General features: G+C 49.5%; 1 protein-coding gene across 1 annotated transcript; it reads left to right on the top strand.

Annotated features, from left to right (window-relative positions):
- Positions 1–65,758: 65,758 nt before the first annotated feature.
- gli1 (GLI family zinc finger 1) lies at positions 65,759–110,661 on the top strand. The gene is made up of 13 exons (XM_068024807.1): positions 65,759–65,836; positions 69,280–69,361; positions 71,745–71,850; positions 74,049–74,248; positions 77,101–77,308; positions 80,335–80,539; positions 82,510–82,617; positions 86,116–86,256; positions 94,874–95,023; positions 95,133–95,297; positions 103,184–103,456; positions 106,948–107,257; positions 107,966–110,661. Exons 1-13 carry the CDS (start codon positions 65,759–65,761, stop codon positions 110,518–110,520), a joined length of 4,581 nt encoding a protein of 1,526 aa, XP_067880908.1. The 3' UTR covers positions 110,521–110,661.
- The last annotated feature ends 33,518 nt before the right edge of the window (positions 110,662–144,179 follow it).

Raw genomic sequence — 144,179 nt, 5'->3', positions numbered from 1 at the left:
TTACTGTCTCCTTTAACACACTGACCCCTCGAGTTACTGTCTCATTTAACACACTGACCCGTGGATTTACTGACTCCTTTAACACACTGACCCCCGAGAGTTACTGTCTCCTTGATCACACTGACCCCTCGAGTTACTGTGTCTTTGATCACACTGACCCGCAGAGTTACAGTCTCCTTTCACACACTGACCCCCGAGAGTTACTGTCTCCTTTAACACACTGACCCCCAGAGATACTGTCTCCTTAATCACACTGACCCGCAGAGATACTGTCTCCTTAATCACACCGACCCGCAGAGGTACTGTCTCCTTTAACACACTGACCCCCGAGAGTTACTGTCTCCTTGATCACACTGACCCGCAGAGTTACTGTCTCCTTTAACACACTGACCCCAAGAGATACTGTCTCCTTAATCACACTGACCCGCAGAGTTACTGTCTCCTTTAACACACTGACCCCCGAGAGTTACTGTCTCCTTAATCACACAGACCCGCAGAAAGACTGTCTCCTTAATCACACTGACCCACAGAGTTTCTGTCTCCTTTAACACACTGACCCCCAGAGTAACTGTCTCCTTTATCGCACTGAACCCCAGAGTTACTGTCTCCTTTAACACACTGACCCCCAGAGTTACTGTCTCCTTTATCGCACTGAACCGTGGAGTTACTGTCTCCTTTATCACACTGACTCCCAGAGTTACTGTCTCCTTTATCGCACTGACCCCCAGAGATACTGTCTCCTTTATAACACTGACCCCTAGAGTTACTGTCTCATTTAACACACTGACCCCCGGCGTTCATGTCTCCTTTAACACACTGACCCACGGAGTGAATGTCTCCTTTATCACACTGCACCCAAGAGTTACTGTCTCCTTTAACACACTGACCCCTAGCGTTACTGTCTCATTTAACACACTGACCCGTGGATTTACTGTCTCCTTTAACACACTGACCCCCGAGAGTTACTGTCTCCTTGATCACACTGACCCCTCGAGTTACTGTCTCCTTTAACACACTGACCCCCAGAGATACTGTCTCCTTAATCACACTGACCCCCAGAGTTACTGTCTCCTTTAACACACTGATCCCCAGAGTTACTGTCTCCTTGATCACACTGACCCGCAGAGTTACTGTCTCCTTTAACACACTGACCCCCAGAGTTACTGTCTCCTTTAACACACTGACCCCAAGGGGTACTGTCTCCTTAATCACACTGACCCGCAGAGATACTGTCTCCTTTAACACACTGACCCCCGAGAGTTACTGTCTCCTTTAACACACTGACCCCAAGAGGCACTGTCTCCTTAATCACACTGACCCGCAGAGGTACTGTCTCCTTTAACACACTGACCCCCGAGAGTTACTGTCTCCTTGATCACACTGACCCGCAGAGTTACTGTCTCCTTTAACACACTGACCCCAAGAGGTACTGTCTCCTTAATCACACAGACCCGCAGAGATACTGTCTCCTTTAACACACTGACCCCCAGAGTAACTGTCTCCTTTATCGCACTGAACCCCAGAGTTACTGTCTCCTTTAACACACTGACCCCCAGAGTTACTGTCTCCTTTATCGCACTGAACCGTGGAGTTACTGTCTCCTTTATCACACTGACTCCCAGAGTTACTGTCTCCTTTATCGCACTGACCCCCAGAGATACTGTCTCCTTTAACACACTGACCCCCAGAGATACTGTCTCCTTTCACACTGACCCACAGAGTTACTGTCTCCTTTATCACACTGATCCCCAGAGATACTGTCTCCTTTATCACTCTGACCCGCAGAGTTGCTGTCTCCTTTAACACACTGACCCCCAGAGATACTGTCTCCTTAATCACACCGACCCGCAGAGTTACTGTCTCCTTTAACACACTGACCCCCGAGAGTTACTGTCTCCTTGATCACACTGACCCGCAGAGTTACTGTCTCCTTTAACACACTGACCCCAAGAGATACTGTCTCCTTAATCACACTGACCCGCAGAGATACTGTCTCCTTAATCACACCGACCCGCAGAGTTACTGTCTCCTTTAACACACTGACCCCCGAGAGTTACTGTCTCCTTGATCACACTGACCCGCAGAGTTACTGTCTCCTTTAACACACTGACCCCAAGAGATACTGTCTCCTTAATCACACTGACCCGCAGAGTTACTGTCTCCTTTCACACACTGACCCCCAGAGATACTGTCTCCTTCATCACACTGACCAGCAGAGTTACTGTCTCCTTAATCACACTGACCCCCAGAGATACAGTCTCCTTTATCACTCTGACTCGCAGAGTTACTGTCTCCTTTAACACACTGACCCCCAGAGATACTGTCTCCTTTATCACTCTGACTCGCAGAGTTACTGTCTCCTTAATCACACTGACCCCCAGAGTTACTGTCTCCTATAACACACTGACCCTGAGAGATACTGTCTCCTTAATCACACTGACCCACAGAGTTACTGTCTCCTTTAACACACTGACCCCCAGAGATACTGTCTCCTTTAACACATTGACCCCCAGAGTTACTGTCTCCTTAATCACACTGACCCGCAGAGATACTGTCTCCTTAATCACACAGACCCGCAGAGTTACTGTCTCCTTTAACACACTGACCCCCAGAGATACTGTCTCCTTTAACACACTGACCCCCAGAGTTACTGTCTCCTTTAACACACTGACCCCCAGAGTTACTGTCTCCTTTATCACTCTGACCCACAGATTTACTGTCTCCTGAATCACACTGACCCCCAGAGTTACTGTCTCCTTAATCACACAGACCCGCAGAGTTACTGTCTCCTTTAACACACTGACCCCCAGAGATACTGTCTCCTTTAACACACTGACCCCCAGAGTTGCTGTCTCCTTTAACACACTGACCCCCAGAGTTACTGTCTCCTTTATCACTCTGACCCGCAGATTTACTGTCTCCTTTAACACACTGACCCCCATAGATACTGTCTCCTTAATCACACTGACCCCCAGAGTTACTGTCTCCTTTAACACACTGACCCCCCAGAGTAACTGTCTCCTTTATCGCACTGACCCCTAGAGTTACTGTCTCCTTTAACACACTGACCCCCAGAGTTACTGTCTCCTTTAACACACTGACCCCCAGAGTAACTGTCTCCTTTCACACACTGACCCCCAGAGATACTGTCTCCTTCATCACACTGAACAGCAGAGTTACTGTCTCCTTTATCACACTGACCCCCAGAGATACAGTCTCCTTTATCACTCTGACTCGCAGAGTTACTGTCTCCTTTAACACACTGACCCCCAGAGATACTGTCTCCTTAATCACACTGACCCACAGAGTTACTGTCTCCTTTAACACACTGACCCCCAGAGATACTGTCTCCTTTAACACATTGACCCCCAGAGTTACTGTCTCCTTAATCACACTGACCCGCAGAGATACTGTCTCCTTAATCACACAGACCCGCAGAGTTACTGTCTCCTTTAACACACTGACCCCCAGAGATACTGTCTCCTTTAACACACTGACCCCCAGAGTTACTGTCTCCTTTAACACACTGACCCCCAGAGATACTGTCACCTTTATCACTCTGACCGCAGATTTACTGTCTCCTTTAACACACTGACCCCCAGAGATACTGTCTCCTTCATCACACTGACCCCCAGAGTTACTGTCTCCTTTAACACACTGACCCCCAGAGTAACTGTCTCCTTTATCACACTGACTCCCAGAGTTACTGTCTCCTTTAACACACTGACCCCCAGAGTAACGGTCTCCTTTATCGCACTGAACCCTGGAGTTACTGTCTCCTTTATCGCACTGACCCCCAGAGATACTGTCTCCTTTATAACACTGACCCCTTGAGTTACTGTCTCATTTAACACACTGTCCCCCGGCGTTAATGTCTCCTTTATCACACTGCACCCAAGAGTTACTGTCTCCTTTCACACACTGCCCCCCAGAGTTACTGTCTCCTTTAACACACTGACCCACGGAGTTAATGTCTCCTTTAACACACTGCACCCAAGAGTTACTGTCTCCTTTAACACACTGACCCCTAGAGTTACTGTCTCATTTAACACACTGACCCGTGGATTTACTGACTCCTTTAACACACTGACCCCCGAGAGTTACTGTCTCCTTGATCACACTGACCCCTCGAGTTACTGTCTCTTTGATCACACTGACCCGCAGAGTTACAGTCTCCTTTCACACACTGACCCCCGAGAGTTACTGTCTCCTTTAACACACTGACCCCCAGAGATACTGTCTCCTTAATCACACTGACCCGCAGAGATACTGTCTCCTTAATCACACCGACCCGCAGAGGTACTGTCTCCTTTAACACACTGACCCCCGAGAGTTACTGTCTCCTTGATCACACTGACCCGCAGAGTTACTGTCTCCTTTAACATACTGACCCCAAGAGATACTGTCTCCTTAATCACACTGACCCGCAGAGTTACTGTCTCCTTTAACACACTGACCCCCGAGAGTTACTGTCTCCTTAATCACACAGACCCGCAGAAAGACTGTCTCCTTAATCACACTGACCCACAGAGTTACTGTCTCCTTTAACACACTGACCCCCAGAGATACTGTCTCCTTAATCACACTGACCCACAGAGTTACTGTCTCCTTCATCACACAGACCCGCAGAGATACTGTCTCCTTAATCACACAGACCCGCAGAGATACTGTCTCCTTAATCACTCTGACCCGCAGAGTTACTGTCTCCTTTAACAAACTGACCCCCAGAGACACAGTCTCCTTTATCACTCTGACCCGCAGAGTTACTGTCTCCTTTCACACACTGACCCCCAGAGATACTGTCTCCTTCATCACAATGACCCACAGAGTTACTGTCTCCTTTAACACACTGACCCACAGAGTTACTGTCTCCTTTAACACACTGATCCCCAGAGTTACTGTCTCCTTAATCACACTGACCCGCAGAGAGTCTGTCTCCTTAATCACACAGACCCGCAGAGTTACTGTCTCCCTTAACAAACTGACCCCCAGAGATACAGTCTCCTTTATCACTCTGACCCGCAGAGTTACTGTCTCCTTTAACACTCTGACCCCCAGAGTTACTGTCTCCTTTCACACACTGACCCCCAGAGTTACTGTCTCCTTTGTCACACTGACCCGCAGAGATACTGTCTCCTTTAACACACTGACCCCCAGAGATACTGTCTCCTTTATCACACTGACCCTCAGAGTTACTGTCTCCTTTATCACACTGACCCCCAGAGTAACTGTCTCCTTCATCACACTTACTCCCAGCGTTACTGTCTCCTTTATCGCACTGACCCCCAGAGATACTGTCTCCTTTAACACACTGACCCCTAGAGTTACTGTCTCCTTGAACACACTGACCCCCAGAGTTACTGTCTCCTTTAAAAGACTGACACCCAGAGTTACTGTCTCCTTTAACACACTGAACCCAGGGTTACTGTCTCCTTTATCACACTGACCTTCACAGTTACTGTCTCCTTTAACACACTGACCCCCAGAGTTACTGTCTCCTTTATAACACTGACCCCGAGAGTTACTGTCTCCTTTAACACACTGCACCCAGGGTTACTGTCTCCTTTATCACACTGACCCCCACAGTTACTGTCTCCTTTAACACACTGACCCCCAGAGATACTGCCTCCTTTAACACACTGACCCCCAGAGTTACTGTCTCCTTTAAAACACTGACCCCCAGCGTAACTGTCTCCTTTAACACACTGACCCCTCGAGTTACGGTCTCCTTTAACACACTGACCCACAGAGTTACTGTCTCCTTTAAAACACTGACCCCCAGCGTAACTGTCTCCTTTAACACACTGACCCCTAGAGTTACGGTCTCCTTTAACACACTGACCCCTAGAGTTACGGTCTCCTTTAACACACTGACCCCCAGAGTTACTGTCTCCTTTGACACACTGCCCCCTTCGAGATACTGTCGCCTTTAACACACTGACCCCAAGCGTTACTGTCGCCTTTAACACACTGACCCGCAGAGTTACTGTCTCCTTCATCACACTGACCCCCAGAGTTACTGTCACCTTTCTCACACTGACCTCTAGAGTTACTGTCTCCTTTGTCACACTGACCCGCAGAGTTACTGTCTCCTTTATCGCACTGACCCCGAGAGATACTGTCTCCTTTATCACACTGACCCCCAGAGTTACTGTCTCGTTTATCACAGTGACCCGCAGAGTTAGTGTCTCCTTTAACACACTGACCCCTCGAGTTACTCTCTCCTTTAAGACACTGACACCCAGAGTTACTGTCTCCCTTAACACACTGACGTCACGAGTTCGTGTCTCCTTTAACACACTGACCCCCAGATTTACTGTCTCCTTTAACACACTGACCCCTCGAGTTACAGTCTCCTTTAACACACTGACCCCTCGAGTTACTGTCTCCATAATCACACTGACCCCCAGAATTACTGTCTCCTTTAACACACTGACCCCCAGAGATACTGTCTCCTTTATCACACTGACCCCCAGAGTTACTGTCTCCTTTATCACACTGACCCCCAGAGTTACTGTCTCCTTTAACACACTGACCCCCAGAGTTAATGTCTCCTTTATCACACTGACCCCCAGCGTAACTGTCTCCTTTAACACACTGACCCCCAGAGTTACTGTCTCCTTTAACACACTGACCCCCAGAGTTACTGTCTCCTTTAAAACACTGACCACCAGCGTAAGTGTCTCCTTTAACACACTGACCCCTCGTGTTACTGTCTCCTTTAACACACTGACCCCCAGAGTTACTGTCTCCTTTAAAACACTGACCCCCAGCGTAACTGTCTCCTTTAACACACTGACCCCTAGAGTTACTGTCTCCTTTCACACACTGACCCCCAGAGTTATTGTCTCCTTGATCACACTGAACCCCAGAGTTACTGTCTCCTTTAACACACTGCCCCCAAGAGATACTGTCTTCTTTAATCCACTGCCCCCCAGATTTTCTGTCTCCTTTAACACACTGCCCCCTAGATTTACTGTCTCCTTTAACACACTGGCCCCAGAGTTACTCTCTCCTTTAATACACTGAGCCCTACAGTTACTGTTTCCTTTTACACACTGACCCCCAGAGTTACTGTCTCCTTTAACACACTGACCCCGAGAGTTACTGTCTCCTTTGTCACACTGCCACATTGAGTAACTGTCTCCTTTATCACACTGACCCCTCGAGTGACTGTCTCCTTTATCAAACTGACGCCCAGAGTGACTGTCTCCTTTATCACACAGACCCCTTCAGTTACTGTCTCCTTTAACACAGTGACCCCCAGAGTTACTGTCTCCTTTATCACGCTGCCCCCTGATTTACTGTCTCCTTTAATACACTGAACACCAGAGTTACTGTCATCTTTAACACACTGACCCCCTGATTTACTGTCTCCTTTAATACACTGAACACCAGAGTAACTGTCTCCTTTAACACAGTGACCGCGAGAGTTACCACCTCCTTTATCACACTGACCCCCAGAGTTAGTCTCCTTTAACACACTGCCCCCCAAATTTACTGTTTCCTTCTCCCACTGACTCACAGAGTTACTGTCTCCTTTATCCCAATGCCACCAGAGTTACTTTCTCCTTTAATGCACTGACCCCCAGAGTTACTGTCTCCTTTATCACACTGACCCCTGAGTTACTGTCTCCTTTATCACACTCACCCCCAGAGTTACTGTCTCCTTTTTCACACTGACCCCTGAGTTGCTGTCTACTTTATCACACTGACCCCCAGAGTTACTGTCTCCTTTATCACACTGACCCCGAGAGTTACTGTCTCCTTTATCACACTGAACCCCAGAGTTACTGTCTCCTTTATCACACTGACCCCGAGAGTTACTGTCTCCTTTTTCACACTGACCCCTGAATTACTGTCTCCTTTATCACACTGAACCCCAGAGTTACTGTCTCCTTTATCACACTGACCCCGAGAGTTACTGTCTCCTTTTTCACACTGACCCCTGAATTACTGTCTCCTTTATCACACTGACCCCCAGAGTTACTGTCTCCTTTGTCACACTGACCCCAGAGTTACTGTCTCCTTTGTCACACTGACCTGCAGAGTTACTGTCTCCTTTATCGCACTGACCCCGAGAGATACTGTCTCGTTTCTCACACTGACCCGCAGAGTTACTGTCTCCTTTAACACACTGACCCCTCGAGTTACTCTCTCCTTGAACACACTGACCCCCCTGAGTTACTGTCTCCTTTCTCACACTGACCCGCAGAGTTACTGTCTCCTTTAACACACTGACCTCACGAGTTACTGTCTCCTTGAACACACTGACCCCTCGAGTTACTGTCTCCTTTAGCACACTGACCCCCAGAGTTACTGTCTCCTTTAAAACACTGACCCCCAGCGTAACTGTCTCCTTTAACACACTGACCCCTAGAGTTACTGTCTCCTTTAACACACTGACCCCCAGAGTTACTGTCTCCTTTAAAACACTGACCCCCAGCGTAACTGTCTCCTTTAACACACTGACCCCCAGAGTTACTGTCTCCTTTAAAACACTGACCCCCAGCGTAACTGTCTCCTTTAACACACTGACCCCTCGAGTTACGGTCTCCTTTAACACACTGACCCCCAGAGTTACTGTCTCCTTTAAAACACTGACCCCCAGCGTAACTGTCTCCTTTAACACACTAACCCCCAGAGTACCGGCTCCTTTCACACACTGACCCCCAGAGTTACTAACTCCTTTAAAACACTTACCCCCAGCGTAACTGTCTCCTTTAACACACTGACCCCTAGAGTAACGGTCTCCTTTAACACACTGACCACCAGAGTTACTGTCTCCTTTGACACACTGCCCCCTTCGAGATACTGTCTTCTTTAATCCACTGCCCCCTCGATTTTCTGTCACCTTTAACACACTGCCCCCTAGAGTTACTGTCGCCTTTAACACACTGACCCCAAGAGTTTCTGTCTCCTTCATCACACTGACCCCAAGAGTTTCTGTCTCCTTTCGCACACAGACCCGTGGATTTACTGTCTCCTTTGTCACACTGACCCGCAGAGTTACTGTCTCCTTCATCACACTGACCCCCAGAGTTACTGTTTCCTTTAACACACTGACCCCCAGAGTTACTGTCTCCTTTGACACACTGCCCCCGAGAGATACTGTCTTCTTGAATCCACTGCCCCCTAGATTTTCTGTCTCCTTTAACACACTGCCCCCTAGAGTTACTGTCGCCTTTAACACACTGACACCAAGAGTTACTGTCTCCTTTCGCACACAGACCCGTGGATTTACTATCTCCTTTATCACACTGACCTCGAGAGTTACTGTCTCCTTTGTCACACTGACCTGCAGAGTTACTGTCTCCTTCAACACACTGACGCCTAGAGTTACTGTCTCCTTTCTCACACGGACCTCTGGAGTTACTGTCTCCTTTGTCACACTGACCCCGAGAGATACTGTCTCGTTTATCACACTGACCCGCAGAGTTACTGTTTCCTTTCTCACACGGACCCTCAGAGTTACTGTCCCCTTTAACACACTGACCCCTCGAGTTACTCTCTCCTTTAAAACGCTGACACCCAGAGTTACTGTCTCCTTTAACGCACTGACCTCACGTGTTACTGTCTCCTTTAACACGCTGACCCCTCGAGTTACTGTCTCCTTTAGCACACTGACCCCCAGAGTTACTGTCTCCTTTAACACACTGACCCCCAGCGTAACTGTCTCCTTTAACACACTGACCCCGAGAGTTACTGTCTCCTTTAACACACTGACACCCAGAGTTACTGTCTCCTTTAACACACTGACCCCCAGAGTTACTGTCTCCTTTAACACACTGACCCGTCGAGTTACTGTCTCCTTTAACACACTGACCCCTTGAGTTACTGTCTCCTTCAACACACTGACGCCTAGAGTTACTGTCTCCTTTCTCACACGGACCTCTGGAGTTACTGTCTCCTTTGTCACACTGACCCCGAGAGATACTGTCTCGTTTATCACACTGACCCGCAGAGTTACTGTTTCCTTTCTCACACGGACCCTCAGAGTTACTGTCCCCTTTAACACACTGACCCCTCGAGTTACTCTCTCCTTTAAAACGCTGACACCCAGAGTTACTGTCTCCTTTAACGCACTGACCTCACGTGTTACTGTCTCCTTTAACACGCTGACCCCTCGAGTTACTGTCTCCTTTAGCACACTGACCCCCAGAGTTACTGTCTCCTTTAACACACTGACCCCCAGCGTAACTGTCTCCTTTAACACACTGACCCCGAGAGTTACTGTCTCCTTTAACACACTGACACCCAGAGTTACTGTCTCCTTTAACACACTGACCCCCAGAGTTACTGTCTCCTTTAACACACTGACCCGTCGAGTTACTGTCTCCTTTAACACACTGACCCCTTGAGTTACTGTCTCCTTTAACACAGTGACCCCCAGAGTTACTGTCTCCTTTATCACACTGACCCCTTGAGTTACTGTCTCCTTTAACACAGTGACCCCGAGAGTTACTATCTCCTTTATCACACTGCCCCCTGATTTACTGTCTCCTTTAATACACTGACCCCCAGAGTTACTGTCACCTTGAATACACTGACCCCTCGAGTTACTGTCTCCTTGGACACACTGACCCCGAGAGTTACTGTCTCCTTTAACACACTGACCCCCAGAGTTACTGTCTCCTTTAACACACTGACCCCTCGAGTTACTGTCTCCTTTGACACACTGCCCCCTAGAGATACTGTCTTCTTTAATCCACTGCCCCCTAGATTTTCTGTCTCCTTTCACACACTGCCCCCTAGAATTACTGTCGCCTTTAACACACTGACACCAAGAGTTACAGTCTGCTTTGTCACACTGACCCGCAGAGTTACTGTCTCCTTCATCACACTGACCCCGAGAGATACTGTCTCCTTCAACACACTGACGCCTAGACTTACTGTCTCCTTTCTCACACTGACATCCAGAGTTACTGTCTCCTTTGTCACACTGACCTGCAGAGTTACTGTCTCCTTTATCGCACTGACCCCGAGAGATACTGTCTCGTTTCTCACACTGACCCGCAGAGTTACTGTCTCCTTTAACACACTGACCCCTCGAGTTACTCTCTCCTTGAACACACTGACCCCCCTGAGTTACTGTCTCCTTTCTCACACTGACACGCAGAGTTACTGTCTCCTTTAATACACTGACCCCTCGAGTTACTCTCTCCTTTAAGACACTGACACCCAGAGTTACTGTCTCCCTTAACGCACTGACCTCACGAGTTACTGTCTCCTTGAACACACTGACCCCTCGAGTTACTGTCTCCTTTAACACACTGACCCCCAGAGTTACTGTCTCCTTTAAAACACTGACCCCCAGCGTAACTGTCTCCTTTAACACACTGACCCCTAGAGCTGCGGTCTCCTTTAACACACTGACCCCCAGAGTTAGTGTCTCCTTTAAAACACTGACCCCCAGCGTAACTGTCTCCTTTAACACACTGACCCCGAGAGTTACGGTCTCCTTTAACACACTGACCCCCAGAGTTACTGTCTCCTTTAAAACACTGACCCCCAGCGTAACTGTCTCCTTTAACACACTAACCCCCAGAGTACCGGCTCCTTTAACACACTGACCCCCAGAGTTACTAACTCCTTTAAAACACTTACCCCCAGCGTAACTGTCTCCTTTGACACACTGACCCCCAGAGTTACTGTCTCCTTTGACACACTGACCCCCAGAGTTACTGTCTCCTTTGACACACTGCCCCCTTCGAGATACTGTCTTCTTTAATCCACTGCCCCCTCGATTTTCTGTCGCCTTTAACACACTGCCCCCTAGAGTTACTGTCGCCTTTAACACACTGACACCAAGAGTTACTGTCTCCTTGAGCACACAGACCCGTGGATTTACTGTCTCCTTTGTCACACTGACCCGCAGAGTTACTGTCTCCTTCATCACACTGACCTGTAGAGTTACTGTCTCCTTTGTCACACTGTCCCGCAGAGTTACTGTTTCCTTTATCGCACTGACCCCGAGAGATACTGTCTCCTTCATCGCACTGACCCCCAGAGTTACTGTCTCGTTTATCACACTGACCCGCAGAGTTACTGTCTCATTTCTCACACTGACCCGCAGAGTTAGTGTCTCCTTTAACACACTGACCCCTCGAGATACTCTCTCCTTTAAGACACTGACACCCAGAGTTACTGTCTCCTTTAACACACTGACCTCACGAGTTACTGTCTCCTTTAACACACTGACCCCCAGATTTACTGTCTCCTTTAACACACTGACCCCTCGAGTTACTCTCTCCTTTAACACACTGACCCCTCGAGTTACTGTCTCCTTAATCACACTGACCCCCAGAGTTACGGTCTCCTTTAACACACTGACCCCCAGAGTTACTGTCTCCTTTGACACACTGCCCCCTCGAGATACTGTCTTCTTTAATCCACTGCCCCCTAGATTTTCTGTCTCCTTTAACACACTGACACCAAGAGTTACTGTCGCCTTTAGCACACAGACCCGTGGATTTACTATCTCCTTTGTCACACTGACCCCCAGAGTTACTGTCTCCTTTAACACACTGACCCCTCGAGTTACTGTCTCCTTTAACACACTGACCCCGAGAGTTACTGTCTCCTTTAACACACTGACCCCCAGAGTTACTGTCTCCTTTAACACACTGACCCCCAGAGTTACTGTCTCCTTTAAAACACTGACCCCCAGCGTAACTGTCTCCTTTAACACACTGACCCCTAGAGTTACTGTCTCCTTTCACACATTGACCCCCAGAGTTACTGTCTCTTTTAAAACACTGACCCCCATCGTAACTGTCTCCTTTAACACACTGACCCCGAGAGTTACTGTCTCCTTTAACACACTGACCCCCAGAGTTACTGTCTCCTTTAAAACACTGACCCCCAGCGTAACTGTCTCCTTGAACACACTGACCCCTAGAGTTACGGTCTCCTTTAACACACTGACCCCCAGAGTTACTGTCTCCTTTAAAACACTGACCCCCAGCGTAACTGTCTCCTTCAACACACCGACCCCGAGAGTTACGGTCTCCTTTAACACACTGACCCCCAGAGTTACTAACTCCTTTTAAACACTGACCCCCAGCGTAACTGTCTCCTTTAACACACTGACCCCGAGAGTTACGGTCTCCTTTAACACACTTACCACCAGTGTTACTGTCTCCTTTGACACACTGCCCCCTAGAGATACTGTCTTCTTTCATCCACTGCCCCCTCGATTTTCTGTCGCCTTTAACACACTGCCCCCTAGAGTGACTGTCTCCTTTCGCACACAGACCCGTGGATTTACTGTCTCCTTTGTCACACTGACCCGCAGAGTTACTGTCTCCTTTATCGCACTGACCCCGAGAGATACTGTCTCCTTTATCCCACTGACCCCGAGAGATACTGTCTCCTTTATCCCACTGACCCCAGAGTTACTGTCTCGTTTATCACACTGACCCCCAGCGTTACTGTCTCCTTTAACACACTGACCCCCAGAGTTACTGTCTCCTTTAACACTCTGACCCCCAGAGTTACTGTCTCATTTATCACACTGACCCCCAGAGTTACTGTCCACTTTAACACACTGACCCCCAGAGTTACTGTCTCATTTATCACACTGACCCCCAGAGTTACTGTCTCCTTTAACACTCTGACCCCCAGAGTTACTGTCTCATTTATCACACGGACACCCAGCGTTACTGTCTCCTTTAACACACTGACCCCCAGAGTTACTGTCTCCTTTAACACTCTGACCCCCAGAGTTACTGTCTCATTTATCACACGGACACCCAGAGTTACTGTCTCCTTTATCACACTGACCCTCAGAGTTAGTGTCTCCTTTATCACACTGACCCACAGAGTTACTGTCTCCTTTATCACACTGACCCATTGAGTTACTGTCTCCTTTATCACACTGACCCCGAGAGTTACTGTCTCCTTTTTCACACTGACCCCTGAATTACTGTCTCCTTTATCACACTGACCCCCAGAGTTACTGTCTCCTTTGTCACACTGACCCCAGAGTTACTGTCTCCTTTGTCACACTGACCTGCAGAGTTACTGTCTCCTTTATCGCACTGACCCCGAGAGATACTGTCTCGTTTCTCACACTGACCCGCAGAGTTACTGTCTCCTTTAACACACTGACCCCTCGAGTTACTCTCTCCTTGAACACACTGACCCCCCTGAGTTACTGTCTCCTTCATCACACTGACCCCGAGAGATACTGTCTCCTTTAACACACTGACCTCACGAGTTACTGTCTCCTTGAACACACTGACCCCTCGAGTTACTGTCTCCTTTAGCACACTGACCCCCAGAGTTACTGTCTCCTTTAAAACACTGACCCCCAGCGTAACTGTCTCCTTTAACACACTGACCCCTAGAGTTACTGTCTCCTTTAAAACACTGACCTCCAGAGTTACTGTCTCCTTTAAAACACTGACCCCCAGCGTAACTGTCTCCTTTAACACACTGACCCCCAGAGTTACTGTCTCCTTTAAAACACTGACCCCCAGCGTAACTGTCTCCTTTAACACACTGACCCCTCGAGTTTCGGTCTCCTTTAACACACTGACCCCCAGAGTTACTGTCTCCTTTAAAACACTGACCCCCAGCGTAACTGTCTCCTTTAACACACTAACCCCCAGAGTACCGGCTCCTTTGACACACTGACCCCCAGAGTTACTAACTCCTTTAAAACACTTACCCCCAGCGTAACTGTCTCCTTTAACACACTGACCCCTAGAGTTACGGTCTCCTTTAACACACTGACCACCAGAGTTACTGTCTCCTTTGACACACTGCCCCCTTCGAGATACTGTCTTCTTTAATCCACTGCCCCCTCGATTTTCTGTCGCCTTTAACACACTGCCCCCGAGAGTTACTGTCGCCTTTAACACACTGACCCCAAGAGTTTCTGTCTCCTTTCGCACACAGACCCGTGGATTTACTGTCTCCTTTGTCACACTGACCCGCAGAGTTACTGTCTCCTTCATCACACTGACCCCCAGAGTTACTGTTTCCTTTAACACACTGACCCCCAGAGTTACTGTCTCCTTTGACACACTGCCCCCGAGAGATACTGTCTTCTTGAATCCACTGCCCCCTAGATTTTCTGTCTCCTTTAACACACTGCCCCCTAGAGTTACTGTCGCCTTTAACACACTGACACCAAGAGTTACTGTCTCCTTTCGCACACAGACCCGTGGATTTACTATCTCCTTTATCACACTGACCTCGAGAGTTACTGTCTCCTTTGTCACACTGACCTGCAGAGTTACTGTCTCCTTCATCACACTGACCCCGAGAGATACTGTCTCCTTCAACACACTGACGCCCAGAGTTACTGTCTCCTTTCTCACACTGACCTCTGGAGTTACTGTCTCCTTTGTCACACTGACCCCGAGAGATACTGTCTCGTTTATCACACTGACCCGCAGAGTTACTGTTTCCTTTCTCACACGGACCCGCAGAGTTACTGTCCCCTTTAACACACTGACCCCTCGAGTTACTCTCTCCTTTAACACGCTGACACCCAGAGTTACTGTCTCCTTTAACGCACTGACCTCACGTGTTACTGTCTCCTTTAACACGCTGACCCCTCGAGTTACTGTCTCCTTTAGCACACTGACCCCCAGAGTTACTGTCTCCTTTAACACACTGACCCCCAGCGTAACTGTCTCCTTTAACACACTGACCCCGAGAGTTACTGTCTCCTTTAACACACTGACACCCAGAGTTACTGTCTCCTTTAACACACTGACCCCCAGAGTTACTGTCTCCTTTAACACACTGACCCCTCGAGTTACTGTCTCCTTTAACACACTGACCCCTTGAGTTACTGTCTCCTTTAACACAGTGACCCCCAGAGTTACTGTCTCCTTTATCACACTGACCCCTTGAGTTACTGTCTCCTTTAACACAGTGACCCCGAGAGTTACTATCTCCTTTATCACACTGCCCCCTGATTTACTGTCTCCTTTAATACACTGACCCCCAGAGTTACTGTCACCTTGAATGCACTGACCCCTCGAGTTACTGTCTCCTTGAACACACTGACCCCGAGAGTTACTGTCTCCTTTAACACACTGACCCCCAGAGTTACTGTCTCCTTTAACACACTGACCCCTCGAGTTACTGTCTCCTTTAACACACTGACCCCTCGAGTTACTGTCTCCTTTGACACACTGCCCCCTAGAGATACTGTCTTCTTTAATCCACTGCCCCCTAGATTTTCTGTCTCCTTTCACACACTGCCCCCTAGAATTACTGTCGCCTTTAACACACTGACACCAAGAGTTACAGTCTCCTTTAGCACACAGACCCGTGGATTTACTATCTCCTTTATCACACTGACCTCGAGAGTTACTGTCTGCTTTGTCACACTGACCCGCAGAGTTACTGTCTCCTTCATCACACTGACCCCGAGAGATACTGTCTCCTTCAACACACTGACGCCTAGACTTACTGTCTCCTTTCTCACACTGACATCCAGAGTTACTGTCTCCTTTATCACACTGACCTGCAGAGTTACTGTCTCCTTTATCGCACTGACCCCGAGAGATACTGTCTCGTTTCTCACACTGACCCGCAGAGTTACTCTCTCCTTGAACACACTGACCCCCCTGAGTTACTGTCTCCTTTCTCACACTGACTCACAGAGTTACTGTCTCCTTTAATACACTGACCCCTCGAGTTACTCTCTCCTTTAAGACACTGACACCCAGAGTTACTGTCTCCCTTAACGCACTGACCTCACGAGTTACTGTCTCCTTGAACACACTGACCCCTCGAGTTACTGTCTCCTTCAACACACTGACCCCTAGAGTAACTGTCTCCTTTAACACACTGACCCCCAGAGTTACTGTCTCCTTTAAAACACTGACCCCCAGCGTAACTGTCTCCTTTAACACACTGACCCCTAGAGCTGCGGTCTCCTTTAACACACTGACCCCCAGAGTTAGTGTCTCCTTTAAAACACTGACCCCCAGCGTAACTGTCTCCTTTAACACACTGACCCCGAGAGTTACGGTCTCCTTTAACACACTGACCCCCAGAGTTAGTGTCTCCTTTAAAACACTGACCCCCAGCGTAACTGTCTCCTTTAACACACTAACCCCCAGAGTACCGGCTCCTTTAACACACTGACCCCCAGAGTTACTAACTCCTTTAAAACACTTACCCCCAGCGTAACTGTCTCCTTTGACACACTGACCCCCAGAGTTACTGTCTCCTTTGACACACTGACCCCCAGAGTTACTGTCTCCTTTGACACACTGCCCCCTTCGAGATACTGTCTTCTTTAATCCACTGCCCCCTCGATTTTCTGTCGCCTTTAACACACTGCCCCCTAGAGTTACTGTCGCCTTTAACACACTGACACCAAGAGTTACTGTCTCCTTTAGCACACAGACCCGTGGATTTACTGTCTCCTTTGTCACACTGACCCGCAGAGTTACTGTCTCCTTCATCACACTGACCCAAAGAGTTACTGTCTCCTTTCTCACACTGACCTGTAGAGTTACTGTCTCCTTTGTCACACTGTCCCGCAGAGTTACTGTCTCCTTTATCGCACTGACCCCAAGAGATACTGTCTCCTTTATCGCACTGACCCCCAGAGTTACTGTCTCGTTTATCACACTGACCCGCAGAGTTACTGTCTCATTTCTCACACTAACCCGCAGAGTTAGTGTCTCCTTTAACACACTGACCCCTCGAGATACTGTCTCCTTTAACACACTGACCTCACGAGTTACTGTCTCCTTTAACACACTGAACCCCAGATTTACTGTCTCCTTTAACACACTGACCCCTCGAGTTACTCTCTCCTTTAACACACTGACCCCTCGAGTTACTGTCTCCTTAATCACACTGACCCCCAGAGTTACGGTCTCCTTTAACACACTGACCCCCAGAGTTACTGTCTCCTTTGACACACTGCCCCCTAGAGATACTGTCTTCTTTAATCCACTGCCCCCTAGATTTTCTGTCTCCTTTAACACACTGACACCAAGAGTTACTGTCGCCTTTAGCACACAGACCCGTGGATTTACTATCTCCTTTGTCACACTGACCCCCAGAGTTACTGTCTCCTTTAACACACTGACCCCTCGAGTTACTGTCTCCTTGAACACACTGACCCCTCGAGTTACTGTCTCCTTTAACACACTGACCCCCAGAGTTACTGTCTCCTTTAAAACACTGACCCCCAGCGTAACTGTCTCCTTTAACACACTGACCCCTAGAGTTACTGTCTCCTTTCACACATTGACCCCCAGAGTTACTGTCTCTTTTAAAACACTGACCCCCATCGTAACTGTCTCCTTTAACACACTGACCCCGAGAGTTACTGTCTCCTTTAACACACTGACCCCCAGAGTTACTGTCTCCTTTAAAACACTGACCCCCAGCGTAACTGTCTCCTTGAACACACTGACCCCTAGAGTTACGGTCTCCTTTAACACACTGACCCCCAGAGTTACTGTCTCCTTTAAAACACTGACCCCCAGCGTAACTGTCTCCTTCAACACACCGACCCCGAGAGTTACGGTCTCCTTTAACACACTGACCCCCAGAGTTACTAACTCCTTTTAAACACTGACCCCCAGCGTAACTGTCTCCTTTAACACACTGACCCCGAGAGTTACGGTCTCCTTTAACACACTTACCACCAGAGTTACTGTCTCCTTTGACACACTGCCGCCTAGAGATACTGTCTTCTTTAATCCACTGCCCCCTCGATTTTCTGTCGCCTTTAACACACTGCCCCCTAGAGTTACTGTCGTCTTTAATACACTGACCCCAAGATTGACTGTCTCCTTTCGCACACAGACCCGTGGATTTACTGTCTCCTTTGTCACACTGACCCGCAGAGTTACTGTCTCCTTTCTCACACTGACCTCTCGAGTTACTGTCTCCTTTGTCACACTGACCCGCAGAGTTACTGTCTCCTTTATCGCACTGACCCCGAGAGATACTGTCTCCTTTCTCACACTGACCTCTCGAGTTACTGTCTCCTTTGTCACACTGACCCGCAGAGTTACTGTCTCCTTTATCGCACTGACCCCCAGAGTTACTGTCTCCTTTCTCACACTGACCTCTCGAGTTACTGTCTCCTTTGTCACACTGACCCGCAGAGTTACTGTCTCCTTTATCGCACTGACCCCGAGAGATACTGTCTCCTTTATCCCACTGACCCCGAGAGATACTGTCTCCTTTATCCCACTGACCCCCAGAGTTACTGTCTCGTTTATCACACTAACCCCCAGCGTTACTGTCTCCTTTAACACACTGACCCCCAGAGTTACTGTCTCCTTTAACACTCTGACCCCTAGAGTTACTGTCTCATTTATCACACTGACCCCCAGAGTTACTGTCCACTTTAACACACTGACCCCCAGAGTTACTGTCTCATTTATCACACGGACACCCAGAGTTACTGTCTCCTTTATCACACTGACCCCTTGAGTTAATGTCTCATTTATCACACTGACCCTCAGAGTTAGTGTCTCCTTTATCACACTGACCCACAGAGTTACTGTCTCCTTTATCACACTGACCCCTTGAGTTAATGTCTCCTTTATCACACTGACCCACAGAGTTACTGTCTCCTTTATCACACTGACCCCTAGAGTTACTGTCTCATTTATCACACTGACCCCCAGAGTTACTGTCCACTTTAACACACTGACCCCCAGAGTTACTGTCTCATTTATCACACGGACACCCAGAGTTACTGTCTCCTTTATCACACTGACCCCTTGAGTTAATGTCTCATTTATCACACTGACCCTCAGAGTTAGTGTCTCCTTTCACACACTGACCCTCAGAGTTAGTGTCTCCTTTATCACACTGACCCACAGAGTTACTGTCTCCTTTATCACACTGACTCCCAGAGTTACTGTCTCCTTTATCACACTGACTCCCAGAGTTACTGTCTCCTTTACCACACTGACTCCCAGAGTTACTGTCTGCTTTATCACACTGACTCCCAGATTTACTGTCTCCTTTTTCACACTGACCTCAAGAGTTACTATCTCCTTTATCACACTGACTCCTAGAGTTACTATCTCCTTTATCACACTCAACCTCAGAGTTACTGACTCCTTTGTCACACTGACTCCCAGAGTTACTGTCTCCTTTTTCACACTGACCTCCAGATTTACTGTCTCCTTTATCACACTGACCCCCAGAGTTACTGTCTCCTTTATCACACTGACCCCCAGAGTTACTGTCTCCTTTAACACTCTGACCCCTCGAGTTACTGTCTCCTTGATCACACTGACCCCCAGCGTTACTGTCTCCTTTATCACACTGACCCCCAGAGTTACTGTCTCCTTTAACTCACTGACGCCTCGATTTACTGTCTCCTTTATCACACTCACCCCCAGAGCTACTGTCGCCTTTCTCACACTAACCCACAGAGTTACTGACCCTGTTAACACACTGACTCCCAGCGTAACTGTCTCCTTTAACACACTGAATCCGAGAGTTACTGTCTCCTTTAACACACTGACCCCCAGAGTTACTGTCTCCTTTATCACACTGACCCCCAGAGTTACTGTCTCCTTTAACACACTGACCCCCAGAGTTACTGTCTCCTTTAACTCACTGACCCCCCGAATTACTGTCTCCTTTCACACACTGACCCACAGAGTTACTGTCTCCTTTATCACACTGACCCCCTGAGTTACTGTCTCCTTTAACACACTGACCCCAAGAGTTACTGTCTCCTTTAACACACTGACCCCAAGAGTTACTGTCTCCTTTAACTCACTGACCCCCGGAATTACTGTCTCCTTTAACACACTGACCCCCTGAATTACTGTCTCCTTTCACACACTGACCCACAGAGTTACTGTCTCCTTTATCACACTGACCCCCTGAGTTACTGTCTCCTTTAGCACACTGACCCCTCGAGTTACTGTCTCCTTTAACTGACTGACCCCTGGAGTTACTGTCACCTTTATCACACTGACACCCAAAAGTTACGGTCTCCTTTATCACCCTGACCCCTGGAGTTACTGTCTCCTTTAATACACTGACCCACAGAGTTACTTTCTCCTTTAACACACTCACAACTATAGTTACTGTCTCCTTTATCACCCTGACGCCTGGAGTTACTGTCTCCTTTAAAACACTGACTCCCAGATTTACTGTCTCCTTTTTCACACTGACCTCCAGAGTTAGTGTCTCCTTTATCACACTCACCCTCAGAGTTACTGACTCCTTTATCACACTGACTCACAGAGTTACTGTCTCCTTTCACACACTGACCCACAGAGTTAGTGTCTCCTTCATCACACTGACCCACAGAGTTACTGTCTCCTTTCTCACACTGACTCCCAGAGTTACTGTCTCCTTTATCACACTGACTCCCAGAGTTACTCTCTCCTTTACCACACTGACTCCCAGAGTTACTGTCTGCTTTATCACACTGACTCCCAGATTTACTGTCTCCTTTTTCACACTGACCTCCAGAGTTACTATCTCCTTTATCACACTGACTCCTGGAGTTACTATCTCCTTTATCACACTCACCCTCAGAGTTACTGACTCCTTTGTCACACTGACTCCCAGAGTTACTGTCTCCTTTTTCACACTGACCTCCAGATTTACTGTCTCCTTTATCACACTGACCCCCAGAGTTACTGTCTCCTTTATCACACTGACCCCCAGAGTTACTGTCTCCTTTCACACTCTGACCCCTCGAGTTACTGTCTCCTTTATCACACTGACCCCCAGCATTACTGTCTCCTTTATCACACTGACCCCCAGAGTTACTGTCTCCTTCAACTCACTGACGCCTCGATTTACTGTCTCCTTTATCACACTCACCCCCAGAGCTACTGTCGCCTTTCTCACACTAACCCACAGAGTTACTGGCCCTTTTAACACACTGACTCCCAGCGTAACTGTCTCCTTTAACACACTGAATCGTAGAGTTACTGTCTCCTTTAACTCACTGACCCCCAGAGTTACTGTCTCCTTTAACTCACTGACCCCCGGAATTACTGTCTCCTTTCACACAATGACCCCCAGAGTTACTGTCTCCTTTAACACACTGACCCCCAGAGTTACTGTCTCCTTTAACACTCTGACCCCTCGAGTTACTGTCTCCTTTATCACACTGACCCCCAGAGTTACTGTCTCCTTTATCACACTGACCCCTTGAGTTAATGTCTCATTTATCACACTGACCCCTGAGTTACTGTCTCCTTTCACACACTGACCCTCAGAGTTAGTGTCTCCTTTATCACACTGACCCACAGAGTTACTGTCTGCTTTATCACACTGACTCCCAGAGTTACTGTCTCCTTTATCACACTGACTCCCAGAGTTACTGTCTTCTTTACCACACTGACTCCCATAGTTACTGTCTGCTTTATCACACTGACTCCCAGATTTACTGTCTCCTTTTTCACACTGACCTCCAGAGTTACTATCTCCTTTATCACACTGACTCCTGGAGTTACTATCTCCTTTATCACACTCACCCTCAGAGTTACTGACTCCTTTGTCACACTGACTCCCAGAGTTACTGTCTCCTTTTTCACACTGACCTCCAGATTTACTGTCTCCTTTATCACACTGACCCCCAGAGTTACTGTCTCCTTTATCACACTGACCCCCAGAGTTACTGTCTCCTTTCACACTCTGACCCCTCGAGTTACTGTCTCCTTTATCACACTGACCCCCAGCATTACTGTCTCCTTTATCACACTGACCCCCAGAGTTACTGTCTCCTTCAACTCACTGACGCCTCGATTTACTGTCTCCTTTATCACACTCACCCCCAGAGCTACTGTCGCCTTTCTCACACTAACCCACAGAGTTACTGGCCCTTTTAACACACTGACTCCCAGCGTAACTGTCTCCTTTAACACACTGAATCGTAGAGTTACTGTCTCCTTTAACTCACTGACCCCCAGAGTTACTGTCTCCTTTAACTCACTGACCCCCGGAATTACTGTCTCCTTTCACACAATGACCCCCAGAGTTACTGTCTCCTTTAACACACTGACCCCCAGAGTTACTGTCTCCTTTCACACACTGACCCCCGGAATTACTGTCTCCTTTCACACACTGACCCACAGAGTTACTGTCTCCTTTATCACACTGACCCCCTGAGTTACTGTCTCCTTTAGCACACTGACCCCTCGAGTTACGGTCTCCTTTATCACCCTGACCCCTGGAGTTACTGTCTCCTTTAATACACTGACCCACAGAGTTACTTTCTCCTTTAACACACTCACAACTATAGTTACTGTCTCCTTTATCACCCTGACGCCTGGAGTTACTGTCTCCTTTAAAACACTGACTCCCAGATTTACTGTCTCCTTTTTCACACTGACCTCCAGAGTTAGTGTCTCCTTTATCACACTGACTCCTAGAGTTACTATCTCCTTTATCACACTCACCCTCAGAGTTACTGACTCCTTTATCACACTGACTCCCAGAGTTACTGTCTCCTTTATCACACTGACTCCCAGTTACTGTCTGCTTTATCACACTGACTCCCAGATTTACTGTCTCCTTTTTCTCACTGGCCCCAGAGTTACTGTCTCCTTTATCAGACTGACTCCAAGAGTTACTGTCTCCTTTTTCACACTGACCTCCAGAGTTACTGTCTTCTTTATCACACTGACCCCCAGAGTTACTGTCTCCTTTATCACACTGACCCCCAGAGTTACTGTCTCCTTTAACACTCTGACCCCTCGAGTTACTGTCTCCTTTATCACACTGACCCCCAGCGTTACTGTCTCCTTTAACACACTGACCCCCAGAGTTACTGTCTCCTTTAACCCTCTGACCCCCAGAGTTACTGTCTCCTTTAACACACAGACCCCCAGAGTTACTGTCTCATTTATCACACGGACACCCAGAGTTACTGTCTCCTTTATCACACTGACCCCTAGAGTTAATGTCTCATTTATCACACTGACCCCTGAGTTACTGTCTCCTTTCACACACTGACCCTCAGAGTTAGTGTCTCCTTTATCACACTGACCCACAGAGTTACTGTCTCCTTTATCACACTGACCCCTCAGTTACTGTCTCCTTTCACACACTGACCCTCAGAGTTACTGTCTCCTTTATCACACTGACCCCAAGAGTTACTGTCTCCTTTATCACACTGACCCCCGGAGTTACTGTCTCCTTTATCACACTGACCCCAAGAGGTAATGTCTCCTTTATCACACTGACCCCTGAGTTACTTGCTCCTTTATCACACTGATCCACAGGGTTACTGTCTCCTTTAACACACTGACCCCCAGTGTTCCTGTCTCCTTTGTCACACTTAACCACAGAGTTACTGTCTCATTTATCACACTGACCCCTGAGTTACTGTCTCATTGATCACACTGAGCCCTGAGTTACTGTCTCATTTATCACACTGACCCACAGAGTCACTGTCTCCTTCAACACACTGACCCACAGAGTTACTGTCTCATTGATCACACTGACCCCTGAGTTACTGTCTGCTTTAACACACTGATCCCAAGAGTTACTGTCTCCTTTATCACACTGACCCCCGGAGTTACTGTCTCCTTTATCACACTGACCCCTGAGTTACTGTCTCATTGATCACTCTGACCCCTGAGTTACTGTCTCCTTTATCACACTGACCCACAGAGTTACTGTCTCCTTTAACACAATGATCCACAGAGTTACTGTCTCCTTTATCACACTGACCCACAGAGTTACTGTCTCCTTTAACACAATGATCCACAGAGTTACTGTCTCCTTTATCACACTGACCCCCAGAGTAACTGTCTCCTTTTTCACACTGACCCACAGAGTTAATGTCTCCTTGAACACACTGACCCACAGAGTTACTGTCTCCTTTATCACACTGACCCCCAGAGTTCCTGTCTCATTTATCACACTGACCCCTCGAGTTACTGTCTCCTTGATCACACTGACCCCCAGCGTTACTGTCTCCTTTATCACACTGACCCCCAGAGTTACTGTCTCCTTCAACTCACTGACGCCTCGATTTACTGTCTCCTTTATCACACTCATCCCCCAGAGCTACTGTCGCCTTTCTCACACTAACCCACAGAGTTACTGACCCTTTTAACACACTGACTCCCAGCGTAACTGTCTCCTTTAACACACTGAATCCTCGAGTTACTGTCTCCTTTAACACACTGACCCCAGAGTTACTGTCTCCTTTATCACACTGACCCCCAGAGTTACTGTCTCCTTTAACACACTGACCCCCAGAGTTACTGTCTCCTTTAACTCACTGACCCCCCGAATTACTGTCTCCTTTCACACACTGACCCACAGAGTTACTGTCTCCTTTATCACACTGACCCCCTGAGTTACTGTCTCCTTTAACACACTGACCCCCAGAGTTACTGTCTCCTTTAACTCACTGACCCCCGGAATTACTGTCTCCTTTCACACAATGATCCCCAGAGTTACTGTCTCCTTTAACACACTGACCCCCAGAGTTACTGTCTCCTTTCACACACTGACCCCCGGAATTACTGTCTCCTTTCACACACTGACCCACAGAGTTACTGTCTCCTTTATCACACTGACCCCCTGAGTTACTGTCTCCTTTAGCACACTGACCCCTCGAGTTACGGTCTCCTTTATCACCCTGACCCCTGGAGTTACTGTCTCCTTTAATACACTGACCCACAGAGTTACTTTCTCCTTTAACACACTCACAACTATAGTTACTGTCTCCTTTATCACCCTGACGCCTGGAGTTACTGTCTCCTTTAAAACACTGACTCCCAGATTTACTGTCTCCTTTTTCACACTGACCTCCAGAGTTAGTGTCTCCTTTATCACACTGACTCCTAGAGTTACTATCTCCTTTCACACACTGACCCTCAGAGTTAGTGTCTCCTTTATCACACTGACCCACAGAGTTACTGTCTCCTTTATCACACTGACTCCCAGAGTTACTGTCTCCTTTATCACACTGACTCCCAGAGTTACTGTCTCCTTTACCACACTGACTCCCAGAGTTACTGTCTGCTTTATCACACTGACTCCCAGATTTACTGTCTCCTTTTTCACACTGACCTCCAGAGTTACTATCTCCTTTATCACACTGACCCCTGGAGTTACTATCTCCTTTATCACACTCACCCTCAGAGTTACTGACTCCTTTGTCACACTGACTCCCAGAGTTACTGTCTCCTTTTTCACACTGACCTCCAGATTTACTGTCTCCTTTATCACACTGACCCCCAGAGTTACTGTCTCCTTGATCACACTGACCCCCAGAGTTACTGTCTCCTTTCACACTCTGACCCCTCGAGTTACTGTCTCCTTTATCACACTGACCCCCAGCGTTACTGTCTCCTTTATCACACTGACCCCCAGAGTTACTGTCTCCTTCAACTCACTGACGCCTCGATTTACTGTCTCCTTTATCACACTCACCCCCAGAGCTACTGTCGCCTTTCTCACACTAACCCACAGAGTTGCTGACCCTTTTAACACACTGACTCCCAGCGTAACTGTCTCCTTTAACACACTGAATCGTAGAGTTACTGTCTCCTTTAACTCACTGACCCCCAGAGTTACTGTCTCCTTTAACTCACTGACCCCCGGAATTACTGTCTCCTTTCACACAATGACCCCCAGAGTTACTGTCTCCTTTAACACACTGACCCCCAGAGTTACTGTCTCCTTTCACACACTGACCCCCGGAATTACTGTCTCCTTTCACACACTGACCCACAGAGTTACTGTCTCCTTTATCACACTGACCCCCTGAGTTACTGTCTCCTTTAGCACACTGACCCCTCGAGTTATGGTCTCCTTTATCACCCTGACCCCTGGAGTTACTGTCTCCTTTAATACACTGACCCACAGAGTTACTTTCTCCTTTAACACACTCACAACTATAGTTACTGTCTCCTTTATCACCCTGACGCCTGGAGTTACTGTCTCCTTTAAAACACTGACTCCCAGATTTACTGTCTCCTTTTTCACACTGACCTCCAGAGTTAGTGTCTCCTTTATCACACTGACTCCTAGAGTTACTATCTCCTTTATCACACTCACCCTCAGAGTTACTGACTCCTTTATCACACTGACTCCCAGAGTTACTGTCTCCTTTATCACACTGACTCCCAGAGTTACTGTCTGCTTTATCACACTGACTCCCAGATTTACTGTCTCCTTTTTCTCACTGGCCCCAGAGTTACTGTCTCCTTTATCAGACTGACTCCAAGAGTTACTGTCTCCTTTTTCACACTGACCTCCAGAGTTACTGTCTTCTTTATCACACTGACCCCCAGAGTTACTGTCTCCTTTATCACACTGACCCCCAGAGTTACTGTCTCCTTTAACACTCTGACCCCTCGAGTTACTGTCTCCTTTATCACACTGACCCCCAGCGTTACTGTCTCCTTTAACACACTGACCCCCAGAGTTACTGTCTCCTTTAACCCTCTGACCCCCAGAGTTACTGTCTCCTTTAACACACAGACCCCCAGAGTTACTGTCTCATTTATCACACGGACACCCAGAGTTACTGTCTCCTTTATCACACTGACCCCTAGAGTTAATGTCTCATTTATCACACTGACCCCTGAGTTACTGTCTCCTTTCACACACTGACCCTCAGAGTTAGTGTCTCCTTTATCACACTGACCCACAGAGTTACTGTCTCCTTTATCACACTGACCCCTCAGTTACTGTCTCCTTTCACACACTGACCCTCAGAGTTACTGTCTCCTTTATCACACTGACCCCAAGAGTTACTGTCTCCTTTATCACACTGACCCCCGGAGTTACTGTCTCCTTTATCACACTGACCCCAAGAGGTAATGTCTCCTTTATCACACTGACCCCTGAGTTACTTGCTCCTTTATCACACTGATCCACAGAGTTACTGTCTCCTTTAACACACTGACCCCCAGTGTTCCTGTCTCCTTTGTCACACTTAACCACAGAGTTACTGTCTCATTTATCACACTGAGCCCTGAGTTACTGTCTCCTTTGTCACACTTAACCACAGAGTTACTGTCTCATTTATCACACTGACCCACAGAGTTACTGTCTCATTGATCACACTGACCCCTGAGTTACTGTCTGCTTTAACACACTGATCCCAAGAGTTACTGTCTCCTTTATCACACTGACCCCCGGAGTTACTGTCTCCTTTATCACACTGACCCCTGAGTTACTGTCTCATTGATCACTCTGACCCCTGAGTTACTGTCTCCTTTATCACACTGACCCACAGAGTTACTGTCTCCTTTAACACAATGATCCACAGAGTTACTGTCTCCTTTATCACACTGACCCACAGAGTTACTGTCTCCTTTAACACAATGATCCACAGAGTTACTGTCTCCTTTATCACACTGACCCCCAGAGTAACTGTCTCCTTTTTCACACTGACCCACAGAGTTAATGTCTCCTTGAACACACTGACCCACAGAGTTACTGTCTCCTTTATCACACTGACCCCCAGAGTTCCTGTCTCATTTCCTTGACAACTGAGTGGCTTGCTCAGCCATTTCGGAGGACAGTTAAGAGTCAACCACGTTGTTTCCTATGATAGCCCTGTGGAATTTCAGGGTTGGCCAGTGGGCCAAATATGGTCCCTGACAATCCATCCTATAAAGTGCTTCTCATTCACTGCTTCGTACTGTTGGAGTTTCTTTGGCCCAGAAGTTTGGAAATGGCTGCTCCTAACACTGTTGTCTCATTGATGTATAAATTGGAACACAGATTTGTCAGTTATCAGAAACGTGTGATACATGCAAATGAAAGATAAGAATATCTATTTCTATAGCTTCAGTGGCGCAGTGGTTAGCACCGCAGCCTCACAGCTCCAGCGACCCGGGTTCCATTCTGGGTACTGCCTGTGTGGAGTTTGCAAGTTCTCCCTGTGTCTGCGTGGGTTTTCTCCGGGTGCTCCGGTTTCCTCCCACAAGCATAAGACTTGCAGGTTGATAGGTAAATTGGCCATTATAAATTGCCCCTAGTATAGGTAGGTGGTAGGGAAATATAGGGACAGGTGGGAATGTGGTAGGAATATGGGATTAATGTAGGATTAGTATAAATGGGTGGTTGATGGTCGGCACAGACTCGGTGGGCCGAAGGGCCTGTTTCAGTGCTGTATTTCTAAACTAAACTAAACTAAACTGACCCCTCGAGTTACTGTCTCCTTGATCAAACTGACCCCCAGCGTTACTGTCTCCTTTATCACACTGACCCCCAGAGTTACTGTCTCCTTCAACTCACTGACGCCTCGATTTACTGTCTCCTTTATCACACTCACCCCCAGAGCTACTGTCGCCTTTCTCACACTAACCCACAGAGTTACTGACCCTTTTAACACACTGACTCCCAGCGTAACTGTCTCCTTTAACACACTGAATCCTAGAGTTACTGTCTCCTTTAACACACTGACCCCCAGAGTTACTGTCTCCTTTATCACACTGACCCCCAGAGTTACTGTCTCCTTTAACACACTGACCCCCAGAGTTACTGTCTCCTTTAACTCACTGACCCCCCGAATTTCTGTCTTCTTTCACACACTGACCCACAGAGTTACTGTCTCCTTTATCACACTGACCCCCTGAGTTACTGTCTCCTTTAACACACTGACCCCCCGAGTTACTGTCTCCTTTAACTCACTGACCCCCGGAATTACTGTCTCCTTTCACACAATGATCCCCAGAGTTACTGTCTCCTTTAACACACTGACCCCCGGAATTACTGTCTCCTTTCACACACTGACCCACAGAGTTACTGTCTCCTTTATCACACTGACCCCCTGAGTTACTGTCTCCTTTAGCACACTGACCCCTCGAGTTACGGTCTCCTTTATCACCCTGACCCCTGGAGTTACTGTCTCCTTTAATACACTGACCCACAGAGTTACTTTCTCCTTTAACACACTCACAACTATAGTTACTGTCTCCTTTATCACCCTGACGCCTGGAGTTACTGTCTCCTTTAAAACACTGACTCCCAGATTTACTGTCTCCTTTTTCACACTGACCTCCAGAGTTAGTGTCTCCTTTATCACACTGACTCCTAGAGTTACTATCTCCTTTATCACACTCACCCTCAGAGTTACTGACTCCTTTATCACACTGACTCCCAGAGTTACTGTCTCCTTTATCACACTGACTCCCAGAGTTACTGTCTGCTTTATCACACTGACTCCCAGATTTACTGTCTCCTTTTTCTCACTGGCCCCAGAGTTACTGTCTCCTTTATCAGACTGACTCCAAGAGTTACTGTCTCCTTTTTCACACTGACCTCCAGAGTTACTGTCTTCTTTACCACACTGACCCCCAGAGTTACTGTCTCCTTTATCACACTGACCCCCAGAGTTACTGTCTCCTTTAACACTCTGACCCCTCGAGTTACTGTCTCCTTTATCACACTGACCCCCAGCGTTACTGTCTCCTTTAACACACTGACCCCCAGAGTTACTGTCTCCTTTAACCCTCTGACCCCCAGAGTTACTGTCTCCTTTAACACACAGACCCCCAGAGTTACTGTCTCATTTATCACACGGACACCCAGAGTTACTGTCTCCTTTATCACACTGACCCCTAGAGTTAATGTCTCATTTATCACACTGACCCCTGAGTTACTGTCTCCTTTCACACACTGACCCTCAGAGTTAGTGTCTCCTTTATCACACTGACCCACAGAGTTACTGTCTCCTTTATCACACTGACCCCTCAGTTACTGTCTCCTTTCACACACTGACCCTCAGAGTTACTGTCTCCTTTATCACACTGACCCCAAGAGTTACTGTCTCCTTTATCACACTGACCCCCGGAGTTACTGTCTCCTTTATCACACTGACCCCAAGAGGTAATGTCTCCTTTATCACACTGACCCCTGAGTTACTTGCTCCTTTATCACACTGATCCACAGAGTTACTGTCTCCTTTAACACACTGACCCCCAGTGTTCCTGTCTCCTTTGTCACACTTAACCACAGAGTTACTGTCTCATTTATCACACTGACCCCTGAGTTACTGTCTCATTGATCACACTGAGCCCTGAGTTACTGTCTCATTTATCACACTGACCCACAGAGTCACTGTCTCCTTCAACACACTGACCCACAGAGTTACTGTCTCATTGATCACACTGACCCCTGAGTTACTGTCTGCTTTAACACACTGATCCCAAGAGTTACTGTCTCCTTTATCACACTGACCCCCGGAGTTACTGTCTCCTTTATCACACTGACCCCTGAGTTACTGTCTCATTGATCACTCTGACCCCTGAGTTACTGTCTCCTTTATCACACTGACCCACAGAGTTACTGTCTCCTTTAACACAATGATCCACAGAGTTACTGTCTCCTTTATCACACTGACCCACAGAGTTACTGTCTCCTTTAACACAATGATCCACAGAGTTACTGTCTCCTTTATCACACTGACCCCCAGAGTAACTGTCTCCTTTTTCACACTGACCCACAGAGTTAATGTCTCCTTGAACACACTGACCCACAGAGTTACTGTCTCCTTTATCACACTGACCCCCAGAGTTCCTGTCTCATTTCCTTGACAACTGAGTGGCTTGCTCAGCCATTTCGGAGGACAGTTAAGAGTCAACCACGTTGTTTCCTATGATAGCCCTGTGGAATTTCAGGGTTGGCCAGTGGGCCAAATATGGTCCCTGACAATCCATCCTATAAAGTGCTTCTCATTCACTGCTTCGTACTGTTGGAGTTTCTTTGGCCCAGAAGTTTGGAAATGGCTGCTCCTAACACTGTTGTCTCATTGATGTATAAATTGGAACACAGATTTGTCAGTTATCAGAAACGTGTGATACATGCAAATGAAAGATAAGAATATCTATTTCTATAGCTTCAGTGGCGCAGTGGTTAGCACCGCAGCCTCACAGCTCCAGCGACCCGGGTTCCATTCTGGGTACTGCCTGTGTGGAGTTTGCAAGTTCTCCCTGTGTCTGCGTGGGTTTTCTCCGGGTGCTCCGGTTTCCTCCCACAAGCATAAGACTTGCAGGTTGATAGGTAAATTGGCCATTATAAATTGCCCCTAGTATAGGTAGGTGGTAGGGAAATATAGGGACAGGTGGGAATGTGGTAGGAATATGGGATTAATGTAGGATTAGTATAAATGGGTGGTTGATGGTCGGCACAGACTCGGTGGGCCGAAGGGCCTGTTTCAGTGCTGTATTTCTAAACTAAACTAAACTAAACTGACCCCTCGAGTTACTGTCTCCTTGATCAAACTGACCCCAGCGTTACTGTCTCCTTTATCACACTGACCCCCAGAGTTACTGTCTCCTTCAACTCACTGACGCCTCGATTTACTGTCTCCTTTATCACACTCACCCCCAGAGCTACTGTCGCCTTTCTCACACTAACCCACAGAGTTACTGACCCTTTTAACACACTGACTCCCAGCGTAACTGTCTCCTTTAACACACTGAATCCTAGAGTTACTGTCTCCTTTAACACACTGACCCCCAGAGTTACTGTCTCCTTTATCACACTGACCCCCAGAGTTACTGTCTCCTTTAACACACTGACCCCCAGAGTTACTGTCTCCTTTAACTCACTGACCCCCCGAATTACTGTCTTCTTTCACACACTGACCCACAGAGTTACTGTCTCCTTTATCACACTGACCCCCTGAGTTACTGTCTCCTTTAACACACTGACCCCCAGAGTTACTGTCTCCTTTAACTCACTGACCCCCGGAATTACTGTCTCCTTTCACACAATGATCCCCAGAGTTACTGTCTCCTTTAACACACTGACCCCCAGAGTTACTGTCTCCTTTCACACACTGACCCCCGGAATTACTGTCTCCTTTCACACACTGACCCACAGAGTTACTGTCTCCTTTATCACACTGACCCCCTGAGTTACTGTCTCCTTTAGCACACTGACCCCTCGAGTTACGGTCTCCTTTATCACCCTGACCCCTGGAGTTACTGTCTCCTTTAATACACTGACCCACAGAGTTACTTTCTCCTTTAACACACTCACAACTATAGTTACTGTCTCCTTTATCACCCTGACGCCTGGAGTTACTGTCTCCTTTAAAACACTGACTCCCAGATTTACTGTCTCCTTTTTCACACTGACCTCCAGAGTTAGTGTCTCCTTTATCACACTGACTCCTAGAGTTACTATCTCCTTTATCACACTCACCCTCAGAGTTACTGACTCCTTTATCACACTGACTCCCAGAGTTACTGTCTCCTTTATCACACTGACTCCCAGAGTTACTGTCTGCTTTATCACACTGACTCCCAGATTTACTGTCTCCTTTTTCTCACTGGCCCCAGAGTTACTGTCTCCTTTATCAGACTGACTCCAAGAGTTACTGTCTCCTTTTTCACACTGACCTCCAGAGTTACTGTCTTCTTTATCACACTGACCCCCAGAGTTACTGTCTCCTTTATCACACTGACCCCCAGAGTTACTGTCTCCTTTAACACTCTGACCCCTCGAGTTACTGTCTCCTTTATCACACTGACCCCCAGCATTACTGTCTCCTTTAACACACTGACCCCCAGAGTTACTGTCTCCTTTAACCCTCTGACCCCCAGAGTTACTGTCTCATTTATCACACTGACCCCCAGAGTTACTGTCTCCTTTAACACACTGACCCCCAGAGTTACTGTCTCATTTATCACACGGACACCCAGAGTTACTGTCTCATTTATCACACTGACCCCCAGAGTTACTGTCTCCTTTAACACACTGACCCCCAGAGTTACTGTCTCATTTATCACACGGACACCCAGAGTTACTGTCTCCTTTATCACACTGACCCCTAGAGTTAATGTCTCATTTATCACACTGACCCCTGAGTTACTGTCTCATTTCACCCACTGACCCTCAGAGTTAGTGTCTCCTTTATCACACTGACCCACAGAGTTACTGTCTCCTTTATCACACTGACCCCTCAGTTACTGTCTCCTTTCACACACTGACCCTCAGAGTTACTGTCTCCTTTATCACACTGACCCGAAGAGGTACTGTCTCCTTTATCACACTGACCCCTGAGTTACTTGCTCCTTTATCACACTGATCCACAGAGTTACTGTCTCCTTTAACACACTGACCCCCAGAGTTCCTGTCTCCTTTGTCACACTGACCCACAGAGATACTGTCTCATTTATCACACTGACCCCTGAGTTACTGTCTCATTGATCACACTGAGCCCTGAGTTACTGTCTCATTTATCACACTGACCCACAGAGTCACTGTCTCCTTTAACACACTGACCCACAGAGTTACTGTCTCATTGATCACACTGACCCCTGAGTTACTGTCTGCTTTAACACACTGACCCCAAGAGTTACTGTCTCCTTTATCACACTGACCCCCGGAGTTACTGTCTCCTTTATCACACTGACCCCTGAGTTACTGTCTCATTGATCACTCTGACCCCTGAGTTACTGTCTCCTTTATCACACTGACCCACAGAGTCACTGTCTCCTTTAACACACTGACCCACAGAGTTACTGTCTCATTGATCACACTGACCCCTGAGTTACTGTCTGCTTTAACACACTGACCCCAAGAGTTACTGTCTCCTTTAACACAATGATCCACAGAGTTACTGTCTCCTTTATCACACTGACCCACAGAGTTACTGTCTCCTTTAACACAATGATCCACAGAGTTACTGTCTCCTTTATCACACTGACCCCCAGAGTTCCTGTCTCATTTATCACACTGACCCCCAGAGTTACTGTCTCCGTTATCACTCTGACCCACAGAGTTACTGTCTCCTTTAACACACTGACCCACAGAGTTACTATCTCATTGATCACTCTGACCACTGAGTTACTGTCTCCTTTAACACACTGACCCACAGAGTTACTGTCTCCTTTAACACACTGACCCACAGAGTTACTGTCGCATTGATCACTCTGACCCCTGAGTAACTGTCTCCTTTTTCACACTGACCCACAGAGTTAATGTCTCCTTGAACACACTGACCCACAGAGTTACTGTCTCCTTTATCACACTGACCCCCAGAGTTCCTGTCTCATTTATCACACTGACCCCCAGAGTTACTGTCTCCGTTATCACACTGACCCACAGAGTTACTGTCTCCTTTATCACACTGACCCCCAGAGTTCCTGTCTCATTTATCACACTGACCCCCAGAGTTACTGTCTCCTTTATCACTCTGACCCACAAAGTTACTGTCTCCTTTAACACACTGACCCACAGAGTTACTATCTCATTGATCACTCTGACCACTGAGTTACTGTCTCCTTTAACACACTGACCCACAGAGTTACTGTCTCCTTTAACACACTGACCCACAGAGTTACTGTCGCCTTGAACACACTGACCCACAGAGTTACTGTCTCATTGATCACTCTGACCACTGAGTTACTGTCTCCTTTATCACACTGACCCCCAGAGTTACTGTCTCCTTTCGCACACTGACCCGTGGATTTACTGTCTCCATTATCACACTGACCCCCAGAGTTACTGTCTCCTTTCGCACACTGACCCGTGGATTTACTGTCTCCTTTCTCACACTGAACCCCAGAGTTACTGTCTCCTTTATCACAGTGCCCCAAGAGTTACTTTCCGTTTTGTCACACTGATCCCCAGAGTTACTGTCTCCTTTATCACGCTGACCCCCAGAGTTACTGTCTCCTTTATCACAGTGCCCCAAGAGTTACTTTCTGCTTTATCACACTGACCCCCAGAGTTACTGTCTCCTTTATCACACTGACCCCCAGAGTTACTGTCTGCTTTAACACACTGACTCACAGAGTGACTGTCTCCTTTATCACACTGACCCCTATGTTACTGTCTCATTTATCACACTGACCCCTAGAGTTACTGTCTCCTTTATCACACTGACCCCCAGAGTTACTGTCTCCTTTAACACACTGACTCACAGAGTGACTGTCTCCTTTATCACACTGACCCCTATGTTACTGTCTCATTTATCACACTGACCCCTAGAGTTACTGTCTCCTTTATCACACTGACCCCCAGAGTTACGGTCTCCTTGAACACACTGACCCACAGAGTTACTGTCTCATTGATCACTCTGACCCCAGAGTTACTGTCTCCTTTATCACACTGACCCCTGGATTTACTGTCTCCTTTATCACACTGACCCCCAGAGTTACTGTCTCCTTTATCACAGTGCCCCAAGATTTACTTTCCGCTTTATCACACTGACCCCGAGAGTTACCTATTCCTTTAACACACGACCCCCGGAATTACTGTCTCCTTTCACACACTGACCCACAGAGTTACTGTCTCCTTTATCACACTGACCCCCTGAGTTACTGTCTCCTTTCGTACACTGACTCCTCGAGTTACTGTCTCCTTTAACTGACTGACCCCTGGAGTTACTGTCACCTTTATCACACTGACACCCAAAAGTTACTGTCTCCTTTATCACCCTGACCCCTGGAGTTACTGTCTCCTTTAATACACTGACCCACAGAGTTATTTTCTCCTTCAACACACTCACAGCTATAGTTACTGTCTCCTTTATCACCCTGACCCCTGGAGATACTTTCTCCTTTAATACACTGACCCACAGAGATACTTTCTCCTTTAACACACTCACAACGATAGTTACTGTCTACTTTATCGCATTGACTCCCAGAGTTACTGTCTCCTTTATCACACTGTCTCCCAGAGTTACTGTCTCCTTTACCACACTGACTCCCAGAGTTACTGTCTGCTTTATCACACTGACTCCCAGACTTACTGTCTCCTTTTTCACACTGACCTCCAGAGTTACTATCTCCTTCATCACACTCACCCTCAGAGTTACTGACTCCTTTATCACACTGACTCCCAGAGTTACTGTCTCCTTTTTCACACTGACCTCCAGATTTACTGTCTCCTTTATCACTCTGACCCCCAGAGTTACTGTCTCCTTTATCACATTGACCCCCAGAGTTACTGTCTCCTTTAACACTCTGACGCCTCGATTTACTGTCTCCTTTATCACACTGACCCCCAGAGTTACTGTCTCCTTTAACACACTGACCCCCAGAGTTACTGACTCTTTTAACACACTGACTCCCAGCGTAACTGTCTCCTTTAACACACTGAATCCTAGAGTTACTGTCTCCTTTATCACACTGACCCACAGAGTTACTGTCTCCTTGAACACACTGACCCACAGAGTTACTGTCTCATTGATCACTCTGACCCCTGAGTTACTGTCTCCTTTATCACACTGACCCCCAGAGTTACTGTCTCCTTTCACACACTGACCCGTGGATTTCCTGTCTCCTTTATCACAGTGCCCCAAGAGTTACTTTCCGTTTTGTCACACTGATCCCCAGAGTTACTGTCTCCTTTAACACGCTGACCCCCAGAGTTACTGTCTCCTTTATCACACTGACCCCAGAGTTACTTTCCGCTTTATCACACTGACCCACAGAGTTACTGTCTCCTTTATCACACTGACCCCCAGAGTTCCTGTCTCATTTATCACACTGACCCCCAGAGTTACTGTCTCCATTATCACTCTGACCCACAGAGTTACTGTCTCCTTTAACACACTGACCCACAGAGTTACTGTCTCATTGATCATTCTGACCCCTGAGTTACTGTCTCCTTTATCACACTGACCCCCAGAGTTACTGTCTCCTTTCGCACACTGACCCGTGGATTTACTGTCTCCTTTCTCACACTGAACCCCAGAGTTACTGTCTCCTTTATCACACTGACCCACAGAGTTACTGTCTCCTTTAACACACGACCCCCGGAGTTACTGTCTCCGTTATCACACTGACCCACAGAGTTACTGTCTCCTTTAACACAATGATCCACAGAGTTACTGTCTCCTTTATCACACTGACCCCCAGAGTAACTGTCTCCTTTTTCACACTGACCCACAGAGTTAATGTCTCCTTGAACACACTGACCCACAGAGTTACTGTCTCCTTTATCACACTGACCCCCAGAGTTCCTGTCTCATTTATCACACTGACCCCCAGAGTTACTGTCTCCGTTATCACTCTGACTCACAGAGTTACTGTCTCCTTTAACACACTGACCCACAGAGTTACTGTTTCATTGATCACTCTGACCCCTGAGTTACTGTCTCCTTTATCACACTGACCCGTGGATTTACTGTCTCCTTTCTCACACTGACCCCCAGAGTTACTGTCTCCTTTATCACAGTGCCCCAAGAGTTACTTTCCGTTTTGTCACACTGACCCCCAGAGTTACTGTCTCCTTGAACACGCTGACCCCTGAGTTACTTTTCGCTTTATCACACTGACCCCCAGAGTTACTGTCCCCTTTAACACACGACCCCCGGAGTTACACTCTCCTTTATCACACTGACCCCCAGAGTTACTGTCTCCTTTATCACACTGACCCCTGAGTTACTTTCCGCTTTATCACACTGACCCCCAGAGTTACTGTCTCCTTTAACTCACTGACCCCCAGAGTTACTGTCTCCTTTAACACGCTGACCCCCAGAGTTACTGTCTCCTTTATCACACTGACCCCCAGAGTTACTGTCTCCTTTAACACGCTGACCCCCAGAGTTACTGTCTCCTTTATCACACTGACCCCTGAGTTACTTTCCGCTTTATCACACTGACCCCCAGAGTTACTGTCTCCTTTAACACACTGACCCCCAGAGTTACTGTCTCCTTTAACACGCTGACCCCCAGAGTTACTGTCTCCTTTATCACACTGACCCCCAGAGTTACTGTCTCCTTTAACACGCTGACCCCCAGAGTTACTGTCTCCTTTATCACACTGACCCCTGAGTTACTTTCCGCTTTATCACACTGACCCCCAGAGTTACTGTCTCCTTTAACACACGACCCCCGGAGTTACTGTCTCCGTTATCACACTTCCCCAAGAGTTACTGTCTCCTTTATCACACTGACCCACAGAGTTACTGTCTCCTTTATCACACTGACCCCCATAGTTACTGACTCCTTTAACACACTGACCCCCAGATTTACGGTCTCCTTTAACACACTGACCCCTCGAGATACAGTCTCCTTTATCACACTGACCCCCAGAGTTACGGTCTCGTTTATCACACTGACTCACAGAGTTACTGTCTCCTTTATCACACTGACTCCTCGATTTACTCTCTCCATTATCACACTGACTCCCAGAGTTACTGTCTCCTTTAACACACTGACCCACAGAGTTAATGTCTCCTTTCACACACTGACGCACACAGTTACTGTCTCCTTTATCACACTGACCCCCAGAGTTACTGTCTCCTTTATCACAGTGCCCCAAGAGTTACTTTCTGCTTTATCACACTGACCCCCAGAGTTACTGTCTCCTTTATCACACTGACCCCCAGAGTTACTGTCTCCTTTAACACACTGACCCCCAGAGTTACTGTCTCCTTTATCACACTGACCCCTGTGTTACTGTCTCATTTATCACACTGACCCCCAGAGTTACTGTCTCCTTTAACACGCTGACCCCCAGAGTTACTGTCTCCTTTATCACACTGACCCCGGAGTTACTTTCCGCTTTATCACACTGACCCCCAGAGTTACTGTCTCCTTTAACACACGACCCCCGGAGTTACTGTCTCCTTTATCACACTGACCCCCAGAGTTACTGTCTCCTTTAACACGCTGACCCCCAGAGTTACTGTCTCCTTTATCACACTGACCCCCAGAGTTACTGTCTCCTTTATCACACTGACCCCCAGAGTTACTGTCTCCTTTATCACACTGACCCCCAGAGTTACTGTCTCCTTTAACACGCTGACCCCCTGAGTTACTGTCTCCTTTATCACACTGACCCCCAGAGTTACTGTCTCCTTTATCACACTGACCCCCAGAGTTACGGTCTCCTTTATCACACTGACCCCCAGAGTTACTGTCTCCTTTATCACACTGACCCCCAGAGTTACTGTCTCCTTTAACACGCTGACCCCCTGAGTTACTGTCTCCTTTATCACACTGACCCCCAGAGTTACTGTCTCCTTTATCACACTGAACCCCAGAGTTACTGTCTCCTTTATCACACTGACCCCCAGAGTTACGGTCTCCTTTAACACACTGACGCACACAGTTACTGTCTCCTTTATCACACTGACCCTTGAGTTCCTGTCTCATTTTTCACACTGAACCCTGAGTTACTGTCTCCTTTATCACACTGACCCCTGGAGTTACTGTCTCCTTTATCACACTGACCCCCAGAGTTACTGTCTTCTTTATCACACTGACCCCTGGAGTTACTGTCTCCTTTATCACACTGACCCTTGAGTTCCTGTCTCATTTTTCACACTGAACCCTGAGTTACTGTCTCCTTTATCACACTGACCCCTGGAGTTACTGTCTCCTTTATCACACTGACCCCCAGAGTTACTGTCTCCTTTATCACAGTGCCCCAAGAGTTACTTTCCGCTTTATCACACTGACCCCGAGAGTTACCTATTCCTTTAACACACGACCCCCGGAATTACTGTCTCCTTTCACACACTGACCCACAGAGTTACTGTCTCCTTTATCACACTGACCCCCTGAGTTACTGTCTCCTTTCGCACACTGACTCCTCGAGTTACTGTCTCCTTTAACTGACTGACCCCTGGAGTTACTGTCACCTTTATCACACTGACACCCAAAAGTTACTGTCTCCTTTGTCACCCTGACCCCTGGAGTTACTGTCTCCTTTAATACACTGACCCACAGAGTTACTTTCTCCTTTAACACACTCACAGCTATAGTTACTGTCTCCTTTATCACCCTGACCCCTGGAGTTACTTTCTCCTTTAATACACTGACCCACAGAGTTACTTTCTCCTTTAACACACTCACAACTATAGTTACTGTCTACTTTATCGCATTGACTCCCAGAGTTACTGTCTCCTTTATCACACTGACTCCCAGAGTTACTGTCTCCTTTACCACACTGACTCCCAGAGTTACTGTCTGCTTTATCACACTGACTCCCAGATTTACTGTCTCCTTTTTCACACTGACCTCCAGAGTTACTATCTCCTTTATCACACTCACCCTCAGTGTTACTGACTCCTTTATCACACTGACTCCCAGAGTTACTGTCTCCTTTTTCACACTGACCTCCAGATTTACTGTCTCCTTTATCACTCTGACCCCCAGAGTTACTGTCTCCTTTATCACATTGACCCCCAGAGTTACTGTCTCCTTTAACACTCTGACGCCTCGATTTACTGTCTCCTTTATCACACTGACCCCCAGAGTTACTGTCTCCTTTAACACACTGACCCCCAGAGTTACTGTCTACTTTATCACACTGACCCCCAGAGTTACTGTCTCCTTTAACACACTGACCCCCAGAGTTACTGTCTCCTTTATCACACTGACCCCCAGAGTTACTGTCTCCTTTAACACACTGACCCCCAGAGTTACTGTCTCCTTTAACTCACTGACGCCTCGATTTACTGTCTCCTTTCTCACACTAACCCACCGAGTTACTGACTCTTTTAACACACTGACTCCCAGCGTAACTGTCTCCTTTAACACACTGAATCCTAGAGTTACTGTCTCCTTTCGCACTCTGACCCCCAGAGTTACTGTCTCCTTTAACACACTGACCCCAAGAGTTACTGTCTCCTTTATCACACTGACCCCTGAGTTACTTGCTCCTTTATCACACTGATCCACAGAGTTACTGTCTCCTTTAACACACTGACCCCCAGAGTTCCTGTCTCCTTTGTCACACTGACCCACAGAGTTACTGTCTCATTGATCACACTGACCCCTGAGTTACTGTCTGCTTTAACACACTGACCCCAAGAGTTACTGTCTCCTTTACCACACTGACCCCCGGAGTTACTGTCTCCTTTATCACACTGACCCCTGAGTTACTTGCTCCTTTATCACACTGACCCACAGAGTTACTGTCTCCTTTAACACACTGACCCACAGAGTTACTGTCTCATTGATCACTCTGACCCCTGAGTTACTGTCTCCTTTATCACACTGACCCACAGAGTTACTGTCTCCTTTATCACACTCACCCTCAGAGTTACTGACTCCTTTATCACACTGACTCCCAGAGTTACTGTCTCCTTTTTCACACTGACCTCCAGATTTACTGTCTCCTTTATCACACTGACCCCCAGAGTTACTGTCTCCTTTATCACATTGACCCCCAGAGTTACTGTCTCCTTTAACACTCTGACGCCTCGATTTACTGTCTCCTTTATCACACTGACCCCCAGAGTTACTGTCTCCTTTAACACACTGACCCCCAGAGTTACTGTCTCCTTTATCACACTGACCCCCAGAGTTACTGTCTCCTTTAACACACTGACCCCCAGAGTTACTGTCTCCTTTATCACACTGACCCCCAGAGTTACTGTCTCCTTTATCACACTGACCCCCAGAGTTACTGTCTCCTTTAACTCACTGACGCTTCGATTTACTGTCTCCTTTCTCACACTAACCCACAGAGTTACTGACTCTTTTAACACACTGACTCCCAGCGTAACTGTCTCCTTTAACACACTGAATCCTAGAGTTACTGTTTCCTTTCGCACTCTGACCCCCAGAGTTACTGTCTCCTTTAACACACTGACCCCAAGAGTTACTGTCTCCTTTATCACACTGACCCCAAGAGGTACTGTCTCCTTTATCACACTGATCCACAGAGTTACTGTCTCCTTTAACACACTGACCCCTGAGTTACTGTCTCATTGATCACACTGACCCCGAGAGGTACTGTCTCCTTTATCACACTGATCCACAGAGTTACTGTCTCCTTTATCACACTGATCCACAGAGTTACTGTCTCCTTTAACACACTGACCCCTGAGTTACTGTCTCATTTATCACACTGACCCACAGAGTCACTGTCTCCTTTAACACACTGACCCACAGAGTTACTGTCTCATTGATCACACTGACCCCTGAGTTGCTGTCTGCTTTAACACACTGACCCCAAGAGTTACTGTCTCCTTTATCACACTGACCCCCGGAGTTACTGTCTCCTTTATCACACTGACCCCTGAGTTACTTGCTCCTTTATCACACTGACCCACAGAGTTACTGTCTCCTTTAACACACTGACCCACAGAGTTACTGTCTCATTGATCACTCTGACCCCTGAGTTACTGTCTCCTTTATCACACTGACCCACAGAGTTACTGTCTCCTTTAACACAATGATCCACAGAGTTACTGTCTCCTTTATCACACTGACCCACAGAGTTACTGTCTCCTTTAACACAATGATCCACAGAGTTACTGTCTCCTTCATCACACTGACCCCCAGAGTAACTGTCTCCTTTAACACACTGACCCACAGAGTTACTGTCTCCTTTATCACACTGACCCCCAGAGTTCCTGTCTCATTTATCACACTGACCCCCAGAGTTACTGTCTCCGTTATCACTCTGACCCACAGAGTTACTGTCTCCTTTAACACACTGACCCACAGAGTTACTGTCTCATTGATCACTCTGACCCCTGAGTTACTGTCTCCTTTAACACACTGACCCACAGAGTTACTGTCTCCTTTATCACACTGACCCCCAGAGTTACTGTCTCCTTTATCACACTGACCCCCAGAGTTCCTGTCTCATTTATCACACTGACCCCCAGAGTTACTGTCTCCGTTATCACTCTGACCCACAGAGTTACTGTCTCCTTTAACACACTGACCCACAGAGTTACTGTCTCATTGATCACTCTGACCCCTGAGTTACTGTCTCCTTTAACACACTGACCCACAGAGTTACTGTCTCATTGATCACTCTGACCCCTGAGTTACTGTCTCCTTTATCACACTGACCCACAGAGTTACTGTCTCCTTGAACACACTGACCCACAGAGTTACTGTCTCATTGATCACTCTGACCCCTGAGTTACTGTCTCCTTTATCACACTGACCCCCAGAGTTACTGTCTCCTTTCGCACACTGACCCGTGGATTTACTGTCTCCTTTCTCACACTGAACCCCAGAGTTACTGTCTCCTTTACCACACTGACTCCCAGAGTTACTGTCTCCTTTAACACGCTGACCCCCAGAGTTACTGTCTCCTTTATCACACTGACCCCTGAGTTACTTTCCGCTTTATCACACTGACCCCCAGAGTTACTGTCTCCTTTAACACACGACCCCCGGAGTTACTCTCTCCTTTATCACACTGACCCACAGAGTTACTGTCTCCTTTATCACACTGACCCCCATAGTTACTGACTCCTTTAACACGCTGACCCCCAGAGTTACTGTCTCCTTTATCACACTGACCCCTGAATTACTTTCCGCTTTATCACACTGACCCCCAGAGTTACTGTCTCCTTTAACACACGACCCCCGGAGTTACTCTCTCCTTTATCACACTGACCCACAGAGTTACTGTCTCCTTTATCACACTGACCCCCATAGTTACTGACTCCTTTAACACGCTGACCCCTGAAGTTACTGTCTCCTTTAACACACTGACCCCTCGAGATACAGTCTCCTTTATCACACTGACTCACAGTGTTACTGTCTCCTTTATCACACTGACCCCCAGAGTTACTGTCTCCTTTATCACAGTGCCCCAAGAGTTACTTTCTGCTTTATCACACTGACCCCCAGAGTTACTGTCTCCTTTATCACACTGACCCCCAGAGTTACTGTCTTCTTTATCACACTGACCCCCAGAGTTACTGTCTCCGTAATCACACTGACCCCCAGAGTTACTGTCTCCTTTGACACACTGACTCACAGAGTTACTGTCTCCTTTATCACACTGACCCCTGAGTTACTGTCTCATTTATCACACTGACCCCGAGAGTTACTGTCTCCTTTATCACACTGACCCCCAGAGTTACTGTCTCCTTTAACACACTGACTCACAGAGTTACTGTCTCCTTTATCACACTGACTCCTCGATTTACTGTCTCCATTATCACACTGACCCCCAGAGTTACGGTCTCCTTTAACACACTGACCCACAGAGTTAATGTCTCCTTTCACACACTGACGCACACAGTTACTGTCTCCTTTATCACACTGACCCCTGAGTTACTGTCTCCTTTATCACACTGACCCCCAGAGTTACTGTCTCCTTTATCACACTGACCCCCAGAGTTACTGTCTCCGTTATCACACTGACCCCTGGAGTTACTGTCTCCTTTATCACACTGACCCCCAGAGTTACTGTCTCCTTTATCACACTGACCCCCAGAGTTACTGTCTCCTTTAACACACTGACCCCTGAGTTACTGTCTCATTTTTCACACTGAACCCTGAGTTACTGTCTCCTTTATCACACTGACCCCCAGAGTTACTGTCTCCTTTATCACACTGACCCCTGGAGTTACTGTCTCCTTTATCACACTGACCCCCAGAGTTACTGTCTCCTTTATCACACTGACCCCTGGAGTTACTGTCTCCTTTATCACACTGACCCCCAGAGTTACTGTCTCCTTTATCACACTGACCCTTGAGTTCCTGTCTCATTTTTCACACTGAACCCTGAGTTACTGTCTCCTTTATCACACTGACCCCCAGAGTTACTGTCACCTTTATCACACTGACACCCAAAAGTTACTGTCTCCTTTATCACCCTAACCCCTGGAGTTACTGTCTCCTTTATCACAGTGCCCCAAGAGTTACTTTCCGCTTTATCACACTGACCCCGAGAGTTACCTATTCCTTTAACACACGACCCCCGGAATTACTGTCTCCTTTCACACACTGACCCACAGAGTTACTGTCTCCTTTATCACACTGACCCCCTGAGTTACTGTCTCCTTTCGCACACTGACTCCTCGAGTTACTGTCTCCTTTAACTGACTGACCCCTGGAGTTACTGTCACCTTTATCACACTGACACCCAAAAGTTACTGTCTCCTTTATCACCCAGACCACTGGAGTTACTGTCTCCTTTAATACACTGACCCACAGAGTTACTTCTCCTTTAACACACTCACAGCTATAGTTATTGTCTCCTTTATCACCCTGACCCCTGGAGTTACTTTCTCCTTTAACACACTGACCCACAGAGTTACTGTCTCCTTTATCACACTGACCCCCAGAGTTCCTGTCTCATTTATCACACTGACCCCCAGAGTTACTGTCTCCGTTATCACTCTGACCCACAGAGTTACTGTCTCCTTTAACACACTGACCCACAGAGTTACTGTCTCATTGATCACTCTGACCCCTGAGTTACTGTCTCCTTTAACACACTGACCCACAGAGTTACTGTCTCCTTTATCACACTGACCCCCAGAGTTACTGTCTCCTTTATCACACTGACCCCCAGAGTTCCTGTCTCATTTATCACACTGACCCCCAGAGTTACTGTCTCCGTTATCACTCTGACCCACAGAGTTACTGTCTCCTTTAACACACTGACCCACAGAGTTACTGTCTCATTGATCACTCTGACCCCTGAGTTACTGTCTCCTTTAACACACTGACCCACAGAGTTACTGTCTCATTGATCACTCTGACCCCTGAGTTACTGTCTCCTTTATCACACTGACCCACAGAGTTACTGTCTCCTTGAACACACTGACCCACAGAGTTACTGTCTCATTGATCACTCTGACCCCTGAGTTACTGTCTCCTTTATCACACTGACCCCCAGAGTTACTGTCTCCTTTCGCACACTGACCCGTGGATTTACTGTCTCCTTTCTCACACTGAACCCCAGAGTTACTGTCTCCTTTACCACACTGACTCCCAGAGTTACTGTCTCCTTTAACACGCTGACCCCCAGAGTTACTGTCTCCTTTATCACACTGACCCCTGAGTTACTTTCCGCTTTATCACACTGACCCCCAGAGTTACTGTCTCCTTTAACACACGACCCCCGGAGTTACTCTCTCCTTTATCACACTGACCCACAGAGTTACTGTCTCCTTTATCACACTGACCCCCATAGTTACTGACTCCTTTAACACGCTGACCCCCAGAGTTACTGTCTCCTTTATCACACTGACCCCTGAATTACTTTCCGCTTTATCACACTGACCCCCAGAGTTACTGTCTCCTTTAACACACGACCCCCGGAGTTACTCTCTCCTTTATCACACTGACCCACAGAGTTACTGTCTCCTTTATCACACTGACCCCCATAGTTACTGACTCCTTTAACACGCTGACCCCTGAAGTTACTGTCTCCTTTAACACACTGACCCCTCGAGATACAGTCTCCTTTATCACACTGACTCACAGTGTTACTGTCTCCTTTATCACACTGATCCCCAGAGTTACTGTCTCATTTATCACACTGACCCCTGAGTTACTGTCTCCTTTATCACACTGACCCCCAGAGTTACTGTCTCCTTTATCACAGTGCCCCAAGAGTTACTTTCTGCTTTATCACACTGACCCCCAGAGTTACTGTCTCCTTTATCACACTGACCCCCAGAGTTACTGTCTTCTTTATCACACTGACCCCCAGAGTTACTGTCTCCGTAATCACACTGACCCCCAGAGTTACTGTCTCCTTTGACACACTGACTCACAGAGTTACTGTCTCCTTTATCACACTGACCCCTGAGTTACTGTCTCATTTATCACACTGACCCCGAGAGTTACTGTCTCCTTTATCACACTGACCCCCAGAGTTACTGTCTCCTTTAACACACTGACTCACAGAGTTACTGTCTCCTTTATCACACTGACTCCTCGATTTACTGTCTCCATTATCACACTGACCCCCAGAGTTACGGTCTCCTTTAACACACTGACCCACAGAGTTAATGTCTCCTTTCACACACTGACGCACACAGTTACTGTCTCCTTTATCACACTGACCCCTGAGTTACTGTCTCCTTTATCACACTGACCCCCAGAGTTACTGTCTCCTTTATCACACTGACCCCCAGAGTTACTGTCTCCGTTATCACACTGACCCCTGGAGTTACTGTCTCCTTTATCACACTGACCCCCAGAGTTACTGTCTCCTTTATCACACTGACCCCCAGAGTTACTGTCTCCTTTAACACACTGACCCCTGAGTTACTGTCTCATTTTTCACACTGAACCCTGAGTTACTGTCTCCTTTATCACACTGACCCCCAGAGTTACTGTCTCCTTTATCACACTGACCCCTGGAGTTACTGTCTCCTTTATCACACTGACCCCCAGAGATACTGTCTCCTTTATCACACTGACCCCTGGAGTTACTGTCTCCTTTATCACACTGACCCCCAGAGTTACTGTCTCCTTTATCACACTGACCCCTGGAGTTACTGTCTCCTTTATCACACTGACCCCCAGAGTTACTGTCTCCTTTATCACACTGACCCTTGAGTTCCTGTCTCATTTTTCACACTGAACCCTGAGTTACTGTCTCCTTTATCACACTGACCCCCAGAGTTACTGTCACCTTTATCACACTGACACCCAAAAGTTACTGTCTCCTTTATCACCCTAACCCCTGGAGTTACTGTCTCCTTTATCACAGTGCCCCAAGAGTTACTTTCCGCTTTATCACACTGACCCCGAGAGTTACCTATTCCTTTAACACACGACCCCCGGAATTACTGTCTCCTTTCACACACTGACCCACAGAGTTACTGTCTCCTTTATCACACTGACCCCCTGAGTTACTGTCTCCTTTCGCACACTGACTCCTCGAGTTACTGTCTCCTTTAACTGACTGACCCCTGGAGTTACTGTCACCTTTATCACACTGACACCCAAAAGTTACTGTCTCCTTTATCACCCAGACCACTGGAGTTACTGTCTCCTTTAATACACTGACCCACAGAGTTACTTCTCCTTTAACACACTCACAGCTATAGTTATTGTCTCCTTTATCACCCTGACCCCTGGAGTTACTTTCTCCTTTAATACACTGACCCACAGAGGTACTTTCTCCTTTAACACACTCACAACTATAGTTTCTGTCTACTTTATCGCATTGACTCCCAGAGTTACTGTCTCCTTTATCACACTGACTCCCAGAGTTACTGTCTCCTTTACCACACTGACTCCCAGAGTTACTGTCTCCTTTTTCACACTGACCTCCAGAGTTACTATCTCCTTTATCACACTCACCCTCAGAGTTACTGACTCCTTTATCACACTGACTCCCAGAGTTACTGTCTCCTTTATCACATTGACCCCCAGAGTTACTGTCTCCTTTAACACTCTGACGCCTCGATTTACTGTCTCCTTTATCACACTGACCCCCAGAGTTACTGTCTCCTTTAACACACTGACCCCCAGAGTTACTGTCTCCTTTATCACACTGACCCCCAGAGTTACTGTCTCCTTTAACACACTGACCCCCAGAGTTACTGTCTCCTTTATCACACTGACCCCCAGAGTTACTGTCTCCTTTAACACACTGACCCCCAGAGTTACTGTCTCCTTTAACTCACTGACGCCTCGATTTACTGTCTCCTTTATCACACTCACCCCCAGAGCTACTGTCTCCTTTCTCACACTAACCCACAGAGTTACTGACTCTTTTAACACACTGACTCCCAGCGTAACTGTCTCCTTTAACACACTGAATCCTCGAGTTACTGTCTCCTTTCGCACTCTGACCCCCAGAGTTACTGTCTCCTTTAACACACTGACCCCCAGAGTTACTGTCTCCTTTAACTCACTGACGCCTCGATTTACTGTCTCCTTTATCACACTCACCCCCAGAGCTACTGTCTCCTTTCTCACACTAACCCACAGAGTTACTGACTCCTTTAACACACTACCCCCAGAGTTACTGTCTCCTTTATCACACTTACCCTCAGAGTTACTGACTCCTTTAACACACTACCCCCAGAGTTACTGTCTCCTTTGTCACACTCACGCCCAAAGCTGCTGTCTCCTTTATCACACTCACCCTCAGAGTTACTGTCTCCTCTGACACACTGACTCACAGAGTTAGTGTCTCCTTTATCACACTACCCCCAGAGTTACTGTCTCCTTTCTCACACTCTCCCTCAAAGTTACTGTCTCCTTTAACACACTACCCCCAGAGTTACTGTCTCCTTTATCACACTCACCCTCAAAGTTACTGTCTCCTTTAACACACTACCCCCAGAGTTACTGTCTCCTTTATCACACTCACCCTCAGAGTTACTGTCTCCTTTAACACACTGACTCACAGAGTTAGTGTGTCCTTTATCACACTACCCCCAGAGTTACTGTCTCCTTTCTCACACTGACTCACAGAGTTAGTGTCTCCTTTATCACACTACCCCCAGAGTTACTGTCTCCTTTATCACACTAACCCACAGATTTACTGTCTCCTTTCACACACTACCCCCAATGTTACTGTCTCCTTTAACACACTCACTACTATAATTGCTGTCTCCTTTAACACACTGACTCCTAGAGTTACTATCTCCTTTCACACACTAACACACAGAGTTACTGTCTCCTTTAACACCCTGACCCCCAGAGTTACTATCTCCTTTCACACACTAACACACAGAGTTACTGTCTCCTTTAACACACTGCCCCCAAGAGTTACTGTCTCCTTTATCACACTGACCCCCAGAGTTACTGTCTCCTTTAACACACTGCCCCCTCGAGTTACTGTCTCCTATATCACACTGCCCCCTAGAGTTACTGTCTCCTTTAACACACTGGCCCCAGAGTTACTGTCCCCTTTATCACACTGACCCCATACGTACTGTCCCTTTAACTCGCTGACCCCTTGATTTACTGTCACTTTTATCACATTGACCCCAAGAGTTAATGTCCTGTTAACGCACTGACTACCTGATTTACTGTCTCCTTCATCTCATTGACCCCAAAGATACTGTCCCTTTAATACACTGACCCATCGAGTGACTGTCCCTTTAACACACTGACCCCGAGGGACGGTTCCTTTAACACGCTGAATCCTGGAGTGACCGTCCCTTTAACACACTGAACCTTTGCGTGACTTGCCCTTTAACACATTGACCAATGGATTGACATTCCCTTTTACACACTGACATCTGGCGTGACTATCCCATTAACACACTGATCCATAGAGTTACTGCCCCTTTATCACACTGACCACTACAGTGACTGTCCCTTTAACACACTGACCCCCAGAGTTACTGTCTCCTTTAACACACTGACCCCTTGATTTACTGTCACGTTTATCACGTTGACCCCGTGAGTTAATGTCCCTTTAAAGCACTGACTCCCTGAGTTATTTTCTCCTTCATCTCACTGACTCCTAAAGATACTGTCCCTTTATGGGGAGTATTTGCTACAGTGGTTGGGGAGGGTTTAAACTAAAATGGCAGAGGGGTGGGAACCTTTGCAAGGAGTCAGAGGAGGGGGGGGTCAAAGACAAGAACAAAAGACAGTCAGAGGAATAAGAAAAGTGATAGGCAGAGAAATCAAGGGCCAGAATCAAACAGGGCCACAGTAAAAAAATAGTGGGAAGGGGACAAGTAATGTTAAAAAGACAAGCCTTAAGGCTTTGTGCCTTAATGCGCAGAGCATTCACAATAAAGTGGATGAATTAATCGCGCAAATAGATGTAAACGGATATGATGTAGGCGGGATTATGGAGACATGGCTGCAAGGTGACCAGGGATGTGAAACGAACATCCAGGGATATTCAGTATTTAGGAAGGACAGACAAAAAGCAAAAGGCGATGGAGTCGCATTGCTGGTTAAAGAGGAAATTAACGTAATAGTGAGGAAAGATATTAGCTCCGACGATGTGGAATCTGTATGGGTAGAGCTGAGAAACACTAAGGGGCAAAAAACATTAGTGGGGGTTGTATATAGACCCCTAAACTGTAGTGGTGATGTTGGGAATGGCATTAAAACAGGAAATTAGAGATGCATGCGATAAAGGAACATCAGTAATTATGGGTGATTTTAATCTGCATATAGATTGGGCAAATCAAATGAGTCACAATACCGGAGAGGAGGAATTCATCGAGTGTATACGGGATGGTTTTCTGGACCAATACATTCAGGAACCAACTAGAGAACAGGCCATCCTGGACTGGATATTGTGTAATGAGAGAGGAATAATTGACAGTCTAGTGGTGCGAGACTCCTTGGGGATGAGCGACCATAATATGATAGAATTCTTCATCAAGATGGAGAGTGACGTCGTTGATTCTGAGACAAGGGTCCTGAATCTTAGTAAATGAAACTACGAAGGTATGAGGCACGAGTTGGCTATGATGGATTGGGAAACGTTACTTAAAGGGATGATGGATAGGCAATGGCAAACGTTTAAAGAGCACATGGATGAAGTGCAACAATTGTTTATCCCTGTCTGGCGCAAAAGTAAAATGGGAAAGGTAGCCAAACCATGGCTTACAAGGGAAATTAGAGATAGCATTAGATCCAAGGAAGGGGCATATAAATTTGCCAGAAAAAAAACAACAGGCCTGAGGATTGGGAGCAGTTTAGAATTCAGCAAAGGAGGACTAAGGGATTGATTAAGAAGGGGAAAATAGAGTACGAGAGCAAGCTTGCGGGGAACATAAAAACTGACTGTAAATGTTTCTATAGGTATGTGAAGAGAAAAAGATTGGTGAAGACAAATGTAGGTCCCTTAGAGTCAGAAACAGGGGAATTTATTATGGGGAACAAAGAAATGGCTGACCAACTAAATGCATACTTTGGTTCTGTCTTCACAAAGGAGGACACAAATATCATACCAGAAATGTTGGGGAACACAGGGCTTAGTGAGAGAGAAGAACTGAAAGAAATCAGTATTAGTAGAGAAATGGTGTTGGGGAAATTGATGGGATTGAAGGCCGATAAATCCCCAGGGCCTGATAATCGACATCCCAGAGTACTTAAGGAAGTGGCCCTAGAAATAGTGGATGCATTGGTGGTCATCTTCCAAAATTCTATAGACTCTGGAACAGTTCCTACAGATTGGAGGGTAGCTAATGTAACCCCACTATTTAAAAAGGGAGGTAGAGAGAAAGCAGGGAATTATAGACCAGTCAGCCTGACGTTGGTAGTGGGGAAAATTCTAGAGTCCATTATCAAAGATTTTACAGCAGAGCACTTGGAGAACAGTGGTAGAATTGGGCAGAGTCAGCATGGATTTACGAAAGGGAAATCATGCTTGACAAATCTACTAGAATTCTTTGAGGATGTAACTAGTAGAGTTGATGAGGGGGAGCCAGTGGATGTGGTTTATTTGGACATTCAGAATTCTTTCAACAAAGTCCCACATAAGAGATTAGTGTGTAAAATTGGTTGGCAGACAGGAAACAAAGAGTAGGGATAAATGGGTCTTTTTCCGAATGGCAGGCAGTGACTAGTAAGGTACCGCAGGGATCGGTGCTAGGACCCCAGCTATTCATAATATATATTAATGATTTAGATGAGGGAACTAAATGTAATATCTCCAAATTTGCAGATGACACAAAACTGGGTGGGAGGGTGAGTTGTGAGGAGGATGCAGAGAGGCTTCAGGTGATTTGGACAAGTTGAGTGAGTGGGCTAATGCATGGCAGATGCAGTATAATGTGGATAAATGTGAGGTTATCCACTTTGCTAGCAAAAACAGGAAGGCAGATTATTATCTGAATGGCTATAAACTGAGAGAGGGGAATATGCAGTGAGATCTGGGTGTTCTCGTACACCAGTCGCTGAAGGTAAGCATGCAGGTGCAACAGGCGGTAAAAAAGGCAAATGGTTTGTTGGCCTTCATAGCGAGAGGATTCGAGTACAGGAGCAGGGATGTCTTGCTGCAATTATACAGGGCCTTGGTGAGGCCACACCTGGAATATTGTGTGCAGTTTTGGTCTCCTTATCTGAGGAAGTATGTTCTTGCTATACAGGGAGTGCAGTGAAGGTTTACCAGACTGATTCCTGGGATGGTGGGACTGACGTATGAGGAGAGATTGAGCCGGTAAGGAATATATTCGCTGGAGTTCAGAAGAGTGAGGAGGGATCTCATAGAAACCTATAAAATTCTAACAGGACTTGACAGGGTAGATGCAGGAAGGATGTTCCCGATGGTGGGGAGTCCAGAACCAGGGGTCATAGTCTAAGGATACGGGGTAAACCTTTCAGGACTGAGATGAGGAGAAATTTCTTCACCCAGAGAGTGGTGAACCTGTGGAATTCATTATCACAGAAAGCAGTTGAGGCCAAAACATTGTATGTTTTCAAGAAGGAGTTAGATATAGCTCTTGGGGCGAAAGGGATCAAAGAATATGGGGGGAAAGCGGGAACAGGTACTGAGTTGGATGATCAGCCATGATCATAATGAATGGCGGAGCAGGCTCGAAGGGCCGAATGGCCTACTCCTGCTCCTATTTTCTATGTTTCTATGTCCCCTTAATCCCACAGGCTTTAATTTTGCTGACAGGTCTATTATGTGGCACTTTGTCAAACGCCTTTTGAGAGTCCGTATACGCAACATCAGGCGCACCACCGTCATCAACCCTCTCCGTTACTTCATCAAAGAACTCAGTAAGTTAGACATGATTTTCCTTTAACAAATTTGTGCTGACCTTTGAGTCAAAGAATCATTACAGCACAGGAGGAGGCCATTCAGTCCATCGAGTCCATGCCGACTCTCTGTAGAGTTATCCCCACTCCCCCACTCTATCCCCATAGCCCTGCAAGCTATCCTGAACACATTTCAGAAATATCTTCTCCTCCTTATCCTTTACTCGAACATTATCCCAATATTTGGGTAATTAAAGTCCCCCAGTATCACCACTCTATAGTTCCTTCACATCTCTGTGATTTCCCTGCAGATTTTCTCCTCTCTCTCTCTCACTATTTGAAGGCCTATAGAATACCCCCAGCAGTGTGATCATACCCTTTTTGCTCCTCAACTCTAACCAAATGAATTCTGTCTTTGCCTCCTCAAAGACATCCTCCTTTTCCAACACTACACTGTCTTCCCCAATCAGTACTGCCATCCCACCTCCTGTTTTCCCTTCCCTATCTTTTCTGAACACTTTATATCCTTGTATATTAAGCACCCAGTCCTCACCATTTTTAAGCCACGTTTCCATTATTGCCACTACTTCATATTCCCAAACGGCTATTTGTGCTTGTCGCTCACTAACCTTACCGACCATACTTTGTGTGTTTACATGAATGCATTGTAAACCTGGCTTTGTATTCCTCGTGGTCCTTACCTATCTACTATGGAATTACTCTCTTCTCCAGTACTATCCAACACTCTCCCTCCTTTATGTACCTTATTCCTCTTTTCTTCTACTTCTATATGCTGATGTCCATACTACTGCCAATTTCGTTTAAACCCTCCCCAACATTTCTCGACAGAAATGTGGAGGTTGTTTAGGGAGCACTTGCTGCGACTGCTGGAAAAGTTTGTCCCGATAAGGCAAGGAAGGGATGGTAGGGTGAAGGAACCTTGGATGACAAGAGATGTGGAACAGCTAGTCAAGAGGAAGAAGGAAGCTTACTTAAGGTTGAGAAAGCAAGGATCAGACAGGGCTCTAGAGGGTTACAAGGTAGCCAGGAAGGAACTGAAGAATGGACTTAGGAGAACTAGAAGGGGACATGAAAAAGTCTTGGCGGGTAGGATTAAGGAAAATCCCAAGGCGTTCTACACTTATGTGAGGAACAAGAGGATGGCCAGAGTGAGGGTAGGGCCGATCAGGGATAGTGGAGGGAACTTGTGCCTGGAGTCGGAGGAGGTAGGGGAGGTCCTAAATGAATACTTTGCTTCAGTATTCACTCGTGTGAGGGACCTTGTCAATTGTGAGGACAGCGTGAAACAGGCTGATATGCTCGAACAGGTTGATGTTAAGAAGGAGGATGTGCTGGAAATTTTGAAAGACATGAGGATAGATAAGTCCCCGGGGCCAGACGGGATATACCCAAGGTTATTACGGGAAGTGAGGGAAGAGATTGCCGTGCCTTTGGCGATGATCTTTGTGTCCTCACTGTCCACTGGAGTAATACCAGATGATTGGAGGGTGGCAAATGTTATTCCCTTGTTCAAGAAAGGGAATAGGGATAACCCTGGGAATTATAGACCAGTCAGTCTTACATTGGTAGTGGGCAAATTATTGGAGAGGATTCTGAGAGACAGGATTTATGATTATTTGGAAAAGCATAGTTTGATTAGAGACAGTCAGCATGGCTTTGTGAGGGGCAGGTCATGCCTCACAAGCCTTATTGAATTCTTTGAGGATGTGACAAAACACATTGATGAAGGAAGAGCAGTGGATGTGGTGTATATGGATTTTAGCAAGGCGTTTGATAAGGTTCCCCATGGTAGGCTCATTCAGAAAGTAAGGAGGCATGGGATACAGGGAAATTTGGCTGCCTGGATACAGAATTGGCTGGCCCATAGAAGACAGAGGGTGGTAGTAGATGGAAAGTATTCAGCCTGGAGCTCGGTGACCAGTGGTGTTCCGCAGGGATCTGTTCTGGGACCTCTGCTCTTTGTGATTTTTATAAATGACTTGGATGAGGAAGTGGAAGGCTGGGTTAGCAAGTTTGCCGATGACCCGAAGGTTGCTGGAGTTGTGGATAGTGTGGAAGGCTGTTGTAGGTTGCAACGGGACATTGACAGGATGCAGAGCTGGGCTGAGAAGTGGCAGATGGAGTTCAACCTGGAAAAGTGGGAAGTGATTCATTTTGGAAGGTCGAATTTGAATGCAGAATACAGGCTTAAAGACAGGATTCTTGGCAGTGTGGAGGAACAGAGGGATCTTGGGGTCCATGTCCATAGATCAGTCAAAGTTGCCACCCAAGTTGATAGGGTTGTTAAGAAGGCGTATGGTGTGTTGGCTTTCATTAACAGGGGGATTGAGTTTAAGAGCCGCGAGGTTATGCTGCAGCTCTATAAAGCCCTGGTTAGACCACACTTGGAATATTGTGTTCCGTTCTGGTCGCCTCATTATAGGAAGGATGTGGAAGCTTTAGAGAGGGTGCAGAGGAGATTTACCAGGATGCTGCCTGGACTGGAGGGCATGTCTTATGAAGAAAGATTGAGGGAGCTAGGGCTTTTCTCATTGGAGCGAAGAAGGATGCGAGGTGACTTGATAGAGGGGTATAAGATGATGAGAGGCATAGATAGAGTGGATAGCCAGAGACTTTTTCCCAGGGTGGAAAGGGCTATCACCAGGGGGCATAATTTTAAGGTGATTGAGGAAGGTTTCGGGGAGATGTCAGAGGTAGGTTCTTTACACAGAGAGTGGTGGGTGCGTGGAATGCACTGCCAGTGGTGGTAGTAGAAGCAGATACATTAGGGACATTTAAGCGACTCTTGGATAGGTACATGGATGATAGTAGAATGAAGGGTATGTAGGTAGTTTGATCTTAGAGTAGGTTAAAGGTTTGGCACAACATCGTGGGCCGAAAGGCCTGTGCTGTGCTGTACTGTTCTATGTTCTATGTTCTAACCACACTAGTGAACCTCCCCGTGAGGACATTGTCCCAGTTCTGTTCAGGTGCAACCCGCCCCTGTTGAATAGATGCCTCCTGCCCCAGAACTGGTCCCAATATCCCAAGAATCTGAAGCCCTCCCTCCTGCACCATGCCTCAAGCCACGCACTGATCCTCCCTATCTTCCTATTTCTAATCTCACTAGTGCGTGGTACTGGGAGTAATCCAGAGATTACTACCTTCCTCCCTAGCTCCTGCAAATCTTACCTTAGGACCTCAATACTTGCCCTCTCTATGTCATTGGTACCCACATGGACCACAACTGCTAGCTCACTCCCTTCCCCCTGCAGAATATTACAGCACCCTCTCTGTGATATCCTTTACCCGAACACCAGGGAGGCAACACACCTTGGAGGACATACAATGACACTGACAGAAATGCCTTTCTATTCGACTGACTCTCAGCTCCTGCTCTTTTTAATTCTCCGCTCTGACTCTCAAGTCCCACTCTTTTCATTCATTAATTCATACTTTTCCAAGTACCAACCAATTTTGTCCCAGATTATTCTCTCTAAAGGTTTCCCCACCACCATCATTCGGCTGACTGGCTCGTAGTTGCCGGGTTTATTCCCCCCTCCCCTTCTCTAAACCAGCCTGTAACATTTGCAGTCCTCTGGCACCACCCGCATATCCAAGAAGTCGAGAAAGACTATGGCCAAAGCCTCTGCAATTTCCGCCCTTACCTCCCTCAGTAACTCAGGATGCGCCTTGTCTGGCCCACCTGATTTTCCTACTTTTGAGTGCTGCCAACCTTTTAAGTACATCCTTTTTATCCAATCCAATATCTACTACTTCCTTCTCCTTCACTGCTACATTATCAGCATCCTCTTCTCTAGTGAAGACAGGTGCAAAGTATTCATTTCGTACCTCAGCCAGGCCCCCTGCATCCATATAATGATCTCCTCTTTTGTCGCTGGACAACCCCATACTCCCTTTTCAGGACATCCAAATCTCGAGCTCCCTGGATGACTAAAGACACAGAAATTAAAATGAAACAGAAAAAGGAGGCTCATGATAAATGTCAAATTGCTAATACAGTAGAGAATCAAGAAGAATATCGTGTAGAGGAGATCGAAGAAAGGAACTAAAGAAGTAAAGAGAGAGTATGAGAAAAGATAAGAAGCTCACGTAGATGGAACACAATTTTATAAACATTTCAACTGTAAAAGGATAGTCCAAGAAAGGGTGGGGCCAATTAGCGACCAAAAATAAGACAAAGGGCATGGCTGAGGTCCTCAATGAGTACTTTGCATTTGTCTTTACAAAACAAGAACATGCTGCCAATTCACCACAGTAATGGAGGAGGCAGTCGAGAAATTGGATTGGTTAAAATAGATAAAGAGGATGTACTTAAGAGGTTGGTAGCACTTAAATGAAGAAAGTTTCCAGATGGGATGCAGCCTAGATTACTGAAGGAAGTAATGGTGGAGGTAATAGAGACTCTGGTCACAATCTTCCAATCTTCCTTTGCAAATGCTACATCCCTGTTCAAAACTCAGGGAGGGATTAAACCAGCAATTACAGGTCAGTCAGCCTATCGTGAGTGCAGGGGAAACATTAGAGACAATGATCTGGGAGAAATTAGTTGTCACTTTGAAAAACATAGGTTAGTAATTGAGAAGTAGCAGGGATTTGTTAATCATGCATAACTAATTTGATTGCATTCTTTGATGGAGTAACGGAGAGGGTTGATTAGGGCAGTGTGCTTGATGTTGTGCAAAGACTTTGAAAAGGTGTTTGATAAAGTGTCACATAATAGACTTGTTAGCAAAATTAAAGCCTATGGGATTAAAGGGATCGTGGCAGCCTGGATACCAAATTGGCTAAAGGACAGAAGGCAGAGAGTAGTGGTGAATAGCTGTTTTTCAGGCTGGAGGGACGTATAAATTGGGGTTCCCCAGGGGGTCAGTCTCAGGACACTGCTCATTTTGATGTATATAAATGCCCTGGATTAGGGTATAGAGGGCACAATTTCAAAGTTTGCAGATCATACAAAACTGGGAAATATAGTAAGCAGTGAGAAGGATCGTAACAGACTCCAGGAGGACACAGACTGGCTGGTGAAATGGGCAAACACATGGGAGATGCAATTTAATGCAGAGAAACATGAAATGATTCATTTTGGGAGGAAGAATAAGGCAACAGAAACTAAATGGTTCAATTTTAAAGGGGTGCAGGAACAGGGAGATCCGGGGGAGGACGCACACAAGTCTGTGAAGGTAGCAAGACATGGTGAGACGTCTGTTTAAAAAAAAAAGCAGACAGGATGCTTGGCTTTATAAATAGAGGAATAGAGTACAAAAGAGCCAAAGAGTCAGCACAGGCACTATGGGTCAAATGGCCTCCATTGGTTGGGTTTCATTCTATGATTCTATGTATTAGTTGCCCCTTTGGCACTTTCAACATCTTGAGGCAAATCAGACAAAAATGGAAGCTGGGTTAAGAAAGGAGACATTAGGAGGGGTGACCAAAAACTTAGTCAATGGCTTGGGTTTTAAGAAAGGTCTTCAATGGAGAGGTTGGAGTGATTTAGTGAGAGAATTTCAGAGAATAGGACAGACAGCTGAAGGCACAGTCACCAGAAGTGGGCTGAAAGGTTGGGGCATATTAAAAGCAACCCCAATACCCTGTGATGCAGATGGGGGTGGTGGCAAGATTGCAGAGCTTGTGGCGGGAGCATCAGAGATGATGGCTTCAATCTTCCAAATGTATCACTGGAGGAAATTGTATTTGATCTGATACTGGATGTCAGACAAGCAGTCTGGCGACATGGAATCAGTGGTGGACTGGTGAGAGAGGTGCTGGAGAGGTAGAGCTGGGTGTCATCAGCGGACATGTAGAAGCTGAACGCAGGACTGTGGATATATACAGGGGTCAATATTAGTGCACTGCCTCGGAATGTTAAAGGTGCTATATAAATGCACTTTGTACTTGTTGATTTACATTTCCATCTCCATTTTCAATACTCGAGTCCAAGCATTTTATTTAGGAACAGGAAGAAATTGGTGAAGATACTTTAATGAAGCTTTTCATATCTGATCCCTCAAATCTTTGACAAGTTGCTTGAATGTAGTAAAGTCTGGTGAGTGGACATCTCCAGTCCCCATGACACCATCTCTTTGTTTCTCTGAGCTCTATGGTGCAGTGTATTCCACAGGTTCAAGACTTGTCTCCATCATCAACCACCCTCTGATGTTGAATCATTAGCCTTTTCAAAGAGGCAGTTCCAAAATCCCAGTGAAAAGAATGAAAGAGATGTTCTCATGCCTGATCTCCCCCATTAAAGCCTCGCCTTGTGCTTATTGTGCAGTGGTTACGGCACAAAGAATAAACCTCACAGGGGAACGAGTAAGAGGGAAAGACTGCAGGTAGTGAGCTGGAGGCAGGAGAGACTGAGTAAACTGAAGAGGTTTGTCTTGAAGAAATAATGACAGAGCCTCCTCAGATTGCCATGAGCAGTTTGCAGGTCCTCTTGTCGAGTTTGCTTTGTAATTGAGTCGATTGTTGACCCTGCAAAAGCTGCTTGTTCTGCATTAACTGGAATAATAAAAGGCACTTTTGACTGGAGTAATTGTAAATGAAGGAGGGCTGTTTGATGAAATGCTATAACACCGTGACCTGCTTTCTGAACAGCTGGTGTCCCTTTTTCTGAAGAAGCTCACCCTCCTTTCTCTGAAGTCTGAGATGAATGTTAATGACTCAGGCAAACTTCTCCTGATAACTGGGCCCTCTTTGTTAGGTCTGTTAAGTATTTGGAGCACTGAATGGACTCTGTAAAAGCGGCAAAACCAGGCTGAAGACCACAGCAAAACCTGACAGTGAAGCTTTGCTTCAGGCCGGCCGATGTTGTCTGCTGTGAATTCATCACGAATTGCTCCATGACAACAAAAAGGAGAAACTCTTTTTGAAAGAGTGCATGTTGTTCTTGTTCACGTCTGATTTCGCCTCTGGTTACTGCTCCTCACAAATGTAAATCAAATTTGTGCAGTTACTTGTTTTTCCAGATCTATCCAGAGATCATGGCCTCAGCATGTTTAGTGACGTGTTGAAGGAAATTCAGGTTACAGCAACATGTAGATCAGAGTCAATGTGTTTACAGAATTCAAATCACAACCATTTCCTTCTCAGTTAAATATACGGAAGGTTCAGTTTCCCATAATCAACGCCCCCAACCTCCTCAATACCCGACACCCTCAATACCTCACCCCCTCAAGACCCCACCCCCTCAAAAGCCAACCCCCCTCAATACCTTACACCCTCAATAAATCACCCCCTCAATACTCCACCCCTTCAATACCTCACCCCTTCAATACCCCTCACCCTCAAAAGCCAACCCCCCTCAATACCTCACCCCCTCAATACTCCACCCCCTCCCTAAAGCAGCCTTGTCAGGAGTGGGCAATAAATGCAGCTTTGTCAAAGTCATCCACACCCTGAGGACCAATAACAAGTTGTCTTACGTCTGCTTTTCTTCCGTCTTTTTTCTTTGGTCCGCTCAAGGAAGATCCCGTGGAACCAACAGCTGAATCAGAACCCTCCCCCCCTCCCCCCCCTCAACTACCTCCACTCAGCAACCCTCAAATCCTCTTCCCTTACAAATATCCGAATGTTGAAGATATGTGAGGGAGCGGCCCATATATGGAAACACAGGGTGATGTCTGCCCATTTCGAAAGATAACCCAGACCAGTTCATTTCAAGTGACCTGACATTTTTCAGATTTCTAACGACTTCAAAATCATGTTTAGAAATCAGCCCAAGCAATTTATTTTTCTTCATTTATTGCTTGGCTGCGGATTGGAGCTCCTTTGTTGCTAGGTGCAAGTTTATTAGCAACATTTTCCGTCTGGATGAAATATTGCTTCAGTGAATGAGCACTTGGACAAGCTCAGGTTGTGTTTCACACAACTCGAGGGGCTTCGGAACACCCACAGACACAGCCACTGCCTGCAGCCAAAGAAAAGAGAGAGGCCTGGCCTCAGCTCCCATTCAAAAGCCTGTTTTGTTTTGAGTCACCATGTCAAAACAGAGCATCTGGCAGCCAAGTGGAACTTGCCAAATTGCCAGCTCCACAATCTCAGCCAATGTTGCTCCAGGAGCCAAAACAAATCAGGGAAAAAATCCCAGCTAGTGAGCGGTGGGTGTTCTACAAGGAACGGTTTCCAATGGAGAGGGAAGGAATCGTTTCAGGTGTGAGCCTCTTCCAGCGGGAGCATTGAGAGTTAATCCTGGAGGAAAGAGCAAGAAGACAGGTTTTGTACCAGGGCAGGGAGGCACATTCTCAGAGTGAGATTTACAGTCGCACTAAACATAGACACAGCCCAGAGTAACAAACAGGTTCTGGCACAGTGATACTGGAGGATCTGCTCTTTCTTATCCTCTTGCACCCTTCCTGCTCTTTCCTTCTCTCCCTGGGGCTTCATTTCACTTTCCGCTGCTTCCCTTGCTTGTGGGATTAGCAAGTTGGCTTCGTAACAAGTCAACCTCGGAAACCAGCCTATCCTCAATGGAAATAAAAACAGAAAGGGGTGAATAGTGGGCGGTTGATCCAAGAGCTCCCATTTCACACAATCAGCAAACGTTAAACAGACCCCCAGTGTTTGTGATATCCCTCGATTGAAACGAGGAGGCCTGGTTCTCGAGTGACAGGAGGAATGAATTCCTGACAGCTGGTCGACGGTGATCTCCAGCACAGAACACTGCCTGTAAACTGCCTAAACACGTCTTCATTTTACGTCTGTGTTGCCTTTTGTTAATGTTTGGACCTGTTCAGGCCTCCTTTCTCTGAGTCCACACCACCCTCTACTCGCTTAGCACTCCACTTAGCTGCAGTACTGCTAATGTTTGATTGATCCACCACAAGACTTGAGTGAGAGGCAAAAGAAGGCTCCATTCCACTGCTGCCCTCAGTCTCGGAGCCTGCTCTCGCTGTGGGTGCAGCACCAGATGGAACAACATTTGGTGCATTTTGCCACCCTCAGACAGTCACTCTCTTTGCAGCAACACACCTCACTGAATGTTCAGGACCAATCAGAAAGGTGCTGTGATTTTGACCTTCTCTGTGAAAAGGAAATTCAGTCATGTGACCAGCACCTCTCAGTAGTTGAAAATCACTGGCGGATATCGACAAAGGTGCAGCGCAAGCAGCTGCTGGGATTCACAGTCGCAACTTAACACTGCAGACCCGACACACCCACCTTAACCCATTCACTGCCAGCTGCTAAGGAGGGGCGTCTGCGGGGGTGGGTTCCCCATGCTGGATATTTCAAACAGCTGAAAGCCAGGGTTGAGTTGGAAGCTCAGTGAACTTCACACACCTGGGGGAGCAGGGAGGGTGGTGAGTCGCTCAAAGGGTCTCCTGGTGACTCTTACCCTGGACCAAGTGAAAACCACCATGTATGGATCCAGACTCTGTAGGGTTTGATGGGAGGGTCACTCTGACAGTTTACCATTCAGTTGAAGCCTTGTGTGCACCCAGGTGACAATGCAAAGTGGCCAGTGATACACTTGAAGCTTCAGCTCCATCAACCATGGCTCAGTGACAGCAGGTTCACCGGACACAGAAGGTTAGGGGTTCAAATCCCATGACAGAGGATTGAGCACAAAATCCAGGCTGACACTCCAGAGCAGTACTGAGGGAGTGCTGCACTGTCAGAAGGGCAGTACTGAGGGAGTGCTGCACTGTCAGAGGGTCAGTACTGAGGGAATGCTGCACTGTCAGAAGGGCAGTACTGAGGGAGTGCTGCATTGTCAGAGGCTCAGTACTGAGGGAGTGCTGCGCTGTCGGAGGGTCAGTACTGAGGGAGTGCTGCACTGTCAGAAGGTCAGTACTGAGGGAGTGCTGCACTGTCAGAGTGTCAGTAGTGAGGGAGTGCAGCAGTGTCGGAGGGTCAGGAATGAGGGAGTGCCGCACTGTCGGAGGGTCAGTACTGAGGGAGTGTTTAGTTTAGTTTAGAGATACAGCACTGAAACAGACCCATCAGCCCACCGAGTCTGTGCCGACCATCAACCACCCATTTTATACTAATCCTACACTAATCCCCATATTCCTACCACATCCCCACCTGTCCCTATATTTCCCTACCACCTACCTATACTAGGGGCAATTTATAATGGCCAATTTACCTACCAACCTGCAAGTCTTTTGGCTTGTGGGAGGAAACCGGAGCACCCGGAGAAAACCCACGCAGACACAGGGAGAACTTGCAAACTCCACACAGGCAGTACCCAGAATTGAACTCGGGGCGCTGGAGCTGTGAGGCTGCGGTGCTAACCACTGCGCCACTGTACCGCCCATAAGTGCTGCACTGTCAGAGGGTCAGTACTGAAGGAATGCTGCACTGTCAGAGGGTCTGTACTGAGGGAGTGCTGCACCGATGGTCTGTACTGAGGGAGTGCTGCACCGATGAAGGGTCAGTACTGAGGGAGTGCTGCACCGATGGAGGGTCAGTACTGAGGGAGTGCTGCACCGATGGAGGGTCAGTACTGAGGGAGTGCTGCACCGATGGAGGGTCAGTACTGAGGGAGTGCTGCACCGATGGTCTGTACTGAGGGAGTGCTGCACCGATGGAGGGTCAGTACTGAGGGAGTGCTGCACCGATGGTCTGTACTGAGGGAGTGCTGCACCGATGGAGGGTCTGTACTGAGGGAGTGCTGCACCGATGGAGGGTCAGTACTGAGGGAGTGCTGCACCGATGGAGGGTCAGTACTGAGGGAGTGCTGCACCGATGAAGGGTCAGTACTGAGGGAGTGCTGCACCGATGGAGGGTCTGTACTGAGGGAGTGCTGCACCGATGGAGGGTCAGTACTGAGGGAGTGCTGCACCGATGGAGGGTCAGTACTGAGGGAGTGCTGCACCGATGGAGGGTCAGTACTGAGGGAGTGCTGCACCGATGGAGGGTCAGTACTGAGGGAGTGCTGCACCGATGGAGGGTCAGTACTGAGGGAGTGCTGCACCGATGGAGGGTCAGTACTGAGGGAGTGCTGCACCGATGGAGGGTCAGTACTGAGGGAGTGCTGCACCGATGGAGGGTCAGTACTGAGGGAGTGCTGCACCGATGGAGGGTCAGTACTGAGGGAGTGCTGCACCGATGGAGGGTCAGTACTGAGGGAGTGCTGCACCGATGGAGGGTCAGTACTGAGGGAGTGCTGCACCGATGGAGAGTCAGTACTGAGGGAGTGCTACACCGATGGAGGGTCTGTACTGAGGGAGTGCTGCACCGATGGAGGGTCAGTACTGAGGGAGTGCTGCACTGATGGAGGGTCAGTACTGAGGGAGTGCTGCACCGATGGAGGGTCAGTACTGAGGGAGTGCTGCACTGATGGAGGGTCAGTACTGAGGGAGTGCTGCACCGATGGAGGGTCAGTACTGAGGGAATGCTGCACTGATGGAGGGTCAGTACTGAGGGAGTGCTGCACCGATGGAGGGTCAGTACTGAGGGAGTGCTGCACTGTCGGAGGCGCTGTCTTTCGGATGAAATGTTAATCTGTGACCCCGTCTGCCCTCTCAGGTGGATGTAAAAAATCCCACGCCCCTATTTCGATGACGAACAGGAGAGTTCTCCCCACTCTGCTGGACCAATATTTATCGCTCAACCAAATGGCTACAACAGATTATTTGGTAATTGCCAGATAGCTGTTTGTGGGATCTTGCTGTGCGTATATTGGCTGCATCTTTCCTCTATTGCAACAGTACCTACACTACAACAACTACTTCATTGGCTGTAATGTGCTTTGAGATTTCCTTTGGTTGTGAAAGGTGCTATTATAAATGCAGGTTTTTGTTCTTTCTCCTTGGCTCCACCTGCATCACTGATAAAGGAAAGCAGATTGTGATTTCATTGTAAAGATTCTCGTGCGAATGGACCATTTTATATTGATGGCTGATTCGCTGGAGGCAGTTATTGTAGTGATATTTGATCCTGGCTGTATTGGGCAAACCTCAGCATTATTCTATCAGCCCAACTGAAAATAGTCCTGCTTCAGTTGCCCTTGAAATTTGGGCACCGGGTGACCTGTCTCGATGGGCCCATCAGCTTTGCAGCTGTAGCTGGTTGTGTCAGGAGAGAGATTACTTGTCACTGCGGTGAGACTTGACCTGTCCGTCCGCATCACGACAGTTGGAAAACTCTTCAAATGATTTTTGTGTTCAAAATTGTGAAGGGTTTGATCGAGTGAATAAAGAGAAACTGTTTCCAGTGGCAGGAGGGTCGGTAACCAGAGGGACACGGATTGTATATAACTGGTAAAAGAAGCAGTGGAGAGATGAGCAGAATAATTTTTTTTTAACACAGTGAGTTGTTGTGATCTGGAACACGCTGCCTGAAAGGGCGGTGGAAGCAGATTCAATAATAACTTTCAAAAGGAGAAATATTTGAAAAGGAAAAATTTGCAGGGATAGGGGGGAAAGGGCATGGGATTGTGGGGGGAATATCTGGATAGCTCTTTCAAGGAGCTGGCACAGATACGATGGGCTGAATGGCCTCCCTCAAACTGGATTATCCTATGATTTGGGATATTCTTATGCAAATTACAGATCACATCATTTCGAACACTTCTGGCCTCATTTTGTTGCAACAGCTGAGTTAAGTTGAGCTCAAGTTGTCAGTTGTGTGGTGTCTGGCTCTAACATGTAGTCTCGAGTCTCCATGGGTGGCTCATTGCTCACAGCTTCTGCTGTTTGAATGCCTGTTGAACAGCACAGATGTTTGGCTCTGAGTTAAGAGCAACACAGCACCGCACTGCACTCATCAATCCACATCTGTGGTCACAGCAAGGACGAGCTGCCTTTGAGCAATCACTTCCACAGCAGTAGTGTAGATAATGATATTTCAATGAGATCTCCAGGAAGATCCCAGATTCTGACAGTGTGTCTGTATTTGTGATATCGACATAAACAGATGAATTACTGGTGGGGAATCTAATGTAAATGTTTATGTGCATAAAGTTCCAGGCTTGTATTTTTACAATATTCTGCTAGGCCTAACCATTCTATTTCGAGCCTGAGGAATGAAGCTTGTTTTGCTGACATCGGTGACCCCTGCAAATATGACTCCAGGCTACTAACGAAATCACCCTGTCATTCACACAGCATTTTGTAGGAATCTGTTTCCATTTGCTTTTAAAGGGAAAAACAATGACATTTGTGAGTGTGTGTCTCTCTCTCTCGCTCTGTCATTCTGTGTCTTTCTTTTCCTATTCTCTCATATCCCTGTCTCTTTCTTTCTCGCTGTCTCTCTCTCTCTATGTCTCTCTCCCATCTATATCATTCTTTCCTGTTTTTCATTGTCTTCGTCTCTCTCTGTTTCTCTCTCTCTGTACCTTTCTCTCTCTGTATCTTTGTCTCTCTGTCTGTCTCTCTCGCTCTGTTTCTCTCACTCTGTCTCTCACGCTCTCTGCCTCTCTTTTGCTTTCTTTCTCTCTTTCTGTCTCTGTCTTTCTGGTTGCATCTCTCTCTTAGTCTCTCTCTCCATCTTTCTGTCTGTCTCTCTCTCTCTCTCACACTGTCTCTGTCTCTCTCACATTATCTGTCTGTCTGTCTCTCTCTCTCTCCTTCTCAGTCTCTCTCTGGTTGCCTCTATCTCTTTCTTTGCTGGATGTTCTCGACAAGGTTTAAGTCAAAGCTAAACAATGGGAAATCTGCCAAGCTTGACTCAGAGAGACATTTCTGTGACTGCAAAGAGTGAGATGGATTATAAATCCATTGGAAGCGAGAGCAATCTTTCATTTCAGAAAGGATAGACATTAGTTACATTACTCTTTCTGTCTGAAATTTCCTTACTGGATTTACATGTTTCTAAAAGATTTACATTTTTTTTGATTTAGAGATACAGCACTGAAACAGGCCCTTCGGCCCACCGAGTCTGTGCCGACCATTAACCACCCATTTATACTAATCCTACACTAATCCCATATTCCTACCACATCCTCATCTGTCCCTGTATTCCCCTACCACCTACCTATACTAGGGGCAATTTATAATGGCCAATTTACCTATCAACCTGCAAGTCTTTTGGCTGTGGGAGGAAACCGGAGCACCCGGAGGAAACCCATGCAGACACAGGGAGAACTTGCAAACTCCACACAGGCAGTACCCAGAATTGAACCTGGGTCCCTGGAGCTGTGAGGCTGCGGTGCTAACCACTGCGCCACTGTGCCGTCCTAAATGAGAAAAAGCGAGGGATATTAGCATCGAGCACGTCCAGGTCAGGTATTTTGGATCAGAATAAGACTCCATCCACACAGCCCCAACCATGTGTTAGAACTCCAGCACCAGGAAAGTAACACTTCCAGTAATGACTTAGATGAAGGGACTGAAGGTATGGTTGCTAAGTTTGCTGATGACACAAAGATAAGTAGGAAAGTAACTTGTGAAGAGGACAAAAGGAGGCTACAAAGTGTTATAGATAGGTTAAGTGAGTGGGCAAAGAGCTGGCAAATGGAGTATAATGTGGGAAAGTGGGAAATTGTCCACTTTAGCAGGAAGAATAAAAAAGAAGCATATTATCTAAATGGTGAGAGATTGCAGAGCTCTGAGATGCAGAGGGATCTGGGTGTCCTAGTGCATGAATCGCAAAAGGTTAGTATTCAGGTTCAGCACGTAATTAGGAAAGCTAATAGAATGTTAAAGTTTATTGTGAGAGGAATTGAATACATACGTAGGGAGGTTATGCTTCAGCTATACAGGGCATTGGTGAGACCACATCTGGAGTACTGTGTACAGTACTGGTCTCCTTATTTAAGGAAGGATGTTAATGCGTTGGAAGCAGTTCAGAGAAGGTTTACTAGACTAATACCTGGAATGGGCAGGTTGTCTTATGAGGAAAGGTTGGACAGGCTCGGCTTGTATCCACTGGAGTTTTGAAGAGTAAGAGGCGACTTGATTGAAACATACAAGATCCTGAGGGGTCTTGACAGGGTGGATGTGGAAAGGATGTTTCCCCTTGTGGGAGAATCTAGAACTAGGGGTCACTGTTTAAAAATAAGGGGTCGCCCATTTAAGACAGAGAAGAGGAGAATTTTTTTTTTCTCAGAGGGTCATGAGTCTTTGGAACTCTTTCAAAGGTGTCCATCCTTTTGGCCTTTCTGAGTTATAGGAGTAAAAATTCCACTTCTGCACTCCCAGGCATACAGGTGCTGAGAACGGGTAAGTGCTCACTGCTGGCCATGATTTTCCATCTCTTAAAGGAATGGATGTCAAGTGTCAGCCATGGCTTACTGGGCAGCAGCACTCTCACCACTCACTACTGAGGGAGTGCTGCATTGTCAAGGGTCAGTACTGAGGGAGTGCTGCATTGTCGGAGGGTCAGTACTGAGGGAGCACTGCGCTGTCAAGGGTCAGTACTGAGGGAGCACTGCGCTGTCGGAGGGTTAGTACTGAGAGAGTGCTGCACTGTCGGATGGTCAGTACTGAGGGAGTGCTGCACTGTCGGAGTGTCAGTACTGAGGGAGTGCTGCACTGTCGGATGGTCAGTACTGAGGGAGTGCTGCACTGTCGGATGGTCAGTACTGAGGGAATGCTGCACTGTCGGAGGGTCAGTACTGAGGGAGTGCTGCATTGTCGGAGGGGCAGGACTGAGGGAGTGCTGCACTGTCGGAGGGTCGATACTGAGGGAGAGCTGCACTGTCGGAGGGTCAGTACTGAGGGAGTGCTGCACTGTCGGAGGGTCAGTACTGAGGGAGTGCTGCACTGTCAGAGGTGCTGTCTTTTGGATAAGACGTTAAACCAAGGCCCCATCTGCTCTCTCGTGGATATAAAGGATCCCATGGAGAAAGGAGGATGTTCCACCCTGTCTGGTCCAGAAGCACCAAGACCTGTTCTACCAACCGCAATCTCACCCCTGCTGTGATCAGCTCATGCAGGGCAGAGTGAGGATTGAGACTGGGATCTTCCTGATCCAGTGGCTCAGTACTACATCTAGTGATGAGGTCAGCTGGGTTTGTTCGGGAATGGATGGCCGTCTGCTGGTTGACACTTTACTTGCTGCATCATTTCCTGAGCTGACTCCCAAAACTGACAGATTAATGGTCAAGCATCACTTTATAATAAAAACAGTTGTGAGCCCCTCTTTATTCACTTTGGAAATGGACAAATTTAACTATGTCTCAGAGGGTCGTACGTCTTTGGAATTCCCTTCCTCAAAACTTTTAAGGCATAGGTAGATAGATTTCTGATAAGCAAGGGGGTGAAAGGTTATTGGGGGCAGGCAGGTATGTGGAGTTGAGGTTACAATCAGATCAGCCATGATCTTATTGAATAGCAGAGCAGGCTTGAGGGGCCGAGTGGCCTACTCCTGGCTCCTAATTAGTATGTTCGTCTGTATGTTCGTATGGATAGTCAGAGCTTGTGGATTCAAGTCCAACTTCAGAAACTTGAACACATAATCTAGGCTGACACTCCTGTGCAGTACTGGGCGACTGCTACACTGTCAGAGGTGCCGTCCTTCAGATGAGACGTTAAACTGAGGCCCCCTGTGCCCTCTCAGATGGACATAAATGATCCCACAGTGCTATTTCAAAGACGAGCAGGAGAGATCACTCTGGTGTCCTGGCCAATGTTTATCCCTCAAACAACATCACTGAAACAATTACCTAGCTATTATCACATTGCTGTTTGTGGGATCTTGCTGTGCGCAAACTGGCTGCCGTGTTTCCTACATTGCAACAGTGACTACACTTCAATAGTATTTCATTGGCTGTAAAGCACTTTGGGACATCCTGAGGCCATGAGAGGTGCTACAGAAAGGCAGGTCTTTCTTTTCATCGCAAACGAGAGAGCGTAACCCTGGATGAATTCCTCCCCTCGAGCTCATGGATTTTCCGACCAATTGTCGCCCCGACTGCTTCCCCAGCTCAGACCAGCAAAGCAAACCCAGCACAAACCACAATTCCTGGTCTGTACAACTCACTATCAATTCATGCAGTGCATGTACTCCCTGAGCCACTGAGGGGGTGGGGAAAGAGAGGGCTTGAGTTCGTATTTCTATTCATTTTCGGCCTTCCTGTCCCATGCAAGTACTGGGACAGTTCACTAAACAGTCATCATTGCCACTCCATTTCCAATCCTGCTGTTACATCTTTAACACTTACTGATGTAGCATCTTCCAAACCTGTGACCTCTACCACCTAGAAGGACAAGGGCAGCAGATGCATGGGAACACCACCACCTGCAAGTTCCCCTCCAAGTCACACACCATCCTGACTTGGAACTATATCACCGTTCCTTCACTGCCACTGGGTCACAATCCTGGAACTCCCTTCCTAACAGCACTGTGGGTGTACCTACCCCACATGGACTGCAGCGGTTCAAGAAGGCGGCCCAGCACCACCTTCTCAAGGGCAGTTAGGGATGGATACAAAGCTAGTTTGTCAACATGGGAGCCAGGAGGTGAGGTCAGTCTCACATGGACAGCTGCTTCTCCAGCACTGGACCGCCGGGTCTGAGCCACTAGTGCCATTCAGTAACACGAGCGCCACGCCAGCCTCTTCCTAACATGCTTGTCTTCTCTCTTCTTCTTCCTCCTCCTCAGATGCCCACCAGCACTTCTCGACTTCCCAAATCTCGATGCCAGCCGATTCGCTGCACCATGAAGGCAGTTATCTCTACGATTCCAGCGTCCCACAAATAGTGCAGGGGTAAGTCACGAGGGAGGAGGGGGTGTAAAGGGGGCACTCATCTGCGATTGATGATAGATGGAGTTGCTTCAACGTTGAAGAGCTTTTTTACACCCCTCCTCTCCTGAAGGTGCTAACTTGTGCTGAGGTACAGTTCCATGGGTGCCCGTCACCTCCTGGTACCTCACCAGTCTCCTTGTGTCACCCTCAACACATTTATTGCCCATCCCTAATTGCATCTTGAGAGGTGGTGATGAGCTGCCTTCTTGAATACAACTGAGTGGTTTACTAGGCCATTTCAGAGGGCAGTTAAGACTCAACCCTATTGCTGTGGGTCTGGAGTCATGTATAAGCCAGACTGGGTAAGTACAGTAGATTTCCTTCCCTAAAGGACATTGGCGAACCAATGGGTTTTTACAACAATCCACAGTCTACATGACTGGTACTAGCCTTTTATTGCAGATTTATTCAATTAAATCAATTTAATTGAATCCCATGGTGGGATTTGAGTTTATGGCTCGAGATCATTATTCCAGTCTCTGGATTACTAGTGCAGTCACATAATCACTATGCTATCGTTCACATGTAATGTATTCCAATATACATACACACACACTCAATGTACATGTAGACACATGCAATGTACATGTATGCACACACAATGTGCATGTATGCACATGCAATGTACATGTATGCACACAATGTACATATATACATACACATATACACACACAATGTGCATGTATACAGGCACAATGTACATGCATGCACACACTACATGTGTACACACACATAATACATGTGTATACACAAAGCACATGTATACACACACATATACACACACAATGTGTATGTATACACACAATGTACATGCCCCCACAACACAATGCACTTGTATAGCACACACACAATATGCATGTATACACACACACACGATGTGCATGTTTAAACACACGATATACATGTACACACACAATGTACATGTATACACACACGTGCATACATAAAATATACATGTATACACACACAATGTACATGTATACACACACAATGTACATGCACACACATACACACACTATCCAAGAGGGGTCACTGGATAGAGACCATTGGCTGTTTTTGCCCCAGGGGTGTGAAGCCACTTTCAGTACCTTAACTGCTGTTCTGGTCGAGACCAGATAACTCAGAAAAGACCAAATTGCAAAGCTTTTCTAAACTCTTCCTTATCCCCTCCTGTTGTTCAACACTGGCTGCCTGGATTCAGCACTGAGTCACATAGTCTGTTGGTCCACCTTTGAGGTCTAATCCCCTCATTACAGATGTGTAGCATCATTTCAGAGTCTAGTTGAAATGCTGTGTTGGCATTAATGTGCAAACGTGATGGATCATCCATTTAAACTGGAGATCCCTGTGCCATAAACCAAGTCCTGCAGTTTGGTGTGGATATTACAGTCCACTCTGTGAGCTCCGGCTGCTGCTTTTTGCTCCTCCCACTGGGTGGACGTGCACATGAATTCAACACATTTAAAACCTCATCCTCATTCTGCTTCCTCCTCATCTCCCCCTTCCTCCTCCTCCTCCTCCCCTTCCCCATCCCTCTTCCTCCTCTCCCCCTTCCTCCTCATCTCCTTCCTCCTCCCCATCTCTTTCCTCTTCCTCCTCCTCCCCCTTCCTCCTCCTCCTCTCCCCTTCCTCCTCCCTTCTCTCTCCTCCTCCTTGGTATCCAGTAAATGTACACTTGTCACGGGTCCTACGTTGCCGTATTCAGTAAAGTCTCACGTTTGCCAGTTCCTGGAGTTATAGAGTTATACAGCACAGCAACAGGTTCACTCTGACTCTACCTGCCCTCCCTCAGCCTCTCTCAGCAGCTTCTGCTGATTTGACTCCTACTTCGAGTGTGGGTACTTAGCGCAATAAAGGCTGCAGCAAAGCAAGTGAGCTCATTTGCCTTTAATTGACGCTTAACAAGCATAAAACCAGCAAAAGAAACCCTGAGACCACAGTCTGTGTGTTAAGGCAAATCACAGGTCCGAAAACGCAGAATATGGGGACATAGAGCAAGTGTCCATTAATGCAAAAGGCGCAAATTTACTGCGCAATAATACTTGATTAGCGTGCGCTATCTCCAACTCTCAGAGGAAACTAAATCCCCTTAACATCTCGAATTCACTTTGTGAAGGATTTTGTTGCTAGTTTTATTCATTCTGTTTCTTTTTGATCAGATCACTTCCCTCAGATGATCCTGTTTTCTCTGATGTATCCCTCATCAGTATGTCTCCTCCTCGGAGCCAGGCCAGAGATAACCAGCCAGTGTTCAATACCACACAACACCCCCAGAAGCAACACATGGACCAGTACCTCAAGCCAGGCCAAGGACAGTGCCCTTCTAATACATTGCCCCGTGGACTGGCATCAGCAGAGGGTCAGTACACCTTTCACTCACTAATACCTTTTCTCATAATCACGCACACTTGTCTTCCCTTCTTGAAGGTGCTGCCTCTTGCTATGATATGGTTCCACAGCTGTTTAACTGCAGAGGGCTTCGCTATGAATACAGACGCAGGAGTCCAAATTCAAATACCAGTTTCATTTGTTGTCTGACTCCTTGCTGGGGCACAAGAGCTTTACATCCTTCCTTAAATAAGGAGACCAATACTGTACACAGTACTCCAGATGTGGTCTCACCAATGCCCTGTATAGCTGAAGCATAACCTCCCTACTTTTGTATTCAATTTCCCTCAATAACATTCTATTAGCTTTCCTAATTACGTGCTGTACCTGCATACTAACCTTGTGATTCATGCACTAGGACACCCAGATCCCTCTGTATCTCAGAGCTCTGCAATCTCTCACCATTTAGATAATATGCTTCTTTTTTATTCTTCCTGCTAAAGTGGACAATTTCACACTTTCCCACATTATACTCCATTTGCCAGGTCCTAACCCACTCATTTAACCGATCTATATCCCTTTGTAGCCCCCGAATGTCCTCTTCACAAGTTACTTTCCTACCTATCTTTGTGTCATCAGCAAATTTAGCGACCATACCTTCGGTCCCTTCATCTAAGTCATTTATATAAATTGTAAAAAGTTGAGGCCCCAGCACTGATCCCTGTGGCACACCACTCGTTACATCTTGCCAACCAGAAAATAACCCATTTATGCCTACTCTCTGTTTCCTGTTAGCTAGTCAATCTTCTATCCATGCCAATATGTTACCCCCTACACCATGAGCTTTTATTTTCTGCAATAACCTTTGATGTGGCACCTTATCAAGTGCCTTCTGGAAATCTAAGTACAATACATCTACCGGTTCCCCTTTATCCACAGCACATGTAGCTCCCTCAAAGAACTCCAATAAATTGGTTAAACATGATTTCCTTTTCACAAAACCATGTTGACTCTGCCTGATTACCTTGAATTTTTCTGAATGCCCTGCTATAACATCTTTAGGTGTGTAGGCATCTTTCCTAACTTCACTCCTGAAAGGTCCAGCTCAAACTTTTAGACTATGCTCCCTCGTCCAAGACTCCCCAAATAGCAGAAATGGGGTAGATAGAAAGAAATTATTGGTTCCTGTTAACATTTTGAAAACTTCGGTCAAATCACCCTTTAATCTTCTAAATTCCAGGGAATGCAACCCGAGTTTGGGAATTTCTCCTTGTGACTTAACCCTTGGAGTCCCGGTATCGTTCTCCTGAATCTACACTGCACTCCCTCCAAGGCCTGTATATCCTTCCTATGGTGTAGTTCCTAGAACTGCTCACAGTAACTCCCGTTGTGGTCTAACCAGAGCTTTGTGTAGCTGAAGCATGCCTTCTAGCCTCTTGTATTTTGCCTGATACCGATGCATAATATCACTGTATTGTGCGCAGTTCTTGTTGTAAAACCTGATAGAATAATATGGATTTGGCATTGGACTACTTCCAAAATGAGAGTGCACAGTGAGTTTCCCCAATCAGGTGCTTTTGGGGCGATGATGGAATGTTGAGAGTTAAACTAAGGCACAGGACACTGGAGCCTCAGTATCAGGCAGAATACAAGGGGCTAGAAGTCATGCATTGATTGAGGTGAGCAGCAGGTCACTCATCTGTGCTGCAGGTAGTGTGTCATGAAGCAGAGGAAAGGGAATAAGAGGGAACCTGTAAATCATCAGGGGTTTTGCCATTTCAAAAAAAACATTCCTGATTCTCCTCATAAGCTTTACAAAGAATATCCATCAGTCCCAGGGGATAGGTGGTCCAACCAAGGACAAACATGGTGCCAGTGTCTCCAACAAGAGCACTTCAATGAGAGGGAGTCCTTGTGCTGGAAGGATGTGGGTCTAGTTCTGTAGTTTATTGCCATCTATTGGTGAGAGTAGTGAATGTCATCCTGAAGTTACAACTATTTCACAGTTGTGCAGTGACTGAGTGAAGCGGGAATGACACTGACCAGACCTTGTCCTGTCAGATATCTATTGATTAGCTTATTAAATTATGCAGTATTAGCAGCGGCAGTTTAATCATACAAAGTTCCATTCACCCATCATCCCTGTGCTCGCTGACCTACATTGGCTTAAATCCACCAGCACCTCAATTTTAAAATTCTCATCCTTGTTTTCAAATCCCTCCATGGCCTCGCCCCGTCCCTATCTCTGTAATCTCCTCCAGCCCCCACAACCCTCCGAGATATCTGCACTCCTCTAATTCTGGCCTCTTGAGCATCCCCGGTGGCCATGCCTTCAGCCCCCTGGCTCCGAAGCTCTGGAATTCTCTCACGAAATCTCACTCCACCTCTTTACCTCACTCCTCCTTTCAGTCACTCCTTAAAACCTTTGACTAAGCTTTTGATCACCTGCCTTAATATCTCCTTACATGGCTCAGTGTCAAAATTTGTTTGGTAATGTCCCTGTGAAGTGCCGTGGGACATTTTATTACGTCAAAGACACTATGTAAATGCAAGTTGTTGTTGTAGTTTGCAGAATTGTGAAATTCACCACCTAGTGTTCTCCCCTGCTGTGATGAAGGCTCTGACTCGTGCTCAGATACTGGACTCTGGAGAACCGCGACTATCTCACCCAGCCTTTTCGACCATGTTGGGTATCTCAGCTGACTACAATCCCAACCTCCCTCCACATCCAAAATTTCTGTTTCTCTTTTCACTCCTGCTCAGTGCCCACCATTCTCTTTCTGCCCTGTAATGCTGTTCTTTCGCTGAGGAGCACCCGAGACGTGTAGGTTGATGCTCTTACTGCTGAGACAATCTTAATGCCGCGCGTTTTTTGTGGCCCAGGGTTCAGTTCCAGATTCTCGACCCCTCGGAACATGATGAAGATGAATAAGAAGTGGGCCTCATCCATCTCACCACTCTCTGATACCAGTGTCGACCTTCAGACCATGATCAGGACATCCCCCAATTCTCTGGTTGCATTCATCAATAATTCACATTGTGGCTCAAGAACAAGTGGGTCGTACGGACATTTATCCATCACAGGTATCAGGTGAGGCTGTTTTTTTTTAAAAAGACATGCTTGTGTCATTTTCTCCTCCTGCTCTAAATATCCATAGCTGGATCCAAGAACATAGAACATAGAACATGACATAGAACATTACAGCGCAGTACAGGCCCTTCGGCCCTCGATGTTGCGCCGACCTGTGAAACCATCTGACCTACACTATTCCATTTTCATCCATATGTCTATCCAATGACCACTTAAATGCCCTTAAAGTTGGCGAGTCTACTACTGTTGCAGGCAGGGCGTTCCACGCCCCTACTACTCTCTGTGTAAAGAAACTACCTCTAACATCTGTCCTATATCTATCACCCCTCAACTTAAAGCTATGTCCCCTCGTGTTTGCCATCACCATCCGAGGAAAAAGACTCTCACTATCCACCCTATCTAACCCTCTGATTACCTTATATGTCTCTATTAAGTCACCTCTCCTCCTCCTTCTCTCTAACGAAAACAACCTCAAGTCCCTCAGCCTTTCCTCGTAAGACCTTCCCTCCATACCAGGCAACATCCTAGTAAATCTCCTCTGTACCCTTTCCATAGCTTCCACATCCTTCCTATAATGCGGTGACCAGAACTGCACGCAATACTCCAGGTGCGGTCTCACCAGAGTTTTGTACAGCTGCAGCATGACCTCGTGGCTCCGAAACTTGATCCCCCTACTAATAAAAGCTAACACACCATATGCCTTCCTAACAGCCCTATTAACCTGGGTAGCAACTTTCAGGGATTTATGTACCTGGACACCAAGATCTCTCTGTTCATCTACACTACCAAGAATCTTCCCATTAGCCCAGTACTCTGCATTCCTGTTACTCCTTCCAAAGTAAACAATATTTCAGAATGGGAATAGAATTGATAGATGTCAACCCCACCGACCCACCTTGTCACCAAAACCCTCAATCCCATCTCTCCAGAAACATGTCTCGTTGTCCTTTGAACTGGTTTCCTGGGCTTCCCTAGCAATTCATTCCATCTAGTGCCCTAACTTCTTACTTTAACCACCAACTGTCCCCTTATATTTCAATCTCCTACTCCCACTCCTAATTCGAATGTTCGGATGGTCATAATCCTTGACTACAATGAACAATTTTCTTGCATCAACTTTGTCAATTCTTGTCACCACTGGCAAAAATTTAACTACATCATCTTGAACTGTTCTCTTTCCAAAGGAAAGTCCAAATTACTTAAATCTTTCCTCAGAACCTAACTCCTGATACTTAAAGATCTCTGCAATGGCTTCGTCAGTGAGATGATGCCAAGTGTACTACTGAGCCGTCCAGTCCTGGAAACTCTCAGCTTCACCCTCCCCATCTGTGTTACATTAGCTGATCTCACCAAGGCTGCACTCCCACTGCCATCAGCCAAGGTGCCAGCTCAAGATCACTGCCATTGCTGCAAATCGTGTATACGTTTTCTGTACATCAGGTAACACAGCATCAGAGTCAGCTGTATTTCCCCTTCCCATCATATAACCAACTGACAGTCACAGTGTAGGCTCACAGATAAAGAATGGTCACTTGAGCAAGGCTTTGACACTCAATGGAAGCCCAGCAAAAGTTAACACCTTCAGCAAAGAAGGGAATGAGAGCTGTTACGGCCAGGTGAGAAAGGGGTCTAGGGGTTCCCTCTCAGCCTTTGCCTGGTTTGACTGTAACAGGGTTTAATTTTTAAAACACCATGTTTTTAGCTTCCCCTCAGTGAATCCTTATTCACTGCTCTCCAATTGTAAGGCAAAGAAATCAACCAGACAGGTTTTCTTAGATTTCAACAAGAAAGGTGTAAGTTTATTAACCTGAAAACTCTAATTCAGTTAAAATGACTACGAATATGCGACGCAACCACGCCAGCATGCATACGCAATAAACACACATGCAGATAGAGACAGAAAAGGAGAAAGAACAAAGGGGAAAAGTTTGAGGCAATAGCTGGAGTTCATTTACTGTCTTTTGAGTTTGATGTAGAGTCTTTGATTGCACTTAAATCTTGCCGTTTCATTGGGGCCCAGTGCACGCTTTCAAACTTGTTTCGATGTAGGAGCCTGCTCTGTTGAGGTTTACATGGCTTCAGTGGATCTGGAAATTCATGAGAGAGAGAGAGCCAGGGAGAGACCTTCCTTCTCTTTTGCCTTCAAATTGCAGTCTGACCCAAACTGTTCTGTGAGCACAATTCAAACCCAAACCTAGACCAGCAGGTTAGTCATGTGAACAGCTTTCTTTAAAACAAACTCTCCTGCATTTTGGTGGATTTTCCACCTTAGCAGACACCATCAGTGGTGTAGGGGGAGAGGGGGGGTGGGGGTGGAATGCTGGCATGGTACACATTCAATATCTGGTGATCAAAATTCATTTGGGTTAATTGGATCAGGGAGCAGTTCCATTGTCTCTCCAGGCAACTGTCTCTTAGAATGCAAATGTTTCTAGCCGCAGCTGTGATCTCTTTAAACAAGTCATCCTTTCAGTCCAGCAACAGTTTAAAATTAATGTTTCATATGAATGAAATTAATATGCCTCATTCTTGGCAGGTGGGGTTTTCATGACAGAGGGTTGCAACTGGTTAGGGGCTAAATTGAAGATTATAAATTGAATGCTGTGCAGACCATGACAGCTCCTGAACTGCTGTAACCTTAGAAATGTCACAGCAACAAAGGCCGATCACCTATTTGTATGAACTGGTCCAGGGTGAACAATGTAGGGTGTGAATTCCAGAGTTTGGCTTGATTTGAAGTTGGTGTGTTTTGATTTACCATTGAGAGAAGCATCAGGGAGAAACTTTGCAGAGCCATTTCTGAGGAGATGAAGTTGATCGGGTTGGGTCCATGACAGGACAGATTGAACACGGTCTCAGTCATTTATTTCCACTTGCCTTATCCTACAGAATAAAACAAAAAAGATCTGTTATGTTTGAACTGTTGAGTGAACTATTGAAAGGACCCGTGTGGTCTGGAGTTGTGCTTTCCACTTACCTGAGAGTATCCTTTTTAACTGTGCATTGTGACTGATTTCTACTTACAGCCCACCTTGTGGATTTCCTCATTCTACAACACCTTCCTCCAAACACCAGCAGTTCCTCATTCAGCCAAAAGGGCCATCCACGACATTTGGGCACACTCAGCCCCTCAGCCACCCCTCACTGCCATGCAGCTCCCGGCAGCACCAGCCCAGCAGAGCCACACTACTGGCATATTCACAGCCACGCAGGCCCTCCAAAACCTTCCAGGTATGTAAGAGAGGGAGCGAGGCGACAGAGGGAGAGAAGCAATCGAGATATTCCTAACCTTCATCCTGCATCCTAAACGGAATGGGGTTGACACTTGAATTAAGCAGAATATTGCCTGGATTTGAGAGAAATGGTTAATGTGAGTCCTGAAAGAAGACCAGGAGATGGAGTGAGATCGATGGACTCACTTGGTTCATTTTCAGCAAGTAATGTATTTACTTAGTGAGAACTGGGCTCTGTTAATTGATATAAAAAAGCAAAGGACTTGGATTAATATAGCACCTTTCACAACCTTAGGACATTCCAGTACTTTACAGCCAATGAGGTACTTTTTCAAGTGCAGGCCCTGTTGTAATGGCGAAAACATGGCAGCCAATCTTTATTTTATTTAGTGATACAGCACTGAAACAGGCCCTTCGGCCCACCGAGTCTGTGCCGACCATCAACCACCCATTTATACTAATCCTACACTAATCCCATATTCCTACCACATCCCCACCTGTCCCTATATTTCCCTACCACCTACCTATACTAGTGACAATTTATAATGGCCAATTTACCTATCAACCTGCAAGTCTTTGGCATGTGGGAGGAAACCGGAGCACCCGGAGGAAACCCACGTGGTCACAGGGAGAACTTGCAAACTCCGCACAGGCAGTACCCAGAATTGAACCCGGGTCGCTGGAGCTGTGAGGCTGCGGTGCTAACCACTGCGCCACTGTGCCGCCCACACAGCAAGATCCCACAAACAGCAATGAGATAATGCCCAGATAATCTGTTTAAGTGATGTTGGTTGTGGGATAAATATTGGCCAGGACACCGGGGAGAACTCCCCTGCTCTTCTTTGAAATAGTGGCTGTGAGATCTTGTACATCCACCTGAGAGGGCAGATGGGGCCTCAGTTTAATATCTCACCTGAAAGACAGCACCTCTGACAGTGCAGCACTCCCTCTGTACTGCACTGGGAGCATCAGCTGAGATATTATTAGTAATGTGTCAATGGCTAAGATTTATATGGTACTTTGACCCATGATCCCTGCAGGTACAAGCCCATGCTGACAGCTTGGGGGTCACAAGATTGCCACCTGACTCTCCTTTTTTAATCAAGTTTTTTTTGTGAACTTTAAATTCCTGTGCTCATTGATGTGCAAGACTTGGGGGAACTGAGGGGAATACAGGGGGTGGGAAACAGCTAGACACTGGCCTTTCACCCCTGGGAACTGGAATCAAATCTAGGCCAGACTGATGAGATGAAAGTCTCCTCTCTTTACTCCGTCATGTTGCTCGGGATCTGACTGTGCCCATCTGACCAGCTTGATGCTGACACTGGCTGCCTGAAATAGGAAGAGTTTCATTTGCCAGAACCAAGATCCTCCATCTTGGGCACAATTGCTCACTCAATCCCATCCAGGTGAAACCTGAATTCAATTTTAGGGCGGCACAGTGGCGCAGTGGTTAGCACCGCAGCCTCACAGCTCCAGGAACCCGGGTTCGATTCCGGGTACTGCCTGTGTGGAGTTTACAAGTTCTCCCTGTGTCTGCGTGGGTTTTCTCCGGGTGCTCCGGTTTCCTCCCACAAGCCAAAAGACTTGCAGGTTGGTAGGTAAATTGGCCATTATAAATTGTCACCAGTATAGGTAGGTGGTAGGTAAATATAGGGACAGGTGGGGATGTTTGGTAGGAATATGGGATTAGTGTAGGATTAGTATAAATGGGTGGTTGATGTTCGGCACAGACTCGGTGGGCCGAAGGGCCTGTTTCAGTGCTGTATCTCTAATCTAATCTAATCTAATCAACAGCTAAGTGCTTATTTCAGCTCATCACCAATTGTTGCCCTTTTGATGTATGTTGCCTCTTTCAGGTGTGATGCCTTTGGAAGGCATGATGTGATGGTCACATGACCGACAAAATAATATTAATCCATAGATAGAACCCTGGCTCTAACATTTTATTTCAATCCTCGAATGCAGATGAAAGCTGAGCTATCAATCAGCAGTGCAATGGATCCACTCAATGGCAAATGTCTGGAAGAACCATCAGAGGGAGATGTGTCCAGCCCTGCCTCTACAGGCACACAGGTAAATGATGACCTTTTCCTTCATTTCCTTTGCTCCTCTCCTGATGTTGGCATGGGGTTTGAAAGGTACTGGCCGTCACCCACTGCTTCTCCCAAGAGGCCATTCATCATATCCGAGCCAAGACAGTGAGTGTTCTCAGGTTCAGATACCACGGGTGAACGTCACAGCCAAACTTGATCACATCTAGGCCTGACATCTACACAAGTGCACCGTGCAACAGGATTCACTGAATAAACAATCAGGAAAGAACTCTGGCTGAGTTTCTTAACCCAACCCAAAGACACTGGGCCGGATTTTGTTTTCATCCTGAAGGCAGGTTTCATGGCGGGGGGTGGGGAACCAGAGAATCAGAAAAGAATTGCCCGCCACGGAATCCGATGCTGGAATTCCGGGTTCCAATTCCCCCGGGGACAGAATAGGCCAACGACAGCTTCCTCCTCAGAGGCCAAATGAGGGCCTCTTCCTTCCACTCCTGGGGTCTTACCAGTGGCGGGGGAGGAGGGTCCTCCGCCACATGGGGAGGACACCTTGGAAAACGAGGCGCCGTCCCTGCCTCACCTACCTGTACTCCGGGGTTCCAGCACTGGGCCTGGGTCCAAGACCTCTGCAGTACCGGCAGAAGTCACCGCTCCTGGTGGCACTGCCGATACTGCTGAGCTGCCGGCCCTGTGATTGGCCAGCAGCTCTTGGAGGCGTGATTCCAGTCTTCCAAGTCTTTAAAGGGATGGGGATCCCGCCTCCTAAAACTTTGACCCCTAAAGACCAGAGGATTGCTCCGGAGGTCGGAAAAGATGCAGAGGCGAGGTTCCCCCCCGTCTTTTCATCCCGGCAGTGTGAGCCCCGCCTCCTGCACAAAATCCAGCCCACAGTCTTTGCATCTCTGCTCAGGCTGAGCTCAGTGTGTTCAGCACCAAGCAAGGAGCAAAGCTAGGAGCTTCCTAACCTCAGTGCCACAGCACAAGGTACATTTCTACACAGACCCAGCAGAGGTGTGAATGTGAAGGTTGTAGTTATATTGGTGGAGGTAAGGCAGGTGAGTGGCCACTAGCTGATATACATAGCTATCTATGCAAATATATTAGAAGGTTTGCACATAGCACACTTCTTGTGCTTACGGGAAGGTTAATTGAAACTATTCTGTCATACTTAGCTGACAGTCATGCCTGGGGATTTGTTTAAGCTGGTGAGCTTTAATTTCCCATACATTTACTGTTACAAATTGCCTGAGATATTCTCTCAGGTTCAGCAACACTGGTCAATCTTTATGCCAAGGAATTCACTTGTAGTGTCCAATATCTAATAATACGATACCATAATCTGGCGGGGGATGGTGACGAGTGGAATAATGAGACTCCCTCGTTATATGAGCTGGATATCATACTGCTTGTACTGGTCCTTGTGGGTGTTTCTTCAATCTCCCATAAGATTGAATGGTTAACACTTTATTTTGCAGTCTGGAAGTGAACAAGAGTTAAAGCAATCTTCACCTCTCTTCAACTAAGTTCAGTCCTTCACTGTAAATCAGAGATATAAAACACACCACCTTGTCCCTCTTAGCAGGATAAGCAACACTTACTTTTTGTCAGTCCTATCCCAGTCTTGCTGTGTGCCGGGTCTGATCAATTCTGAAGGTAGACTGGTTTAGCGTTTACCTGCCTCTCTCAGCACAACTTGCCAACTGACCTTAACCACGTGTCTTTTTGTGGCCTTTTGGGGCAAGAATCCTCATGCGTGGTTTCCTACCAAATGACCCCATGGTCTGTACTTAAGAACAGTTTTACCTACTATCTCACCGGAAGTCTGAACCAAGATAATGAATTACCTAAAATAAAGACAGAAAGTGCTGGAAATACTCAGCAGGTCAGGCAGCATCTGTGGAGAGAGAAACAGAGTTAGCGTTTTAGGTCAGTGACCCTTCATGTCTGGAAGAGTTATCCAATTAGTCCCTCTCCTCTGCTCTTTCCCATAATCCTGCAAAGTTTTCCTTTCCAAGTATATATCCTTATTCCTTAAATCTGGGGCATTTGGTTAATGACCCTCCTGCAAATGGAAACAGTTTGTACTGATTGGCTGTATTCAAACTCTAGTCCCTCCATGTACTGAAGTCCCTGGTATATCAGCAATATATTATAGGTTAAAACATTTCTAGGTTAAATAAGCAATAATCTTTAGTCGTGACAGTTACATACAGCTTACCTTTCAGTCAGAGACTCATAACGCCTGAGGGTCATTTGCGGCATAGAAGGAGGCTATTTGGTCCATCGAGTCCATGCCAGCTCTCCATGGAACAATCCAGTCAGTCCCATTCCCACGCTCGATCCCCGTATCCCTGCAAGTTTATTTCCTTCAAGTGCCCATTCAATTTCCTTTTGAAATCATTGATCGTCTCCGCTTCCACCACCCTCGTAGGCAGCGACAGCTCCTGAGATTTGACTCGCTGAGTAAGGTGTGTTCTCAATGCCATCCTGCATGAGGCTGACTCCATTTCAGCCTCTAAGTCCTGTCAGACTCTAACTGTTAGCGGCAACAGTTTTGTAAATGCCCTGAGTGATTTTAAGTGTCTTGAGTATTAGATATTTGGGTGTGAAATTCCTTCTAGTTGTACCTGACATTGTACCCCTGCTGCCACAACCCACACCTGACTGGATATTAGTCTCCTCATCCCCACCAACCAGGAACCCAACATCATTCATTTTACAATGCTGAAAATACAGCACAATAAAGCTGTTCGTGTTCACAACAATAATCAGCTGGGGCCCAGGCCAGGCAAGGTGCTGAGGTCCTTGATGCTGGGAGGAGACTTGGGTTGACAAGTGCTTTCATGGTGGGGAAGGCAGGTGGGAGAGGGTGCTCCTGGGTGGCAGGGAAAGGAAGAGGTCAATGGCTGGGGGTTTGCGGGCGGGGTGGGGGGCAGGGGGGCTTGAACCAATGACAGTTCAGAGTTCAGGCAAGTCCAGGGGCTGCTTGGGGTCCTGTTGGGGGAGAATGAGCAGCAGCTTCCAGTGGTAGCTCAGGATTCTGATGTCGTCGAGGGCTTCCAAAATCTGCTGGGGATTGAGGTCCCTGAGTGGTGGATCAGGAGAAGACGTTAGTCCTTTGGAAAGCAGTATTTGCTATTGAAGTCAAACTGTCCCCTCACCTGGCTAAAAGCTGACTGTAACCTGCTAGCCTGCGGCCCGAGAGGTTTTCTGCCTCTGATGCTGCAAAATGTGACCTGTGGCCCTCGTTGGCTCTGTTCCCCACCACTGTTCACCACTCACCACCTTCAACCCAAGAGGACAGAGGAGAAAAGAGGTGAATGAGAGAGAGAGAGAGGAGAAGAGAGAAGGGGGAAAGGAGAAGAGAGAAGACGAAAATCATAGAGGAACAGAACAGGATAGAGAAAGAGAGAGAGAAGCGGAAACACAGAAAATAAAGAGCGGTAAGAGAGAGCGTATCCTCAGAATTACCATGGAAACCATTATAGATCCATACTCAATCAGCAATCATTTGTAACAGGATCATTTGTTGGGAATGATGGACGGAAGAGATGACGGAGATAAGGATGATGGGAAACAGGAGCCAGAGTGCATCTATGAGACCAACTGTCACTGGGAAGAATGCAGTAAAGAGTTTGAAAGTCAAGATCAGCTTGTGCACGTGAGTAACTATGTAAATATGATGTGGCACAATTCAAATATGAACAATTTGTTTCTGTATTTCAGCATGAGATGTGAGCTTGAGTTGCCAACCCTCCAGGATTGTCCTGGAATCTCCAGGAAGTAAAGGTTAATCTGCTGTCCCAGGAGAAAACTCTCAGAGGCATTTCAAAAAGTGCTTTTTTAAAATTTCCTTTGAACACTTCTGTTTATTTGTTCTGGAAATATTGGAAGTAGGGAAAAAGGCTGACTAACAGTCATCCAATTAGTTGAGGAAGGATCCATTCACTTTGCATTTGGTGTGGGAAGGCCAACGATGAGGATGGACATGTTGGGCAGCCAATGGCGGGGTGGGGCGGGGTGAGAGATCATGAGATGACACCTCCAGTTATACAGCCAACCAAAGTTGGCAACTCTAGGTATGACTGGTCACTTGAATTTTACTTCCTGTCAGCCTGCTTTGCAACATCACACTGAAAGATCATCTAAACAAATACAGAGTGCAAAGGAAGGATAAGAGTAGTCCTCGGGTGAAGGTGCTAAATTGGGGGAAGGCTATATTAGGCAGGAACTGAAGAATTTAGATTGGGGACGGCTGTTTGAGGGTAAATCAACATCTGACATGTGGGAGTCTTTCAAACGTCAGTTGATTAGAATCCAGGACCAACATGTTCCTGTGAGGAAGAAGGATAAGTTTGGCATGTTTCGGGAACCTTGGATAACGTGGGATATTGTGAGCCTTGTCAAAAAGAAAAAGGAAGCATTCGTAAGGGCTGGAAGGCTGGGAACAGACGAATCCCTTGAGGAATATAAAGACAGTAGGAAGGAACTTAAGCAAGGAGTCAGGAGGGCTAAAAGGGGTTATGAGAAGTCATTGGCAAACAGGATTAAGGAAAATCCCAAGGCTTTTTATACGTATATAAAGAGCAAGAGGGTAACCAGGGAAAGGGTTGGCCCACTCAAGGACAGAGAAGGGAATCTATGTGTAGAGCCAGAGGAAATGGGCAAGGTACTAAATGAGTACTTTGCATCAGTATTCACCAAAGAGAAAGACTTGGTGGATGATGAGCCTGGGGAAGGGAATGTAGATAGTCTCAGTCATCTCATTATCAAAAAGGAGGAGGTGTTGGGTGTCTTGCAAAGCATTGAGGTAGATAAGTCCCCAGGACCTGATGGGATCTACCCCAGAATACTGAGGGAGGCAAGGGAAGAAATTGCTGGGGCCTTGACAGAAATCTTTGCATCCTCATTGGCTACAGGTAAGGTCCCAGAGGACTGGAGAATAGCCAATGTTGTTCCTTTGTTTAAGAAGGGTAGCAAGGATAATCCAGGAAATTATAGGCCGGTGAGCCTTACGTCAGTGGTAGGGAAACTATTAGAGAGGATTCTTCAGGACAGGATTTACTCCCATTTGGAAACAAATGGACTCATTAGTGAGAGGCAGCATGGTTTTGTGAAGGGGAGGTCGTGTCTCACTAATTTGATTAAGTTTTTTGAGGAAGTGACGAAGATGATTGTTGAAGGAAGGGCAGTGGATGTTATCTATGTGGACTTTACTAAAGCCTTTGACAAGGTCCCTCATGGCAGACTGATACAAAAGGTGAAGTCACATGGGATCAAAGGGGAGCTGGCAAGATGGATACAGAACAGGTTCGGTCATAGATGACAGAGGGTAGCAGTGGAAGGGTGCTTTTCTGAATGGAGGGATGTGACAAGTAGTGTTCCGCAGGGATCAGTGCTGGGACCTTTGCTGTTTGTAGTATATATAAATGATTTGGAGGAAAATGTAGCTGGTCTGATTAGTAAGTTTGCGGACGACACAAAGGTTGGTGGAGTTGCGGACAGTGATGAGGATTGTCAGAGGATACAACAGGATATAGATCGGTTGGAGATTTGGGCGGAGAAATGGCAGACGGAGTTTAATCCGGACAAATGTGAGGTAATGCATTTTGGAAGGTCTAATGCAGGTGGGAGGTATACAGTAAATGGCAGAACCCTTAGGAGTATTGACAGGCAGAGAGATCTGGGCGTACAGGTCCATAGGTCACTGAAAGTGGCAACGCAGGTGGATAAGGTAGTCAAGAAGGCATACGGCATGCTTGCCGTCATCGGTCGGGGCATAGAGTATAAAAATTGGCAAGTCATGCTGCAGCTGTACAGAACTTTAGTTTGGCCACACTTAGAATATTGCGTGCAATTCTGGTCGCCACATTACCAGAAGGATGTGGAGGCTTTGGAGAGGGTACAGAAGAGGTTTACCAGGATGTTGCCTGGTCTGGAGGGCATTAGCTATGAGGAGAGGTTGGATAAACTCGGATTGTTTTCACTGGAACGACGGAGGTGGAGGGGCGACATGATAGAGGTTTACAAAGTTATGAGCGGCATGGACAGAGTGGATAGTCAGAAGCTTTTTCCCAGGGTGGAAGAGTCAGTTACTAGGGGACATAGGTTTAAGGTGCGAGGGGCAAAGTTTAGAGGGGATGTGCGAGGCAAGTATTTTACACAGAGGGTGGTGAGTGCCTGGAACTTGCTGCTGGGGGAGGTGGTGGAAGCAGGTACGATAGCGACGTTTAAGAGACATCTTGACAAATACATGAATAGGATGGGAATAGAGGGATATGGACCCCGGAAGTGCAGAAGGTTTTAGTTCAGGCAGGCATCAAGATCAGCGCAGGCTTGGAGGGCCGAATGGCCTGTTCCTGTGCTGTACTGTTCTTTGTCTTTGTTTGTTCTTTGTTTGTTCTTTGAATAGGATTATAAGGCAAATGAATGCGTGGCTGAAGAGCTGGTGTAGGCGGGAGGGCTTCAGCTACTTGGATCATTGGGATCTCTTCTGGTGCAGAGGTGACCTGTACAAGAGGGATGGGTTGCATCTAAACTGGAGGGGGACCAATATCCTTGCGGGGAGGTTTGCTCATTCTACTCAGGAGGGTTTAAACTAGTCTTGCAGAGGGGTGGGACCCAAAGTAGTCGTCTCTCTGATGAGATAGTTGAGGCAAATGCAGAGGTTAAAGCAAGCAAGTCCAGTAGGCAGGCCGGGCAGGGGCAGGACAGGGAGCGTGGAAGGTCTGATAGGCTAAACTGCATTTACTTTAATGCAAGAAACCTTGCAGGTAAGGTGGATGAACTCAGAGCATGGATCGGTACATGGGATTGCGATATTATAGCTATTACAGAAACATGGTTGAGGGATGGGCAGGACTGGCAGCTCAATGTTCCGGGGTACCGAACCTTCCGGCGTGACAGAGGTGGAGGTAAGAGAGGAGGGGGAGTTGCACTATTGATTAGGGAGGACATCACGGCAGTACTTAGAGAAGATATCCCGGGGGGAATGTCCAGCGAGGTCATATGGGTAGAACTTAGAAATAAGAAAGGGGTGATCACTTTGATGGGATTATACTATAGGCCCTCCAATAGTCAGAGGGAAGTGGAGGAGCATATATGCAGGGAAATCACAGATAGGTGTAGGAATTATAGGGTTGTAATCGTAGGTGATTTTAACTTCCCTGATATTGACTGGGACTGCCTTAGTGCTAAGGAATCAGATGGGGAAGAATTTGTTAAGTGTGTCCAGGATAGTTTTCTGAAGCAGTATGTGGATGACCCTACTAGAGAAGGGGCTACACTCAACCTCCTCTTAGGAAATGAGGATGGGAAGGTGGTTGATGTGTCAGTGGGGGAGCACTTTGGGACCAGTGACCATAACTCTATTAGCTTCAAGATAGTTATGGAAAAGGATAGGACTGGTCCTCAGGTTGAAGTCCTAAATTGGGGAAAGCTAATTTTGATGGCATCAGACAGGAACTCTCAAAAGTTGAATGGGAGAGGCTGTTTACAGGTAAAGGGACGTCTGGCAAGTGGGAGGCTTTTAAAAGTGAGATAGGAAGAGTTCAGTGCCGGCATGTTCCTGTTAGATGGAAGGGCAAGGCTGGCAAGTTTAGGGAACCTTGGTTGACGAGGGATATTAAGGGTCTGGTCAGGACAAAGAAGGAGGCATATGTCAGGTATAGGCAGCTGGGATTGAGCGAGTCCCTCGAGGAGTATCGGGGATATAGGACTACACTTAGGAAGGAAATTAGGAGGGTGAAAAAGGGCCATGAGGTTTACCTGGCATGTAAGATAAAGGAGAATCCTAAAAGATTCTATAAGTATATTAAGAGTAAAAGGGTAGCTAGGGAGAGAGTAGGTCTCCTTAAGGATCAGTGTAACAATCTATGTGTGGAGCCACGGGAAATGGGCGAGGTCTTAAATGAATATTTTTCATCTGTATTTACATGGAGAAGGTCATGGAAGCTAGTGAGTTCCAAGGAGGGAACACCGATATCCTGGAGCATATCAACATTACAAAGGAGGAGGTGTTGGAGGTTTTGAAGCACATTAAGGTGGATAAATCCCCAGGGCCTGACCAGGTGTATCCTAGGATGCTATGGGAAGCAAGGGAGGAGATTGCTGAGCCCTGGCAGAGATTTTTGGATCATCGTTAGCCACGGGTGAGATACCGGAAGACTGGAGGATAGCTAATGTTGTGCCTTTATTTAAGAAGGGCAGCAGGGATAAACCAGGGAACTACAGGCCGGTGAGCCTTACATCAGTGGTGGGAAAGTTATTGGAAGGGATTCTGAGAGACAGGATTTATATGCATCTGGAAAGGCATGGTCTGATTAGGGATAGTCAGCATGGCTTTGTGCGTGGGAAATCATGTCTCACGAATTTGATTGTGTTTTTCGAGGAGGTGACCAAGATGATTGACGAGGGAAGGGCGATGGATGTTGTCTGCATGGACTTTAGCAAGGCCTTTGACAAGGTCCCGCATGGTAGGCTGGTCCAGAAGGTTCGAACACATGGGATCCAGGGTGAGCTCGCAAACTGGATACAAAATTGGCTTGGTGGTAGGAGGCAGAGGGTGGTAGTGGAGGGTTGTTTTTCAGATTGGAGGCCGGTGACCATTGGTGTGCCACAGGGATCGGTGCTGGGCCCTCTGTTGTATATTAATGACTTGGATGTGAATGTAAGGGGCATGATTAGTAAGTTTGCAGATGACACCAAAATTGGTGGTATAGTGGACAGTGAAGAAGGTTGTCTAAGGTTACAACAGGATATAGATCAACTGGGAAAGTGGGCAAGGGAGTGGCAAATGGAATTTAACGCAGACAAGTGTGAAGTGATGCATTTTGGGAAGTTAAACCAGGGCATGACATCTTCAGTGAATGGCAGGGCCCTGGGGAGTGTTCTTGAGCAGAGAGACCTTGGGGTGCAAGTACATAGTTCCCTGAAAGTGGCAACACAGGTAGACAGGGTGGTGAAGAAGGCATATGGCATGCTTGCCTTCATCGGCCGAGGCATTCAGTACAAGAGTTGGGACGTCATGTTACAGTTGTACATAACGTTGGTTAGGCCGCACTTGGAGTACTGTGTGCAGTTCTGGTCGCCACATTACAGGAAAGATGAGATTAAGCTAGAGAGGGTGCAGAAAAGATTCACAAGGACGTTGCCTGGTTTGGAGGGCTTGAGTTATAAAGAGAGATTGGATAGGCTGGGCCTGTTTTCCCTGGAGCGAAGGAGGCTGAGAGGGAACATGATAGAGGTATATAAAATTATGAGAGGCACAGATAGGGTAGATAGCCAGAGTCTGTTTCCCATGGTAGGGTTGAGTAAAACTAGAGGGCATAGATTTAAGGTGAGAGGGAGGAGGTTTAAAGGGGATCAAAGGGATAAATTTTCCACACAAAGAATAGTGGGTATCTGGAATGAGCGGCCTGAGGAGGTGGTGGAGGCAGGAACAGTAGCAACATTTAAGAGGCATCTGGACAGGTACTTGAATGAGCAAGGCATAGAGGGATATGGACTTAATGCAGGCAGGTGGGATTAGTATAGATAGGCATTATGGTCGGCATGGACGCAGTGGGCCGAAGGGCCTGTTTCTATGCTGTACGACTCTATGACTATGACTCTATGTAGAACCTGGCTTCGCTTTGAAATCTGTCACATTAAAGTAAAGTGCTGAGTTACAGCAGAAGGTGGCTCAGGAAACCATTGCATTGTCCTTTTTCATTCATTCTCAGGATGTGCGCATCAGTGACATGGTCACCGTTTATTGTCCATCCTTAGTTGTCCTGGAGAAGGTCGTGAGTCCTCTTCTTGATCTCCGGCAGTGGGGATAGTGCTCAATTGTAGTGGTTTGATACAGCTGAGTGCCTTGCTCGGCCACTTCACAGGGCAGTTGACAGTCAACCACAATGGTGTGGGACTGGAGTCACATATATGCCGGACTGACTAAGCAGGTGAACCAGTTGGGTTTTTACGACCATCCAACAGTTTCACAGTCACTTTTACTGATTCTGTTTTTTCATTTCAAGATTTTTTTTTAAACTGAATTCAAATTCTCAAGCTGCCATGGTGGGATTTGAACTCCACACTTTTTGGATTATTGGTCGAGGGACATAATCATTATCCCACTGTAGCACACACGTGTCCACTATGGAAGGTGTACTTTCTTTTCCCAAGTTTTAACTTCAAAGAGTACATGAGATACATGCAAGCCAGCAGCTCCTGGCCAGGCGCAATTTTCCATCCATCTTGGAAATACACCCACGATTTCCTGATATGTGCTGGAGAAGATGAGACTCCCCATTGGAAGCTTATAATTGTCAAATTAGGCAGTAGTTCTCATTTGGTCTTCCTCCAGTTCATCCGTCCTTCTGAGGCCATGGAAATAGGGACCGGAGACTATGTTGGTCCAAAGAAAATCACCACACACAAGTTAAAAAATAAAGAACTTGCATTTATATAGCATCTTTCCCAGAATTCCCAAAGTACTCCCACTGCCAATGCAGTACTTCGGAAGTGCAGTCACTGTTGTAACATAGGAAATGCAGCACAGCAAGATCCCACAAGCAGCAATAGGATATTGACCAGATAATCTGCTGTCATTGAGGGAATACCATTGGCTGGGACACCAGGAATAACTTCCCTGCTGTCCTTCGAATAGTGTCATGGGATCTTTTACATCCACCTCAGCAGGTAGAAGGGTTCAATGCCTCATCTGAAAGACGGCACCTCCGACTGTGCAGCACTCCCTGAGTACTGCACTGGAGTGTCAGCCCAGATTATGTGCTCGTGTCAAGGCTGACCCCCTGACCCTGCTACCTTACCAGATAAAGAAACACTCCAGTCCATGGGCTCCCTTCAAACGTCTTTGGCATTGAGCAGCACAGGAATGTCTGAATATCAATTGCAATCTGGAACCCAGTTTATCCAGTGACAGAAAATTGTGTAAACATTTATGTCAAGCACTGAAGCAAAAAGTTGACCTATTTTGTAAAGTTACTGCACATCATATTGAGTTAGTTCAGATAATAGTTTGGAATAAATATGAAGCTCATTGTGCAATTGCCAGGAGGGTAACACAGTTCCTATCACTTAGTCGGAGGTCCTGGTGATGGGGATTTTTTTTGTGGGCACCCCTAATCCATCGCGTTGCTGTCTGAAGCAGCTGCCAGGAGATAGATGTGAACAGTCTCCATTCCATTTTGCCTATCTCCTCCATTGGAATCCTTCACATGGGCTGAACTCAGGAACACAGCAGTTTCATGCTAGGCTTTGATATGCCAATATGCAGCATCACCACACTGCAACAGAGATCTTTACAGTTTAATATCCAGACAATGTTTACTGAATGACTGGATATAGGAAACACTTTGCTCATTGTCACTGCCCTGCTGAGGCACTAGATTCATGAGGAAAGATAGTCTCTTGGCAGTCAGCTGGGAAATAGAGTGCCAGGGTCCAATCGGCAGGCTTGGTAGTTGAGGAGCAGGTTGCGAGATGAGGAGGAAGTTGCTCGGTTATACTATCAACAATGAAATGGAAGGTCTAAAGTGGGGAGGAAAACTCACTAAAATATCCTCCCCAAAATAGAAGGGTGACACTATCAATGCTCTCTGACATCACTTCCTGGAGACCATATTGCTCACTAATAAGTCACTGTGCAGGAAAGCAAGCAATCCCTTTGAGGATTCAAGTTTGTCCATTGGAATTGGTCAAGACCACTTTGCTTAGTGTTTATAAAACTTTGATGATCAGGATGCTGTGATGTTTGAAATGAACTGTGTGGTTTGATACTGAAGGATCTCAGGTTTGAGTTAAAGATTGCACTGTCAATGAGGGTGAAAAACACTGGCCTGTGTTGAATTCACTGATCACAGCCAGGGGAGTTATATTTGCCCTCAGTACCCTAGGCTGAGGGCAGTGGAATCAGCCAGCATTCCAGTGCCTCCCGGTGGAAAATATTGGAAAGTATAGAGATCGGTCAAGATTGGGTTTGACTGTAATAGTTCCCAGAATTGAATAGGCTGCAGACACGCACTATCAAAGCTTACACATTAAGAATGGGCACTCGGACAAGACATTGGAGGGTTTTCAGAACCTGGGTAGCTGTATATCAGTGGGGGGGGGGGGGGGGGAAATGAAAAAAAAAACAATAGAGTTAAAATTGTTCAGCACTTTAATCCATCACCCTCAGGATTCTAATTTAAGGTCTATTGTAATAGATTCGGTCTTAGTACCAGAAGCAGATTTGGCTCAGTGTCTGTACATCTTTGACTTTCTATCATTTGCAGCACATTAATAATGAGCACATTCACGGAGAAAAGAAGGAGTTTGTCTGCCACTGGCAAGACTGTTCAAGGGAGCAGAGACCATTTAAGGCCCAGTATATGCTGGTGGTTCACATGAGGCGACACACAGGAGAGAAACCACATAAATGTACAGTAAGTCCCTGTTTCTATTGATATATTGCTGAATTTGATTACAAGCTCACAAACAGCTCATTTATAAAATGTACATTTAAAATGTGTTTGTGTGTGTGTATATTTCCAGTTTGAAGGTTGCAATAAGGCTTATTCCAGGCTAGAGAATCTGAAAACCCACCTGAGGTCTCACACTGGAGAGAAACCATATGTCTGTGAGCATGAGGGTTGCAACAAGGCATTCTCTAATGCCTCAGACCGAGCCAAACATCAAAACAGAACCCATTCCAATGAGGTAAAGGCCCGCATGTGGCCCAGTTAATAACTGTAAAACACTGTGTTTATTGTATTTATGTTCACTACTTTTTGCCAAGTGTTAAACAGGGACAGCAGGAGCATGGGTAGGGCAGGAAATAGCCTGGTTAGGGCTCAACTGGACTTCCATGAATAAGGCAATCTCTGGTGACCCTGTTGACCTTTTCTCCTCTGCAAACTTCGAGCCTTCGAACTGGGTTCAAATCTTAGCAGCCTTTTGCTCTATCAGTATTCTGAGAGCAGCTATTTTCTCTCTCTCACTCTCTCCTGAGGTTGTGCCGCTCCTTCATGTTTCTTCATGTCTTCCTTTCTTCCTTACAGCCTGTCAGACCTCAGAAAGCCTGTTGAATTTATCCAGAATCAAAAGTCAATAATCATTTACCTTCTTACAATATTCAGAGTCCATAAGTCTGGCCATATCAAAACCACCCGGGCCATCCTTTGTTTCCAGGTGTTAGCAATTGCAACTCGAATTTGCATTTTCAGAACCCTTGGCTCCCTGTTTACGATCTAAGAGTCTGGGAGAGTGAAACCCATTGTCCGTCAAGTGTTATAACTTTGTACACTGCTTTCAAAAGAGTTTTTGGGTTGGGGTCCTTGTGATCATGGCAATTAAGACTCCTGGCTTGTTTCTGGGCAGACTTGGTGTCAGGTCACAGATCTCCTCCGACTACATTTTATACTGCATTCAAAATCAGTTTTAAAAACATAATCATACCACAAAGTGCAGTGTTGACATGGGTTGGCATGGGGACGGATAGAGCCAGAGAAGGCTGTAGCGGAGTGGGGCTTGAAAACTAATGTTTGCTTTGCTGCCAAGAAAACCTCATTGAAAAGTTTACTGACTAGCCGCTGCTTATTATAAGGCACAGAAGGACGTGAAGAAAATGGACTTTCATTTTCATAGCTGCACTTTAGGGGTGATATTTACTGTACAATATAAACTGTAATATAAAAGATACCATCCATAAACTGGTAGAAAATCTATTCAGATATTCCCTGAAAGTTGCACTATCACCACCTAAAGGTTTATGAACAGACTCGTACACTTTGCCAATTATTGCCTTCATAAGGACATAAGAAATAGGAGCTGGAGTAAGCCACTTGGCCCTTCAAATCTGCTCCGCCATTTAGCAAGATTCCACCTCAATTCCACCTTCCGCACCTATCCCTACATTCCTTAATCCCTTAGTACCCAAAACTCTATCGATCTCTGTCTTGAATATACTCAACGACTGAGCTTCCACGGCTCTCTGGGGTAGAGAATTCCAAAGATTCACAACCCCTTGAGTGAAGAAATTTCTCCTGATCTTGTTCCTAAATGACCGACCCCTTATTCTGTGACCTCATGTTCTAGATTCCCCAGCCAGTGGAAACATTTTCTCAGCATCTACCCTGTCAAGCCCCCTTAAGAATTTTATATGTTTCACTTCGATCACCTCTCATTCTTCTGAACTTCAGGGAATATAGGCCTAGTCTACTCAATCTCTCCTAATAGGATAATCCTCTCATACCAGGAACCAGTCTCGTGAACCTTTGCTGTAGTCCCTCCAGGGCAAGCATGTCCTTCCTTAGGTAAGGAGAACAGAAATACATACAGTACTCCAGGTGTGGCCTTACCAAAGTCCTGGATAATTGCAGTAAGACTTCTTTACTCTTATACTCCACTCCCTTTCTAATATAGGCTAACATAGCATTTCCTTCCTAATTGCTTGATGTACCTGCATGTTCACTTTCTATGATTCATGTACAAGGATACCCAGGTCCCTCTGAATGCAAACATTTCCCAGTTTCTCATCATTCAAAAAATATTCTGTTTTTTTTTATTTTTCCTACCAAAGTGGATAACTTCACATTTTGTCACATTGTATTCCATCTGCCATGTTCTTCTCCGCTCACCCAACTTGTCTATATCGCGCTGCAGCCTCTTTGCATCCTCTTCACAGCTCACTTGCCCATTTAATTTTGGACCATCAGCAAACTTGGATACATTACACTCAGTCTCCTCATCTAAGTCATGAATATAAATTGTAAACAGCTGAGGCCCAAGTACTGATCCTTGCAGTACCCTGCTAGTTACAGCTTCCAACCCGAAAATGTTCAGTTTATTCCTACTCTCTGTTTTCTGTCCATTAACCAATTCTTAATCCATGCTAAAATATTACCTGCAATCCCATGAGTCCTAATTTTGTGTAATAACCTCGTGTGACACCTTATCGAATGCTTTTTGAAAATCTAAATACACTACATCCACTGGTTCCCCCTTGTCCATCTTACCAGTTACATCCTCAAAAAATTCTAATAGATTTGTCAAACATGATTTCCCTTTCATAAATCCATGTTGACTCCGCTTAATCAAACAATGATTTTCTAAGTTCCCTGTTACCTCAGTCTTAATAATAGATTCCAGCATTTTGCCTACGACTGATGTTAGGCTGACTGGCCGACCGTTCCCCAGTTTCTCTCTGCCTCCTTTCTTAAATAACGGGTTATGTTTGCTACCTTTCAATGTTTGAGAACTGTTCTAGAATCTAAGGAATTCTGGAAGATTAAAACCAATGCGACCACTATCTCTGCAGCTGCCTCTTTTAAAGCCCTAGGATGGAGGTAGTCAGATCCAGGGGAATTGGCACCAATTAGCCCCATTAATTTCTTTACTTATACTGATTTCTTTAAGTTCCTCATTTGTACTGGACCCTTGGTTCCCAATTATTTCAGGAATGTTTTTTGTATCTTCTACCGTGAAGACAGATACAAAGTATGTGTTTATTGTCTCTGGCATGTCCTTATTCTCCATTATAATTTCACCTGTCTCTGCCTCTAATGGGCCCACTTTTATTTTCACTAATCTCTTCCTATTTACATACCGAAAGATACTTTTTTCCTGACTCCCCAAAGCCTGTCCACCATCTACAAGGTACAAGTCAGGAGTGTGATGGAATACTCTCCACTTGCCTGGATGGGTGCAGCTCCAACAACAATCAAGAAGCTCGACACCATCCAGGGGAGGTAGTGGGGTAGTGGTAATGTCACTGGACTAGTAGCCCAGAGGTCCAGGCTAGTGGTCTGGGGACATGGGTTTGAATCCTAAATGGTGGAAATTTGAATTCAATTAATAAATCTGGAATTAAAAAGCTAGTCTACTGTGACCATGAAACCGTTGTCAATTGTTGTAAAAACCCATCTGGTTCACTAATGTCCTTTAGAGAAGGAAATCTGCTGTCCTTACCTGGTCTGGCCTACATGTGACTCCAGACCACACAGCAATGTGGTTGACTCTTAACTGCCTCTGAAATGGCCAAACAGGCCACTCAGTTCAAGGGCAATTAGGGATGGGCAATAAATGCTGGCCTTGCCAGGGATGACCACATCCCATGAACAAATTTTTAAAAAGGACAAAGCAGCCCGCTTGATCGGCAAACCATCCAAAAAGCAACGTGGTGATGTTAATGTGAGGGCTACTACTACACAGGACGGAGTGAGGCCTTCACTGGGACTGGATGGGGAAATTCACCATGAGGAAGGCAGCAGCAATGATAATAAAAAGATGGAAAACTTCATGCAGGGAAAGTTAATGGTGCCCGACACTACCATGGTAAGAAAATGAAGGCATTCAGGACAAAATCCTGCAACTGCCTGAGGGGTAAATCTGCCTCGGGGGTAAATCTTCCTGATCTCCTCTTACGTTAAACCCAGGTTGCAATTTGCAGCTGAAACACATCAGTATAGAGAGTTCTGCATTGCAGGTTGGTGCAGTTTACAGAGGAGTGGAACAACAGGAGTGAGAGGAAGTAGAAGACACATAGACTTGGATCATTACCTGTTACAATTGTGAAAAAGCACCTCAAGAAAGAGCTCTGGAGAGAGGTACTTTCTTCAATAAAGGAAATGAACTGCACGCTGGGACAGGCTCTGCCTTCCTCATCTGAAGGTGGTGACTCATTCTGGGCCGTGGTTCGATGGGGTGCTAAAAGGTGTCTGGTATCTCACAGAAGTGATCGCTTTTCATGAACGATGCCAGAGCATTAAAACCTCGGACATACGCACACCTCGTTGTTAAATATAGCCTCTATGCAGCCAATGAAGAGCAACATTTGAGATACATTACAGCAGAAGATTATTCATCTGCCAGAATCACTCTTGTACATTATGATTAGCAGTGTCCACTTCAAGGGGAGGACACTAAGAAGGCAACTTGGTGGCACCATACATTGGTATTCCAGGGGAACTGAACTGGATACTGCAAAGGCTATGGGCCCTGACAGCATTCCAACAATAGTACTGAAGACTTGTGCTCCAGATCTTTCCACGTCCCTAGCCAAGTTGTTCCAGTATCGCTATAACACTGGCATCTACCCAGCAATATGGAAAATTGCCCAGGTATGTCCTGTACACAAAAAGCAGAACAAATCCACCCTGGCCATTTATAGCCCCATCAGTCTACTCTCAATCATCAGTAAAGTGATGGAAGGGGTCATTGACAGTGATATCAAGCAGCACTTATTCAGCAATAACCTGCTCAGTGACACTCAGTTTGGGTTCCACCAGGGCCACTCAGCTCCTGACCTCATTACAGCCTTGGTTCAAACATGGACAAAAGAACTGAACTCAAGAGGTGAGGTGTGAGTGACTGCCCTTGACAGCAAAGCTGCATTTAACTGAGTGTGGCATCAAGGAGCCCTAGCAAAACTGAAGTCAATGGGAACCAGAGGGAAAACACTTCACTGATTGGGGTCATACCCAGTAGAAAGGAAGATGGTTGTGGTTGTTGGAGGTCAATCATCTCAGTCTCAGGACATCACTGCAGGAGTTCCTCAAGGTAGTGTCCGAGGCCCAACCATCTTCAGCTGCTTCATCATTGACCTTCGCTCCATCATAAGGTCAGAAATTTGCTGATGATTGCAGAATGTTCAGTACTATTGGCGACTCCTCAGATACTGAAGCAGTTCATGTCCAGATGCTGCAAGACCTGAACAACATTCAGCCTTGGACTGATAAGTGGCAAGTAACATTCACGCCATGCAAGTGCCAGGAAATGACCATCTCCAACAACAGAGATTCTAACCATCTCCCCTTGATATTCAACAGCATTACCATCATTGAATCCCCCATCATCAACATCTTGGGGGTCACCATTGACCAGAAACTGAACTGGACCAGCCACATAAATGCTGTGGCGACAAGAGCAGGTCAGAGGCTGGGAATCCTGCGGCGAGTAACTCACCTCCTGACTCCCTAAAGCCTGTCCACCATCTACAAGGCACAAGTCAGGAGTGTGATGGAATACTCTCCACTTGCCTGGATGGGTGCAGCTCCAACAACACTCAAGAAGCTCGACACCATCCAGGACAAAGCAGCCCTCTTGATCAGCACCCCTTCCACCACCTTAAACATTCACTCCCTCCATCACCGACGCACAGTGGCAGCAGTGTGTACATTCTACAAGATGCACTGCAGCAACTTACCAACATTCCTTTGACAACATCTTCCAAACCCGCGACCTCTACCACCTAGAAGGGCAAGAGCAGCAGACGCATGGGAACACCACCACCTGCAAGTTCCCCTCCAAGTCACACACCATCCTGACTTGGAACTATATCGCCGTTCCTTCACTGTCGCTGGGTCAAGATCCTGGCACTCCCAAACACCCCAAGGACTGCAGCGGTTCAAGATGGCAGCTCACCACCACCTTCTCAAGGGCAATTAGGGATGGGCAATATGCTGGCCTAGCCAGCAACATCCACATCCCATGAGCGAATAAATCAAAACTTTTACAATCTGTTTTTATGTCTCCTGCTAGTCTATGCTCAAATTCCCTTTTCTCTTTCTTAATCAATTTCTTGGTCCTTCTTTGCTGAATACTAAAATTCTTCTAATGCTCAGTCTTATTATTCTTTTTGGCAACATTGTAAGCCTCTTCTTTTGATGTAATACTATCTTTACCCCTCTTGTTAACCACAGTTGGACAGTTTATCTGTGGGTCTTTTGTGCCATAAGGGAATGTATAATTGTTGCAAATCATGTATTAATTCTTTAAATGCGAGGTATTGTTTGTCCACCATTATATCTTTTAATGTAGTTTCCCAATCTACCTTGGCCAACTTGCCCCTCATACCTACATAGTTTGCTTTGTTTAAATTTAAGAATCTAGTTTCAGACTTAACTCAACCACTTTCAAACTAAATTTAACATTCTATCATATTATGGTCACTCTTCCCCAGAGGCTCCTTTACTACAAGCTTATTAATTAACCCTTCCTCATTACACAATACTAGATTCAACATAATCTGTTCCCTAGTTGGTTCCTCGACATACTGATCGAGAAAACAATCTTATATACATTCCCTGAACTCACCCTCTACACGATGACTGAAAATTTGGTTTGCATTCTTTGAAAGTAATGATATGAAAAAACTAATAAAGGTAGAAGTTGTGGTTCCTCACAGCTGGTGTGAGCACAGGATGAAGAATCCGGCCGATATATTCTAGCCCTATCCCTGACCCACGCTCACATCTCACACTGACCTGTATTTCCCTATAAAAGCTGTTCTGCACATCAGAAGAAGGTGGAATAAAAGGACAACAGCCATTGACAACATCTGCTCAAATATGGATAGGCAGATTTAAATTGTGCTGTTCAATGTTGCATTTTCCATCATTAATGTCATGGCAACGCTGGATGCAAGGAATGCCAATGTGATCCCAGCATTCAACATTGTGATGGTGTGAGAGTGTGCGAGTGCACGAGTGCGTGTGCGCGAGTGCGTGTGCGCGAGTGCGTGTGACAGCGTGTGTAAGAGAGTGAGAGAAAGTGAGAGTGTGAGAGCATGTGTGTGTGTGTGAAAGAGAGAGTGTGTGAGAGTGGGGGAGAGTGTGGGTGTGAGCAAGACTGTGTGAGTGAGAGTGTTAGAAAGTGTGAGAGAGCATGTGAGAGTGCGAGTGTCTGAGAATATGAAAGTGTGTGTATGTGGTAAGAAAGAGTGTGTGTGTGTGGGAGGGAGGGGATTGAAAGTTTAAAAGGCCCCCAAAAGCAGCACATCAGTTGTGGGTGACTGTCTGCCTTCCTACACCCTGCGGATTTTAAAATTCAATCAAACCCTGGAGCTCCTCCTGAGCCAGCCTGGGAAGGGCCAGTCCTGCACTGGTGCTGCCAGATCCAAGACTTGCATGAGGCTAATTACACCCCTGAGACAGGCTCCCATAAGCATCTGGCTAAACATTCAAACTATTTTCGACTTATTGGGAACTCCCACCAAGCAATCAGCAGCGAGGTGTGTAAGTGTGTGTGTACAGCAGAGGTTGTTATGATCTGAAACAAAATGGAGCTTCTGGGTCTATCACTGAAACGTTGTTAATTCTCAGTCCGATTGGTTCAGCTACTGATTCTGGTCAACTGGCAAAAGGTGAAAAAGTTGGACTTAACTAAACAACATCACATCCAGTCGTGACCTGTAACAAGCTGACAACCAAAGGTTTTCTTTTGATTTGACTGACAGCATTAAACCTATTGAGAATTAACTTAACGGTTCAGTGATAGACCCAGAAGCTCCATTTTGTTTCAGATCATAACAACCTCTACTGTATGCACATCTTCATAGGAATTTGACACTTTATTTGACTCTATGACTCTATTGGTATTGTCACTTCTGTGCTAGCATTTCCAACAACACCTCAATGCTGATTGCTTGGCTGTGGCCAAACTTACAGAGCAGGATTTTGGCTTCCTGAGGGGCTCGAAGTGTGAATCAACTCTGATTTGGCTCCCCCCCCTCCCACCAATCCTCCCCCTGCCCTCCTCCCCAACCCCTCTCCCCCCACCCCCTCCCCCTGACTGAAAACTAATCACATTGTTCATTCATTCAACAGAAACCTTATGTTTGTAAGATTCCATGCTGCACCAAGCGCTACACAGATCCCAGCTCATTAAGAAAACATGTTAAGACTGTGCATGGTCCCGAGGCGCACGTAACCAAAAAGCAACGTGGTGATGTTAATGTGAGGGCTACTACTACACAGGACGGAGTGAGGCCTTCACTGGGACTGGATGGGGAAATTCACCATGAGGAAGGCAGCAGCAATGATAATAAAAAGATGGAAAACTTCATGCAGGGAAAGTTAATGGTGCCCGACACTACCATGGTAAGAAAATGAAGGCATTCAGGGCAAAATCCTGCAACTGCCTGAGGGGTAAATCTGCCTCGGGGGTAAATCTTCCTGATCTCCTCTTACGTTAAACCCAGGTTGCAATTTGCAGCTGAAACACATCAGTATAGAGAGTTCTGCATTGCAGGTTGGTGCAGTTTACAGAGGAGTGGAACAACAGGAGTGAGAGGAAGTAGAAGACACATAGACTTGGATCATTACCTGTTACAATTGTGAAAAAGCACCTCAAGAAAGAGCTCTGGAGAGAGGTACTTTCTTCAATACAGGAAATGAACTGCACGCTGGGACAGGCTCTGCCTTCCTCATCTGAAGGTGGTGACTCATTCTGGGCCGTGGTTCGATGGGGTGCTAAAAGGTGCCTGGTATCTCACAGAAGTGATCGCTTTTCATGAACGATGCCAGAGCATTAAAACCTCGGACATACGCACACCTCGTTGTTAAATATAGCCTCTATGCAGCCAATGAAGAGCAACATTTTTTTATTCATTCAGGGATGTGGGCATCACTGGCCAGACCAGCATTTATTGTCCATCCCTAATTGCCCTTGAGAAGGTGGTGGTGAGCTGCCTCCTTGAACCGCTGCAGTCCATGTGGGGTAGGTACACCCACAATGCTGTTCGGAAGGGAGTTCCAGGATTTTAACCCAGCGACAGTGAAGGAACGACGATATAGTTCCAAGTCAGGATGGTGTGTGACTTGGAGGGGAACTTGCAGGTGGTGGTGATCAGGTGGTAGGTGCTGAACATTGTGCAATCATCAGTGAACATCCTCACTTCTGACCTTATGATTGAAGGAAGGTCATTGATGAAGCAGCTGAAGATGTTTGGGCCCAGGACACTACCCTGAGGAACTCCTGCAGTGATGTCCTGGAGCTCAGATGATTGACCTCCAACAACCACAACCATCTTCCTTTGTGCTAGGTATGAGTCCAGCCAGCGAAAGGGTTTTCCCCTTGATTCCCATTGACTCCAGTTTTGCTCGGGCTCTTTGATGCCATACTCGGTCAAATGCTGCCTTGATGTCAAGGGCAGTCATTCTCACCTCACCTCTGGAATTCAGCTCTTCTGTCTATGCTTGGACCAAGGCTGTAATGAAGTCAGGAGCTGAGTGGCCCTGGTGGAACCCAAACTGAGTATTGCTGAGCTCCTTGTCAGTTAATCTCTCTGGCCCTCTGTCCTATTTGTTCACTTTCGTCCCTTTTGTTCACTTCTCCCCCACCCCTGCTTTATTTGCTTAAAACCTATTATATTTCTAACCTTTGCCAGTTCTGATGAAGGGTCCACTGACCTGAAACGTTAACTCTGCTTCTCTCTCCACAGATGCGGCCAGACCTGCTGAATATTTTCTGCACTTTCTGTTTTTATTTCAGATTTCCAGCTTCTGCAGTATTTTGCTTTTATATTATCACTGAGCAGGTTATTGCTGAGCAAGAGCCACTTGATATCACTGTCAATGACACCTTCCATCACTTTACTGATGATTGACAGTTGACTGATGGGGCGGCAATTGGCCGGGTTGGACTTGTCCTGCTTTTTGTGTACAGGACATACCTGGGCAATTTTCCACATTGCTGGGTAGATGCCAGTGTTGTAGCTGTACTGGAACAGCTTGGCTAGGGGCGTGGCAAGTTCTGGAGCACAAGTCTTCAGTACTATTGTTGGAATGCTGTCAGGGCCCATAGCCTTTGCAGTATCCAGTTCAGTTCCCCTGGAATACCAATGTATGGTGCCACCAAGTTGCCTTCTTAGTGTCCACCCCTTGAAGTGGACACTGCTAATCATAATGTACAAGAGTGATTCTGGCAGATGAATAATCTTCTGCTGTAATGTATCTCAAATGTTCATCAGTAAAGTGATGGAAGGTGTCATCAACAGTGCCATCAAGCAGCACTGGCTTAGCAATAACCTCTGCACTGACGCTCAGTTTGGGTTCCGCCAGGGCCACTCAGCTCCTGACCTCATTCCAGCCTTGGTTCAAACATGGACAAAAGAGCTGAACTCAAGAGGTGAGGTGAGAGTGACTGCCCTTGACAGCATTTGACCGAGTATGGCATCAAGGAGCCCTAGCAAAACTGAGGTCAATGGGAATCGGGGAAAACTCTCCACTGGTTGGAGTCATACCTAGCGCAAAGGAAGATGGTTGTAGTTGTTGGAGGTCAATCATCTCACCTTAGGACATCACTGCAGGAGTTCCTCAGGGTAGTGTCCTAGGCCCAACCATCTTCAGCTGCTTCATCAATGACCTTCCTTCAATCACAATGTTCCGCACCATTCGTGACTCCTCAGATACTGAAGCAGTCTGTGTAGAAATGCAGCAAGATCTGGACAATATCCACGCTGGGCTGATAAGTGGCAGGTAACATTCGCGCCACACAAGTGCTAGGCAATGACCATCTCCAACAAGAGAGAATCTAACCATTTCCCCTTGACAGTCAATGGCATTACGATCGCTGAATCCCCCACTATCAACATCCTGTGGGTTACCATTGACCAGAAACTGAACTGGACCAGCCACATAAATACTGTGGCTACAAGAGCAGCTCAGAGGCTAGGAATCCTGCGGCAAGTAACTCACCTCCTGACTCCCCAAAGCCTGTCCACCATCTACAAGGCACAAGTCAGGAGTGTGATGGAATACTCTCCGCTTGCCTGGATGGGTGCAGCTCCAACAACACTCAAGAAGCTCGACACCATCCAGGACAAAGCAGCCCGCTGGATTGGCACACCATCTACAAACATTCACTCCCTCCACCACCGACGCACAGTGGCAGCAGTGTGTACCATCTACAAGATGCACTGCAGCAATGCATCAAGGCTCCTTAGACAGCACCTGCCAAACCCGCAACCTCTACCAACTAGAAGGACAAGAGCAGCAGATGCATGGGAACACCACCACCTGCAAGTTCCCCTCCAAGTCACACGCCATCTTGACGTGGAAATATATCACCATTCCTTCACTGTCGCTGGGTCAAAATCCTGGAATTCCCTTTCAAACAGCACTGTGGATGTACCTACCTCACATGGACTGCAGCGGTTCAAGAAGGCAGCTCACCACCACCTTCTCAAGGGCAATTGGGGATGGGCAATAAATGCTGGCCTTGGCAGTGAGACCCACATCCCACAAGGCAATAAAAAATAGTAGAAACCAGGCTGCTGCACATCACCATGATCATTATGTTGGGCACTGCTGTTAGAGGTAGGGGCCGGGTAGAGGCCAGGCACTTACCCACAAGACAGGGAGACAGTGACATTGTGGGCCATGCTTTCCCATGCCCCTACAAGAAGCTTATATGGCTGAGGCAACAGCACATAGCTTGGGCCAATGGTGAAAGTAGGCCAGAAAGGTCTTGGCACATTCAGAATGTTGCGTGGTTGTGGGGATGGAGGAATTAAGCTTTATTTCAAAAGGAGACGGTGAGAAGGGGGAAATGCATATAAACCAGAGTCTTCTCCTTTTCTTTTGTTAAGAAGTTCCAGCCCAGCCCTGGAGGCCAGTCGTCCAGCAGCAGTGAAACTTCACTCCAGGGAAGCACCAACAACAACGACAGTGGAGTAGAGACGAACGCAAATGGCGGGGGCAGCTTTGAGGATCTGACAAACATTGAAGATGTTCCCTCTGTGGATTCCACTATTCATTCAGGGATGATGGATGTTGGGCTGCAGAGGAACGTCACAGCGCTGCAACGACTGGCCAACTTGAAAATCGGAAAGCTGAAGCAGATGCGTAACCCTACGCCACCATCACGAGGGGTGAAACTTCCCTTAATACAGGGCAACGGTGAGCAAACCCACCTCAGTGGGAGGGGGGAAATGGAATGAACTTTGTAGATTCACTGATTCCTGTGGAACAGTAGACAGCTAGACCGGGACCTTTTGCTTCTGTGTTGGCCAAAGACAATTTTTCACCCTTTCAAATGAATGGGCAAAAAAAATCAGAGGCTAGCAAGCGCAGTGGGGGAAAATCTTGACTCTAACATTTATCCAAGGGTAAACAGCCTCTATTGTTATCCCAAACTTTCCTCTCATGTCTCCTCAGTCCAATCAACTGCAAACAAGAGTCAGCAGCAATGCTAAGTCCCAGATCTCCTGAACCTCATCTAAATTGCCATGACAGTGAGTGCCAGTGAGCTACTGAACTATGGGGAGGGGAGGATGTGCCATCAAAAGCCTCATTCTGTCCTCACCTGAGACACACACACACACACACACACACACACACACACAGAGGGCAGGGCTTGCTGGATACTGATGAAGGACAGACATGTGTTTGACCCTTCACCTCCTTAGCCGCGGTTGTTACAGCCAATCAAGATCAGCTAGCTTCTTCATCGGAGGAGAGGAGGGAGAATTGGTGAGGAAAAGAAGGCTAAATTATTAACAATCAAAGGAGCACCAAATTAAAATTAGCCGTATTTGCAGTTATCTTATGGGAAATCTGTGTGTTTTGTCAGTTGTACCGTGAACTGTCTTCCCTTCTGCCTCGTAGGTTCTCTTGGCGAAATCTCCATGTGTGGATCGTCGGTTCTACCTGGTCACCGAATCATGGAATTATCAGCAAAAGATCCCACAGTAAGGGGCTGGCTTACTGAACGGCGGAACAGCACCAGCAGCACCATCAGCTCGGCGTACACAGTCAGTCGAAGGTCATCCGCCATTTCTCCTTACCTGTCGAGTCGGCGATCCAGTGAGGTCTCTCTGGTAGCGGGCCATGCTAACAATGGCGGATCTGCTGAGTCATACGACTCCGCCTCTCATGACCCTTTGCAGAGATGCGGAGAGATCGGCCGGTGTGCCGCGCTCCTGGGGCTGTCGCCAGCCCAGCAGTACCGACTCAAAGCCAAGTACGCTGCAGCCACAGGTGGGCCACCACCAACACCTTTGCCAAACGTGGAACAGATGGGCAGGAATGCCAGGCTGTCCTTTCAGAGTGATCACTCCAGCCCTGTCATGCCTGTGTTCCCACCTCATGGTCTACCATGTCGAAACAGTGAGAGCGGGTTTCATGGCTATGGGACGAGTGTGCTGAGACCACATAACATCCCTGGTATCAACATGAGACGAGCGAGTGACCCTGTGCGGATGGCTACTGACCCACAATCAGTGCCGAAAGTACAACGGTTTAATAGTCTCAGCAACATCAACCCTGCCGCCATGGTAAGGAGGAACAATAACCTGCAACATTTTGCAGGTTCTGAAACAAACCTCCACAGCCACATCTATTCTCCTCGGCCACCAAGCATTACTGAAAATGTCCTCATGGAAGCCGTGGCTATGGACACATCCAATCAAGCCAGTTTGGGGTTGCCTGAGGGCACGGTGCAGTACATGAACCATCGGGAGACCAACATGTCTTCCTTAAATGATCAAGTTTGTAACAACCAAACACAAGGGTTTCACGGTCACGTGGACATGCATAATCAAAATATCTATGGCAACTCCAATAGAAATCTGGAAAACACACAAATCAATACTATCCAACAGGGTATGATGGGCAGCAATGTGGCACAACAGCACTACAATGTAAATCAGTGTCAGATAAGTCAACGTAACACTCAATTCCATAACCGGGGACAGCTATGTCCTCATGAAAACAATACGCCCATTCAGTGGAATGAAGTCAGCTCAGGAAGCATGGATATTGCCCCCACTGAGATTCCCAACCAGCACAGTCTTCAGCCAAGCCAATCACACCCCAGCCAGTGCCTTAAGCAGGTCAACCAGAGTCCACAATCTTCCCATCAGCCCGTGGCCTTTATCCAACAGAATGCGAACATGATTCAAAATCCCCTGAATCAACAGAATATCTTTACCAACAGCCAGAGGATCCACCCTGGATACCAACAGCAAATCAAACCTGAGCAGCAATTCCACCAGTCAGCAACAATGTCAAACCTGTACCAAAACATGAAGCAAACAATGGCACCCCAGCAAGATTTCAACCAATCCAAACAAATGCTGCCCAGTCCAGGTGGAATGAGTCGTGACTACCGGGAACAAACAGATAGCTTGCAGCATTCCTGCTTTGATGCAGCTATGAACTCAAGTATGCTCAGCTCCCCATTGCGGGAAGGAAGATGGACTGGAGCCCATACACCAATGATGCAGGTCAAAGAGATGATGGTGAGGAACTACATCCAATCACAGCAGGCCCTCATGTGGGGCCAACAACAAAAGAATGAAAGTGCCGAAACACCAATGGCAATCAATATTGACAGTGCAGAGATCAGTCCATCCCAAGCAATGCACAGCCCTTCTCCTCACAGCTTCAGAACACAAAGTCAGCCTTGTATGGGTCTAAGTTATATGAACTGCCAAAGTCAACCAAATGTATTAAGTCCATCTTCTCAGGAAAGTCAAATCCAACCAAAGATGTTGATGAGCCCAAGTGGTCAATGCTTCAGTCCTAGGATGGTGCCCCATCCTCCTCCAGCACAAAAGCCTCTAAGCAGACAGAGCAGCCTTACACCTCATCAAGAGTACGTATTAGGTCCATCCCACACAGGTCCTGGTCATAAATCAGCAGAAGCAAGTCTAGAAAGGCCAATAAATCTTCCGTCAATACAGTGCCACCAAGTGTCACCAGAAGATGGAAGCTTGTTTTTCTCTGGCCAGGTGCAAATGCAACAAGGAAGGTCTAATTTAAGAAAGCAAATGGCAAGCTCTATGCAAATAGATTCACCGCAAATAAACTGTGTGATTCAACAACAGCAGATGATGGCAAGAGTGGATCCCATGAAGCTGCACTCAACAATTTACCCAGAGACCAATCAAATGTTTAATTCCATCGACTCTTTAGAACTTGAGCACACTCAGATTGACTTTGGAGCAATTATGGATGATGGAGACCATCTATCCTTGATACCAGCCACTTTGAGTCCAAATACTGTTCATAACACTTCCCAAACATCCTCTCGTCTTACAACTCCCTGCAATCCCCTAACACTGCAAACAGGAATGTCCAATATGGTAATAGGAGACATGAGTTCCATGTTGACAACATTGACAGGGGAAAGCAAGTTCCTCAATACAATGTCACAATAAAGATGGCCATTGGAATGTCAGTCAAACTGTGCTCTCTAGCTGATGAAAGCAGAGGGGAGCAATTATTCACCTCAACATCATTGGAGCTGTAAATTCAGTTGTCCCTCATCTATAGCTGTCTAGAACGAAAATGTTTAAAGTAGACCGTCTAATGTCTCAAATCAGGGTGAAGGTTGCCCCTAAAGCAAACAGATAGCATTCAACATCTTGATTGGATATCGAGCATTTTCCTGTCCCGATCCAAAACGCGTGCTGCCCAACCCATTTAATGGTCCACAGCAACTGAGAGCTGAGGTGATTGAGGCAGATTGGATCCCAGGATCAAATACACCTTTCGAGCCTACAGACCATGAGTCAGACACACGTTCGGTTTTTAACCTGTTTCTTTTTGCCAGCTTGTATTAAATATATATGTTTTGCCACATTTTGATTCACTTCGAAGGGAGTGGGAGGAGTAGAGATTTCAACATGATTCTCTGTACCCTATCAGTGGCACTTTCTGAGACTCACCATCAGCTCGGGTGTGTCTACAAATCAGGACTGATCCAGCCGGCTTAGAGCTCCTTGCTCCCCCGCAGGATGGTCTACTCTATGAGCTAATCTTCTTCCAGGAAAGGAGCTAACACAACTCGCCCACTAAGTTCAAATATCAAATTCAAAATCATAACCCGAAGCTATCGGACGACTTTGCAGCAGTTCCTGGAGAGCCACATTTCATCAGACGTCACATGTAAAAAAAATGCCTCCATAAAATAAATAATCGGAATAGATATTTGGACCTGGACTCGCAATAGCTGGAGCATGAGTTGTTATCCAGCTCTCATAAAATCATTCAAAGCTTGTGAATGCAGTGAGAGCTCAGCCTTGTCCCCTGGAACACGTTTGGATTCACAATAAAGACTTGCTAGATTGGAAGAGCTTGAAGCACTTCTCATAAAAATGCGCAGGCTAAATGTAATAATCTGTCACCTCATAGATCGTATGTTAACACATTTCTTTTCTACGTTGCTTCTCAGGGGTTCGATACCTTGCTACAATTTGCTTGCAAAGTTCATTCAAGTAAACGGAATGGGATGTAAACACAATGCCAATGTTGTCATCAGCATTATTTAACATTCAATAACAATTGCACAAAACGGGAAAACTTACATGAGCCACAAGAATTTAATCTTGTGCCACCAAACTGTCAGAGTGATCATCTTAATGCATGACCTCAAGCTGCTCCGAGCTCAGTGACAGACCCATACCCACCAGTGCTGTACCCCGCTGTTACACGGCGACAGACCCGTGCCCACCAGTGCTGCACCCCGCTGTTGCACAGCGACAGACCCTTGCCCACCAGTGCTGTACCCCGCTGTTACACAGCGACAGACCCGTTCCCACCAGTGCTATACCCCACCGTTACACAGCGACAGACCCGTGCCCACCAGTGCTGTACCCCGCTGTTACACGGCGACAGACCAGTACCCACCAGTGCTGTACCCCGCTGTTGCACGGCGACAGACAAGTACCCACCAGTGCTGTACCCCGCTGTTACACGGCGACAAACCCGTGCCCACCAGTGCTATACCCCGCTGTCACACGGCGACAGACCAGTACCCACCAGTGCTGTACCCCGCTGTTACACAGCAACAGACCAGTACCCACCAGTGCTGTACCCCGCTGTTACACAGCAACAGACCAGTACCCACCAGTGCTGTACCCCGCTGTGACAAGGCGACAAACCCGTGCACACTAGTGCCGTACCCCACTGTGAAACAGCGACAGACCCGTGCCCACCAGTGCTGTACCCCGCTGTTACACAGCAACAGACCCGTGCTCACCAGTGCTGTACCCTGCTGTTACACAGCAACAGACCCGCACCCACCAGTGCTGTACCCCGCTGTTACACAGCAACAGACCCGCGCCCACCAGTGCTGTACCCCGCTGTTACACAGCAACAGACCCGTGCCCACCAGTGCTATACCCCACTGTTACACAGCAACAGACCCGTGCCCACCAGTGCTGTACCCCACTGTTACACAGCAACAGACCCGTGCACACCAGTGCGATACCCCGCTGTTACACAGCAACAGACCCGTGCCCACCAGTGCTATACCCCGGTGTTACACAGCGACAGACCCGTGCCCACCAGTGCTGTATCCCGCTGTTACAAAGCGAAAGACCCGTGCCCACCAGTGCTGTACCCCACTGTTACACAGCGACAGACCCGTGCCCACCAGTGCTGTACCCCGCTGTTACACGGCGACAGACCAGTACCCACCAGTGCTGTACCCCGCTGTTGCACGGCGACAGACAAGTACCCACCAGTGCTGTACCCCGCTGTTACACGGCGACAAACCCGTGCCCACCAGTGCTATACCCCGCTGTCACACGGCGACAGACCAGTACCCACCAGTGCTGTACCCCGCTGTTACACAGCAACAGACCAGTACCCACCAGTGCTGTACCCCGCTGTTACACAGCAACAGACCAGTACCCACCAGTGCTGTACCCCGCTGTGACAAGGCGACAAACCCGTGCACACTAGTGCCGTACCCCACTGTGAAACAGCGACAGACCCGTGCCCACCAGTGCTGTACCCCGCTGTTACACAGCAACAGACCCGTGCTCACCAGTGCTGTACCCTGCTGTTACACAGCAACAGACCCGCACCCACCAGTGCTGTACCCCGCTGTTACACAGCAACAGACCCGTGCCCACCAGTGCTGTACCCCGCTGTTACACAGCAACAGACCCGTGCCCACCAGTGCTGTACCCCACTGTTACACAGCAACAGACCCGTGCCCACCAGTGCTGTACCCCGCTGTTACACAGCAACAGACCCGTGCACACCAGTGCGATACCCCGGTGTTACACAGCGACAGACCCGTGCCCACCAGTGCTGTATCCCGCTGTTACAAAGCAAAAGACCCGTGCCCACCAGTGCTGTACCCCACTGTTGCACAGCGAAAGACCCGTGCCCACCAGTGCTGTACCCCACTGTTGCACAACTACAGACCCGTGCCCACCAGTGCTGTACCCCGCTGTTACACAGCAACAGACCCGTGCCCACCAGTGCTGTACCCCGCTGTTACACAGCAACAGACCCGTGCCCACCAGTGCTGTACCCCGCTGTTACACAGCAACAGACCCGTGCCCACCAGTGCTGTACCCTGCTGTTACACAGCGACAGACCAGTGCACACCAGTGCTGTACCCCGCTGTTACACAGCGACAGACCCGTGCCCACCAGTGATGTACCCCTCTGTTACACAGCGACAGACCCGTGCCCACCAGTGCTGCACCCCGCTGTTGCACAGCGACAGACCCTTGCCCACCAGTGCTGTACCCCGCTGTTACACAGCGACAGACCCGTTCCCACCAGTGCTATACCCCACCGTTACACAGCGACAGACCCGTGCCCACCAGTGCTGTACCCCACTGTACACAGCAACAGACCAGTGCCCACCATTGCTGTACCCCACTGTTGCACAGCAATAGACCCGTGCCCACCAGTGCGGTACCCCACTGTTACACAGCGACAGACCCGTGCCCACCAGCGCTGCACCCCGCTGTTACACAGCAACAGACCCGTGCCCACCAGTGCTATACCCCACTGTTCCACAGCAACAGACCCGTGCCCACCAGAGCTGCACCCCGCTGTTGCACAGCAACAGACACGTACCCACCAGTGCTGTACCCCACTGTTACACAACAACAGACCCGTGCCCACCAGTGCTGTACCCCACTGTTACACAGCAAAAGACCCTTGCCCACCAGTGCTGTACCCCGCTGTTACACGGCGACAGACCCGTGCCCACCAGTGCTGTACCCCACTGTTACACAGCGACAGACCCGTGCCCACCAGTGCTGTACCCCGCTGTTACACAGCAACAGACCCGTGCCCACCAGTGCTGTACCCCGCTGTTACACAGCGACAGACCCGTGCCCACCAGTGCTGTACCCCGCTGTTACACAGCAAGAGACCCGTCCCCACCAGTGCTGTACCCCGCTGTTACACAGCAACAGACCCGTACCCACCAGTGCTGTACCCCGCTGTTACACAGCGACAGACCCGTGCCCACCAGGGCAGTACCCCACTGTTACACAGCAACAGACATGTGCCCACCAGTGCTGTACCCCACTGTTACACAGCAACAGACCCGTGCCCACCAGTGCTGTACCCCGCTGTTACACAGCGACAGACCCTGCCCACCAGTGCTGTACCCCGCTGTTACACAGCAACAGACCCGTACCCACCAGTGCTGTACCCCACTGTGACACAGCGACAGACCCGTGCCCACCAGTGCTGTACCCCGCTGTTACACAGCGACAGACCCGTGCCCACCAGGGCAGTACCCCACTGTTACACAGCAACAGACATGTGCCCACCAGTGCTGTACCCCACTGTTACACAGCAACAGACCCGTGCACACCAGTGCTGTACCCCGCTGTTACACAGCAACAGACCCGTGCCCACCAGTGCTGTACCCCGCTGTTACACAGCGACAGACCCTGCCCACCAGTGCTATACCCCACTGTTACACAGCAACAGACACGTGCCCACCAGGGCTGTACCCCGCTGTTACACAGCGACAGACCCGTCCCCACCAGTGCTGTACCCCACTGTTACACAGCAACAGACACGTACCCACCAGGGCTGTAACCCGCTGTTACACAGCGACAGACCCGTCCCCACCAGTGCTGTATCCCACTGTTACACAGCAACAGACCCGTGCCCACCAGTGCTGTACCCCGCTGTTACACAGCAACAGACACGTGCCCACCAGTGCTGTACCCCACTGTTACACAGCGACAGACCCGTACCCACCAGTGCTGTACCCCACTGTTACACAGCAACAGACATGTGCCCACCAGTGCTGTACCCCACTGTTACACAGCAACAGACACGTGCCCACCAGTGCTGTACCCCACTGTTACACAGCAACAGACCCGTGCACACCAGTGCTGTACCCCGCTGTTACACAGCAACAGACCCGTGCCCACCAGTGCTGTACCCCGCTGTTACACAGCGACAGACCCTGCCCACCAGTGCTGTACCCCGCTGTTACACAGCAACAGACCCGTACCCACCAGTGCTGTACCCCACTGTGACACAGCGACAGACCCGTGCCCACCAGTGCTGTACCCCGCTGTTACACAGCGACAGACCCGTGCCCACCAGGGCAGTACCCCACTGTTACACAGCAACAGACATGTGCCCACCAGTGCTGTACCCCGCTGTTACACAGCAACAGACCCGTGCACACCAGTGCTGTACCCCGCTGTTACACAGCGACAGACCCTGCCCACCAGTGCTATACCCCACTGTTACACAGCAACAGACACGTGCCCACCAGGGCTGTACCCCGCTGTTACACAGCGACAGACCCGTCCCCACCAGTGCTGTACCCCACTGTTACACAGCAACAGACACGTACCCACCAGGGCTGTACCCCGCTGTTACACAGCGACAGACCCGTCCCCACCAGTGCTGTATCCCACTGTTACACAGCAACAGACCCGTGCCCACCAGTGCTGTACCCCGCTGTTACACAGCAACAGACACGTGCCCACCAGTGCTGTACCCCACTGTTACACAGCGACAGACCCGTACCCACCAGTGCTGTACCCCACTGTTACACAGCAACAGACATGTGCCCACCAGTGCTGTACCCCACTGTTACACAGCAACAGACACGTGCCCACCAGTGCTGTACCCCACTGTTACACAGCAACAGACCAGTGCCCACCATTGCGGTACCCCACTGTTACACAGCAATAGACCCGTGCCCACCAGTGCTGTACCCCACTGTTACACAGCAATAGACCCGTGCCCACCAGTGCGTTACCCCACTGTTACACAGCGACAGACCCGTACCCACCAGTGCTGTACCCCGCTGTTACACAGCGACAGACCCGTACCCACCAGTGCTGTACCCCGCTGTTACACAGCAACAGACCAGTGCCCACCAGTGCTGTACCCCGCTGTTACACAGCGACAGACCCTGCCCACCAGTGCTGTACCCCGCTGTTACACAGCAACAGACCCGTACCCACCAGTGCTGTACCCCACTGTGACACAGCGACAGACCCGTGCCCACCAGGGCAGTACCCCACTGTTACACAGCAACAGACATGTGCCCACCAGTGCTGTACCCCACTGTTACACAGCAACAGACACGTGCCCACCAGTGCTGTACCCCACTGTTACACAGCAACAGACCAGTGCCCACCATTGCGGTACCCCACTGTTACACAGCAATAGACCCGTGCCCACCAGTGCTGTACCCCACTGTTACACAGCAATAGACCCGTGCCCACCAGTGCGTTACCCCACTGTTACACAGCGACAGACCCGTACCCACCAGTGCTGTACCCCGCTGTTACACAGCAACAGACCAGTGCCCACCAGTGCTGTACCCCGCTGTTACACAGCGACAGACCCTGCCCACCAGTGCTGTACCCCGCTGTTACACAGCAACAGACCCGTACCCACCAGTGCTGTACCCCACTGTGACACAGCGACAGACCCGTGCCCACCAGTGCTATACCCCGCTGTTACACAGCGACAGACCCGTGCCCACCAGGGCAGTACCCCACTGTTACACAGCAACAGACATGTGCCCACCAGTGCTGTACCCCACTGTTACACAGCAACAGACCCGTGCACACCAGTGCTGTACCCCGCTGTTACACAGCAACAGACCCGTGCCCACCAGTGCTGTACCCCGCTGTTACACAGCGACAGACCCTGCCCACCAGTGCTATACCCCACTGTTACACAGCAACAGACACGTGCCCACCAGGGCTGTACCCCGCTGTTACACAGCGACAGACCCGTCCCCACCAGTGCTGTACCCCACTGTTACACAGCAACAGACACGTGCCCACCAGTGCTGTACCCCGCTGTTACACAGCGACAGACCCGTACCCACCAGTGCTGTACCCCGCTGTTACACAGCAACAGACACGTGCCCACCAGTACTGTACCCCGCTGTTACACAGCAACAGACACGTGCCCACCAGTGCTGTACCCCACTGTTACACAGCGACAGACCCGTACCCACCAGTGCTGTACCCCACTGTTACACAGCAACAGACACGTGCACACCAGGGCTGTACGCCGCTGTTACACAGCGAAAGACCCGTGCCCACCAGGGCTGTACCCTGCTGTTACACAGCGACAGACCCGTGCCCACCAGTGATTTACCCCTCTGTTACACAGCGACAGACCCGTGCCCACCAGTGCTGTACCCCGCTGTTACACAGCGACAGACCCTTGCCCACCAGTGCTACACCCCACCGTTACACAGCGACAGACCCGTGCCCACCAGGGCTGTACCCCGCTGTTACACAGCAACAGACCCGTGCCCACCAGTGCTGTACCCCGCTGTTACACAGCAACAGACACGTGCCCACCAGTGCTGTACCCCACTGTTACACAGCAACAGACCAGTGCCCACCATTGCGGTACCCCACTGTTACACAGCAATAGACCCGTGCCCACCAGTGCGTTACCCCACTGTTACACAGCGACAGACCTGTACCCATCAGTGCTGTACCCTGCTGTTACACAGCAACAGACCAGTGCCCACCATTGCGGTACCCCACTGTTACACAGCAATAGACCTGTGCCCACCAGTGCGTTACCCCACTGTTACACAGCAATAGACTCGTGCCCACCAGTGCTGTACCCCTCTGTTACACAGCAACAGACCCGTGCCCATCAGTGCTGCACCCCGCTGTTGCACAGCAACAGACACGTATCCACCAGTGCTGTACCCCACTATTACACAGCGACAGACCCGTGCCCACCAGAGCAGCACCCCGCTGTTGCACAGCAACAGACACGTACCCACCAGTGCTGTACCCCACTGTTGCACAGCAACAGACCCGTGCCCACCAGTGCTGTACCCCACTGTTACACAGCAAAAGACCCTTGCCCACCAGTGCTGTACCCCGCTGTTACACGGCGACAGACACGTACCCACCAGTGCTGTACCCCACTGTTGCACAGCAACAGACCCGTGCCCACCAGTGCTGTACCCCACTGTTACACAGCGACAGACCCGTGCCCACCAGTGCTATACCCCGCTGTTACACTGCGACAGACCTGTACCCATCAGTGCTGTACCCTGCTGTTACACAGCAACAGACCAGTGCCCACCATTGCGGTACCCCACTGTTACACAGCAATAGACCTGTGCCCACCAGTGCGTTACCCCACTGTTACACAGCAATAGACTCGTGCCCACCAGTGCTGTACCCCTCTGTTACACAGCAACAGACCCGTGCCCATCAGTGCTGCACCCCGCTGTTGCACAGCAACAGACACGTATCCACCAGTGCTGTACCCCACTATTACACGGCGACAGACCCGTGCCCACCAGAGCAGCACCCCGCTGTTGCACAGCAACAGACACGTACCCGCCAGTGCTGTACCCCACTGTTACACAGCAAAAGACCCTTGCCCACCAGTGCTGTACCCCGCTGTTACACGGCGACAGACACGTACCCACCAGTGCTGTACCCCACTGTTGCACAGCAACAGACCCGTGCCCACCAGTGCTGTACCCCACAGTTACACAGCGACAGACCCGTGCCCACCAGTGCTATACCCCGCTGTTACACTGCGACAGACCCGTGCCCACCAGGGCAGTACTCTGCTGTTACACAGCGACAGACCCGTGCCCACCAGTGCTATACCCCGCTGTTACACAGCAACAGACCCGTGCCCACCAGTGCGATACCCCGCTTTTAGACAACAACAGACCCGTGCCCACCAGTGCTGTACCCCACTGTTACACAGCAACAGACCCGTGCCCACCAGTGCGATACCCCGCTTTTAGACAACAACAGACCCTTGCCCACCAGTGCTGTACCCCGCTGTTACACAGCGACAGACCCCTGCCCACCAGTGCTGTACCCCGCTGTTACACAGTAACAGACCTGTTCCCACCAGTGCTATACCCCGCTGTTACACAGCGACAGACCCGTGCCCACCAGTGCTGTCCCCCGCTGTCACACAACAACATACCCGTGCCCACCAGTGCTGTACCCCGCTGTTGCACAGCAACAGACCCGTGCCCACCAGTGCTGTACCCCACTGTTACACAGCAATAGACCCGTGCCCACCAGTGCTGTACCCCACTGTTACACAGCAATAGACCCGTGCCCACCAGTGCTGTACCCCACTGTTACACAGCAATAGACCCGTGCCCACCAGTGCTGTACCCCACTGTTACACAGCAATAGACCCGTGCCCACCAGTGCTGTACCCCACTGTTACACAGCAATAGACCCGTACCCACCAGTGCTATACCCCACTGTTCCACAGCAACAGACCCGTGCCCACCAGTGCTGTACCCCGCTGTTACACAGCAACAGACACGTATCCACCAGTGCTGTACCACAATGTTGCACAACGGCAGACCCATGCCCACCAGTGCTGTACCCCGCTGTTGCACAGCAACAGACCCGTGCCCACCAGTGCTGTACCCCACAGTTACACAGCGACAGACCCGTGCCCACCAGTGCTATACCCCGCTGTTACACTGCGACAGACCCGTGCCCACCAGGGCAGTACCCTGCTGTTACACAGCGACAGACCCGTGCCCACCAGTGCTATACCCCGCTGTTACACAGCAACAGACCCGTGCCCACCAGTGCGATACCCCGCTTTTAGACAACAACAGACCCGTGCCCACCAGTGCTGTACCCCACTGTTACACAGCAACAGACCCGTGCCCACCAGTGCGATACCCCGCTTTTAGACAACAACAGACCCTTGCCCACCAGTGCTGTACCCCGCTGTTACACAGCGACAGACCCCTGCCCACCAGTGCTGTACCCCGCTGTTACACAGTAACAGACCTGTTCCCACCAGTGCTATACCCCGCTGTTACACAGCGACAGACCCGTGCCCACCAGTGCTGTCCCCCGCTGTCACACAACAACATACCCGTGCCCACCAGTGCTGTACCCCGCTGTTGCACAGCAACAGACCCGTGCCCACCAGTGCTGTACCCCACTGTTACACAGCAATAGACCCGTGCCCACCAGTGCTGTACCCCACTGTTACACAGCAATAGACCCGTGCCCACCAGTGCTGTACCCCACTGTTACACAGCAATAGACCCGTGCCCACCAGTGCTGTACCCCACTGTTACACAGCAATAGACCCGTGCCCACCAGTGCTGTACCCCACTGTTACACAGCAATAGACCCGTACCCACCAGTGCTATACCCCACTGTTCCACAGCAACAGACCCGTGCCCACCAGTGCTGTACCCCGCTGTTACACAGCAACAGACACGTATCCACCAGTGCTGTACCACAATGTTGCACAACGGCAGACCCATGCCCACCAGTGCTGTACCCCGCTGTTACACAGCGACAGACCCGTACCCACCAGTGCTGTACCCCGCTGTTACACAGCGACAGACCAGTGCCCACCAGTGCTGTACCCCACTGTTACACAGCAATAGACCCGTGCCCACCAGTGCTGTACCCCACTGTTACACAGCAACAGACCAGTGCCCACCATTGCGGTACCCCACTGTTACACAGCAACAGACCAGTGCCCACCATTGCGGTACCCCGCTGTTACACAGCGACAGACCCGTGCCCACCAGTGCTGCACCCCGCTGTTGCACAGCAACAGACACGTATCCACCAGTGCTGTACCCCACTGTTACACGCCGACAGACCCGTGCCCACCAGAGCAGCACCCCGCTGTTGCACAGCAACAGACACGTACCCACCAGTGCTGTACCCCACTGTTGCACAGCAACAGACCCGTGCCCACCAGTGCTATACCCCGCTGTTACACTGCGACAGACCCGTGACCACCAGTGCTGTACCCCGCTGTTACACAGCAACAGACCTGTGCCTACCAGTGCTATACCCCACTTTTACACAGCAACAGACCCGTGACCACCAGTGCTGTACCCCGCTGTTACACAGCAACAGACCCGTGCCCACCAGTGCGATACCCCGCTTTTAGAAAACTACAAACCCGTGCCCACCAGTGCTGTACCCCGCTGTTACACAGCAACAGACCCGTGCCCACCAGTGCGATACCCCGCTTTTAGAAAACAACAGACCCGTGCCCACCAGTGCGATACCCCGCTGTTAGACAACAACAGACCCGTGCCCACCAGTGCTGTATCCCACTGTTCCACAGCAACAGACCCGTACCCACCAGTGCTGTACCCCGCTGTTACACAGCGACAGACCCGTGCCCACCAGTGCTGTACCCCACTGTTACACAGCAATAGACCCGTGCCCACCAGTGCTGTACCCCACTGTTACACAGCAATAGACCCGTGCCCACCAGTGCTGTACCCCACTGTGACACATCAACAGACCAGTGCCCACCATTGCTGTACCCCACTGTTACACAGCAATAGACCCGTGCCCACCAGTGCTGTACCCCACTGTTACACAGCAACCGACCGTTACCCACCAGTGCTGTACCCCGCTGTTGCACAGCAACAGACCAGTGCCCACCAGTGCTGCACCCCGCTGTTAGACAACAACAGACCCGTGCCCACCAGTGCTGTACCCCGCTGTTGCACAGCAACAGACCCGTGCCCACCAGTGCTGCACCCCGCTGTTAGACAACAACAGACCCGTGCCCACCAGTGCTGTACCCCACTGTGACACAGCAACAGACCCGTGCCCACCAGTGCTGTACCCCACTGTTCCACAGCAACAGACCCGTGCCCACCAGTGCTGGACCCCACTGTTACACAGCAATAGACCCGTGCCCACCAGTACTGTACCCCACTGTTACACAGCAACAGACCAGTGCCCACCATTGCGGTACCCCACTGTTACACAGCAATAGACCCGTGCCCACCAGTGCTGGACCCCGCTGTTACACAGCAACAGACCCGTACCCACCAGTGCTATACCCCACTGTTCCACAGCAACAGACCCGTGCCCACCAGTGCTGGACCCCGCTGTTACACAGCAATAGACTCGTGCCCACCAGTGCTGGACCCCGCTGTTACACAGCAATAGACTCGTGCCCACCAGTGCTGTACCCCGCTGTTACACAGCAACAGACCCGTAGCCACCAGTGCTGGATCCCGCTGTTACACAGCAATAGAGTCGAGCCCACCAGTGCTGTACCCCGCTGTTACACATCAACAGACCCGTACCCACCAGTGCTGCACCCCGCTGTTGCACAGCAACAGACACGTATCCACCAGTGCTGTACCCCACTGTTACACGGCGACAGACCCGTGCCCACCAGAGCAGCACTCCGCTGTTGCACAGCGACACGTACCCACCAGTGCTGTACCCCACTGTTGCACAGCAACAGACCCATGCCCACCAGTGCTATACCCCGCTGTTACACTGCGACAGACCCGTGACCACCAGTGCTGTACCCCACTTTTACACAGCAACAGACCCGTGCCCACCAGTGCGATACCCCGCTTTTAGACAACAACAGACCCGTGCCCACCAGTGCTGTACCCCACTGTTACACAGCAACCGACCGTTACCCACCAGTGCTGTACCCCGCTGTTGCACAGCAACAGACCAGTGCCCACCAGTGCTGCACCCCGCTGTTAGACAACAACAGACCCGTGCCCACCAGTGCTGTACCCCACTGTTACACAGCAACCGACCGTTACCCACCAGTGCTGTACCCCGCTGTTGCACAGCAACAGACCAGTGCCCACCAGTGCTGCACCCCGCTGTTAGACAACAACAGACCCGTGCCCACCAGTGCTGTACCCCACTGTGACACAGCAACAGACCCGTGCCCACCAGTGCTGTACCCCACTGTTACACAGCGACAGACCCGTGCCCACCAGTGCTGTACCCCACTGTTACACAGCAACAGACCCGTGCCCACCAGTGCTGTACCCCACTGTTACACAGCAACAGACCCGTGCCCACCAGTGCTGTACCCCACTGTTACACAGCAACAGACCCGTGCCCACCAGTGCTGTACCCCGCTGTTACACAGCAACAGACCCGTGCCCACCAGTGCTGTACCCCGCTGTTACACAGCAACAGACCCGTGCCGACCAGTGCTGTACCCCACTTTTACACAGCAACAGACCCGTGCCCACCAGTGCTGTACCCCGCTGTTACACAGCAACAGACCCGTGCCCACCAGTGCTGCACCACACTGTTACACAGCAACAGACCCGTGTCCACCAGTGCTGTACCCCTGCTGTTACACAGCGACAGACCCGTGCCCACCAGTGCTGTACCCCGCTGTTACACAGCAACAGACCCGTGCCTACCAGTGCTATACCCCACTTTTACACAGCAACAGACCCGTGCCCACCAGTGCTGTACCCCACTGTTACACAGCAACCGGCCGTGACCCACCAGTGCTGTACCCCGCTGTTGCACAGCAACAGACCCGTGCCCACCAGTGCTGCACCCCGCTGTTGGACAACAACAGACCCGTGCCCACCAGTGCTGTACCCCGCTGTTACATAGCAACAGACCCGTGCCCACCAGTGCTGTACCCCGCTGTTAGACAACAACAGACCCGTGCCCACCAGTGCTGTACCCCCGCTGTTACACAGCAACAGACCCGTGCCCACCAGTGCTGTACCCCGCTGTTGCACAGCAACAGACCCGTGCCCACCAGTGCTGTACCCCGCTGTTAGACAACAACAGACCCGTGCCCACCAGTGCTGTACCCCCGCTGTTACACAGCAACAGACCCGTGCCCACCAGTGCTGCACCCCGCTGTTGCACAGCAACAGACCCGTACCCACCAGTGCTATACCACGCTGTTACACAGCAACAGACACGTACCCACCAGTGCTTTACTCCACTGTTACATGGTGACGGACCCGTGCCCACCAGTGCTGTACCAAGCTTTTACACAGCGAAAGACCCGTGCCCACCAGTGCTGTACCCCGCTGTTACACAGCAAAAGACCCGTGCCCTCCAGTGCTGTACCCTGCTGTTACACAGCGACAGACCAGTGCCCACCAGTGCTGTACCCCGCTGTTACACAGCGACAGACCCGTGCCCACCAGTGATTTACCCCACTGTTACACAGCGACAGACCCGTGCCCACCAGTGCTGTACCCCGCTGTTACACAGCGACAGACCCTTGCCCACCAGTGCTGTACCCCGCTGTTACACAGCAACAGACCCGTTCCCACCAGTGCTGTACCCCGCTGTTACACAAGAACAGACCCGTGCCCGCCAGCGTTGTACCCCGCTGTTACACAGCGACAGACCCCTGCCCACCAGTGCTGTACCCCGCTGTTACACAGCAACAGACCCGTGCCCACCAGTGCTGTCCCCCGCTGTCACACAGCAACATACCCGTGCCCACCAGTGCTGTACCCCGCTGTTGCACAGCAACAGACCCGTACCCACCAGTGCTGTACCCCGCTGTTACACAGCGACAGACCCGTGCCCACCAGTGCTGTACCCCACTGTTACACAGCAATAGACCCGTGACCACCAGTGCTGTACCCCACTGTTACACAGCAATAGACCCGTGCCCACCAGTGCTGTACCCCGCTGTTACACAGCGACAGACCCGTGCCCACCTGTGCTGTACCCCGCTGTTGCACAGCAACAGACCCGTGCCCACCAGTGCTGCACCCCGCTGTTAGACAACAACAGACCCGTGCCCACCAGTGCTGTACCCCACTGTTACACAGCAACAGACCCGTGACCACCAGTGCTGTACCCCGCTGTTACACAGCGACAGACCCGTGCCCACCAGTGCTGTACCCCACTGTTACACAGCAACAGACCCGTGCCCACCAGTGCTGTACCCCGCTGTTACACAGCAACAGACCCGTGCCCACCAGTGCTGTACCCCGCTGTTACACAGCAACAGACCCGTGCCCACCAGTGCTGTACCCCGCTGTTACACAGCAACAGACCCGTGCCGACCAGTGCTGTACCCCGCTGTTACACAGCAACAGACCCATGCCCACCAGTGCTGCACCACACTGTTACACAGCAACAGACCCGTGCCCACCAGTGCTGTACCCCGCTGTTACACAGCAACAGACCCGTGCCCACCAGGGCAGTCCCCTGCTGTTACACAGCGACAGACCCGTGCCCACCAGTGCTATACCCCGCTGTTACACAGCGACAGACCCGTGCCAACCAGTGCTATACCCCACTTTTACACAGCAACAGACCCGTGCCCACCAGTGCTGTACCCCGCTGTTACACAGCAACAGACCCGTGCCCACCAGTGCGATACCCCGCTTTTAGACAACAACAGACCCGTGCCCACCAGTGCTGTACCCCACTGTTACACAGCAACCGACCGTGACCCACCAGTGCTGTACCCCGCTGTTACACAGCAACAGACCCGTGACCCACCAGTGCTGTACCCCGCTGTTACATAGCAACAGACCCGTGCCCACCAGTGCTGTACCCCGCTGTTAGACAACAACAGACCTGTGCCCACCAGTGCTGTACCCCTCTGTTACACAACAACAGACCCGTGCCCACCAGTGCTGTACCCCTCTGTTACACAACAACAGACCCGTGCCCACCAGTGCTGTACCCCTCTGTTACACAACAACAGACCCGTGCCCACCAGTGCTGTACCCCTCTGTTACACAACAACAGACCCGTGCCCACCAGTGCTGTACCCCTCTGTTACACAACAACAGACCCGTGCCCACCAGTGCTGTACCCCGCTGTTCCATGGCAATAGACCCGTGCCCACCAGTGCTGCACCCCGCTGTTGCACAGCAACAGACCCGTACCCACCAGTGCTATACCACGCTGTTACACAGCAACAGACACGTACCCACCAGTGCTGTACTCCACTGTTACATGGTGACGGACCCGTGCCCACCAGTGCTGTACCCAGCTTTTACACAGCGAAAGACCCGTGCCCACCAGTGCTGTACCCCGCTGTTACACAGCAAAAGACCCGTGCCCACCAGTGCTGTACCCCGCTGTTACACAGCAAAAGACCCGTGCCCACCAGTGCTGTACCCTGCTGTTACACAGCGACAGACCAGTGCCCACCAGTGCTGTACCCCGCTGTTACACAGCGACAGACCCGTGCCCACCAGTGATTTACCCCACTGTTACACAGCGACAGACCCGTGCCCACCAGTGCTGTACCCCGCTGTTACACAGCGACAGACCCTTGCCCACCAGTGCTGTACCCCGCTGTTACACAGCAACAGACACGTTCCCACCAGTGCTGTACCCCGCTGTTACACAAGAACAGACCCGTGCCCGCCAGCGTTGTACCCCGCTGTTACACAGCGACAGACCCCTGCCCACCAGTGCTGTACCCTGCTGTTACACAGTAACAGACCTGTTCCCACCAGTGCTATACCCCGCTGTTACACAGCAACAGACCCGTGCCCACCAGTGCTGTCCCCCGCTGTCACACAGCAACATACCCGTGCCCACCAGTGCTGTACCCCGCTGTTGCACAGCAACAGACCCGTACCCACCAGTGCTGCACCCCGCTGTTACACAGCAACAGACCCGTGCCCACCAGTGCTGTACCCCGCTGTTACACAGCGACAGACCCGTGCCCACCAGTGCTGTACCCCGCTGTTACACAGCAACAGACCCGAACCCACCAGTGCTGTACCCCGCTGTTACACAGCGACAGACCCGTGCCCACCAGTGCTGTACCCCGCTGTTACACAGCGACAGACCCGTGCCCACCAGTGCTGTACCCCGCTGTTACACAGCAACAGACCCGTACTCACCAGTGCTGTATCCCACTGTTCCACAGCAACAGACCCGTACCCACCAGTGCTGTACCCCACTGTTACACAGCAACAGACCCGTACCCACCAGTGCTGTACCCCACTGTTACACAGCAACAGACCCGTACCCACCAGTGCTGTACCCCGCTGTTACACAGCGACAGACCCGTGCCCACCAGTGCTGTACCCCGCTGTTACACAGCGACAGACCCGTGCCCACCAGTGCTGTACCCCACTGTTACACAGCAATAGACCCGTGCCCACCAGTGCTGTACCCCACTGTTACACAGCAATAGACCCGTGCCCACCAGTGCTGTACCCCACTGTTACACAGCGACAGACCCGTGCCCACCAGTGCTGTACCCCACTGTTACACAGCAATAGACCCGTACCCACCAGTGCTGTACCCCACTGTTACACAGCGACAGACCCGTGCCCACCAGTGCTATACCCCACTGTTACACAGCAATAGACCTGTGCCCACCATTGCGGTACCCCACTGTTACACAGCAATAGACCCGTGCCCACCAGTGCGTTACCCCACTGTTACACAGCGACAGATCCGTACCCACCAGTGCTATACCCCACTGTTCCACAGCAACAGACCCGTGCCCACCAGTGCTGTACCCCGCTGTTACACAGCAATAGACTCGTGCCCACCAGTGCTGTACCCCGCTGTTACACGGCGACAGACCCGTGCCCACCAGAGCAGCACCCCGCTGTTGCACAGCAACAGACACGTATCCACCAGTGCTGTACCACAATGTTGCACAATGACAGACCCATGCCCACCAGTGCTGTACCCCGCTGTTACACAGCGAAAGTCCCGTGCCCACCAGTGCCGTACCCTGATGTTACACAGCGACAGACCAGTGCCCACCAGTGCTGTACCCCGCTGTTACACAGCGACAGACCCGTGCCCACCAGTGATTTACCCCTCTGTTACACAGCGACAGACCCGTGCCAACCAGTGCTGTACCCCGCTGTTACACAGCGACAGACCCTTGCCCACCAGTGCTGTACCCCGCTGTTACACAGCAACAGACCAGTTCCCACCAGTGCTGTAACCCGCTGTTACACAGCGACAGACCAGTGCCCACCAGTGCTGTACCCCACTGTTACACAGCAATAGACCCGTGCCCACCAGTGCTGTACCCCACTGTTACACAGCAATAGACCCGTGCCCACCAGTGCTGTACCCCACTGTTACACGGCAACAGACCAGTGCCCACCATTGCGGTACCCCACTGTTTCACAGCAATAGACCAGTGCCCACCATTGCGGTACCCCACTGTTACACAGCGACAGACCCGTGCCCACCAGTGCTGCACCCCGCTGTTGCACAGCAACAGACACGTACCCACCAGTGCTGTACCCCACTGTTGCACAGCAACAGACCTGTGACCACCAGTGCTGTACCCCGCTGTGACACAGCAACAGACCCGTGCCCACCAGTGCGATACCCCGCTGTTACACTGCGACAGACCCGTGACCACCAGTGCTGTACCCCGCTGTTACACAGCAACAGACCTGTGACCACCAGTGCTGTACCCCCTGTGACACAGCAACAGACCCGTGCCCACCAGTGCGATACCCCGCTTTTACACAGCAACAGACCCGTGACCACCAGTGCTGTACCCCGCTGTGACACAGCAACAGACCCGTGCCCACCAGTGCGATACCCCGCTTTTAGACAACAACAGACCCGTGCCCACCAGTGCTGTACCCCACTGTTGCACAGCAACAGACCCGTGCCCACCAGTGCTGCACCCCGCTGTTAGACAACAACAGACCCGTGCCCACCAGTGCTGTACCCCACTGTTACACAGCAATAGACCCGTGCCCACCAGTGCTGTACCCCACTGTTACACAGCAATAGACCCGTGCCCACCAGTGCTGTACCCCACTGTTACACAGCAACAGACCAGTGCCCACCATTGCGGTACCCCACTGTTTCACAGCAATAGACCAGTGCCCACCATTGCGGTACCCCACTGTTACACAGCGACAGACCCGTGCCCACCAGTGCTGCACCCCGCTGTTGCACAGCAACAGACACGTACCCACCAGTGCTGTACCCCACTGTTGCACAGCAACAGACCCGTGCCCACCAGTGCTGTACCCCGCTGTTACACTGCGACAGACCCGTGACCATCAGTGCTGTACCCCGCTGTTACACAGCAACAGACCTGTGACCACCAGTGCTGTACCCCGCTGTGACACAGCAACAGACCCGTGCCCACCAGTGCGATACCCCGCTTTTACACAGCAACAGACCCGTGACCACCAGTGCTGTACCCCGCTGTGACACAGCAACAGACCCGTGCCCACCAGTGCGATACCCCGCTTTTAGACAACAACAGACCCGTGCCCACCAGTGCTGTACCCCACTGTTGCACAGCAACAGACCCGTGCCCACCAGTGCTGCACCCCGCTGTTAGACAACAACAGACCCGTGCCCACCAGTGCTGTACCCCGCTGTTACACAGCAACAGACCCGTGCCCACCAGTGCTGTACCCCACTGTTACACAGCGACAGACCCGTGCCCACCAGTGCTGTACCCCACTGTTCCACAGCAACAGACCCGTGCCCACCAGTGCTGTACCCCACTGTTACACAGCAATAGACCCGTGCCCACCAGTGCTGTACCCCACTGTTCCACAGCAACAGACCCGTGCCCACCAGTGCTGTACCCCACTGTTACACAGCAATAGACCCGTGCCCACCAGTACTGTACCCCACTGTTACACAGCAATAGACCCGTGCCCACCAGTACTGTACCCCACTGTTACACAGCAACAGACCAGTGCCCACCATTGCGGTACCCCGCTGTTACACAGCGACAGACCCGTACCCACCAGTGCTGGACCCCGCTGTTACACAGCAATAGACTCGTGCCCACCAGTGCTGTACCCCGCTGTTACACAGCAACAGACCCGTACCCACCAGTGCTGGACCCCGCTGTTACACAGCAACAGACCCGTAGCCACCAGTGCTGGACCCCGCTGTTACACAGCAATAGACTCGTGCCCACCAGTGCTGTACCCCGCTGTTACACAGCAACAGACCCGTACCCACCAGTGCTGTACCCCGCTGTTACACAGCAACAGACCCGTGCCCACCAGTGCTGCACCCCGCTGTTGCACAGCAACAGACCCGTACCCACCAGTGCTGTACCCCGCTGTTCCACGGCAATAGACCCGTGCCCACCAGAGCAGCACTCCGCTGTTGCACAGCAACAGACACGTATCCACCAGTGCTGTACCCCACTTTTACACAGCAACAGACCCGTGCCCACCAGTGCGATACCCCGCTTTTAGACAACAACAGACCCGTGCCCACCAGTGCTGTACCCCACTGTTACACAGCAACCGACCGTTACCCACCAGTGCTGTACCCCGCTGTTGCACAGCAACAGACCCGTGCCCACCAGTGCTGTACCCCGCTGTTGCACAGCAACAGACCCGTGCCCACCAGTGCTGCACCCCGCTGTTAGACAACAACAGACCCGTGCCCACCAGTGCTGTACCCCGCTGTTGCACAGCAACAGACCCGTGCCCACCAGTGCTGCACCCCGCTGTTAGACAACAACAGACCCGTGCCAACCAGTGCTGTACCCCGCTGTTACACAGCAACAGACCCGTGCCCACCAGTGCTGTACCCCACTGTTACACAGCAACAGACCCGTGCCCACCAGTGCTGTACCCCACTGTTACACAGCAACAGACCCGTGCCCACCAGTGTTGTACCTCGCTGTTACACAGCGACAGACCCGTGCCCACCAGTGATGTACCCCACTGTTACACAGCAACAGACCCGTGCCCACCAGTGCTGTACCCCGCTGTTACACAGCAACAGACCCGTGCCCACCAGTGCTGTACCCCGCTGTTACACAGCAACAGACCCGTGCCCACCAGTGCTGTACCCCGCTGTTACACAGCAACAGACCCGTGCCCACCAGTGCTGTACCCCGCTGTTACACAGCAACAGACCCGTGCCGACCAGTGCTGTACCCCGCTGTTACACAGCAACAGACCCGTGCCCACCAGTGCTGTACCACACTGTTACACAGCAACAGACCCGTGCCCACCAGTGCGAGACCCCGCTGTTACACAGCAACAGACCCGTGCCCACCAGTGCTGTACCCCGCTGTTACACAGCAACAGACCCGTGCCCACCAGTGCTGTACCCCACTGTTACACAGCAACAGACCCGTGCCCACCAGTGCTGTACCCCGCTGTTACACAGCAACAGACCCGTGCCCACCAGTGCTATACCCTGCTGTTACACAGCAACAGACCCGTGCCCACCAGTGCTATACCCCACTGTTACACAGCAACAGACCCGTGCCCACCAGTACTGTACCCCACTGTTACACAGCGACAGACCCGTGCCCACCAGTGCTGTACCCCACTGTTACACAGCGACAGACCCGTGCCCACCAGTGCTGTACCCCACTGTTACACAGCAACAGACCCTTGCCCACCAGTGCTGTACCCCACTGTTACACAGCAACAGACCCGTGCCCACCAGTGCTGTACCACACTGTTACACAGCAACAGACCCGTGCCCACCAGTGCTGTACCCCACTGTTACACAGCAACAGACCCGTGCCCACCAGTGCTGCACCCCACTTTTACACAGCAACAGACCCGTGCCCACCAGTGCTGTACCCCACTGTTACACAGCAACAGACCCGCACCCACCAGTGCTGTACCCCACTTTTACACAGCAACAGACCCATGCCCACCAGTGCTGTACCCCACTTTTACACAGCAACAGACCCGCACCCACCAGTGCTGTACCCCACTTTTACACAGCAACAGACCCATGCCCACCAGTGCTGTACCCCACTGTTACACAGCAACAGACCCGTGCCCACCAGTGCTGTACCCCACTGTTACACAGCAACAGACCCGCACCCACCAGTGCTGTACCCCACTTTTACACAGCAACAGACCCGAGCCCACAAGTGCTGTACCCCGCTGTTACACAGCAACAGACCCGTGCCCACCAGTGCTGTACCCCGCTGTTAGACAACAACAGACCCGTGCCCACCAGTGCTGTACCCCGCTGTTACACAGCAACAGACCCGTGCCCACCAGTGCTGTACCCCGCTGTTGCACAGCAACAGACCCGTGCCCACCAGTGATGTACCCCACTGTTACACAGCAACAGACCCGTGTCCACCAGTGCTGTACCCCGCTGTTACACAGCAACAGACCCGTGCCCACCAGTGCTGTACCCCGCTGTTACACAGCAACAGACCCGTGCCCACCAGTGCTGTACCCCGCTGTTACACAGCAACAGACCCGTGCCCACCAGTGCTGTACCCCGCTGTTACACAGCAACAGACCCGTGCCCACCAGTGCGAGACCCCGCTGTTACACAGCAACAGACCCGTGCCCACCAGTGCTGTACCCCGCTGTTACACAGCAACAGACCCGTGCCCACCAGTGCTGTACCCCACTGTTACACAGCAACAGACCCGTGCCCACCAGTGCTGCACCCCACTTTTACACAGCAACAGACCCGTGCCCACCAGTGCTGTACCCTGCAGTGACACAGCAACAGACCCGAGCCCACAAGTGCTGTACCCCACTGTTACACAGCAACAGACCCGTGCCCACCAGTGCTGTACCCCACTTTTACACAGCAACAGACCCATGCCCACCAGTGCTGTACCCCACTTTTACACAGCAACAGACCCGCACCCACCAGTGCTGTACCCCACTTTTACACAGCAACAGACCCATGCCCACCAGTGCTGTACCCCACTGTTACACAGCAACAGACCCGTGCCCACCAGTGCTGTACCCCACTGTTACACAGCAACAGACCCGCACCCACCAGTGCTGTACCCCACTTTTACACAGCAACAGACCCGAGCCCACAAGTGCTGTACCCCGCTGTTACACAGCAACAGACCCGTGCCCACCAGTGCTGTACCCCGCTGTTAGACAACAACAGACCCGTGCCCACCAGTGCTGTACCCCGCTGTTACACAGCAACAGACCCGTGCCCACCAGTGCTGTACCCCGCTGTTGCACAGCAACAGACCCGTGCCCACCAGTGCTGTACCCCGCTGTTAGACAACAACAGACCCGTGCCCACCAGTGCTGTACCCCGCTGTTACACAGCAACAGACCCGTGCCCACCAGTGCTGTACCCCGCTGTTACACAGCAACAGACCCGTGCCCACCAGTGCTGTACCCCGCTGTTACACAGCAACAGACCCGTGCCCACCAGTGCTGTACCCCGCTGTTGCACAGCAACAGACCCGTGCCCACCAGTGCTGTACCCCGCTGTTACACAGCAACAGACCCGTGCCCACCAGTGCTGTACCCCGCTGTTCCACGGCAATAGAACCGTGCCCACCAGTGCTGCACCCCGCTGTTGCACAGCAACAGACCCGTAGCCACCAGTGCTATACCACGCTGTGACACAGCAACAGACACGTACCCACCAGTGCTGTACTCCACTGTTACATGGTGACGGACCCGTGCCCACCAGTGCTGTACCCAGCTTTTACACAGCGAAAGACCCGTGCCCACCAGTGCTGTACCCCGCTGTTACACAGCAAAAGACCCGTGCCCACCAGTGCTGTACCCTGCTGTTACACAGCGACAGACCAGTGCCCACCAGTGCTGTACCCCACTGTTACACAGCGACAGACCCGTGCCCACCAGTGCTGTACCCCGCTGTTACACAGCAACAGACCCGTGCCCACCAGTGCTGTACCCCGCTGTTACACAGCGACAGACCCTTGCCCACCAGTGCTGTACCCCGCTGTTACACAGCAACAGACCCGTTCCCACCAGTGCTGTACCCCGCTGTTACACAGGAACAGACCCGTGACCGCCAGCGTTGTACCCTACTGTTACACAGCGACAGACCCCTGCCCACCAGTGCTGTACCCCGCTGTTACACCGTAACAGACCTGTTCCCACCAGTGCCATACCCCGCTGTTACACAGCAACAGACCCGTGCCCACCAGTGCTGTCCCCCGCTGTCACACAGCAACATACCCGTGCCCACCAGTGCTGTACCCCGCTGTTGCACAGCAACAGACCCGTACCCACCAGTGCTGCACCCCGCTGTTACACAGCGACAGACCCGTGCCCACCAGTGCTGTACCCCGCTGTTACACAGCAACAGACCCGTTCCCACCAGTGCTATACCCCACTTTTGCACAGCAACAGACCCGTGCCCACCAGTGCTGCACCCCACCGTTACACAGCGACAGACCCGTGCCCACCAGTGCTGTATCCCACTGTTCCACAGCAACAGACCCGTGCCCACCAGTGCTGTACCCCACTGTTTCACAGCAACAGACCCGTGCCCACCAGTGCTGTACCCCGCTGTTACACAGCAACAGACCCGTGCCCACCAGTGCTGTACCCCACTGTTCCACAGCAACAGACCCGTGCCCACCAGTGCTGTACCCCGCTGTTACACAGCAACAGACCCGTTCCCACCAGTGCTGCACCCCACCGTTACACAGCGACAGACCCGTGCCTACCAGTGCTGTAACCCACTGTTACACAGCGACAGACCCGTGCCTACCAGTGCTGTACCCCACTGTTACACAGCAATAGACCCGTGCTCACCATTGCGGTACCCCACTGTTACACAGCAACAGACCCGTGCCCACCAGTGCTATACCCCACTGTTACACAGCAATAGACCCGTGCTCACCATTGCGGTACCCCACTGTTACACAGCAATAGACCCGTGCCCACCATTGCGGTACCCCACTGTTACACAGCAATTGACCCGTGCCCACCAGTGCGTTACCCCACTGTTACACAGCGACAGAGCCGTACCCACCAGTGCTATACCCCACTGTTCCACAGCAACAGACCCGTGCCCACCAGTGCTGTACCCCGCTGTTACACAGCAATAGACTCGTGCCCACCAGTGCTGTTCCCCGCTGTTACACGGCGACAGACCCGTGCCCACCAGAGCAGCACCCCGCTGTTGCACAGCAACAGACACGTATCCACCAGTGCTGTACCACAATGTTGCACAACGACAGACCCATGCCCACCAGTGCTGTACCCCGCTGTTACCCAGCGAAAGACCCGTGCCCACCAGTGCTGTACCCCGCTGTTACACAGCAACAGACCCGTGCCCACCAGTGCTGTACCCTGATGTTACACAGCGACAGACCAGTGCCCACCAGTGCTGTACCCCGCTGTTACACAGCGACAGACCCGTGCCCACCAGTGATTTACCCCTCTGTTACACAGCGACAGACCCGTGCCCACCAGTGCTGTACCCCGCTGTTACACAGCGACAGACCCTTGCCCACCAGTGCTGTACCCCACTGTTCCACAGCAACAGACCCGTACCCACCAGTGCTGTACCCCGCTGTTACACAGCGACAGACCAGGGCCCACCAGTGCTGTACCCCACTGTTACACAGCAATAGACCCGTGCCCACCAGTGCTGTACCCCACTGTTGCACAGCAACAGACCAGTGCCCACCATTGCGGTACCCCACTGTTTCACAGCAATAGACCAGTGCCCACCATTGCGGTACCCCACTGTTACACAGCAACAGACCAGTGCCCACCATTGCGGTACCCCGCTGTTACACAGCGACAGACCCGTGCCCACCAGTGCTGCACCCCGCTGTTGCACAGCAACAGACACGTATCCACCAGTGCTGTACCCCACTGTTACACGGCGACAGACCCGTGCCCACCAGAGCAGCACCCCGCTGTTGCACAGCAACAGACACGTACCCACCAGTGCTGTACCCCACTGTTGCACAGCAACAGACCCGTGCCCACCAGTGCTGTACCCCGCTGTTACACTGCGACAGACCCGTGACCACCAGTGCTGTACCCCGCTGTTACACAGCAACAGACCTGTGCCTACCAGTGCTGTACCCCGCTGTTACACTGCGACAGACCCGTGACCACCAGTGCTGTACCCCACTTTTACACAGCAACAGACCCGTGACCACCAGATCGGTACCCCGCTCTTACACAGCAACAGACCCGTGCCCACCAGTGCGATACCCCGCTTTTAGACAACAACAGACCCGTGCCCACCAGTGCTGTACCCCACTGTTGCACAGCGACAGACCCGTGCCCACCAGTGCTGTATCCCACTGTTCCACAGCAACAGACCCGTACCCACCAGTGCTGTACCCCACTGTTACACAGCAATAGACCCGTGCCCACCAGTACTGTACCCCACTGTTACACAGCAACAGACCAGTGCCCACCATTGCGGTACCCCACTGTTACACAGCAATAGACCCGTGCCCACCAGTGCGTTACCCCACTGTTACACAGCGACAGACCCGTACCCACCAGTGCTATACCCCACTGTTCCACAGCAACAGACCCGTGCCCACCAGTGCTGGACCCCACTGTTACACAGCAATAGACCCGTGCCCACCAGTGCTGTACCCCGCTGTTACACAGCAACAGACCCGTGCCCACCAGTGCTGGACCCCGCTGTTACACAGCAACAGACCCGTAGCCACCAGTGCTGGACCCCGCTGTTACACAGCAATAGACTCGTGCCCACCAGTGCTGTACCCCGCTGTTACACAGCAACAGACCCGTAGCCACCAGTGCTGTACCCCGCTGTTACACAGCAATAGACTCGTGCCCACCAGTGCTGTACCCCGCTGTTACACAGCAACAGACCTGTGCCCACCAGTGCTGCACCCCGCTGTTGGACAACAACAGACCCGTGCCCACCAGTGCTGGACCCCACTGTTACACAGCAATAGACCCGTGCCCACCAGTACTGTACCCCACTGTTACACAGCAACAGACCCGTGCCCACCAGTGCTGTACCCCACTGTTACACAGCAATAGACCCGTGCCCACCAGTACTGTACCCCACTGTTACACAGCAACAGACCCGTGCCCACCAGTGCTGTACCCCACTGTTACACAGCAATAGACCCGTGCCCACCAGTGCGTTACCCCACTGTTACACAGCGACAGACCCGTACCCACCAGTGCTGTACCCCACTGTTACACAGCAACAGACCCGTGCCCACCAGTGCTGGACCCCACTGTTGCACAGCAACAGACCCGTGCCCACCAGTGCTATACCCCACTTTTACACAGCAACAGACCCGTGCCCACCAGTGCTGTACCCCACTGTTACACAGCAACCGACCGTTACCCACCAGTGCTGTACCCCGCTGTTGCACAGCAACAGACCCGTGCCCACCAGTGCTGCACCCCACTGTTACACAGCAACAGACCCGTGCCCACCAGTGCTGTACCCCGCTGTTAGACAACAACAGACCCGTGCCCACCAGTGCTGTACCCCGCTGTTAGACAACAACAGACCCGTGCCCACCAGTGCTGTACCCCGCTGTTAGACAACAACAGACCCGTGCCCACCAGTGCTGTACCCCGCTGTTACACAGCAACAGACCCGTGCACACCAGTGCTGTACCCCGCTGTTACACAGCAACAGACCCGTTCCCACCAGTGCTGTACCCCACTGTTACACAGCAACAGACCCGTGCCCACCAGTGCTGTACCCCACTGTTACACAGCAACAGACCCGTGCCCACCAGTGCTATACCCCACTGTTACACAGCAACAGACCCGTGCCCACCAGAGCAGCACCCCGCTGTTGCACAGCAACAGACACGTACCCACCAGTGCTGTACCCCACTGTTGCACAGCAACAGACCCGTGCCCACCAGTGCTGTACCCCGCTGTTACACTGCGACAGACCCGTGACCACCAGTGCTGTACCCCGCTGTTACACAGCAACAGACCTGTGCCTACCAGTGCTGTACCCCGCTGTTACACTGCGACAGACCCGTGACCACCAGTGCTGTACCCCACTTTTACACAGCAACAGACCCGTGACCACCAGATCGGTACCCCGCTCTTACACAGCAACAGACCCGTGCCCACCAGTGCGATACCCCGCTTTTAGACAACAACAGACCCGTGCCCACCAGTGCTGTACCCCACTGTTGCACAGCGACAGACCCGTGCCCACCAGTGCTGTATCCCACTGTTCCACAGCAACAGACCCGTACCCACCAGTGCTGTACCCCACTGTTACACAGCAATAGACCCGTGCCCACCAGTACTGTACCCCACTGTTACACAGCAACAGACCAGTGCCCACCATTGCGGTACCCCACTGTTACACAGCAATAGACCCGTGCCCACCAGTGCGTTACCCCACTGTTACACAGCGACAGACCCGTACCCACCAGTGCTATACCCCACTGTTCCACAGCAACAGACCCGTGCCCACCAGTGCTGGACCCCACTGTTACACAGCAATAGACCCGTGCCCACCAGTGCTGTACCCCGCTGTTACACAGCAACAGACCCGTGCCCACCAGTGCTGGACCCCGCTGTTACACAGCAACAGACCCGTAGCCACCAGTGCTGGACCCCGCTGTTACACAGCAATAGACTCGTGCCCACCAGTGCTGTACCCCGCTGTTACACAGCAACAGACCCGTAGCCACCAGTGCTGTACCCCGCTGTTACACAGCAATAGACTCGTGCCCACCAGTGCTGTACCCCGCTGTTACACAGCAACAGACCTGTGCCCACCAGTGCTGCACCCCGCTGTTGGACAACAACAGACCCGTGCCCACCAGTGCTGGACCCCACTGTTACACAGCAATAGACCCGTGCCCACCAGTACTGTACCCCACTGTTACACAGCAACAGACCCGTGCCCACCAGTGCTGTACCCCACTGTTACACAGCAATAGACCCGTGCCCACCAGTACTGTACCCCACTGTTACACAGCAACAGACCCGTGCCCACCAGTGCTGTACCCCACTGTTACACAGCAATAGACCCGTGCCCACCAGTGCGTTACCCCACTGTTACACAGCGACAGACCCGTACCCACCAGTGCTGTACCCCACTGTTACACAGCAACAGACCCGTGCCCACCAGTGCTGGACCCCACTGTTGCACAGCAACAGACCCGTGCCCACCAGTGCTATACCCCACTTTTACACAGCAACAGACCCGTGCCCACCAGTGCTGTACCCCACTGTTACACAGCAACCGACCGTTACCCACCAGTGCTGTACCCCGCTGTTGCACAGCAACAGACCCGTGCCCACCAGTGCTGCACCCCACTGTTACACAGCAACAGACCCGTGCCCACCAGTGCTGTACCCCGCTGTTAGACAACAACAGACCCGTGCCCACCAGTGCTGTACCCCGCTGTTAGACAACAACAGACCCGTGCCCACCAGTGCTGTACCCCGCTGTTAGACAACAACAGACCCGTGCCCACCAGTGCTGTACCCCGCTGTTACACAGCAACAGACCCGTGCACACCAGTGCTGTACCCCGCTGTTACACAGCAACAGACCCGTTCCCACCAGTGCTGTACCCCACTGTTACACAGCAACAGACCCGTGCCCACCAGTGCTGTACCCCACTGTTACACAGCAACAGACCCGTGCCCACCAGTGCTATACCCCACTGTTACACAGCAACAGACCCGTGCCCACCAGTGCTGTACCCCACTGTTACACAGCAACAGACCCGTGCCCACCAGTGCTGTACCCCGCTGTTACACAGCAACAGACCCGTGCCCACCAGTGCTGTACCCCGCTGTTACACAGCAACAGACCCGTGCCCACCAGTGCTGTACCCCGCTGTTACACAGCAACAGACCCGTGCCCACCAGTGCTGTACCCCGCTGTTACACAGCAACAGACCCGTGCCGACCAGTGCTGTACCCCACTGTTACACAGCGACAGACCCTGCCCACCAGTGCTGTACCCCACTTTTACACAGCAACAGACCCGTGCCCACCAGTGCTGTACCCCGCTGTTACACAGCAACAGACCCGTGCCCACCAGTGCTGTACCCCGCTGTTACACAGCGACAGACCCGTGCCCACCAGTGCTGTACCCCGCTGTTACACAGCAACAGACCCTTGCCCACCAGTGCTGTACCCCACTGTTACACAGCAACAGACCCGTGCCCACCAGTGCTGTACCACACTGTTACACAGCAACAGACCCGTGCCCACCAGTGCTGCACCCCACTTTTACACAGCAACAGACCCGTGCCCACCAGTGCTGTACCCTGCAGTGACACAGCAACAGACCCGAGCCCACAAGTGCTGTACCCCACTGTTACACAGCAACAGACCCGTGCCCACCAGTGCTGTACCCCACTGTTACACAGCAACAGACCCGTGCCCACCAGTGCTGTACCCCACTGTTACACAGCAACAGACCCGCACCCACCACTGCTGTACCCCACTTTTACACAGCAACAGACCCATGCCCACCAGTGCTGTACCCCACTTTTACACAGCAACAGACCCGCACCCACCAGTGCTGTACCCCACTTTTACACAGCAACAGACCCATGCCCACCAGTGCTGTACCCCACTGTTACACAGCAACAGACCCGTGCCCACCAGTGCTTTACCCCACTGTTACACAGCAACAGACCCGCACCCACCAGTGCTGTACCCCACTGTTCCACAGCAACAGACCCGTACCCACCAGTGCTGTACCCCGCTGTTACACAGCGACAGACCAGTGCCCACCAGTGCTGTACCCCACTGTTACACAGCAATAGACCCGTGCCCACCAGTGCTGTACCCCACTGTTGCACAGCAACAGACCAGTGCCCACCATTGCGGTACCCCACTGTTTCACAGCAATAGACCAGTGCCCACCATTGCGGTACCCCACTGTTACACAGCAACAGACCAGTGACCACCATTGCGGTACCCCGCTGTTACACAGCGACAGACCCGTGCCCACCAGTGCTGCACCCCGCTGTTGCACAGCAACAGACACGTATCCACCAGTGCTGTACCCCACTGTTACACGGCGACAGACCCGTGCCCACCAGAGCAGCACCCCGCTGTTGCACAGCAACAGACACGTATCCACCAGTGCTGTACCACAATGTTGCACAACGACAGACCCATGCCCACCAGTGCTGTACCCCGCTGTTACCCAGCGAAAGACCTGTGCCCACCAGTGCTGTACCCCGCTGTTACACAGCAACAGACCCGTGCCCACCAGTGCTGTACCCTGATGTTACACAGCGACAGACCAGTGCCCACCAGTGCTCTACCCCGCTGTTACACAGCGACAGACCCGTGCCCACCAGTGATTTACCCCTCTGTTACACAGCGACAGACACGTGCCCACCAGTGCTGTACCCCGCTGTTACACAGCGACAGACCCTTGCCCACCAGTGCTGTACCCCGCTGTTACACAGCAACAGACCCATTCCCACCAGTGCTATACCCCACCGTTACACAGCGACAGACCCGTGCCCACCAGTGCTGTACCCCACTGTTCCACAGCAACAGACCCGTACCCACCAGTGCTGCACCTCGCTGTTACACAGCGACAGACCAGTGCCCACCAGTGCTGTACCCCACTGTTACACAGCAATAGACCCGTGCCCACCAGTGCTGTACCCCACTGTTGCACAGCAACAGACCAGTGCCCACCATTGCGGTACCCCACTGTTTCACAGCAATAGACCAGTGCCCACCATTGCGGTACCCCACTGTTACACAGCAACAGACCAGTGCCCACCATTGCGGTACCCCGCTGTTACACAGCGACAGACCCGTGCCCACCAGTGCTGTACCCCGCTGTTACACAGCAACAGACCTGTGCCTACCAGTGCTATACCCCACTTTTACACAGCAACAGACCCGTGACCACCAGATCTGTACCCCGCTGTTACACAGCAACAGACCCGTGCCCACCAGTGCGATACCCCGCTTTTAGACAACAACAGACCCGTGCCCACCAGTGCGATACCCCGCTGTTGGACAACAACAGACCCGTGCCCACCAGTGCTGTATCCCACTGTTCCACAGCAACAGACCCGTGCCCACCAGTGCTGTTCCCCACTGTTACACAGCAATAGACCCGTGCCCACCAGTGCTGTACCCCACTGTTACACAGCAATAGACCCGTGCCCACCAGTGCTGTACCCCACTGTGACACATCAACAGAACAGTGCCCACCAGTGCTGTACCCCACTGTTCCACAGCGACAGACCCGTGCCCACCAGTGCTGTACCCCACTGTTCCACAGCAACAGACCCGTGCCCACCAGTGCTGTACCCCACTGTTACACAGCAATAGACCCGTGCCCACCAGTACTGTACCCCACTGTTACACAGCAACAGACCAGTGCCCACCATTGCGGTACCCCACTGTTACACAGCAATAGACCCGTGCCCACCAGTGCGTTACCCCACTGTTACACAGCGACAGACCCGTACCCACCAGTGCTATACCCCACTGTTCCACAGCAACAGACCCGTGCCCACCAGTGCTGTACCCCGCTGTTACACAGCAACAGACCCGTGCCCACCAGTGCTGGACCCCGCTGTTACACAGCAACAGACCCGTAGCCACCAGTGCTGGACCCCGCTGTTACACAGCAATAGACTCGTGCCCACCAGTGCTGTACCCCGCTGTTACACAGCAACAGACCCGTACCCACCAGTGCTGTACCCCGCTGTTACACAGCAACAGACCTGTGCCCACCAGTGCTGCACCCCGCTGTTGCACAGCAACAGACACGTACCCACCAGTGCTGCACCCCGCTGTTGCACAGCAACAGACACGTACCCACCAGTGCTGTACCCCTCTGTTCCACAGCAACAGACCCGTGCCTACCAGTGCGATACCCCGCTTTTAGACAACAACAGACCCGTGCCCACCAGTGCTGTACCCCACTGTTACACAGCAACCGACCGTTACCCACCAGTGCTGCACCCCGCTGTTAGACAACAACAGACCCATGCCCACCAGTGCTGCACCCCGCTGTTAGACAACAACAGACCCGTGCCCACCAGTGCTGCACCCCGCTGTTAGACAACAACAGACCCATGCCCACCAGTGCTGCACCCCGCTGTTAGACAACAACAGACCCGTGCCCACCAGTGCTGTACCCCGCTGTTGCACAGCAACAGACCCGTGCCCACCAGTGCTGCACCCCGCTGTTACACAGCGACAGACCCGTGCCCACCAGTGCTGCACCCCGCTGTTAGACAACAACAGACCCGTGCCCACCAGTGCTGTACCCCGCTGTTGCACAGCAACAGACCCGTGCCCACCAGTGCTGTACCCCGCTGTTACACAGCAACAGACCCGTGCCCACCAGTGCTGTACCCCACTGTTACACAGCAATAGACCCGTGCCCACCAGTGCTATACCCCGCTGTTACACAGCAACAGACCCGTGCCCACCAGTGCTGTACCCCACTGTTACACAGCAACAGACCCGTGCCCACCAGTGCTGTACCCCACTTTTACACAGCAACAGACCCGTGCCTACCAGTGCTGTACCCCGCTGTTACACAGCAACAGACCCGTGCCCACCAGTGCTGTACCCCGCTGTTACACAGCAACAGACCCGTGCCCACCAGTGCTATACCCCGCTGTTACACAGCAACAGACCCGTGCCCACCAGTGCTGTACCCCGCTGTTACACAGCAACAGACCCGTGCCGACCAGTGCTGTACCCCGCTGTTACACAGCAACAGACCCGTGCCCACCAGTGCTGTACCACACTGTTACACAGCAACAGACCCGTGCCCACCAGTGCTGTACCCCGCTGTTACACAGCAACAGACCCGTGCCTACCAGTGCTGTACCCCGCTGTTACACAGCAACAGACCCGTGCCTACCAGTGCTATACCCCGCTGTTACACAGCAACAGACCCGTGCCCACCAGTGCTGTACCCCACTGTTACACAGCAACAGACCCGTGCCCACCAGTGCTGTACCCCACTGTTACACAGCAACAGACCCGTGCCCACCAGTGCTGTACCACACTGTTACACAGCAACAGACCCGTGCCCACCAGTGCTGTACCCCACTGTTACACAGCAACAGACCCGTGCCCACCAGTGCTGTACCCCACTGTTACACAGCAACAGACCCGTGCCCACCAGTGCTGTACCCCACTGTTACACAGCAACAGAC

This window comes from Heterodontus francisci, chromosome X (genome assembly GCF_036365525.1).
Source record: "Heterodontus francisci isolate sHetFra1 chromosome X, sHetFra1.hap1, whole genome shotgun sequence".
In the NCBI taxonomy this organism is placed as follows: domain Eukaryota; kingdom Metazoa; phylum Chordata; class Chondrichthyes; order Heterodontiformes; family Heterodontidae; genus Heterodontus; species Heterodontus francisci.
This window is presented reverse-complemented; position numbering and strand designations above follow the sequence as displayed.

Bases quoted from the DNA above. Each gene is read 5' to 3' on its own strand.
- gli1 (XM_068024807.1), top strand. From the start codon at position 65,759: ATGACGAACAGGAGAGTTCTCCCCACTCTGCTGGACCAATATTTATCG. The intron at 77,309-80,334 runs GTGAGGCTGTTT...TTCTACTTACAG, and splicing joins TTATCCATCACAGGTATCAG to CCCACCTTGTGGATTTCCTC. The intron at 95,024-95,132 runs GTAAGTCCCTGT...GTATATTTCCAG, and splicing joins AGAAACCACATAAATGTACA to TTTGAAGGTTGCAATAAGGC.